We start from the raw sequence: 107,721 nt of genomic DNA on the forward strand, positions 1-107,721 counted from the left end.
TAGGATGGATTTATATGACAGTAAAACAAACTTTAACTTTAAGGTCACCCTTAACCTCACAATAATTTACACTGCCATAAAGATCCACAAACTAATCCCCAAAGTCTCCTTTCAACTAATTTACATGTATCAAAACTCTGCTCAACTCTCTTGAGTTTCAGGGAGTGTACATTCAGCAACAAACACTATATATCCAATAAAGGTCTTCTTAGTTCTAAACTATTTTTATAGTTGACAGATGTACAAACATCATAGTCATGCAGACAAATAGAAAGGACAGTCACCAGGATATAATGTGTTTTTCTGGGGTATCACATAACTGAGATTATGTTGGAAATAAGTCTATTAAATGTAGTGTTCAATGTTGATATGTATACAATCAATTGGGTCTTTGTTAGTGTCCTTTTACCAAGCAAAGCCAACTCACTTAGGGCACACTCACACTGTCCATCCGTACTGTGCCCCGTGCTTTAGGGATTTGTAAAGAAAGCGACGCATCGCGATGACTTCATCAATGCGTGTGACGTGTTACGGCGTGATGACGTATGGACAGGCAAGAAGCATTTGTGCAAGGCCCAGGCAGTGTGAGTGAAAACGGGCTGGCCAGCAGGGGGAGAGGGAGGGGGGGACAAGTAACCTAAAGCCTGGGGCACGGTGCGGAAGGACAGTGTGAGTGCGCCCGTCCAGACTGACTATTTGGGTGAATCCAAATGTCCACACTTCACTGCACTTGCAGGCTCTGGGAAATCTCTGAGTGCTGAGGGATGTCCAACTCCACAATTCTTCCAGTCCACAAGGGACTGTGCCGAAACACAACAGCAATCACCGTGCACAAGTGTAGTTGTTGTTGTACTTAAGGGCCCATCAGCGGCTTTAAAGTCTCTCTACATCACAAATTTGACGTGATGAACACATCACAATATGTATGAGTGAAGTCTACAAAGGCCGAGTCCACAAGTCCGGAGGGTGGACATTTGGATTCAGTCATTCATACCTCATGGCCTTCATAATGTCAGAAAAAATAGCTCTTTTCCACAGCTGTAAATTCCTGTAAGTATTACAAACCGTGTAGTGTTGTGTCATCTGTTTAGCCCTTGAATGCATTAATCTGTTACTTGAACTCGACTTCCTGGTTCATAGTTCATTGTCTCCCCCCAATGCAGCCCTGCAGGTATTAGACTTTTAAAAAAAAACAGCTTTCCAAATGTAAAATTAGGAAGGGAATGCATTTGATAGACCTCAAGGACACGCGATGGGCCTCATGCAAGAACATTTTTGTATTCTTAATTTTCTCTTACTTTTTTTTGTATGATGGGTGTGTATGAGTGTGCCATGTCAGATTCAGCGAATGCTTCAAAAAACTGTGTAAATGACCTGCCTAAATGTGATCAATGTCATCGGTGTGTAAATGAACGTACATTCATGAGAACTGTAAATAAGCGCAATGAACGTCCCAATAATACCATATAAGGCTATGTGTCCTGCCCTATATGTCCAGAAATATTTATTTATGAAAATAAAATAAAAAAACTAACTTTATGAGCTCAAAGACTGAAGTTCCAGAGATCCACAAAGGAAAATCCATACCTTTCAACAGTGTCAGCATTGCAATTAAAAGAGCGTTCTAAGGCTAAAGCTAAGGAATCAAGTGTCATTAATGCTGTCTCCCCGGGGGTTGTAATGGTTTGACAGGAAAATGGCTTCAACAAAACATCTCACTACAGCAAAGAGCTCAACGACTGCAACAGAAGGGGGTCAAGGGGAAGTCAAGAGAGTACATGCCATGAAAGGTGATGTTGCACTATCAGGCATCAAAATGGAGGATGTTCCCCTTGACAGCGATTTGCATAAACCTGCATGTGAAGATACAGCCAATAAGTCTGACAATCAGTAACCTCAAAAGGGTCTTTCCCCGGTTAATGGAAAAATTACGTAGTAATACAACCTCTGCCCTCATACAGCCGGTCAGAATAAGGCATTTTTCCCAGTTCACTTTTGTCAAAATCACAATCGGGTGAAAATGGACGACTTTTGGGCAGAATTATGACAGAAACGGGCCTTCTTGGTAGTTATGTTACTTGCCATGGCACAGTCCTCCCTCGGTTTAAAGGTTATGCTATTGTTTGTTCCTTGTTTTTTTCACATGGTTTTTGGTGCCGTTGTTTCCTTGTTTATTCTTCCCGGGTCAAAAGCCACCACCATGGAGTGGGGAGGGGGAGTTATAAACCCTGACACATGTGCAGACGCGAAACCTGATATTAATCCGGGCAGGCTGTTTACATGCATGAATACTCTGGTAACTGAAGGAGTTATCTAGGTCTGTTAACCGTTGTATGAGAACTCCGATTTTACCCGGGGTATGATGATTGCATGTCTTTGAGAAACCTGAGCATGTCCTTAACCCATATATTATCAGGTTTTTAAACTGCATGTTAACGCACTGAGGAATAGTTTGTTTGTTTACAAGCAAACTCCACTGGGAACGTCTTAAGCATAAAATTTTGTCCAGCAGTATTAAAAAATGGTGAATGTTTTTGGGGACTTCAAAGTTTTGTGCATATAAACGTTCAATATAGTACATCTCAAGGGCTTTACTCTGATATAATACAGTTGGACAACATTTATTTTGGTATTTAAGTCAAATGTATCATCGACTGTATGTGAAAATATAATAAATGCGCTCCCTCAAGAAGTTTATGTTCAGCAAAGCAATGACTAAATGTGTTTCTTTTTTTTAAGTTAAATATATGAATGTTTATATTTCATACCTTGCATCTTGTATCCTGTATCTACCTGAGCCTCACTGAGGGACTGATCCTCAAACACACATCTGCATGTGAGTCAATTGCATGTATTGTGCATGTCAGTGTGCATGTGTGTACGTGTGTGTCTGTATCTGTATACAGTGGGGTATATTCTTACTTAGATCACTCACACACACACAGGTTGTGCAGAACAATGGCTGGCTTTGACAGAGCCAGGCTGACAGGAGGAGATGGGCTGGATCTATTGTCCACTCTGTTTACTCACAGACTCACCTGGCACTGAGCTAATAGCACTGGCTCTATCTGTCAGTGCAGGTGATGGGGGTCTCAGCCCACACACACACACACACACACACACAAATACACACATTTAGGATAAAATAAATAGCACACAAATGCCTTTCTCATCCCACCTTCTGTATGTTTCTGGTCAGTTCATGCAGACAAATATGAAACCGTATCCCGCTCTGTATGTCTCTCTCTATGTGCTGTGTGTGTGTGTGTGTGTGTGTGTGTGTGTGTGTGTGTGTGTGTGTGTGTGTGTGTGTGTGTGTGTCCGGTCACACCTGGGTGTCCTGGGAGGTTCTGGGTAAAGGGGAGGGTTTATGGAGGAGAAAGAGGAGGAGGAGAGGGTTCTTTCAGGTTTTTACCACTGTGCAAACACACACACTACACACAGTTGATGGGTTTTAATGGGATCAGTTGGAAGCCTCAGAGTGACCCTGCCCCAACCCCACCCTTGTTTGATCGACAAGGGTTAGAGAAGAGGGGTATGTGTGTGACTGTGTAAATGAGTCGGGGGTTTTGTGCCATGGAGGACAAAAATCACGATGATTTGGACAAACTTTGGAGTGAAACACATCAGAAAATACCAACATTTCACATATCTACAACATCATGCACACACAAACATTAGTCATAGCAAAAATGTATTATATATAGACCATTTCAGAGTTGCGTGTCCCACTTTATTTCCTGTTGCCGTGTATATGAATGACATCAGATGGGAGAAAATTAACAAGGACCCAGGTTGTTGCCAATATTATTCCATTGAAAAGGTCTCTACTGTAATTCATAAGTAATAGGCATCATTTTTAGATTAAATGCTTTAAACCCAAATAACCAACTTTATTTCCAACTCTCAATCCGTAGTCTGGCACTCAGCACCCAATCTCTGAACCCATCGGCAATAGATCTGACAACGATTTAGAACACATCCACACGATCAAAACTGATCTTTTTTACACCGTCGTTTTAAAAAAAATTTTGTGCACATGGTCTTGGCTCAAGAAATATCTGCGTCCACCAAACCAGTAAAACCAACTCAAAACGCTGTAGTGCACATGCCAGGCCTATATGTGGCGCTGTAACTGCCACAGAAATACACCAACATTGAAGAAGAAGAGATAGAGAACCGCTGTATACAAACACTAGCGACTTTCCCGCTAAAGTGGGCGACTTTCCAAATCATCTTAGCAACCTTTTTTTGTCAAAAGCGACTACAAACAAAACCTAGGGACTTTTTGTGGTGTTTTGGAAACTCTGATGGAAAAGCATGTATCACTCAGCAGTTACTGTCACACTTTTCAGACCTTCTTAGCAACTTTTTTTATAAAAAAGGGAGAAATCTATGGTAGGCCTAATTCATTCCCATGCATGGCGCTAAGAGTACTCAACTCTACGGCCAATGCGGTCCGTCTCTCTCCACAGCAGCACTGCACAGAAACTGTGGTCATTATGAGACGCCGCTGGATTAGAGATCGAAGGCTATAGGGTCGAGAGGTGAAGCAATGACGTCATCGTTGAAAAAAGTATACAGCTTGCGGTTTCAGAAGATACTGTTTTAAGGCTCTGATAATGCCACCGCCGTGTGAAAAGTTGGCCAAAACGATACAAAAGTTGTGTGGTTACAGGAAAACGCGTCTCTGTGTGGATGGGCTCTTAGCCTCTGGGGAAATGACAAGTATTGATAGGGTTCTGGTGTAGCCAGTTTCTGTTTACTCTGTTTTGTCACTGACTGAGTTTACATGGACGTGAATATCCTGTTCATGTAATACATCACCTTTCCTCTTTAAAACACTCAAGAAGTGTTTGGGAACTGAGAACACTAATTGTTGAAGCATTTAGGTGGAATTCTTTAAATGCATTCAACGTTTACGGTCTGATTAGCAACTTGAGCCGCAAGAATAAAGTTGGAGTTGAGAGACGGCGTCTCCATGAACAGATGCCTGCATATGAATGCAGATAAATACATTTTAAAAAGCTAAGAAAAAGCTCAATGGTCATCAGACAATAGCCGATGGATTCCAAGATTGTATTTCAGCCCATGCGTTCTGCCTCTTTTCCTCTCCACATTAACTGTATGAGATCAAGGCATGCTCAAACGTGATTGGTCAATACTACTCTAAATACTACAAATAGACAACTGACCGCTTCCATTACCCAATCTTGTCCCATTGCCTACAGATATCTGTTTATAGAGATTATTCAGCACCAAACCCATTTCACTGTAGCTTTTAGCAAATATTACTCAAACAGGAGTATGCAGTGTTTTTGCATCCTTGGTACTCTAGTAGGTATTTGGATGTGGAATTGAGTCAAACTTCATTGTGTGTGTGTGTGTGATCATTGTAACAAGGAAACATGTCAGCCAGTGTGACTCGTTTATGTGTTTCTTAATAGTTTTTCGACAACAATGGAGGCACAGAGGAATAACATGCTTTACTACATAGACAATACTTGTTGTAAAGATCAATCCATTGTCGGGTCAGTGATAAACACATTTCTGATGCACATTTACAACCCTTAGTTACAGACACAATGTGTGTGGGATGTACTGTGTTTAGGGTTCAGCATTGATTCAACGGCTCAGCTATAAAATGAAATGGTGATATTGAGCTACTATGTAAGATAAGATACACCTTTATTGATCCCCAGCGGGGGAATTCAGAACAACTATAAATTAAGACACAAATCATCGCTGTCTGGAGGAAACATCATATCTCCATATTTTGACATTTTTATTTTTCTCCATAAATCAGTGCTATGGGTCACTCTTTACATCTGTGTGCAGGTTTGATAAGTTTTAACCACGAAAAGTATTAAAAAGAGCTTGTGACTAAATCTTGTAACACCCCTGGATCCTGAAACTTTCAGCAAAACACCACATTCCCGAAAAATGACGGTTTTGGACATACAAGGTACAACCAAATAATAACTGAACTGTGTTAGCTTCGTAAGGGAGGTCATTAGAATATCGTCAAAATGTGCTCACGGATTTCTATGGAATTCGGTACAAAATTTGGCCATAGGTCGAGAAAAAATTGAATGATATGTTTAAATATTTTCTATTATAAAATAATTTTACACACCATTTTACTGCCTGTTGATTTCATGCGATTACGAGTGTACTGTATATACATTTGTCCATGTTCTCCACTTACATGTACCTTAAAAGTCTCAGTAGATCAGAGCAACGGTGCCAAACGCCTTTACAACATATTCAGAGTTTCTCTGGTTCCATTTCAGGTCTCAAGGCCTGAGCAGTCAGGAACAGGGCCGACATCGCCTGATAAGCCTGTTTTTTTTTGTTTTTTGGCTTGGGGCTTGGCTGTCTGCCAGCTGATAACAACATGGGGCATACCTGCTGCATTAATGATTGTTCAGCCCTGCCTCCTGCCCTCGCCCAGGTTCTTTATTTTAGCATAATTCTTTATCGTTTAGGCATTGAGCAGAAACTAAATCTTATCAAGTAAAGGCATGAGATCTATGTATGCCATTAACAACTCCCATTCTAGTTAGTGCAATAAAATATGCTACAGAAAGTAACTCCATTATTGTCCTCCTTTTATTAAATAGTTTAAGACTTCTGCCTACATACATACATAGATACAAAATTCTCTCAATGAAGAGATGTAATGTTCTGAAGATCTAATTTGGAGAGATCTTTGAACATGCAACAGTACCTGGTTGAGTCAAGTGAATCATCGAAAACAGTCGACAGTTGCACTGACAGGCGGTAATGGAGGGAGGGTCTTTATCCACAGTGGCATCTGTTCACAGCGTGCTGCACACCACTGCACACCTAACTACCCACAAGTGCATGTGTAGTTGTGGGCTTTCATGTGACATAATGCATCCTGTGCAAGCCACAGTGGCTAAGTACTGCTTATTGTGTTTCTTGTGGGGGCTAAATGTTTAAAACTTAATTAAATGAATTCAGTACAGTGTGTATCATTTCTATAATGATATTCTCTGGGACTTAGCCATCGTGTACTCCAGCTTTTCATCATATTAGTGTTAGCTTGTAGACCAAAACTGTGTTGTTGAAAACCCATCTGGCTTATGCACTCACTGATAGTAGCAGCCAGTGTAAATATCAGAAGTGGCACAATTTGGAAGTTAATTGAAATGAGCAGCCGTTGATTTCTTAGATTAGTTGTTGGCATGTTGTGTCACCTGTAACTATCTTCAGCTGCATCTGATTTAGAGAATTAAAGGGCTGAAACTATAACTCGAGTAACTTGAGTTACTCAATTACAAAAAATCCATGAGGCAAAATCTCTGCCTCGATGATTAATTTAATTCCTATCTTGTGCATTACACAGCCTGTTTAGCGCAGGGATCATTGTTCCCCACGGGCTGTTTTTACGGGTGCACACCACTACAGCCCGGAAAAGGCAGAGAATAAGTTTACAAAAGTAGCCAACAAGGTCCAATGTGTCCACTGCAAACTAGAACTGTTATACCACAACAGCAGGACATCAATGATTCAGCGTCTGAGCCAAAAGTAGCACGTTATTAACGCCACTTCACCGAGCGCCACAGTTTCGGTTTAACGAGTGCAGTTGCTGTAGTGACTGCAGATGATAAAATCAGGAAGAAGTCCTTGTGAATGATTCTTTTTTGTTTAGTTTTTACATAAAAATGTTAAACATAACGTTACCTACCTAATCAGACTCACACTTATCTCCCTCACGCACGCATGTACACTCAAACACAAACAAACACACACAACCACCTGTTAGGTTACTACACTAAATAGGCCTAACCCAGACATCATATCTTATTTGATAGTAGTGGTAAGTAATGACGCAAAATTATATATATATATATATTTCTTTATTTTTTTGCAAATTGTTTTTTTATCTGATTAATCGATGGAATAATCGGTAAAATACTCGATTACAAAAGTAATTCAATAAAAGCCTACATCCATGGGTAAAAAGAGTAGGCAATGGCGGCTGGGTGAAAAACTGACCACATATGCACTCCATACAACATGACAAGCATAAGTGATGTTTAAATCACTCCACCGCCCTCTAAACAGGGCATGACAAAACTATTTTCTGATCTTGTACAGCGATAATAAAAGTTTGATTTGTTAAAGTTAGGGGACCTTCTGCATCATAATAACGGCTATGGTTAAAAAACTCTTGTGATCATGGTTTAAATCAGGTAAGTGAAGGCAAAGTAAAACAAATGCCAGAGTCAATAAGTCAAGCCTGCTTGGTTCTTTTGGTAATTATTGTAAAGGTATTCAAAGAATATGTATATAATATATATTTATCTGGGATTTAGCCAGTTGACTGTGCAACCAGACCATTCTCCAGCAAGACTAATCTAAGCCTAACCTTCGTAGCTAGCTGCTAACTAAGTGTTGACTTGACTTGTGCAGTATGCCGGTTTTGTTTGGTAACTTTGGTCGTAGAAATGGAGTTCTAGGACTGTGGTCCTGAAATTGCTGGTTCTTCTACTGCAGGAACATAGTATATACATAATTCCTTGTGCTGTCCTTTTACTGAAGATGTAATTTTTCCTCAGAAAAACAGAATGAATATGCAGCACTGCCACAAAAAACTTTAAGGCTATGTCTACATACAGTTTAAATGGCCTACATCTCTACCTTCTAATGAGATATGCTATGATAGCCCACAAATGAATTGAGAAATTTAAAATATTCAGTTAGTGTTGACTTTGTAAAAGCTACTGTGTATAATCAAGATTATCTACAATATGGAAAACAAACATTTGAAGAAGTAGAAGTTGGGGAGTGCTCTCTCTCTCCGTCTCCACATCTCCAACTGGAAGACCATAACCTGAGATTGAATCCCTTATCACCTTACTTTATGCCTCTGCATATCTCTTCTCAGCTCCCATAATACAAAATATTTACAATTTTTATTTACAGAGAGGAGAGAGACATCAACACTCCACTAAATAAGTCAAATCCATCAGTCATGTGCTGCTGTTGTGACAGTGTGGAGAAAGCAATAATTACAACTTTCATTGGGGGTCAGTATCAATAAGCAGGGAATGCAGTAGATAACAGCAAAATGACAGTTTACAAAGATATTACCACTGTATTTCCTCATTCTTGTTTTTGATTCTATCTTTGGGTCCAACTGAGCGTAGAGTCAGCAGTACAGTGCAAGAGTGGCAACTGAAACTGAGTGCTGTGGGTCGGGCAGTGACCTAGGGGTTGTCTGGCCTGGATAAAAGGAAGTCCTGGTTAATGAGTAACAGTGGCAATGTGGCCTGGCGCTACAGGTAGGGTGGGTGGGGGTTGGCCAGGATACAGACTGATAAGAGGGGAAGGTGAGTTTTAGGGGCTGAGGGCAGTGACACACACAGAGAGAGAGAGAGAGAGAGAGAGAGAGAGAGAGAGAGAGAGAGAGAGAGAGAGAGAGAGAGAGAGAGAGAGAGAGAGAGAGAGAGAGAGAGAGAGAGAGAGAGACTGGAGCTTTGTTGTCTTCACTTGAATATGTCACTAATATTGTTTCTTTTTAATAGCTGTGGAAGGAAAGAAACAAGCATTAAACGTAAAAGAAAAAGCAGGAAGCAGAGACTGGAGGACGATGTGTCAGAAGAATTGAACTCACCAATATTCAGTACAAAAGTTTTAGTTGCCTGCTGGATTATAAAAACCGATGTCAGTGCAGTTCGAGCTAAACACACAGTACACATGATACACAGTGTTACACTACCCAGTCACATGCACTTGCTGTAATAATAAATAGGATGCATTACTATAAACCCAACTACTCAACAAAGTTCACGTTACATGTCAATGCTGCTCACAAACTCATAAAATACATTAAGAAACATAAATAATTCATGAAAGAAGACAAATTGAGCAATTTCTTTTTTTTTAAAACCTATCTTGTTGCTGATTCAGTAAGATTAACTGAATGACTAAATGCAGAACCTTTACATGTAATGCGATATACTCCGATTGTAAAAGTAAAAGACTACTTTTGAATAGTATATACCAGTTGATGTAGTAGTGACGTTAGTAATAGTAATAGAAGTAGTTGTAGTATTTCTGTCTGTATCAGAAGTAGGGGTACAATGAGTAAGAGTAGCAGCAGTAGTAGCACTGTAACAGTATTTGTAACCACAGTAAGTACTAACATTAGAGGTAGCAGTAACAGCAGTAGTGCAGCTGTGGTTTATTGATCCCAAAGTGGGAAATTCCTTCCCCTGCTGAAATACCGTAAATGATCCAGCACACAGACCAATCAGAGCTGTAGCTGAAATCCCTGCTGTTACATCCAGGTTCATTGTGGAAATTAGTATTAACCCTCCAAATATTTAAATAAATGCAATCAATAACAAATCTTTTTTTCTCTCATCTTTTTACCAATTATTTGGACTCAAATCAAGTGAGCTGGAATGTGAAGGTCTCTGTGATCCAGGTGCTGTCAGGCAAAGACGTTTCGAGAGAGCACTGATAAGACCCCTGATACTGACCTAAAAGGGGTTGCCATGACAACCAATTTCACCTTTAACCTCAGCACTATACCTTCACTTCCTCATTGTAGACAGGGAGTCTGGGGAGACCGGTGTGAGATTTAAATCAGTAATTAATCGAGCAGTTAAAGAAATCAGTTTACAGATATGATACATCTGGATCTAACACTGTTGCACCCATTACAAACATGTAGCCAAGCAGTGTGCACACTGCCATATTTCAACTGAATGGAATGGTGCACCCATGAAAAAAATAGCATCTTGGGTTTCACGTTCATCTTGCTCTTCTCACTTGCACGTTGTACAGAAAACACAAAATATATTATCATTATTACGCAGATGACTCACAACTGTACATATCCCTTTATCCTGATAGCTAGATCACATTCTTTTCCTAGCTCAGTGTATTGATGATACTGACCTTTGGATGTATTTCAACTTTTTGCAGTTGAACAAAGACAAAACAGAAATAGTCCTCAGAGACAGACAATTGCATGGTGGGTGAGGATGTGTGACTCTCATCTACTTTGACATTTGTATACACACTTGCTTTATTATAATAATGTCATTTTTGTGTAAAGCACATTGTGTTGCATTTTATTACGTGTGAAATGTGCTATAAACATACAGATGACTTGACTTCTTTAACATCCATCGAGGTTGATGCTGTATGAGTCCCTAGATCTGTAAGTATCTCTGGTTTATATGTCTAACTTGAATAGATTTTAACGAGAGAAATTCCTCATTTCAAACGAAACTGCAGGTTGTTATTTGAAACCCTCAGTGACAAAATCTTGTTTGTCCAAACCGCAGAATCTTCGCCGTCTTAAAGAGCTGGGCTCCCACAGTCTGTTTTTCTTGTGTCTTAAGTGGACAAAAGCACACTTTAAACACAACAATGCAGAGGAAATCCTTTGCATTCATGGTCAGGGTGTAAAGTTTAGGGTCGAAAGCTTTAAGGGTTAAACTAATGAGGATATAAAGATATACCTCAGGATGCACCACCTCCCTCTTCTTCTCTCCCCCTCTTCCCACACACAGACCTGGTTCGACCGGACTGGGTAATCAGTTACCTGCTCTCTCTGACCTGTACTGCCCACGTACACACACACAAACTGCCCCCAAAGTCCAATTGAAAACCCAGGCCATGTCCACACTAATGTGGAGGAAAGCTCTGTAGGTCTCAAAGTTATTGCATCCAACATCAGACTGCATAAAAATTTCAAGGCAAAACAAAAACACTTCTGTGTTTTAAATTGTTATTACGAAGGGGCTTCAGGCGTTTTGCTGTTTCTTATTTTCAGACTTACTGTGGAGAACGGAGCCAGCAAGTCAAGACTACAGACATCACAAGATGAGCACTTTCAACTTAATACATATTTTTATGCATGTAAATGTAATTTAAGTATGGACATGACCTCAGACACACACTCTCCCAGCTATACTAAACAGTATAGTATATCATTCCTAGGGTGTTAAATACTTTCACGGCATAATTAAACACTCGGAAAATAGGTTGGGGTGGTGGATGGGTCAAACAAAGAGAATTTTCACCCAGCATCATGTAACTAAAGCACTTATTTTAACCCGACCCATCCAACGCTTACCAAGGGGTTTTGTTGCCTAAACCAAACTACACAGTTTTATTTAAATTCCCCAACGTTAACCATGTGTTCCCCATGTTTAAAACAGTGACGTATGACGAGTTGGACTTTCTAGATTTTTCTCTCCTACAGTGTCAGTCCCCAACAGTTCCACATTATCTGCACCATAACTGCTTTGATTTTTCTGCCGCCTCCACCACCTTCTACCAATGCCTCTATCTGTCTCTACTGCATCCTAACTGCCTTGCTACCTCCTAAAGGCCCGCTCGAGCAGGATGTGCTTTTGACAAGCAGCAGAAAATGTCAAAAGCTCAACAAAGGAAGCGTTTTTAACGACATACCCTCATCATAAGAGTGAAACTGCCCCCCCACAAACTTCTTTGACCCTCTATCAGCCTTCACCTGTGGCTGAACAGCCTGTTCTTTTACTGAATGCCTCTCAGCAGTGTCACCCACATACCTCCCCCACATTCCCCCGCCACTGGTCACCAAGTCCAGCTCAGACCTGGGTGAAGGGTGAACAAAACAAACTGGCTTACTGTCTAAATCAATTTCTTGTCATTTTATTAATTCTATCTATTCTAATTTATCCACTGAAACATTGTGTCGGTGGGGCCAGACACAATGTACATACAAATCAATCAGATCATATACAATAAAACAGGAATACTAGTATAGAAAGCGTAATATTTGCCGACATGCCAACATATGTTCATAGTTTTCACTCAGTTCATAAAACGTTATCACACGTCTGGAGTTGCGCAACTGTGACTCGAAGGAATGTTTTGTTGTGGCACGCTGCACTGGGAGAGCTAGGCGTGGTCCAGGTGGGGAGTGTGTGTTCTTGTACCGTTGTTTGTTTGGAGGACCAATTAGAATGTATAGACCTTGAGTGAAGGCCGAGTGAGCACATTTTTCCTGGTCCTAACTTTTTCTTCTTTAGGGTTTATGGTAATTAGATGTAAGTTAAGGTTTGGGTTAGGCATGTAGCCACAGTATTTGTGAACAGTACGGTTTGAGTTAGGGGTTTGTAAGGCAAAATCTGCCTCTCCACCAATCCTGCTAACGAGACATCAGTTAGTTGGGTGGTGACTGGTTTGTAGCAGCTTGAGCATTCTTTCCACTTCCTTCTCTACATCCTTTAACTGCACAGATCCTGGAAGCTGTGTGTGTGCGTGTGTGTGTGTGTGTGTGTGTGTGTGTGTGTGTGTGTGTGTGTGTGTGTGTGTGTGTGTGTGTGTGTGTGTGTGTGACAGAGAAAGACAGAGAGAGAGACTGAGGCAGAAAGAGGACACGTGATAGAATAACAGATGAATAGTGACTGACTAATGAAGCACACAGTGCTGAGCAGGAAGACGTGAGTCAGTACAGTACATCAGGTACTAACCTGTGGGCGTCACTGTCTTTTAGCTCTGTTACGAAATAAACTGTTGTTTATTCAATAATCCTATGACTGTCCTTAAAGTGGATCTTTGGTCCTTCGCGTTACAGGACAAAAATTCTATTTTAATGAACCAGAAAATGTTCCTTCAAGAGAGGCTACAGCAAAGCTATAAAAAAAAAAAAAGCAGATGCTGCTAAAGGAACGCAGGCAAATTAGATGGGACTGGCTGTTTGTTTCGCTGGCAAGGACGAGAAATCATTTTTGATTAATCAATTATTTGGCCTATAAAATGTCAGAAATTGGTGAAAATGCTCATTGCATTTTTTGATAGTCACTGTGACATCTTCATGTGTCCTGTTTTGTTTGGCCAACACATAAAATCCCAAAGATAATGAATTAACTTTTCGTGAGAAAGAAAAGCAGCAAATCCTCACATGAAGAAGCTTGAACCAGCATATGTTTGGCATTTTTCCTTTAAAAATGACTTAAATGATTGGAATGATTCTCAACATTCAACTAATTGCACAGCTAATGTACAATTACAGTCCAAAAAAAAGTTGTCCTTTGTGCCATTTTTAAGCAGATTTTTAGTATTCAATACTGTGAAATAAGATGAAGAAAGAGCGAATGTACTGCTGAAGAAATGTGGTGTGTCAATGGCCACACATGGTTCCATGGAGGGTTGGTCTTTCTGATATCACAGCTCAAATGTGTTCAAGTCTTGCAGTCTGAATGACACAGCTATAAAACTATTATGCCACAATAGATCACTGACTTGCTTTTAGTGATGTCAGTGTTTTATGGCCCACACAGCCATAAATAGCAGACTCAACCCTTTGAGAGACTCATCGCTGAATTAAAGACAAAAATAAGTGGTTTGTTAATCTTACGCATTTTTGGACAAGTCTTGCATGGACTCATTTGTTTTTATTTTGTTTTATTAATCTGCTCAGTGAAGTGCTCTGGGAGGCTCTGTATCATTGTTTTCTGTTTGTTTTTACATTTAAGTGTCATATAAACAGAAGCCACATTTGGATTGTGACCCAATAAAAACAGATTGATATGACATTTTTGCTTTTAATTCAGTGGCAGGATATGCGGTGGACCAAACTGAATCCCACCCCCCTGTGGTCTCAAGATCACACTTGGAGAATCACATTATCGCACAGCAGTGAAGAGGAGACTTCAAACACAAATGGAGAGATAATTCAAGCACTTCAAGACAGCTATGAAAAAGTTGTTTGAGAATTAGTTACCCAGAATGCAAAGGGGAAAGTCGTTTGAGTAAAAAGGTGTCTTTAAGCAGAACTACACTGAGTAAAAAACAGGAAGTGTTGTACGCAGCGAAAAGCAGAGGCACGGATGAGTTCAGGTAGCTGCTGGGTGACTCACTGGGCTCAGCCCTGACGCAGTATCAGGGACAAAAACACACCCACTCTGGGAAAAATGGACTTCCAAGAGGAAAATAAAACCTTCACAGTAGGTGAATCCACTATCAGCCCGCGATCAGGCGATGCAGTAAGTTGACAATCAAACAAAATAATGTCTTTGCACATGATGTACGTTACAACATGTTTAAACAGTGATGGTGCAAGTTGCAAACTGACTCATTCTGTCATTTACTCATCTTACAAAGTAGCCACTAATCTCGTTTTCATCAGCTTCACTTTTTATACGTCATTAGTCGATGTACAAAAAAACGGACTAAATAGAAAAAGATGAACAAATAAAAAGATAACTGACTGGTTACAAGAATTGAGAAATGTATGTTCTGATTGTAGGTAAATGAAACAAAAGCATCACTAACCAGGAGAGGACAGGAGGGATCTCTACTGCGGAAGTGAAGCACGTCAGCTTTTTATAACCTCGCCATAACTCGGCCTAAGCTGTTGTAAAGAAATAAAACTGTCTAGGATATTCTGGGTTATGGTCTCCATGGTTACATACATGCACAGATACACATGACATGCACCTCAAAGTGGAAATACAGAGACATAAAAGTATGCTTATCAATAGTAATAATATTTTGTAGTGCAAATGTTTTTATTGTTCTAAAATAAAAAATATATGAGAAATTGTGTGTGTGTGTGTGTGTGTGTGTGTGTGTGTGTGTGTGTGTGTGTGTGTGTGTGTGTGTGTATGTGTGTGTGTGTGTGTGTGTGTGTGTGTGTGTCTGTCTCTTCTATTATCTTCTCTTCTGTCTCCGTTATCACTCATAACTGAAGATCTCAGAGACCCTGAAGTTTGTACTTGCACTATGGTGCCCCCTGTTGAGGTATGGTGTCACACCAATGGCTCAAATGTGAATATGTGGATAAAAGAGATCATTGTTGTATGTCCTTTTGTTACACTTAAAACGTTGAACAGATTTAGAACAGTATAGTTTTGGGGGAAAACGTTTGGCCCTGCAGCTGTCCGGCTACCAGTGAATAATATAGTCCAAAAAAAAAAAAAAACTTCTCAAACAGATATTGAATTATGCTTTAATAGACCGTGCATGCTCTACATGCATAGAAATAGGATTTATTGGGTTCTATTTTTCAGCTAAACTACATTGATGCTGAACAAACAGACCGTCAGCACAGCAACATTTAATGTACAGACCGCAGGTAAAAAGACACATATCACCAGTCAAAATGTAGCCTCAGATTCTCCATCATAACAAGATCCAGCACGACAGATGGCCGGACTCATCTAAATAACATGACAAGCACAGCCTCCTCTAATCTACCACTGAGAGGAAAAGGGAGGGAAGTCCTGTTATGCATAAAACTGCCAAAAAGGTCCTAATTGCAACAAGTCAAGTCACAAGACACCTCTATGGAGGTTCTGCACATTCTTTTTGTTCTATGTACATAAGAACATACATACATGTCGTCTTAGTGTGCAAATTCATTGGTCACTTTTCTGCGAGAGAAAGTCTTCATCCAGACATGTTTTATAAGTGTACAAAAATACTATAAATATGCTAAAAAAAATAGATAAAATAATTAAAACTCTGATAAGGCTCTGGAAGCACATCTACTCTTCTTTCTCACTGAGAAATTCTGAGATCTGGGCTCGAGCCTCGCCCACCACCACCATAGTTACGCCAGGTTGACCCAGCCACACTCGCTTCTTCAGCGAATTTCCCCCAAAAAGCAAAGCCTTTTTAAAAACCGCTCCTGCTGCCCGCCCGAAGTTCAGAGGTAGTTACAGAGCAAATTCTGTGCAGGTTCACGGGGACAGCAATCTTTCGTACCAGTCTCACCTTTGCCAAAACCTCTTCCCCTCTGCCCCCTGGCCTCACTGATATAACTGGAGACGGTGTGATACCGTCTGAATCTGGAATTTAGAGATTGTCATCTGTACTCTGCAGTCTCAAGGCAAAAATGCTCAGCCAAGACGTTGACTGCTCGTTTAGCTTATGATATGTCTTGTTGCATAAACAAAACAAGGTTAAACTAAGGCAACTGTGGCTCAGGTGGTAAAGCGGGTTGGCCAATGTTCGATGGCTCGATCACTGCCCTACCACCCACCTTGCCTCGTGGATGTGTATGACTGCTGTATGTTTGAGGTGTTGGTCAGAGGGGCGGTATGTGCTGAATGGCAGCCGCGCTTTTGTCAGTCTACCCCAGAGCAGCTGTGGCTAATATTGTAGTTTACCTCCACCGGTATGACTGCGTGTGAATGATTGGAACCTGGAACCCTTGAAAAGCAAAATCTAATTCAATTTCCCTGTTGCGGGATAAATATAGTAATTCTTCTTCTTCTTCTTCTTCTTCTTCTAAATTTGCTAATATTGTTACGAGTATTTGTGTTTTGATTATCCACATCGGCTGTTTGATAAGCACTGGCAAGTTCCTGCTGCAATATATAATGTGAAAATGTGTACATATAAATGTCTCAGTCTGTTTCCTCAGCTGCTGTGCATTATGGGAAGTTCCATTTACCTCGGATGTCGGAAGTCGGAGCTGGGAATGACGTCACACCAGAGTTATCAGCGTTTCAGTTACAAAGTCAGAAAAAACACCAGCGGAAACTACCAGGCTACGGTTAGCCGTTGTTAGCACGGCCTGCTTTTTAGTTCGCATATACACATGAAAAACGTAAATTACACTATGACAGCATTTCCATATATGTACGTCTAACAATGCTATGTATACGGCTGACTTATTGTGACAATAAATAGTAAAAAGTGTTAATAAAAGGATTATTATAGGAGTTTCTTTACTGTTTACAAAAGGGGCAGCCATCTTTAAATGTCAACTCGGGGGTTGTGTGGATTGTCCGAATTTCTGAGTCGGAAATCTGACCTCAGGGGTTGTTCCAGTTGAAAGTGACGACTGGGCGCTTGGAAATCCCGACTTCCGAAAACAACTGGAACACAGCATTATTCCCACAATGCAGCTAAGAGATGGATAGAAGCAAATCACCTGTAAATGCATCTGGATAAATAAGACTACTGTACATCAAGACTCTGTGGCTAGAGAGGCTTCAGAATATACAATAAAACAGTTTGTTTCATAGGATAAGTTAAAAAGACATTAACTAAACCCAAACCTTGTCAAGTATTGGAGAAAATCATCGTTTTCGTGATGCAGAATGATGGCTCCAAGTGTTAGCAGTAACATCTTAAGAGTGTTCATCTTATGCTGCATTCCTAAGCACTGGGACATGGGACTTATCCTACATGAAGTTTACCAGCTCCAACTTCAAAGCATTGCAGACAATTGAAGTCGAACGTAAACAGAAAACATGGATGACCGCCATCAAATACTTTAATAACATATTGTCCAGCAGTGGATAACCTCGGTTGACACTAGAGCGGTATTCAGCTGAAACATCTTCATTAACTGATCTGGAAAAATATAGCCGTATATGTAAAAGCTCTGCATATGGATATGAAATGGAACTGGGTATAATATTACAAAGAGCCTTCAATTCTGCAGCACGGGACTACTGTGACACAAGAGATTTAGATTTTTATTCCATCAAAAGGAAACATTAATGTGAGTAGAAAAAATATACTGTGATAGTAAATTATAAGAGTCTGCACACTAATGTAGCCTATATAATGTAGCCTATATGATATATATAGGCTAAGAGATTATAAAGACATATTTTCACGCCAGAATATTCTAAACAAGTTGTGTTAAAATTGCAGTATCTAATACAACATGCAGGGAAAAACAAGCCTTTTCATTGAAGTTTTATGTCTCACAAATTGTGTCTCCACGGGCGCCGCCATTGTTTTCGCACTTATCTTGGTGGAGGTTCCACTTCGACCGGCATTTCGGTGCACTTTTCCGAGTTGGAGGCCCAAAAGTTCCGACCTCCCAGGGCACTGGAACGCAGCATTAATCTCTCTTCTTAGCTGTTCTTTTTGGAGGAACTGCAGGTGATTTTCAGCCGGGTAGTGAGGTCAGAGGTCAGGTCAGACCCTGCCCAGCATGACGCCCCTTAAATGTGCCCCTGCTTTGTGTCACTTCAGTGCATAGATATGTGACTTCCGTGGATGGACACCGCCATCTTGTGGATAAAATGGAGAACTGCACTACTGTAGCGTGCCTGTGCTACGTCACGGCGACTGCTCCCTCTGATTGGCTGTCCGGCTGTCGTCGCATGACTCGCGATCCCGTCTGTGTCCAAACGGTACTTTAACGGCGCAGAGATGAGCTTTTTGTTCCTTCTTCGTATATTTAAACAATGAAACAACAACTTAAACGTCGTTGTGTGTAAAGAACAGACGTCGACGCTTTTACATGCGGGATTTTAATCAAACCTGGACTCATGCTAGCAGGTGGGTTGACACTTTTGCGCGGCTGAAAGTGACTTGTTGTTTTTGTCGTTTTGCCCCTTCAGCGACTCTTTGTCTTGTCAACCAAAAACCGGTTACAGTTGGAGATAACAGTTTATTAATGGGGACTGTGGTAGCGACATGACAGGCAGAAGGGGGATTACATAGCGTCCTTAACCTAATGTGTGTTTGAGAACTTTAAAGCTTTGCTAGGCTCCACTAACGTATCCACACTCCCGTGTTTAGCCGTGTGGCCAGCCTTAGCTAACCCTGTTATCTGTAAGTGTGTTTTTCTTCTTGTTCCTTTGGGCAACTCGAGAATAGAGTAATCTTCTGTGACTCAACCTCGCGTCAACAACCGGAGTCTGAACTCCAGTGTTACTTGTTGTTTTCTGTAATGGGATTTGTTCCCTTTGCACAGATAAACAGTCCTTCTTTCTCCTTTCCCACCGGTGGTAGTTCCATGCACTAGGCAGACCCTTAAATATCTGGCACACTCTGCCAAAGACATTTCCAGCTTTTAGACCACTGTATCATCATCATCATCGAGATCATCTGCAAGAAGAGTCTAATGTGGTTCCTTCACGATGTGTCACGAGTGGTATTGGTTACAGCTTCCAGTTCTATTCATTAAATCGATGTTTTTCAAGCCATAAGTCCTCGAAAATACCTTCCTTATCATCACCGGGATGCAAGTGCTAACCCTGTAGTTTCAGTTGTAGATATGAAATATGACAGATTTAAAAATGTCTCTATTCCTTATTCCAGACTCAGTTTCAGTATAACTCCGAACTCTTTTCTTTAGTCACACTGCTCAAATGTTTACTGGTTTGTCTGTGTGTCCATGAGAATAAAATCATTCTTATTTATTCTTTCTTTACCTGTGGGACCTTTAAAAAAAAAAAAAAGCAAACACAAGAGCATCAAACTAAAGCAGCTTTCATATTTTGGTCCAACGCAAGCAAGGAGTTGTTTTGCCTTCTTTGAAATCCCTTTCAAATGTTGTTTTAAAATGTTGGAAGCGTGTTTTTACTCTACGCATGACTAAAGAACTTACCAACTCCTCCCAAACCAGAATGCTTTGATTTATCAGTCCATTATGTTTCTGTACCCGCAGACACAACGAGTCACATGTTTCTGATATTTACTGAGTCACACTGCTACTGTCAGCGTTCAGTCTTCCATACTTCCCCTCATTTAAGCAATCAAGCCTCACGAATCACGAGACCTCAGAATCCCAGTAAGCGTTTTTTGATGTGGGGTGTTTTTGGTGGTTCCCAGCAGCCCCGGTTCGTCAGCAGCAGCAGCAGCAGCAGCAGCAGCAGCAGCAGCAGCAGCAGCAGGAGGTGTGGGTGGGTGTGGGTGTGGGGGGGGGTGTGTGTGTGTGTGTGTGTGTGTGTGTGTGTGTGTGTGTGTGTGTGTGTGTGTGTGTGTGTGTGTGTGTGTGTGTGTGTGTGTGTGTGTGTGTGTGTGTGTGTGTGTGTGTGTGTGTGTGTGTGTGTGTGTGTGTGTGTGTGTGTGTGTGTGTGTGTGTGTGTGTGTGTGTGTGTGTGTGTGTGTTGTGTGTGTGTGGTTGTGTGCTAGAGATGAGCTGTGCAGGTTATTCTCTCTGTGGTGTGGAAAACATCTAGCCCCTTCTCTTTGTCACGTTTCTAAAGGTTAGTTATAGTGTGTGTAGAGGAGCAACACAGCAATTGTTTGGGACTGCTGTGTTGTTTCATAGCTTTGTAGCTACTTTAAGGTCAATGTGCACAAACTCAGTAGATTCCCCCTTTTCCTAAATCATTTAATTGTCAAATTCACTTTATAGGTTTCTTAAAAGCTGGATCCAGTCCCCAACTGTACCCTGGTCATTAAACACCAGTGGTGAGATTTCAGCCTCAGCGTCGACATGCTGAAGAGGAGATGTAACACTGAGTGTTCTGTTCCTCTTGTTTGGTCTCAGAGCTGCGGAGCATCATCAGACCTGAACTGAATCTATCAAATCAGATGTTATTCTGTCTTTGACAATGAAGACGGACATCGCTTACAACCAGGTATGCTGCTTTTTTCAAATCAATGAGTTGATAAATAGAAAATAGATTCTGAATGATTTCCGCGTTTGATTATTTGTTTAAATGATTTGTCAACTAAAAATACCAAAGCTATTTTCTGAGCACCAGGAAATTATATATAACTTACTTTTGACACTTTGAAACTCGAGACTGACATCTTGATTTTGACTTTTTGTGCTCTAAACGTTGAATTAATCTGTAATTTACAAAAAATACAGATTCATTGATGCAGCCCTAATCATTTCTACTGCTTTAAATGTTTACGTTTGCTACAATGTAACATCTCCGCTCTCTTTCTTCACCTGTACGTGTACTGTAGAGAGCAAGCTGTTCTTACTCAGATCAAAACTGTGGAGTTCCCATATTGTTAGTTGTAAGATGACTGCTCGCCCCATGTCAGCTGTGAATCACATCCCTATTTCATATATATTCATTTTATACAAACTCTAATTTTGAAGAAAAGAAAACATTGGCATTACCAGAGTTTAAAGTATTAACAAATTCTAAACGAGTTCACACACTAAACACAGGAGATGGTTTTACTCACCGTAAAACTCAACTGTGGTGGACATCAGACTGTGTAACCCCTATGAGGAGACATGACCCAGTCTTCTTCCGCCTCCGTTAAAGGTTCTGTTCAACCAAATCACCAAAACCCAGTTGAAGATCGAAAGTCTCTCCCTGCTTTATCTGCTTTAATAGCGGTTTATACAGTAGTGTTTTAGGTTTGTGTTACATAACCAACCATAAAGTGATGCTGTCTGCTTGTGTTTAGGTTGAAATTGCAAGCTTGTATATTGCGAATTTTGGGAGGTTTGAGGTTGAAATCCTTAAAATATTGTATGCCCATTGTTTTGTATTCTTCCGATTCCTGAAGCTGATGGGTGTGGAGAGGAGGGGACAAGAAACGAACAGGAGAGCACAGCTGGTACGTTACAGAAACACACACTCAAATTATGAGTACTTAAACACCAAACAACTTCAGCACATTTAGTGGGACTGAATGCGTCTCAATCGTCACATCTCAAATATATGATTTCCCCTTCCAGTATTCCAGATGTCTGATGGCTCTGGCCACTGTGGCCACTGTGCTGCTGGCTGCCATGGCCCTCTATAACCTCCTGACGCCGAGGGTTTTCACCTCCCATCCCACCCCGAGCAGCAGTCTCCGTCTGCCCCTGGGCGAGCCCTGCTCAGACCCCTGCAAGTAGGCAAACACTTGCGCACACACAAACACGTTTATTCAGCTTTCATGTTCTTACCAGCTGTCAATTGAGTTTTTGTTTTTTAAAGCCCTTCCCTCTCTTTCCCTCTGCCAGGATCGTTCTGGTGGAGAGCATCCCTGAAGGGCTGACGTTTAACTCCAGCACCACTAATCCCTCCATCTTCCAGGCCTGGCTCAACCTGATGGGCGAGGCTCGCAGCAGTGTCGACATCGCCTCCTTCTATTGGACGCTCACTAACAAAGACACTGGCACTCATGAGCCGACAGCCAATCAGGTCAGCTGGAGCTGTGGATGACGCACAACAGGCTCCTCATTATAATTGTAACTATTTAAAACTCGTGTTCTTGCGTTCGCAGGGTGAGACCGTTCTGAAGAAATTAGCTGAACTTTCCGGGACATTGTCTGTTCGTATTGCAGTGAACACACCTCAGGGGAGTCAACCGCAAGGCGACCTCCGACTGCTCAACGACTCAGGTGACGGTCTTTTTCTTTGTACCAGTGAGTGTCAGACCGATGAGTCACACTGGGTTGATTTATATTGAGCATGAACCTGCAGTGTTCATTATTTACTAAGGCTGGCCAGTTATTCAATATTCTAGTTTTTGTTTTGTTACATTCATTGGGGCGATTGTCCAGGGCTGACTTTGTGCACAAGCAAAAGATCCCCCCTCCCCACTCGCACATGTTACAATATCACAGGCACACGCCTCAAGCTAGGCATACGCTAAATAACGTTAGCAGTTGCTATCTATCAGTAAGTTAGCCAGCCTACCTCCGTGTAGTGTGTACCCCTTGCTGTTTATTGACACAGGCGCATTCAAAGGAATGTGGTGCACGTGCACAGACGAGCACTCGATTGGAGGCGCTGAAGAGCTCAGTGGTAGTGGGAGAGGGGTGTGAGAGTTGTCAACAATTTAAAATTTGACTGAATCAACTCTATGTGCCAGACTTGCCAAATGCTGATTTAAATGACTACATGATAGATACTGAGTATCAGCCGCCTCAGCATTAAAACAATCATACTAAAACGTATTTGTTTTGGCTCCGTAGTATGTAGCAAAACATTATTCAGGTGGACCTTTGAATGTTCTCATTATTCAGGTGTATTATTTTACTGTTAATTCAACAGTTGTTCACTGCTGTCAGTGTGTCTCCGGTCTCACTACAGCAACCACTAATAAAGACAATCTTATGAGCTTGTGAATACAATTCTTCCAACCATCATACCTTGTGTTACTCAGTCGATAGTGAATATGTGATGAATGTGTTTGTGTGTCTTTCAGGAGCTGATATCAGGACAGTTAACATGAGAAAGCTCACCTCAGGCGTCCTCCACACAAAGTTCTGGGTTGTGGACAAGAAACACATTTACATTGGCAGTGCCAACATGGACTGGAGGTCCCTCACTCAGGTACACACACACTCTCTCACATACGGAAGAATATTTTTTTGAAATGTATTTTACATCTCAAGAATAAAGACGATATTCTCAACGTTTCATCTTTATTCTCAACATTTCATCTTTATTCTCAACATTTCAACTTTATTCTCAACATTTCATCTTTATTCTCAACTGTTTGACTTTATTCTAAACATTTCAACTTTATTCTCAACAGTTTGACTTTATTCTCAAAATAGTATTTCAATTTTATTCTCAACATTTCATTTTAATTCTAAAGATTTCATCTTTATTCTCAACATTTAGACTTTATTCTCAACATTTAGACTTTATTCTCAAAATAGTATTTAGACTTTATTCTCAACATTTAGACTTTATTCTCAAAATAGTATTTCAACTTTATTCTCAACATTTCATCTTAATTCTCGACATTATTCTCGAAATGTAAAATAATTAAAATAAATCTTCCCCCTCGCTTTTTAAATGCCTGGCCCTAATACTCTTCCGTACTCACAGGTCAGAAACACTTTCTTTTTTTTCTCCTACATGTGAGAATTACTTATTTGGTTTACCTGACTATGTGGACAGTATCAGTGTTTCACACAGTATTCATTGGAGGAAATTAGTAAGGAATGAAATTCTGTTTAATATTTTAAACTCAGAATTCATTAATTCTGATAAAGAATCCCTGATAAACTGAAAGAAAAGTTGTTTGGAGCCTGATCCAAGCAGGGTGATATTTCTTTTGTTTTTAAGAGGAAGTCCATGTGTTGGCTCAAACTTTCAGTCACATGCAAAATTGAAAGAATAGTTTAGATTTGCTTTAATACTTTCAAACCACATCTCTATTTTGGCTTTCCTAAACACATAGATAGAATTAATATTGCTGAGTTGAGTTTTCGCTGCCATGAACATCATGTTTTTAGGAGAGTGCACCAGCAGCCAGAAAACTGTTTCTGTGTGTCTACAAACAAAAAAGAGACATTTCTTTATGAAACTTCTATAAATTTCACATTCATTTCCAGTTAAATGAAATGAAAAATAAGTTAGAAAAGTATGGAAGTACTGCCCTGGCAAGTCGATGCATCTACACAGCTTAAGTTTTCATTTGTCACATTTGTTTGAAGCAAAATCCTTTATGGCGCACACAGACGTGCAACTCTGGTGTCTGATAAACTGGCTGCTAAATGTTGATCTGACAGCTTTGACATGTCTGTTAGTGTTGCACTATATGTCTGTGCCTTGTCTTGTATCTTGTTCTGCATCTGTTTTGTGTTTTTTTGTTTGCACCTTATGTTCATTTGTTCATTGATGTGTTTTGCACCAGAACCAGGAAAACCCAATTTTGTTCCTCTATATAAATAGATGACAATAAAGTCTCCCTTATGTCTCTTATGATATAGTAATTGGAGGCATAAAATGACACTAAACATCAAAATCTTCAAGTAAAGTGAAATAATAGAATCAGACAACTCTCTTTCTTCACCTTTATATTATTAGAGTCTGTGATTGAGAGTAAGTGAATGCTCTGCTGTTGGTCTGTAGGTGAAGGAGCTTGGCGCAGTGGTGTACAACTGCAGCTGCTTGGCTGAAGACCTGGGTAAGATCTTTGAAGCCTATTGGTTCCTGGGGGAGAGTCAGTCAATCCCATCACCTTGGCCCACCAGCTTCTCCACCCTGTACAACAAGGACTCGCCCCTCCAGCTGCCACTCAACAACACACCGTCCAACGTCTACCTGTCGGTGAGATACATGCAGGGAGGGAACGATCAGAGAGTTTTGTTTTAATTTCACTGTATTAAAAGGAAGAACCCTTTCTGTTAACCCTCATACACTTACCTACTTAATATAATAGATAGAAACATATCTACACTTAGCAGAATGTTTTGTCTAACCACTCAAGATCTTTTATTTTAACTTTGATGTGTATGAACAAAAGTCTTTTAGAACCAAAGGTTGCTACCAAAGTTACCCCACAGCCCAGTGCTTTCCTTCTACCTTCAGTGCTCCTCCTTGGTTTATCATCCGTTGAGACTTTCAGGTTTTTAAAATGTTGCTAAACTCAACGAATAATTTACAAGATCTCTTGAATCCCTCTCAGAGTTCCCCTCCGTCCTTCTGTGCAGCCGGCAGGACACCAGACCTTCAGTCCATCCTCAGTGTGATGGAGGATGCCGAGAGCTTCGTCTACATCGCTGTCATGAACTACCTGCCCACCATGGAGTTTTCACACCCTAAAAGGTACAGCTGTTGAGAGACTTGTGAATGTATATCCACAGGGAGGATCGTTCAGAACAGTCCAAGTTAAGTTTTATAGTAGTGAAGCTCTTATGTACTGCTGAAGGCAATGTAGGTCATATTTAAAGCTCCGCTGTCGAAGGGACAGATACAGGAAATCTTTTCAGAACAAGGTAATCGGAAGCACTTCATGTTTTTTCTCATAATCTGTCCATTGCACCTTAGATTATTTTATGTTTGCATTTGCACTACAATAAGACCGCTTATTTATACATTTTATCTTTTATATTGTATTTTTATATTACTCTGTTGATGTGTCTTTGTGTAATGCTGCTGTTACACTGCAATTTCCCAGCTTGGGATCAAAAAAGTATTTCTATTCTATTCTATTCTATTCTATTACTATGGATGGTAATTTTTGGTTGGTCAGTCAGTCCACCCTTTTGGGTCCAAATATCTCAACAATTATTGAATGGTTTGCCATTCGATTTGGTGCAGCTATCCACGGTGCCTGATGGATGAATCCTGTTGACTCCGGTGACACCCGGCTTTTCCTCTAGCGCCACCATGAGGTTGACATTTGTGATTAGGAGTACTTTGGTTTATGACCAAATACCTGAAGACTAATAACATATACATCAACCTCATTTGTCATTAGTGTGAACTAGCAAATGTTAGCATGCTTACACACTAAACTAAGATGGTGAGCATGGTTAACATTATATCTGCATAGCATGAGCATGTTAGCATTGTCTCTGTGAGCATGTTAGCATGTTAACAGTGTTTTATTTGCTTTTGTTAACATCCTTTAACCTCTTAACCATTCGACGGCCTGCTCTCACACTGTCTTTCAGAGAATGTAGCTGACTCAATTTAAGAGCCAGAGTTAGACAAGCTAGACAATCTACAGAATCCATTGGTTCTGACCATGTCATGCTTGCTCGTCAGGAAGGGAGCTAAATAATGCACCAAAGTTAGGCAAAATTTTGCATTTCCATTTTCAAAGGGGTCCGTTGACCTCTGACCTCAATATATCTGAATGAAAATGTTTTCTATGGATACACACATGAGTCTTACATTTAGATACAGTACATGCCCACTTTATGGTGATATCATGCAGTGTGGGTTAAAACGATTGTGATCAAATCATCCTTCCGGTCACCAGCTTTTAAATGATGTAGAACACTTATAGTGTATGTAGCATCTACTGTTGACCGTTTATCTCCCATCGAATATCCACTGTCCCTTGCTTAAAGGTTAAACCCAAAGGTAACCTAAAGTACTAGTCTAAAGCCTATTAATGTAGAAAAGCATAATTTCACTGACACTCAGAAGTTTACATTTTGTGTCATGCAGCTTTTATGATTCATGTGTAAATAAGTAAACACTTGTAGAAACGTTTACGCAAAAGTCATCATTGGAAATTATTTCACTACATTATAATGTATTAAATCTGTATTCAACAAGTGAACTTTTCAAAGAGTATATGAAAATATAAACAAACTGAACTGCAGGACAGTTTATTTCTACGGTTATTGTGGTGTCTTGTGCATAAATCCTCTGCATGTGGCGTCCTCTACAGGTACTGGGCAGACATCGACACCCAACTGAGGCGAGTGGCGTACGAGAAGCGGGTCAAAGTGCGTCTACTGATCAGCTGCTGGGCCAGCACCCAACCAGTCATGTTTCCCTTCCTGAAGTCTCTGGCCTCAGTTTATGACCCCAAGAGCAAACTGGACATCCAGGTGGTGAGTAGCTCTTCTCTGTTCCTTTATGAAAAACAATTAGAAATAGGGCTCTTAGTCGACTAATGTCAAACAATAGTCTTAGTCGACTAATGTCAAACAATCGATTAGGGGATTTAATCGACAGATCAGTTTTTCCGCAATAAATAATGCAAAAGCACAACTTTAAATGTTGTGTTTACCAGATATATGTTCATAAACTTCTTAAAAATTAAGTAATTCTCTTGAAAAAAAGCTTTAAAAACAACTAATATACTACAGAAATCTTAGTCGACTAAGAGCTAAAGGACCAATTAGTGGACTAATCAGCTAAGAGGGGGCAGCCCTAATAGAAAATCCACCTGGCTGGGGTCATGTGTCCTCTGCCACTGAGTAAGGATGTTGAACATATTATGATGCATATTCTGTAGTCAAAACAATAACCTGATGCCCTCTTTGTCATCCAGAGGCTGTTTGTGGTGCCTGCCAGCCCGAAGCAGAAGGAGATTCCGTTTGCCAGAGTCAACCACAACAAGTACATGGTGACTGACAAGATTGCCTACATCGGTAAGGCTGCACACACACACACACACACACACACACACACACACACACACGCTGCATTGCTCATTTATTATGAAAAATAATCACATCTGATTGTAAATCAAGAATAAAGTGATAACTGGACTACAATATCATCTGTTCTTCTGCCTTCAGGTACATCTAACTGGTCAGGTGACTACTTTGTGAGCACAGCTGGCTCAGCATTAGTTGTTAACCAGACCACATCACAGTCCTCAGAGCCCACCGTCCAATCACAGCTGACGGCTGTGTTCGAGAGGGACTGGAACTCCGACTACAGCACTCCGCTCACCCAGCACTCAAACCTTAAAGACTTGTGTTAGATTCAACAGCCAATATTACAAATACCACATCAGTGTGGACACTTCTGTTCAGTACATACTGCAGTGCTATAGTTGCACATATATTTTATTATTTAAACTTTCATGCATTTTGCAGTAGCCTGCTGAAAATATTGTTCACACAGTGAGCATGGAAACTCTTAGACCTGAAACAATCAGACAACTTCTCAGCAGAGCAGAGTTTCCTCGTTTGTTGAGGTCCAGAGGAAGATGGTTGACTTCCACTAAACCTGGCTTATAACAGCTTTAGTGCCAGTTAATGTGCCCTCACACCAGCAAACTTCCCAGTACTGCCAGTCAAGGGTTGTTCGAGAACTACTTTGCTTCTTTTTGCTGTTTCTACGTAACCTGGCACAGGATTCAAACTACATGAACGTACTGCAGAATGTTGACAGCATTGACAAATGATCAACAGGGAGCTGTTTCTTTTAACAACCTCCAACAGACTTGATAAGTTGAATTAATTTGTTCATGTGGTTTCGATCATGTAGTGGCAGTAGCAGAAGGGGGCGCTTTCAGCTTTTCAGTCTGAAAGCACCCCAGTCTGTTTTCAGCTAACTTACACAGATCACTTTTATAAAAAAGATCAATTACAATGCATTGACTTTCTACATCAGCCTCAGTGGGAGTTTGGTTTAGGTTGTTTTTTTTTTACCTCAGTTCATCTCAGGGAGAAAAGTTTTGAGTCTTTGCTTAATTGATCATTTTATTTTTGCTGGAATCTAATTCATGTTGAAGCCCGTGTGCCCAGCCTGTAAATAAGATTCAGGCTCTTTAAATTCCACTCAGTCTCCAGATCTGTGTTTTTAAATGAATTCATGAATACTAAAGTCAGCGGTGCTTGCAGTCGATTAAAGTTTGCAGCAGCAGTAAATGAAGATGAACTAATTTCATTTCCACTGTGTGGAGTGATTGAAACTACCAATTAGTGAAGAGGTGGTTGTTATGGCAACTGTCCAAAGAAGCGTGCTTGTGGAAAAAAAGCTGTATTGTGTACATGTCTTTATGAGCTACTTGCTCATGACTTTCAATAAATGAATCAACCTTCTTCCAGTGTCTTTAAAGTTCTTCACGTGCTCTCATGATAGGACTACACATATATCTAATTATGTAATCATTTATTTATATGGGCAGTGCGAATTCTTTATATTACACAACTGATTGATTTGATAGCAAATTTACAACTTGTTAAACGGTGTTTATTTATATAGCACTTTTCAAAGCAAAGTAACAAAGTGCTTCAGGTCGCTGAAACAGGGACACATTCCTCAGTACTTTGCTCAATTGATAAACAGAGTTCTTAACATTCTGATCTTGGAAAACTACATATTTGACGAATGTGTGACAGCGCACTGAAAGGCAACAAACACTTTGACACCGTTACACTGCAACCATCATTGATGTCCTGACAGTAACCGGGGCAGCTGGACTGTCCTCTGGCCGCCTGCTGTGATGTTGTTCGCCACTCCAGTAGACCTGCTGGGCCTTTCTGTCTCCATACATTCATATAATCCTCCATCTGCGCACAGCGGCAGCGCGGAGGAGGAGCGTTACTGAGCCGGGACCGGTCAGCAGGGCGGACATGGCGGCACACAGCCCTGTGTATCACTGAGGCTGTTCGCTGTTATACTGAAGATGATTTTGATAAAAAAGAAAAAAAGTTTAACCAAGCCTGGAATCATGGATGAGAAAGGTTTGTTGCCCTGCCTCCGTGCGCGGAGATGCTGCTGGCGTTTTGGTGCGTAAAGCTGTGACTTTCTGAGGGTGAGGCTGCAAAGTTTCCAGGCAGAGATCCAAACTAGGGCGGTTATTCCAGAGGAATGACGGTGTGAGGAGATGGGACCAAATCAAATATATTCAAATGTTGTTTCTTTTTCTATTAAGATCTGGTTTAAAGCATGTGGCGTCTCCAACTCCCTATCAAGTTGATTTATTGTGGGTTAACCCACCAACGAGTCCTACTGCACCATATAGGGCGCTTAACGCACAGTTGACCTCTAACACATGCAATAGGCTATTATTAGACATACAGCATATGGATCGGAAAGAGTGGGTGTATCTAACGTATGCAAGTGTTGCATAGTTCAAACCAAAGTTTCCCTTCACTTGTAGGTCAGTGTGAAAGACTACAGTCGTGCTGCTGGTCCTGTGAGAAGATCCGTTTGTGCTGTCGACCATCTCTGTCCGCAGATCAGCGCCTCCGCCCTGATTACAGCCCGCTGATGTCCTCCGCGCCCCGCTGCTGTTTAAGGTACATCATGTTCACTCACATGCTGCAACTCTCTGTATACGAATGTGTGACTCCAGCCTCCTCTCTGTGCTCAGTTCATTCACACATTCATACCATGGGATTTCAGATTCACCAACTCTCTGCAGCTCTTATTTACATTACCAACTACCTGCTAACATAAGGAATAATCCATTATTGTGTCAAGTTAAATTACTTCTACCTTTAAACTGATGGTAACAAGTGATTATATGTCATTTATCGAGTTGTGTTTAATGCTTCCCATTGTGCTATACATTGGTTTCTTTGTGCACCTTTGTCTTAATTCATTTAATCAAATAGAAAATCACTCTTTAAAACAATGTTTGCATTTTAAATCAGCTATACAAATATCAGTTACAAGCCCTGCAAAACTTTGATTCTGTTACATTTTTAGTTCCAAATGTCATAAAATACAACCAATGGAAAGAGAAAAACCTTCACCAACCACCACTGTTTACAGTGAAACAGATTGTAATGTAAAATGTTCCTATCTTTATTTTTCAACCTTCTTCTGTCATCTCCAGTTGGAAGTTATTTGGCATGTGTCATGTTGCAGTAGCAGATGTCAAACACTTGTGTGCAGTATTGGTGCAGGTTTAAACCTGCGGTCTCTGGTGCTCTGCTATTCTCTCACTTCACTGTTGCTCAGGAGCTTCAATGATTCAAATGGATTTGAGAGTCCAGATGAATCAGGCTAAAATTTTGAACTTAGTTCAATCAAAAGTTAAAAGAAAAGTAATTGGAAAAGCCTGGGAGATCTCACGTCTCATTACAATGGAATTCAATTTTAATCTCTGTACATGCTCGTGTACTTTACAAAATGATGTGTGTGCTGCCTGTAATTTATTACATTTTTAACTGAATCACATTCCAGACCAGAGTGTTTCAGCAAAATATCGTGTAAAAAAAAAAGTAGTTCAGCTGTGGTCTACTGGATCCGACTGTTTATGGGTGTGTCTGACTAAACTTCCCAGTTTTCAGCATTTTGTCATTTGTGCAATGTCCAAAACTAACTAGAACAGTGGGCTGCCAAGTGCTGTTCCTCACAAATATAGCCAAACCTGGACACACACACACACACACACACACACACACACATACACACACACACACACACGTCCTCTGAGGTATCTCCAACATCCCAGTATGTAAACTATTCAGTGTCATCAGGGGTCGTGGAACGCAGCAGAGCCCAACCCTAGAGGTTATTTCTGTCTCACTGTTAACCATCCAGCCCCCTTTCATCCCACAACTTACAAAGTGTGCGTGTACGTGTGTGTGAGTGGGTTGGGAGTGGCAGGTTGAGACTGACTGAACCTGGCAGCATTTAATAGATCTTGCTCCAAAGAACTGCGTTCTGGTGCACAGGCTGTAGCGTGATTTGGACGAAATGTGCAGGACAAATATTGAAAAGTGTTTCCAGCGATTAAACAGGAAATTTGTTAAATGGGTGTGGCCTGCAACAAAAGATTTTGTTTTGAATTAAGGAGTCCTGGAAAAATAGGAATGTAGCTTCATATGCTTCACAGTTCGGAAGTTGTCAACATGTATTAGCAACAAAAGGAAGTGGTTAAGAAATGGTCACATGGTGGCGCCATCGGATCCACCTTCAAAGGTACTGACTTGTTGTTTGGTCCACTGTGAAACCTTTCACAATTTCTACTTAGTAGGTTTTCAGATACCTTGCTAGCTAACAGTAATGAATAAAATCATACAGTGAATGTAAATTAGATAGAAAGACAATAACACAACATACCAATAAGGAATACTAATAATGCTAATCAGAAGAAATAAAGACGCATTTAACCTACAAAAGTAAAAATTCACATCTGCACTTATCACTGCAGCCTCAAGCTGCACCACCAAGCTGATGCTGTAATTGAAAGAGCCTCTGCTGCCAGGAGACGCCTGCAGTGTGTGCGTGCGTGCGTGTGTGCATTTGTGTGTTGCCCTGAAGACCACCCAGTAAAATTGACTATTTATTATGCAGTGTTTTGACAGTTTATAACTTTTGTTTGTGTTACTCTTCTTGCAGATTTTGCAACGCCACAATGCTGCAGTAAGGACCAAAGTACACAGGAACCGTGTGTGTGTGTGTTTATGTGTGTCTGTCTGTGTGTGTGTGTGTGTGTGTGTCTGTCTGTCTGTCTGTGTGTGTAATGAACCTGTGAAGATATGACGTTGATTTGCAGTGATAAATAAAAGAGAGAAAAACATGATGAAATTGTTTCAAAAACAAAGTAAGTGGAGATGAAATCAGTGAGCAACAAAACAAGAAGCTTATTAAAAATATCACATTCAAATACAAAGCAACCACAAACAATCTGGATGAAGAAAGACAAAAAAGTGTTGGGAAATCAGGCAAGGGGCAAAATAGAAGCGCACAAAATAAAATCTAATTAAAACACAATGAAGCATGAAAATTCACTCAAAAAGCTTCAAATAGTATTTTTTCTGCCTTTGTCTCTAAGATTGTTTCTTTTGTGTTTTCTTCATTCAAAAAATACAATTCAAAACAAATGGCTTTAGATATTTTATTAGAAATTACTACTGACATCCAGTACACATTTGTCACAAATACAGCCAAAATATGAGACCAAATATGGAAAGACATAAGGCGTTAAACTGTAAAGTGAACAAGAGGTGACAGTGATAACGAGAAGGATGTGTGGATGTGTAGCTGTGTGTCAGTGTGTGGAGGAGGTGGAGGAAACATTGCACTTTAATTACCATAGTGTCCTCTCAGTGGACAGATGTGGTGACGAGGGTGCAAACAGTAAATGGTGGAGTCCCGGCCCTTGACGGGGCTGGTTCTGACTGTACCTACCTGATGTCTGCAGGGAAAGGGGCTCCACTACATACTCACAACAGGTTGGATGTGACGTCATGATGGATGGATGAGACAAAACTTTGCTGCAGCTCGAGTTATAGGATTAGAATTTGTAATTATAGTAATAATAACACCATTTGACTTGCCTTGGTTGTGATAAATCTCTTCAGCTGGGGTTTTAATTCATGGCTCATTATAAATGAGGAGTCAATGATACTTTTTAAAGCTTAATAACATAACAGGTGAATTAAAAGTGAGAAAGTCCTTAATGAAGTTTCTCACTTTATAAGTTATCAGGCCAGCAGTAATAAATACTTGTAAATTGTTAATAAAAGTTCTTCCACAATAATAATCCATCAGTTGACAATAATTAAAAAACAGTTTTTAACAAGTCAAAGAAATGTAAACTATAATACTAATGCTACTTCTCCTGGGCCATGTCCAGGTTTGACCCTGAAACCACTCTTACTAACTTGTGGAGAGCCACAGGGATAGTGTGTGTTTTAGTCTTGATATTAACTGAAGGACTCTCCCCTCCTCTCTCCCCCAGGAACGATCTGCATCAGACAAACACTCCAGCCGACAGAGAAGAGGCGCAGCATTACAACTGCATATTAACCTGGATGTTCATGCTGTTTTAAGCTAAATCAGGCACCATCCATTTTATATTGTGGGTTTCTATTATTATTATTTGTCATTGATATGAATAATTTACTCATACCGTATGTTTTTCCAGCATAATAATCCAATGGGGCCAAATACAGAGTCTTTATTGTCTGAATGTATCATTTTGTTTTACTCCTGAGCTGGTCAGGTTCTACAGCAGGACTGAAAACTGATAAAGGAAATAAAACGTTGTGATCAGAGCTCTCGTCCCCGCGTGCTTCTCAATATTATCAACCAATTTAGATCATTATTCATTTATCTTCTTTGTGATCCATTTGATTGGTCATTATTGGCTCTGAAGGGCCGACACCAACCAGGTCTCCAGTGTGACTCATTTCAACTCTTAACTCATACAAGATGCTTTTCTGAAGTATAAAAGAGTAAGGCCAGGACTTGTTTTCCAAGATGGGCTCTCTGAGCACCTCTTCATAAAACCTGCCGCCCCAAATCCCACATGGTGATGCTGGTAATAGCACCTTCTTGCTGAAGTAAAAGAGTCTCAGTGTCCGATTCTGACACACAAGACACGCTTTAGCATCTGTATGACATGCACCGGCCTTTCAACTTGCAACCCCTCAGTGAAATTACATAACACAGTCCTTGTAGGCAGGGTAATATTAATAATAGACAAAATCCACACAGTAAGGAGTTGAGGGTGGAAGGACGGGTTAAAGAAACACCGGACTTTCACAAAGGAGACGGCTGTTTGTGTCCTATGTGAAACCAAAATTCAACATTGATTTATGTTAATATAATGTTATGTACATTAGGTTACATATGTAATGTCCTTAACTAACATCACATAAGTAACCTAACAAACGTACCTTTTTTAAACAAACAATGATCTTTTCCTAAACCCAGTCAAGTAGTTTAGTTGCCTAAAACCTTACCCTACACTTCATGTCGCCAAAAAGGTTCTTACCAAGCGGTCGAATGAGACAAGTTGGGAGTGAGAATGAATTGTCCTATGGGGACCGGGAATGTTTATACAAAATTCCCTGGCAATCCATATATCTGGCCTCCTCCCATTCAGACAGATCTCCAGCTAGTCACACCCATTAATCTTATGTGGGGCAGGTTTAAGATGATGAACGACAAGCGTCACGCTTGAATGTAACACCAAATGTAACTGGCATACAACACAGACTCACGAAACTCAGATCAAAATGTACAACTAGGCCCCGCTGATCATGAATTGAGATTATGTTACTGTAATGCCTATTTCTCACCTCAATTTTTCAGAATCACATTTTAGTGTACTGTTCAGCTGTAATTTGAGAAAGTTTCAAAGTCAAGAAGGACCAAGCATAGCCTCAACTTGAAGGTGTCGCTGAGAGCTACATCATTTCATTGATGATCTGTGAATGGTTGTAGGTCTATCTAATTGTGTCCAGGCATTTTGGTCTGCACCAGTACCATTTGGGAATCTTAAATGACCTCAGTGGTCTGGCATTGCCAGGGTACCAAAATGGAGGATGCACCAACAGGCCAGCATAGGCTTCCCTAGAGCCATGCCACAGCACTAAAGATGTTTCACAATCTCCTTACAAACTACCTAATCTATGAATCAAATGTTAAAAATAATCCAGTCAAGTGCATCAAAACTGTGCTTTAATTCTGAGTAAGTGTTTCTTTCCATCTCTGTATAGTACAGAAGACTGGTGAAAGATACGTAATAGTAAGTACATTTGAATTTTAGACACATATGGAAGGAGGATGCACTTATTCGTGGAAACTCCTCAGGTGTTTTTGCCAATCAAAGTAGCTGTGTACTCAGCGTCGTTGCCCTGGAACCACCGTGAGCTTTGTCCAGTAAACAACAACAACAACAAACACCCTGTGTCAATCATAAATGTCTTCTGGTTTGTTTATCTTCCTGCGCCCCCTTTGGTGGCCTTTGGTTGTGTCTTCTGAGAAAATTACGATTCATTGCTCAAAACAAATTATCCATCTGTCTAAACAGTGGGAGAGTAGAGGAGTGCTGTCGAGTACATTTTTAAGCTTGAAGGTCTGAGCTGTGTGGGCATCGGGAGAAGAAACCCTGCATGATCCTTCTGAGTCACTTTCTGTTAAACTCACAGGATTCTCAGGGCTTTAGCTGTGTGTGTGTGTGTGTGTGTGTGTGTGTGTGTGTGTGTGTGTGTGTGTGTGTGTGTGTGTGTGTGTGTGTGTGTGTGTGTGTGTGTGTGTGTGTGTGTGTGTGTGTGTGTGTGTGTGTGTGTGTGTGTGTGTGTGTGTGTGTGTGTGTGTGTGTGTGTGTGTGTGTGTGTGTGTGTGTGTGTATGTGTGTGTATGTGTGTGTGTGTGTGTGTGTGTGTGTGTGTGTGTGTGTCTGTCTGTCTGTCTGTCTGTTTGTGCGTGTGCACGCTGGCTCGATCCACGATGACTCAGCTCTCAACTACTCTGCACTTTGTAGGGATTAACTGAAGCGTGTGGCAGACAAACACGGTTACTAATGAGTACAGGAACTACATTTACCACCCAGAGACCTGGTGATGCACCACACTTTCTCTCTGTGGAGCAGAACCCAAAACTGTGTTAAATTAGAGGTCAACCGTTACTTTCTTTAAACTGGATATGGTATTGCATCTCTCAGTACACTAACACTCTGGTCCAGTGAAATATCTCAACAATTATTGGCTTGTGATTGGGATGAAATTGGTTTCTGGAATTGAGGCCATCCTCCCAAGGAAAAAAGCCATCAGTCTTTTGATTTGCTTAGATTGAAGTGACAAAGCTCTCCAGCAACTGTAGGAATTATGACTCTTCCATTAGGAGCAAAGTAAGAAATAGTTTGACGGTATTATAGAGCCACAAAGTCTGCAAAGGGAGGAGGCTGTCAGGGTGGATGGTTTATTTTTAAAACAGTGATTTGTAACGGTTTAGAAGACACTGTATGTGTAGTTCTGGAGGGCGTGAACAAGAAATGGATTTAGTCTATTTCTACCTGCTGCAGTAACCAGACTTCCTCATCCACCTGTTCACCTGTTTCCACTTTCCCCCCATCAGCCCTGCAGGGTATAACCAAGCTATTTCCACTCATTCTCTGTCAGAATGTTAATGTTACCTAGTTGCCTCTTTCCTGCAATTTGTTGCTTCTGTAATCTGTTATCTGTTACCTGAAATGTGTAAACTGCCTCTTTTGAACCACTGCCTGATCTTTTGGTCTTCGGATGTCCTGCCTGCCCCTTCGGATTTGTTTTTTTGGGACTGCTTTCAAGGCTTTGACCCTCGCCATAAGATTCCATAAGCCTTTTTAATAATTCATTTAGCCATTAAATCACTGAATGTTTGGGTCCTTCCTTTGTTGCCTGCATTCACTGGACATGACACTCGGGGTGTTTCCGTTCAATTGTCAGGGAAATGTTAGACAAACCTTTGAAATGTCGCAAAGACGCGACCCCAGTTAGGCATGTTCCCATCAACTGGGCATGTAGTATGTCCCTGTTAATAACTGACATTTTTTTATGTGCCAATAAGACAGAACGCATGCAATTGCACAATCACCAGTTCAATTCACTTCTTCCTGTCTGTCACTACTGCTACCACAACGTGGTTAAGGTTGTGCTAAAACGTTTTTTTCATATTTTCTGAAACTGTCACTATGTTCTGACAGCACAATAAGACAGATGATCTGTGGAAAATGTATCTCTACCTCTATTTTCTGTTCCTATCTGCTCCCAAATCCCTGTCAGAATATAGTAACAATATAAGTAAATATGAAAAAAAAAATATGGCGTATTTTTTTACATAAAGTTACTGACTTCAGCTTTAAAAAACATTGATTGTAGGTCAGCTGGACACAAACTTTAGTTTTCTGGCAGAAAAGTTGGATGCACCTTCACACCCATCACCAACTCCACACTGTCTGCCTGCAGCATTTGACATAAAACATGTTCAGTTTAAATGTAATTCCAATGGATACTGGGCTGAACACGAATCACACATCAGTAACTTGATAAATACACATCACCTGCAAAACATACAAACTGATTGGTCGTTGCATGAAATGTAACTGTGCAACACACATTTAATGTAGAAAGGAATCATACAGGGAACAACGACTCCCTGGTTCTTAAGCTCTTGAGCTCATGATGCAGCATCAACATGACATACCCTCTAACAGGATGAGCCAGGCTGTGTGACCGAGCTGCAGCTGGAGAGATGAAGAGGGTTCTGGCTGAGAACTCTTTGTCCTCTGATTAGGAGAGGAAAGGACTGGGAATGAGCAGGAGAGAAGAGCAAGGATGGAGACAGATGTAATGACTTGGCCTAGTGGAGTGTTGGACTAACAGGCTCCAAATATGGGCAGCCATCAGAGACAAACCCATGGCTTCTTGTGTCTCGCAAGGATGACATCATCACCACCAGTCTCACAGGTCAAATGATCACATCTACTGTAGCAAGAGATGGTCTCCCTAGGCACACAAAGGTCCTGTCATTTTTCATTTGTTAACCTTATTCTGCCTCAGTGAGTGGTCTACATGGCACTCTCTGGCACCAAAAGTTCCCCAAGTTTCACCCTTTGATGTCCCTGGACATGTTGAGAAATGTGTGAAAGCTCCTGATGCAAGAAGTTGAAATTACAAACCCAGTAAGCAAAAAGTAGCCTGTTTCCAAGTGTGACCTAAATAAAGATGTGAATTTGCCATGTTTCCTTTTATTTGTTACACTTGTATTAATGTATTACTTTAAATGTTTGTATTTTATCTTTTGAACTTGAAGAGATATCTGTAGCCCCCTTTCACACATGTACTGTGCACCTGATATTATCTAGACATCACCTGGCTGTAGGTGAGAAGCCAAATGTCAGAAGTGTCAAACCGGACATCACAGAGTTTTCCTTGGCATTTCCAGCTCTGTTTTATTTCTGAGTGAGGCCATGTGTGAATACAGCCGCTCGTTCTCAGGTGTATTCACAGAGAGTGAATGGCTGTGTTAATGGATTTTGTCACCTGCGGCCATTGGACCTTTTCATTTAAGCATTATCTGATCCCGGTAGAACTGAGGTTGGCACAGGTTACAATGTTTACAATGTGAGGCTCTTGAATATGTAGTGCATATTATGCAATTTCGGACGCAGCCCAAGACTCCAGACTGCTAAACACACTTCCATTGTTAAATAGGAATTCTACTGAAAATCTGAAAATAAATGATCTGATCATGCCATAAGCAGAGGTTGAGTTGCCCAATCCGAGGTGCGTTGGCTGCGGTTGTGTCTGACTGGTATCCAGTGTCCAGCCCCTCTAAGCCCAGTAACAAGGCCCTGCTGGGCCACAGCTAAAGCCTTCAGCCCCCCAGACAATGGAGCAGGGCTTTACATGGGGCTGGAGCAAACTGCTGACTGTCCACTAGTGCTAATACACCCCTATTCTGTCCTGTCTCGCTGCTGCACGTATGTCTGTCGCTCACTCTATGCTAGTTTGCGGAAGAAAAAAGAAAGTTCAGTGGTCCATATGTTGATATGTACACACATTGATGAGACAGTCCCTCTCTTCTTCTGTCTTTCTCTCTTTCTGATGACCCCCCCCCCCCTTCCTCTCTGTGCTCTCCAGCCTTCTGTGTCCATCCATCCCTCCATCCCTCCCTCTCTCCCGCAATCCTGGGACCCCTCCACCCTCTCTCTCTCTCTCTCTCTCTCTTGCTTTCTTTCTATTTGTGTTCCACACTGACAGTGTAGCTTGGTTTCCCGTGGCCCCTAACAGTCAAACCGATCCCCAGATCGCCTCTGACGCCCACCAGACTCCCCCAGCTCTGCCGCCCAGTTCTCCCAGCCCCACAGCCCGTGAGTGGGCTGCTCCATTGGTGTGTTTCCTCCATCGGCTTCCTGCTGTGGACCATGTGTGAGTGTCTGCGTGGAATATTCAGAGTCACCTGGACACCTTCCTCCAATGCAGGTCAGGATGAATCATGGCATTACTCTACAGAGCAACACAACCTCCAAAAAAGTACCACAACATTTTTGTAAAAAAGCAGTTACACATTTTCAGTTGGTACAAAAATTGGAAGATTATTGTCATATAATAATTAAGTGGATGACAAAAACATCCCCATGTTCTTGTTATTGTCACATAGAATAATTATATACTGTGATGGTTGAGCTTTTGGAGCTACCTTGTGAAGATTAGCGTTAGATTTAGTCTAAACTTTCGGCAGTTTAAATTGTTGCTAATTGATGTGTTACTTCAGAATCCAATAGTAACCCTTTCTGTAAAAAGAAAAACAGTCTGAAATGAGTTGAGAAGCAGATCCAAGGTTGTCAGAATTGACGGCAGATGTCCACACCCATCATCGACCATGATCGCAACACCTTTTCTTTTTCGCTGTTCAGCCTCAAACTATTGCTTTTTATGCGGCTGTTGTTTCTACTCATGGCTCCTTTCTTGTCTTATGCTTGTGGTGATAAAATGCTCTTATGCTACAATTGTGTTGTTGTTGTTGTTTGATGATCCAGGGACTGTAGCTCAATCTGAGGTTCATTTTTCAGGAAGCTACACTTAATGTACCGCAATGAGCAATGTTTTTTTGATTAGTAGGAAGTGGACCAGATGGTCATTTGGTTATTAGTATTGTCCTAGTACATGTTCAGCGGTTAGCAGATACTGTGGCGAATGTTTGGTCACATCTGTAACTCCTTGTGGTGATAAATTATATGACATCATCAGCTAGTAGATAACTGTCTGCTGTTTATCCGAGGTTGTTTGGTGAAAATGGCTGCCTACAGGTTTATAAGGATGGGTTGAATCAATGTGCAGCTGAGAAACCAAAATAATGAACCAAAAAGGCTAAAGCTGCAGATTTTTGTTAATTAGGTAATTTGATTAAATGTTAACGTGCCTATAACATCCCACTCTTTTCTAGTGTTAGACAAGTGAGATGAAGACTCTGAGCAGCACATTCACATAGTTAATGAGCCCACTTTTCTTTGGACAGATATAACTGCTGTTTAATTGGACACTTTCATATGTTCATAATTCACCTCCTCTCAACTAGAAAATGTACTTCCAGAAACCGACCACACTTAATGCTTGAAAGAAGCCAAATCTGCAAGTAGTGCAACATATTGTTGTATGTGTATTGTACAATAAACCACAGGTTTCTGAAAAGGATATATATATATATATATATATATATATATATACTGCAGCGTTTGAAGAAATTAGCTCCTCACATTCATCTCTATTAATAACCCAGAGGTCAGGTCAGCCCACGGAAAGGTCATTCAGTTGCAGGTCAAGGCGAAGCGGGGGTGGAAGTGAGCATTGTTGTGTTACTGAAAACTGCTTCTATTACCGTGTGCGTGTGTGTCGTTGGTTAAATATCTTTGGAAACCCCTCCACCCATTCATTAAACAAGTCTGGATTTGGATTTAGATAGGACATGATTCTTTTGAGTGGCCATAGCACTTTACGCTATTAATATTGTGAATATTATTTAAAATTTTGTTTTTATTGTAATTTTATTGGACAAATATGATAGTTATTTTATGGCCCTAGCTTCTCAAATATGAAGATTTTGCTGTGTCTTGCAGGAGAAACCTTGAAAAATGTGCACAGTTATCTCCATATTTTAACAATCTCTTATACCTCCGTCTCTATGATGGTCAGAACACTAATGACAAACTAGTGCTAATCAAGCATAAATGATAATACATAACATAATTATCCTGCTCATAAAATAGCTGCTTACCACAGACAAAAAGACATATTGTGTACCGACTCTCAGACACTGTAACAAACACGCACACAACCTGCTCCAGTTTCTTGGCCCATTTAAGCGCTGACGAGCGCATAGCTGTGATCTGCTGGGACCTCGTGCCCCATGCCAACCCTCACCCCTCCTCACCAGTAAACACACCCCACCCCTCCCTCAACACTCTACTCCTCCTCAGTCCTCCTTCAGCTCTCCTCTGTTTGTCGCTCCTGAGCATCCTCAGTGCCACCCATCACAAACAGCACTTCATTCGCAGACCGCTGTGTGTCTGCCAAGTTACCGTACGATATGTCACTGCTTCTGTTTCTGTCACTGCTATCTCTGAGGAGAAGGTTGTAACTTGATGATGATACGTTTTGGTTTTCATTTCAAGAGCATCCCCAAAGCAATTTCAGTCAGTTCAGGATAACGACGACCTGGACAAATGAGAACATTCGCAGGCTCATTACAAGAGCATGTTATCCTTCAGTTCGAGTGAAAATATGGAAATCACCAAGAGAAATGAGTTGCCACATCAGTGATTTCCAAACAAATCCATGCTCCTCGCTCTCCTTTCCTCTCTCCATCCCTCTCGTCTGGCCCAGCCCTTGTTTCAGGGTCCCAGGCCTCCCCCATATCTAAATCCTGGCTTTGTGTGGGAGCTGGAGTGCAACAATGACCATGTTAGCTGACACAGTGCTGGCTGCCTGATCTGCGCTGACAGCATCTCCCCTCTATACCACCCCACCTCTGCATGGGTTGCTGGCAAGAGACACATCCATCGCTTAACTGTAGGTCTGTGGGCTGGGTACAGGGCTGGGTAGGGATTTACCAGGTGTGTGTGTGTGTGTGTGTGTGTGTGTGTGTGTGTGTGTGTGTGTGTGTGTGTGTGTGTGTGTGTTGGCGGGGGCGGGGGGGGGGGGGTAACTAAGGGTTATGGGTTGGGTGGCAGGGGCGTTTGTCTGCAGTGGCATGTAGTTTATGAAGCCCTGGGGTCTGGACAGGGGCTAAACGGATTTGCATCTGTGTTAGGGGTTTTCACATATTTTTTGGATGATCAGACTTCTGCTCAGGTTTTAGTTTGGTGGAGCTGTGAGGATGGGAATTACTGTATGTGAGTGCACCAAACTTTATGAATAACAATGACAAAGTTGGAAGTTGTCTGGCTCTAATAAATAAAACAAAATCAAAAGGACACAAGGGGGATCAAGAGGTCAATCAAGGGGTAGAATAAGTGAAAACACTTGTGCAGGTGAACCATGGATGTGCTAAGGATGCAATGTTTGAACATGCATGAACTTGATTGGTTGACTTGAATAGTCAACATTCCTGGTTCATATCCGTGACATCATTTGTCTGAACAACATGTAGAAATGAAATGAGGAGGGAAATTCCACTGTGACCACATCTTTAGGAAAGATTACCCAGTCAGAATTAGTGGAACCTGCATCAGTGTGCAGAGCCTCTAACATTTTTATTGATTACTATTTAATCTACTGACTAAGCGTTTCACTAGACTGTAACTGACTGAGTGACCAGCTGTTGTTACAGCACTTCCTCAGACTTGATATGAGATTAGGTTTTATTGTATCCTTCTGAGTATAAATCATTTTGTTTAGAAGATTGGCAGCTAACACTAAAATTTCCTTTAGAGAATCAAAACATAGGTCCAGGTGAGCAGAGAACAAACACACATCGTCTTACCTCACAAAGCACATCAAAATATGAGTTTAGATGCGGCATATACAAGTTTAACACCTGTGGACCAAGCCCTCATGTTTTCCAGTATACACGCCGCTTAAGTGTCCTTGAGCAACTGAACCAAACCCATTGTAGAGGAAAAGAGAATTTAGTATCATATAAAATGTCCCTGCAAGAGAAACATACTGACTACAGACACAAAGTGACCACAAAGATGTGCGAAATGATTACTAAAGCAGGTAGGACAACCCTCGTGTGGGTGGGGTGGGGGGCTTTTACATGTCTCTGCCCAGGGAGGACTTTGGCTCACTGTCAGGCATATCTGAACCGTCTCCTATTTAACTCAGCTTTGCAGCAGCCAGCTGCGTGGTTTACTATAAATCATCTGTAAGTACACAACATACACAAACGCAGACAGATACACAGTGGCATGCTGAATTGTGGACAGGAATACACAGCACAAACAAACACACACACACACACACACACACACACACACACACACACACACACACACACACTGTTCGTCACACAACAGCTCCCCTGAAAGAAGGAGGCACTTTCTTTAAAATGTGATCTAAGGCCTGCTGCTCTTATTTAGAGATAAAAATAACTTCCCAACATCACTTGTTGGAAAGTTCATCCAGGCATCTAAAGACCGCTGGGATTTTATTAGAGCTTGTCTTCTGGTTTATTTTGGCTTCCAGGTTTGAAGTTAGATCACTCAGCTGGGACACTTAGCTCTAAAGCACTGACATACAACTCACTGGAAAATAAACTCCATGTGTGTAATGTAACACAAAGTGTACCAGCTCGTTTTTAATCCAAAGATCCTTCATCACCATGAAAAGTGTACGTCACAGTTTTGGAGGCTGTCCCACTGGGCAACTTGCATATAAAGTGATCAAAATTTAATGGCAGATCAATCACTGTGGCACTCATACATGCACACTCAGCAGTATACAGTTGGATAGCAGATGAGCAGGAGCATTATCTAAAGTAGAAAGGCTGACCTTTCAGCTTTTATTTAATAGCCTGTAGCTAGTGAAGTGCTGAAGTCTTAAAAATGATATACCACTAACTAAATATTGCTAATGTAGCCGGGTCTATTTGTACAACTCCCATTACTATATCATTTTAAATTCCTCCTGGATACAGGGGAAGCAGTCCCTGTAGTTCTTTTCCTGCAGATCTCTTGGTCTCAGATCATTTAAAATCAACTTGATGTAGAGCTTCTAAAAGTTTGCATTATATTAGTTTTGAGCAAAACTCTAATTTTGTGCCTGAATTGTGAAAACGTGCTGCAGGCATCTGAGAGACCCAGAGAGAAATAGTCAGTACCCTCACTCCTTAGACAGTCTGCTATGTTACAAACTTTATCTTCTTCTCCTCCCTCCTTAATCGTAATCGTGCAGCCCCGCCTCTTGTTGCCCTAATATGGGGGCATCTCTCTGCCCTCCGGCCAATCAGGCAGCTGGATGCGTCCCTCCTAGAGATGCCATGGGCCTGGGCCAGGCCTGAGGTTTCAGTGAGGGGAGCAACAGGCCGGCTGGTGACAAGGGGCAAATGCTTTAGATAGAGAGTGGAGGAAAAGATTAAAAATACCAACAAGAACAACTGAGGGGGAGCAGCCGAGGACAGACAGGAAGTGAATGTTAGAGAGTGGAAGTCATAGGAAGATAAAAAAGAGAGCGAGAAGCTGAGATTGAAGCTTCAGGTGGAGGTCTGTCCCCTTTGCACCACTGGAGGAGGCGCGCTGAGGCTGAAAATTAAGGTAGGCTGGATGGATGTGGTTTAATAAAGTCTGTGCTGATGACACAGTGCAGTCTGCTGATACCCGAGGGCTCTCTGTTGTGGCTCTGTGCAGAGAGGAAAGCAGGTGTTAGAAGTCATGGCTCAAGGGGACTGATAGCTTGCAGAATAAATCTACAGCGGCCTCAGCTTTGTTGCTCTGGGTCTGTACTCTGTGTCGGTATAATTCAGTTTTAAATCAGCCCCAGGACTTGTTTAATTTTCTGAAATATTGCCTCAACGTGCTGCAGCATAGGAGCTGCTGAGAGCATGCGAATCATTTCTGTAGCAGCCTGCAGACTCTACATGGCTGACTTCAACAATAGCGTGCTGTTTAAATGCAAAGACAGTTTTAGTAAGACAGCTGCTGCTTGTGTTTATTCCAACATGCCAGTTGCTCATTACAAACACTTGAGCATTCACTGAGGTGAATGGTAACTATTTGCAGTGTGGCATGTCACTATGACTCCAAGTTTATAAGAGTGTTTTGTAATGTGACCTGGGTCAAATAACACTTGGAAATTATTCATAGCATTTATTTAAACCTTTAGGTGTGTCAAATGGGTAGGTGCCTCCAGTACTGGCAGTACCATAACATTTAGAGAAAAAACACCTAAACTCCATCATAATAATGGTGTCCCAGTCAAAAATAAGTGGCCTCAAGCAGAGCAGAGCTGACAGAGCTGCTGGTGGCTGTATGCGCTCATTTCAAATAGCCCCTGTCTGAATGTTACACACCAACGACAGCTGCAGTGCAATGGTCATAGGATCTGTTTGCCCCCCAACTACAGCTCCACCAGCCTGGTATGTATCTTGGCCCAAAGTGGGCAGAGAGGCTGCTGTATCCAAAACACACCCACTCTGTGATAGAGGACCACCAACACATATGTGTGGAACTGGATTTCACAATGAAAGCACTGGGTAATCATTCATTCTGATTTGATAACAATATCAAACTAATCTGAAAGGCAGATTCTACTTTCCAGCAACTATTCATACAAGCATTTATTCACACTTAGCTTCTTGAATAGTTTAGAAGACAGGTTTGGACTCATTTTTCTGCTGCTGCTGATTTATTGCTTTCAACCAGTTGTTTAGAGTCCAACTGTATCGAAGTGGAAATACCGAGCAAGTGTAACAAACTGTTGTGTTATAACTTATACTTTTCTATCAGATACATTAAACACTTTTTTTAATGCATTATAAAATATAAGCTTCTCAGCCTATATTACTGTGTCTGTTTCTGGACAAAGATGCATAAAGTTATAACTTAAATAAAGAAGTGGAAGAAGTATTCACATTCTTTACATATGTAAAAGTACACACACTGTGAAATTACTCCAATACGAGTAAAAGTCCTGTATCCAAAACATTACTTAAGTCGAAGTATGTAAGTAAGTCAGCTAGATTTACTTAGAGTATAACAAATTTAAGTCAAAGGTTCCCTGTCAGTGTGTTTCTGTTATATCTGATGTTTGTGGATTCATATTGCTGCTGCATTAATGTTGTGTTTTCCTGCTGTAGATGTTTCAGGTTGAGCTCATTTGAACTCCTTTATAAACTGTTGGGTAGTTTCATCTGCATCAATGCATCAGATTCTATCAGATCCTCATATGTTTGTAGTGTTGCTGTCCTGTGAGAACCACGTATCTCATGGTTTCAGAAAAGCTGTCCTGTTTATTGTTGATCCAAGAGGCTTTTTAAAGACTTTATTTAGGAGAATTAAACAATCACTTCATCCTGTAGTGACACATAGTAGTAGCTAGTGCATACCTCAAATTTGTATTTAAGTAAAGTACTTGAGTATATACCTATGCTGAACTACAGAAGCTTGGCTGCAGATGTTAGTATTTTCTGTTTGGAAACCTTTAATTCTTCTTTGTTGTACACTCTCAGCATATGGATGCTTTAATATGTCCGTCCACATGACAGTTAATGTTGTTGGTGTCTCTGCATCATAGTCATGGTATCTGCCAAACCCCTCTTTACTCCAGCTTGTTTAAATGGAGGACAGTAACTGAACTCTCCTCTAATTCTGTTGGTACAGACTGTGACCAGGGGATCACAGGTCTGAGTCTGATGCTACAAATAAAGTGTTACAAGTCAGACTCTTGTGGCATTTTGTTGTTGTGGACACTCTAAGAAATCTCTGTTATTTTGAGGTGACATGTTGCTGGAAGATGTGGACAAAATACAGTACAAAAGCAGCAGGTATACTTTGTGTGTGTATCCATGAGCTGAGAGTAAATGGGGTCAGAAATGAAATGATGGATGATGATAGCAGCTTCCTGGCGACAGACTTTGGGTGGTGGTGGTGGCGGTGGTTGCCGTTGTGGGTGGGGTTACTTTAAGGCCAGGAAGTATAGGGTCAAGAGTTGATTGGGCAGTTCAGGAGGGAGACCTCATGAGGAAACACTGCTTGACGTATGTATGCGGGTCAACTTCCGTCAGTGTAAGCAGACAGCCGAGTGGATTTTTCAGGAAGGAAGACTCATGTAAACAAATGACTTGAGAGCACATGTCAGTTAATATCCAATATACAATTTAAATATATTTATCCAGAAACTGAGAAATACAGTTCATAGATTTTGGCAAATTTTTTATCCTTAAATGACCTCATGGTGTTTGTCAGCATGTGTATCTGTCTAGAAAATCTATGTTTCCTGTTGACATGGAGGCATTTCCTGTCCAGAGCCCCACGCCTGCGGGTGTGTCTTGTTTTGTCCATCTGATGTCTCAAATGGCCAGGAGACACGCTGGGCTCTATCTCACTCATCTTCAAAGGTTTGAACATTATGCTGTTTGGTGGATGCTATCTAAAGTGGCTCACAGCAGCAACACTCTATTTCCTAAAGACTTTTAAAATAATTTTTAAAAGATTTTAAAAATAAAATAAAAATACCTATCTTTGTAATCTGGCTTTATCCCTGGTGTTTATTTTATTCCTACTGGTTTTGGATATTTTGTTATTTTATTGTTTTTAAAATGTGATTTATTTTAGATAGTTTTGATCTCCATAAAGCCAAGTAATACATTATGATAAAACTATCAAATTGCAGTTAGATGCTAATGACTGCAGTTTACAGCCACAACATGGCCTGGATATTTTGTTTGTTGTTTTATTTCAGTGTAGAAAAGTCCACATTAAAGGGGTACTCCACTGATTGAGTACTGCACTACACAAAATTTTTGGAAGCACAAAAGACCGAATGGGCAAAATGAAAGCAGCTGAGGCCAAGATACCCTGACTTTATAAGTCTCAAGTTTGGGTAAAAATCAAAAAACACTTTTGCAATAATTCAACTAATTGCCCATTTTCATTGTCTGCCAAATACACACGGATTTTAGACTTCCCATTTAAATGTCAGGAGATTATATAACCGTTTCACAGGCTGAGTTGCACTTCTCATGACAAGTAAACTGACCTTTACTGTATCTGTGAAGTTAAACCAGTAGAGTGTCTTTCCAGAAACATGCCCTTATTAGTTTGAATTATACACAGACTGACTGTAAACAGTTCAATGTGCAGTTACTAATAAAATGTAATAAAAAAGTGATGACGAGAGAGAAACTTCACCATCATTGTATGTTTTTGGAGGCAGAACTTCTGTGAATGACACCACTACTATCTGAATGGCTAGTTGATCATAGTTTATTGTGGGTAAGTGGAAAATGTGTTTTTTGTAATTTGGTTGAATTGATTCTTTAATTGGGCAGCATGGTGGTGTTGTGGTTGGCATTGTTGCCTCACAGCCCCAGGTCGGGGAATTGCATGTTCTCCCCGTGTCTGCGTGGGTTGGGTAGGTGTGAATGTGAGCGCGGATGTTTGTCTGTCTCCATGTGCCCTGTGATAGACTGGCGTCCTGTCCAGGGTGTACCCTGGCTCACGTCGGAGGTCAGCTGGGATCGGCTCCAGCCCCCTGCGACCCTGTTGGTTTAAGCGGTTGAAGATGATGGATGATGAATGATTCCTTAGCTGTAATCAATTTTTGATACAGAGGTTACCATGGAGACTTTTTTTTTTATCTCACAAGACTGCAAAGTACATGTTATTCATTCTGCTCATTTTCAGTTAGACTCTTTGATGTCCTCATCCTTTCACTTTTCTGTTCTTATTGTCACATTTTGCCTTTATTCTTCTGTGAATTTCGTCTTCTTCCCCTTCATGTCTGCACCTGCACTGTGTCAAGAGCACGGAATAATTCATTCATTCATTTATTTTAAATGACATGTAGCAAAAATAATATAAAAATTATTATATGCATTGAATTTTTGATCAAATGATATTTATCCTTTTATTTATTGTATTTTTAATAAAACAATAATACATTTATTTATTCCTATTTATCTCCCAAACATATGTATTTCTTTACTAGTTTCTTTCTTTCTCGTGTGGTCATGTGTGTTTGCCTATTAACTATCGATGGTTATTTCTAAATTTTTGTTTTTAAAGAGCTGGTGTTATTTGTTTAACTTCTTGCAGTCATTCCGGTGTTGAGAATAGAAGCAGTTTCCCTCCTCTTGTGGTCTTGTGATTGTCCTAAAATTAGATCCAATAGGTTTTGTGTTACACATTCAAGCTGCCTCCAATTGTGAAGAAGTGTTGCGGAATTTCCTCCGTGTTTGGACTCTTATGTAAGTATATAAGGAGAAAAACTATTTTTGTCAATATCTGGCCCCAGCTGATAATATCTCAGTCCACAAATAAATCCCAAACTCACATCCTCAGCTGTCTTGTGTGCTGTATCCCTGCTGCAGATGGATGGTTGTTTTCTTTGAGTGAACACCTGATGCTGCAGTCCTACCATTACTGAGCCAACTATAACATCATTAACTTGTCCATCTCTAATAGGCTTAGAACAGCCTCTGAACAGGATTAGAGCAGTAGGGTCAGTTTAACAAGGCTGCTGCTGAAAGTCAGAGCAGGACACCAAAAACTATTCAGCTCACATCTTATTCCCTCACAGATCTTCCCAAGAAAAGCAACATTTGTTTAGACTGAAGTTGAACGAAGATTATGATTTCCTGACAAGTTACGTCTAGCAGTTGTGCAAATGATGAGGAGGTAGTTTACCGCCGTTATATTGCTATAAAAAACGATGGGTGTGTGTATAAGGAGTGTGACTTTGGAAATATGTCCACATTGGACAAATGTATAGATATTGGAGAAAGAGATTGTTTTAAAATAATTGGCATTGGATAAAATTAAACTTTGTTACTCATCGTAATCAGTGGTTTTGGAGAATTGTCCAATATTGTCATTGTGTGAAGGGATGAACCTCAAAACTGGGGACCTCATTTAATTTTGTGTTTCCTACCGGCAACATTGGTTTATTTAACCATGTAAAAGGATCTTTACTGAACCTAAAAGGTGGATTCTAATCCAATACACTTTTTGTCAAATTAAGCTAAAATCTCTGTTCTGTCTGCATGACAAGAAGAAAGTCCAGTGTTACACAGTGTTACACAGCCCTGGCTCTATAAATGGAAAACAGACCAAGCCCCCACCACAGCGACTGCCTGGTTGATCCAATACGGAAGGGCCAAAAAAAAACAAAAAAAACATTCTAGTCTGTATGTTTAGGTCATATCTCCATGACCCTCACTTTTCCTCGGAGGTATACGTTAGCCAGATGGACTTACCTCCCTCCCCGCAACGTCACATACATGCCCTCTTTTGGTAAGAGGAAATTAGGCGGAGTAAAAGTCTGAGAAGATGGCAATTCCAGTAGGCGAGTCCGATTGGATCAAGTTGGGAGAACGGACCTCGACGGAGACGCTACGTCCATTTTTTATACAGTCTATGGAAACAGACAAAGAGGCTCAGACACACACAACCCTGTTCCGTTGTTGCTCGTGCACAGGACAGGGGAGAGGCCATGGACGTATAAAGAGAAAGGCAGTGAGAGCGAGAGGGACGGTAAATCTGGCACATGCTAACGCTCTTAAGGAGCACTGATGGGAGGAGGGGTTGTTTGGGTGTTGAGTTCAAATATCAACAGTCTTTCTCCTGAACTGAGACTCCATCTTTAACCAAACAGTTTTAACCAGTCCATAACCCTAAAATACATGATGTCTTACCACTTGGGGGCAAAACACAATCAATCAACAACATATCAATGTCATCAATCATACAGTGCCGAAACAACGATATTGTCATTTTACTGCTTTCCTATTAATGAAAAGGTGACTCACTGAAGAAAGATGTCATTGTAAAAGGTTCACAGGTTTGGCCATTGTTGTTTGTTTTGTTCGACGGACTATATGGACCCGGAAATAGTATTTTAGAAGGGTGTTCATCAGCCTAAAAGACAAGATAGCTAGTTAAAGACCAGCAGCTACAAAGCACCATTATTATTTATTTCGAGTCCTGCTTGTGTACACCTTGTGAATATAAGTCCAATTGTCCTTCTCATTTCACTCTGTTTTTGGTCTCCACCACCTCCTGATGGAAAAATCTTAGCTGCTAAAGACTCCATGTTGACCAGCTAACCACTAAATGTGTCTGTGGGCTGTTTGGTGCTGGTCAGTTAGTGTACAGCGGAACCAATGTGAGCTAGCGTGACACAGACTGTCCCTGAGCTCACAAACCTCCTAATTGGAGGATGCTGTGGAACATGTGACTAAAAAAATTACTTCCTGCCTGAAATGTATTTATACGTAATTCTATTATTATCTGGATTGTTCTGTAAAACACTAGGGAACAGTACCAGTATTTATTTCTGTGAGGTGACTGCATCTGCCAGTGGGCGCATTTGAAGGCAGTGGATGTACACGGTGGGTGGGTGGGTCGAGAGATTATGATGTTAGAGCAGATACCTAGCAAGGCATCTAGCTCCAGATGGCTGGAATGGTGTGAGAAATATGTCAGCCATGAAGCTTGGTGTGAATATAGAAATGCACTTAGTTCCCTGTTCCATCCGGCAGGAAATTAAACAAATAAAAGGCCTTACTAATTCATTTGTGACTTGAAGCCTTTTTCACAAGTTCTGTGCTGTGAAGTTGAAAAGGTGCAGTCAGACTGTTTTTTCACCCTATGACCTCACTAACCCTGCTGCTTTATCAAATCTCCTCATGGCAACTTAATCCAGCTCCTGTTAGACAAATTGCAGACTGGCTGACAGCACCAAAAAGCTCTTTAGCTTTCTGGTTTGTTCTCTGATCTTCAAATTCAGAGCCCACCATGAGAGCAGTCAGGCAGCAAGAACACAGGCTGTGAAGCTGCATAGTAGCTGCTGCAAGGGATTATATTAGCAGGGTGCTCTGCATCTTAACCACTACATTATTAGGAAGTCAAACTTTGGTATCAATTGGACAGATGCCTTTTTTATTTCAATTTTATGAATACAATCTCTGGGGAATAATGTGACATTACTCTTTCAAATAAAGTTATATCAACTCACCTGTGAAGGAATTGAAGTGTCCCAGACCTTTAAAGTTTGATAAAACCCTACCAGCAGTTTCATTCCCTCTCCATGTGTCCCATTCAGTATTACATACATTACAAAACAGGAGAGCTGTTGTGACCTGCACATGTGTCCTACTGAGATGGAGAGTAATACAGAATCTGTATTATATATTCTACTGATGATATAGTCATACTACATTCACCTTTAACCAACAGCAACCCTGAACGGGCATGCCAGAAGGTTGCAGGTCCATACTGATTAGGGGAGGTCATCAGGCATGTGGAGACCTGCAGATGTGTGAGTCTGATCTATAATAAGACTGGGCTGTGAGGCATTTAAAATCTTCACCTCCTCCTCCTCCATCCCTCCATTCCTGTTCTCCGTCCAGGGAGTGCCACCTCTTCCACCTGCTGCTGTCTGTCTATGACACAGAATTGCTGTGTAAACCTGCTGCCAGGTGCACAAGTCAAAGTGTCTCTGATAATCATATTTTTACTTATACTGAAATGTTCTGCTTTTCTCAAGAGGACTGACTACAGTTTACAACTCAGAGCTCAGGAAACATTTCATTATTTGTTTCAAGTTTTAACTAAAAACTACACCTTTGATAACTAACAAGATTGCTTTTTGTGAATACAAAATGATTGACTACAATGTCATCCTGTACAGTACTGTCACTGTTGTGTCTGCTTTAGATGAATAAAACGCATAGTGATGACTGCTCATTTCAACACTGCATGTCATGCAATGCCACTGCTGTCACTCAGCACAAAAAAATAAAAGAGAGCTTGGAACTCAGCACGGCACATCTCTGTTTGAAGAGTATAGGACCTCTGCTAATTTACTAGTCAAACAAAATGTATTAGAATATCTAAATAACGTAAGCTTTTGTGATCAAAATAGGTTGAATTATCCACATTTTTCATTATATAGCACATGAACCATTAATTTAATTTGTAGATATCTTATTTTGGGCAAAAGAAAGTGCCAGGAGAGTAAAATCATCTAGTTCTGGATGTGGTCATTGTCTTAAAGTCAACTGTCCATAGTTTCAACATGGGTCCCATTATGTTATGTATTATTGTACTTCATCATCACTGTAGGAGCAGCAGTCGGTGATCCACCAGGAGCTCAGGGATGATTTTGTTCTCTTCACTAGAGAGCCTTTCACTCCATGTGTGAAGGGTCTATCTCTCAAAAAACATGTTCTACTCCATGAATGCTTGTCCCTGCTCCTCTGTGACTGATACACTGACGGCTGGGCAGCAGTGAATGTTTGCTATGTGTTCCTGCGACCTGCTGGATACCAGATACCTCCAACCCACCCAAACAGGCATCCACGCTGACACTCTACACGTCAATACACACATACAAATTCAAACACACAGATGGGCTTTCATCCTTTGCACGCACACACACACACACACACACACACACACAGACATAGCTGAGCAAAGAGGGTTTTTAAAAAAAAAGAGATCACATGAAGGCTGGACTGTAAGGAATGGGATTGCAGGGGGCCGCAATGACAGAAAGCCAAGTAATTCCTAAACTAGCAGAGTTATGCTGGACTGATGGAAAAACATACTGCCACAGACCAAGCTCCTCCCAGGTGCGACTGTTTTCATGGGAGTTAACAGAGTTACTGTGGATATAGTGTAGTTCTCACAGTTGGTCTTATATTCTCACATCATCATACAACACAACTCTGTGCTCACAGGAGTTTTGCCATCTTTATTACACCACAACTATTTAATAATTCTGACGTGACATGACATGACATGTATGTTTGATTGTTTCATTGGCGCTACAAACACTCAGCATCACTGGTACCTGCTGGCATTACTTCTGCTTTAATAGCTCACATCATCTCTCAGTGGTGATTGGTGGGTGGATATCAAATGTGTTTGGAAGCACATCAAAGCGTCAGGAAGCATGCATTCAATCTGGTCGAAGGTCTTACCTTGGTCAAATTCACTGTACTGTTTTTTGGCTACACTAATTACATCCCTGCTAGTCCTAAATCAGTGTCAAAGTATTATTTCAGTGGTATTTGTATAGTTACATTTGTTATTATGATGACAATGTCACTACTGTCGTGGAGCTTTTGTGGAAGTTTGAATAGTACCATTGGTTTTCTAAAAGTGTCTGAGTAGAGCGTTTTGATGGTTTGGGCTCGGGTAGCCAGTGCAGAGGCATGACCAAGACTATGGAAAGAATCTAAAGACCGCCATCGCATGTGCTTCAAATTGACAGCCATGTCACTATAGCAGATGCTTAAACTCCAAATGCTGCCTGAGCCTTTCGGGAACACTTGAGGCTACACCGTCTTAAGAATGCTACTGGAGCTAACTTACTGGTTATATGATACAGTCCTGTTTTGTTGGAATGTCAGTGGTGACTAGTGTCATCCTGCATATAGACTGTAAATTGTTCCTGATTTAATTCAACTTCTTTCCAGACAGAATTACATGAACATGTGTGTCAGGGATTAAGAGGATGCTCATATTTTTTAATGTAGTAGAGTATGTGTGCACACATGCACAGAGGGATGAGGTTGGCATTTCAAACTGACCCCAGAGTAAAATGTCTGAAAGAAATGTAATGAAAGTGTAGTGAAAGGTCAAGAACCTAGTACGTTTTTTGTAGCAAAAGCAGTGGTCACATGCATGGGCATTATTTCCCAAAGTTTGGAGTAGCATCATCAACTATTCCTTTTTTATGCAACACATTCCTGTCTTATTTAAAGCAGTGTGTGGTTATTGGACAGCTGTTAGTTTAATTGCATTGCTGTTTGTGTGTTTTTATCTACGGGACACTCAGTTTAATTAATTCAGCCAGTTCAGGAAATGGATTTCCATTACTATTTGTTATGTTGCAAGTGCATAGTCTCTTAATTGAACGATAAGCTCTGAGTTATTGCAAAAACCGAAATAACTTGAGTTTTTTTTCTCTTTCAGACTCTGACAGAGACCAAGAGGACAGCCATGTTTTCAGCCAGACCAGAGATCCAGCCGTGAGTATACACAGACTCCTTCTACTAAATAAATAAAACAACCAGGCTACCGTTGTTGTTCTTAGTGAGAGCTGTAACACCAAAGTGAGCAGATGGAATAATGACGAGATGATAAACACATGGGTGGATTACAGAATGGGCCGATGGGCTCAGGCGGAGGCAGGGGGCTCTGTGTGGGCCTCTGTGTGAAGTTTCTGTCATTAACTTTGCATTTCTTGTTGCTGTCAAAGGACTTTAACATTCATGTCAAAAACAGAGTCCAAAAAGTCCTAAAAAACAGGGCTTAACATTCACTATTACGGGCCCTTCAACTCTGTGTGGAAAAAGTGCAAAACAACAGCATAAGGGCTCGGTCTAAGGGGCCAGCTGTCTGAATGGGGCCCCTCCATCATTTGACATGGGCTTGCACACCAACCTTTTTATAGGGGCCCACCTCTTGCAAAAAACAAGGGGATGCCCAGTTTACTTTAATGCAGATATAATATTGTTCAGCTGATTATCGTCATTTACAAACTACAACAAAGGACATTGGTATTCCCTATAAGGAGATAGTACATATCTTTATTTCCTTTTTTAAAGCACCATCTGTCCTCCACACAGCACTTCAGCTCTGAATATGCAGACGACACTTTAAGTCATTAAGGCGATTCTTTTACTGGAGTGTGATGACTGAAATGAGTGTCGACAGATGTTACCGTTGATGTGAACAAGAATTGACTTTACGGAGGATGTCACTGTACTCTGTGTACTCTAATCTTACATGCAGTGCATTGTTATACTTTATGAGGAGAGTTATGCAGTGGTTTTGATTCTTTTGATTCTTAACCTCGTAGTGTTCTCGGGCTGCTGAATAAATGTGTGTGTGTGTGTGTGTGTGTGCATGTGTGTGTGTGTGTGTGTGTGTGTGTGTGTGTGTGTGTGTGTGTGTGTGTGTGTGTGTGTGTGTGTGTGTGTGTCTGTGTGTGTGTGTGTGTCTCTGTGTGTGTGTGTGTGTGTGTCTGTGTGTGTGTGTGTGTGTGTGTGTGTGTGTGTGTGTGTGTGTGTGTGTGTGTGTGTGTGTGTGTGTGTGTGTGTGTGTGTGATATGACCGTCATATGTGAGAAAGGATTAAAAAGAAAAAGAGATACTTTATTGACAAAAAAGAATGGCTTTTTGAAAAACATCAAATTAATTATTATTGCAATAGTTCTAGCTCACAATCTGCTCTGGAAATCTGTCATTGTTAAGTGTCAGAGGTCACAACGGCCTGAAAACAGGTGAAGTGCTAAAACAGGATGTTGTTACAAGATTAACCATGCAAGAGTTTATACAGCAGGTAGAGGAAGGAGATATGGGAGGCAGGGACATGACATGTTTCCTCTAGAAAGGAGGTAAGAGGGTCACCAAAAGTCACCTCAGTTTGATTCAGTCCAGCAAAAATAATCCAGTGCAGAAACTCTATTGCAGTCTGGGGGAATAAAATGTACACATTACAAATGAAAACATGCAATAATAATGATAGTAAAGGCTTAAGTAACTTAAAAAGTTTAAATAAATTCAGTCATAGAGGAAAAACAAGACGATCAATCATCTGCAGATGACAATGGGTTAATTAACTTCCTCAGAGATAAAAAGCCATGTTGTCATTTTCACTGCTCTCAAGTTAAGTGGTTAGTAGTTATTTGGTAGTCACAAGGCACGGTCAGTCTACAGAGTAGAGTACAATAAACCCACTGCATGTATTTCTTTTTTAAGCTGCCTGAGCGGCTCAAACCTGGGAGCCTGAAGCTTCTCAGTACATCCAGTCTTCTTCAGTTGTGTAGCTTCGCTGGAGCCGAGAATGTCAGCGGTTGTTGAAATAAATTTGAATCTTGGTCCCCATGTGCTTTACATTTTCCCACCAGTTTCCCAAACGCTGCAGTGCAAAGCTGCTATGGAGGCACAGATAATCTTGTCAGTTGAGTTAAAGGGTAAAAGCACACTGGAAACTGCTGCTGCTGCATGGATTTTTCAAAGTGACTTAACATTATTTTCTACTGTATGGGCAGGTAAAAGACAAGAGGCGGTCGCCCCCCTCTAACAGATCCCCCTCCGCCCAACAACGCAACCCTCACCACAGCGGCTCCACAGACGAACAGGAGAGCCCTGAGAGAGTGGTGAGACATACACACACACACACACACACACACAAACCTGACTAAAAAACACTACTAGGATGAACAAAAAGTGACACACACCAACCCAGCAGCAAGTAAAAATAAATAACGGCATTGTTCATATCTGCAAACCACAGATACTCTATTGAGTCTCTAAGCAACAAAACTACTTGGTTAGGTTTAGGAATGGTCATGATTTAAAATAAGTATGTTTGTTATCTAAAGTTTCACTTTCACATGGGACGGGACACAAACTGCGGTCTGCGGGGTGAAAGCCTGCTGTGTTTGACCTATAGACTGTACTGTATATAAAGATGGACGACGTCTCCACTGCCTCCCACTGTACAAAAGTCAAGCTAGATAGTCCAAGATATCTTGGATGTGGGCACTGCCATGTTGTAATTTTGCAAGTGGGTCTGGACAGTAGTCATCAGGAGGTATTGAAGCCCCGCCCATACAACCACCCAACCAATCGCAAGTCTATCACAGCCACTGTCAATCATGCCGTTTAACCCCATTTTTATAGCATCAAATTACTGATTAAAAGCAAACTTCTCAAAATCAGTGTGACAAAAACTACCTAAAAATGTTTTGCAGTCTGTATGACACGCATCAGACTAACACCAAGTACTCTGCAAGTCAGGTGATGTGGTATAACAAGCCCCACACCCTGATTAGGGAGGAGATCAGGGTGGATGGTTAGGTCAAACACACACTAAACTTTCATGTCAAAGCGAACAAAGTGGTGTTGTTTTCTAAACCTAATAGTTTTGTTGCCTATAGGTTAATAAGTTTTGTTTGAATTCACAATGTTAACCACAGGATTCAAACAGCCTCTGTAGAGCATCAAAAATTGTTGGTGATGAGAACAAGTTGCAGAGGTTCAGAAACGTTGAGAGTCAACATATAAAACAATAAAATGAATTTAGATTTGGAAAGGGGTAGGCAGTATTTTGACTGACCTTGTGATCCCAACAGCAACCAGGCTGTTACAAACTGGATAACAATAGTCCAGGCCCGATCCTGCTGAGGTCATTGTCCAGCAAATAAACAACCTTTCATTTCTCCCTGCTCAGCACAGATGCCAGTCATGGCCTTTTCACACCGTAGCAGGTGACCTTCAGCTGCTGGATGCAAAGTCGACAACAAAAAACATCTGAATGTGGCAGATCTAAAACCAGCTGCAGGTGTCTGTGTAAACACTCTGACCCACATTCATGGACTGAAAAGTAGCACGTTAGCACTTTGAGAGTTTTTGGTTTCAGACAGAAATGTCATTGTAGCTAACAGACACGTTGAAACTACAGACGCTGAAGATTGAAGAGGAAAGGCCTCAGTAAAACAGCTGTAACAACAATACATAAACATACATATTTATACACATACTGTATACATTGTTTACATAATATACCATGACCACCATAGTGTGATACTGTTGATTTTAAGAGTCCCCTGTTTGTATGAATTTTTCGTGCTATATTTTTACTACAATATTAAATCTAATTAATTGAAAGTAAATTGTTTTACAACGTATTTGAATATTTTTTCAGACTTTCCAATGTAACACCATGCTGTACTGTTTATTTACTTTTGAATTTAATTATTAAAAAACAAGATTTTTTAAGAGCAAAATGCAGCTCAAAGTGCATTACAAAATAAAAATAAAAGAGCAGATAATGTAAACAAAAATTAAAATAGGTGTTTATATGTCACTGAGATTTTATATCCATGATTTTATCACCACGATTTTATCACTATGATAGAGTCACATGCTGCTTTCACGTGCTTTGGAAAAGATGGTCCTTTCCCCTTGTGTGTTCAAGTGCGTTTGTTGTCGTAGTTAAATGAAACATGGCGGATCCACAAATCCTGATCTATTACTTAGGGAAAACCATTTTAGACTGCCTACTTCATCAGCTACAGCAAGAAGAGGATTTATAAAAAAACACAATAATATACTGTATTTTTTATAGATCATGAATAGAAGATTTTTTAAAGGACAAAAGAGAAAGCTAATATTTCTGTTTTGGCTACATAAGCTTGGTCTACCCTTATCTGAAGCACATAATCTTCCCTACCAGCTCAAAAACAGTGTTGTTGTGATAAAGTAGACTCTTGCGTTGCGCTCCGCCATGTTGAAAAGGGCAAAGGTTATTTCATCTCAGCAACTCATGTATCAAAATATTCTATGAGTTTCCCAGTGGAAATGACCACATGAGGGGGTATTCATGTTCAATTTTTACGTCGGATTTTGGTATTTACCAATTTTCCACAGGACGTGAAGGCTCCAACAATTGTGCAAGATACAGTCACAAAACTTTACAGGTGTATCGATGAGAACAAAATGAAGGAATAATTCAATGATGGGTGTGGTCTGAGCATAGGTGCCAGAAGTAGGAGTGTAGGAATTGTACTCTTCTAAGATTAACCAGTAATGTACATATAATACAATAAAGAAATCAGAGTGGAATTAACAACAGATTAATACAAAAGTAAAAGCATTCAGTTGATTGATTGAGTGTTGTTTTAGCGTCATGATATCAACTTACATTGCAGACAATCTCACTCTGCGTTGTCTGTGTTGCCTGCAGGTGCAGAAAGAGAAGCTCCATGCAGAGCTGAAGCAGGTGTTGAGTCAGAAGAGAAGTCACCTGAGAGAGTCGACCTGTCAACTGGCCCAACCAGAGATGGATTCAGAGCTCACAGACGAACAGAGAGTAAGCAGCCGTCCCATGAACACTGTTAATGTAAAGGCCGAAATAGAGATTGATCAGTGACTCGAGATCATAGTTTACCCTCCGTTTTAATTACCATCACTAGTGTTAAAGGAGATGGAAAACAATGCACACAAAGTCACTCAACTGGTTCATAACGCTCAATTTCTACTTTATGAGTAAAGTTCTTTCCTTTGGTCAGTCACTGGAAAAGTAAGTATAGTGAGAATATTGACCTTTCCTCTATGACAGCTTAAAAATGGATTCAGAAGTAAAGTGGCAATTAGTGACAATTAACTGTATGCCTACAGTAACTTATGCACTTACTCAAGCAAGTGCAACGAGAGCCAAAAGTCTGAAGTTGAAGCCCTTATGCATTTAAAACATGTTTTATCTACCCAGCAAAGAAAAACGTGAAATACAAGACAGGAGAACATTCAGTTTATGTGATGAACACCATTAAAGCTGCATAAAGCAGATTTGTATATTGTTAGCCCCAAATGGTGTTGGCAATTTATATTTTGTGGACCGGCATCCACAGTTGTATTTTCTCCCATCATATAAATGAATCACCTATAATTCAGACAAATAAACTCAGTGTTCCCGTTGATTTGGCTCAGGCACCAAGCTGTCATACCAGTTCTTGGTTTATAAAACAAAAAGAAACATTTAATCATATACATAATACATTTCATTTAAACTATCCTGTTCAGCTGATAACATGTCTCTTTGCAACAACATGTGGAAATCAGGGGGTTTCATCTTCAGGTACGAATCTAAAGTATGACTGCAGTCTCACATTAATCTAACCTCACATTAATAATGAGGGACCAAAACTCAATTGAGATAAGATGTTTATCTTGGGTCTAATTTTGTTAAAAGCCAAGATATTAAAAGTTGTGTCTGTGCATGTGTTAGTGTGTGGAGGAAGCCTCTCAGTCCGTGGAAATCATGGTGGAGACGGGGGCGGAGGCTGGAGCCAGCGGCTACAGTGTGACTGGTGGAGGACAGCAAGGGATCTTTGTTAAAGACGTCCTCAGAGATTCACCAGCTGCTAAACATCTCAGTCTGCAGGAAGGTAACTGCATTCACAAGTGATTGATTTAGGAATTACAGACAGTAGCATCAAAGCAGACATGGTGACGTGATACCCACACCAGAAAACTATATTGTAAAGGGATACTTTAGTAAAGTGCCCCTCCAATCAAAAATGTGTTTTCTTCTGCTTCTGTCCGCAAAAATGTCTGACATTGACTATAGTGACTTGTATCGGAGCAAATTTTATTACTAAATAGGTGCATTCACATTCCTTACCTGAGGGAGATGTGTATGCCTGAGCTCTGAGATTCATACGTATCCTGTGCAGCTTTAGTTGGAACGTTTCTAATCCATAAACCAATCCCTGTCTGATATGTTAAACACTATTTGACAGGGGACAAACTTCAACACAACACCACCAAAGAAACTAGAAACCTCCAGCTCAGAGCTGACTGTCAGTACAAAGAGAAAACACACTGCCAGCATTGCGGTCAGCCACTGACAGTTCATGACAGATCAGGATCTCCAGGGCAGAAAACTGTAATTTAAACAACCTTGAAGTATTTTTTCGTTTTGTTCAACCAATAATGATGTTACTGTTATTTGCAATAATCACACAATAAGGTCTTGTATTAAAAATACCTGTCTGTTAGCAACCAATGTGCTGTTGCAGTTCCTCACTGTGACAACAGGGGGCAGTATTTGAATAAATGTATTTAGTTACTTTCCACCACTGGTATTTATTGTTATAATACATGGCTGTCTAGTTGTTAGCTCTATTCACCACTAGATGCAAGACACTACTGCAAAATTCTAGAAAAGGAAAGGATATTTAAATTTTTGACCCCAACCTCAAGTTTTATAAATAACTTTGACAGGTTTTAACACTGCATTTATTCACAATGTTCTCTGTGTGAAGGTGATCAGCTGCTAAGTGCCAAGGTCTACTTTGACAACGTAAAGTATGAAGACGCTCTGAAGATACTTCAGTGTGCGGAGCCATACAAGGTCAGCTTCCTGCTGAAGAGGACCATCCCTGGAGCAGAGATTTGTGTGCGGCCTCGAGTTCCCAGTGTAGAGGTCAAAGGTCCAAAAGCCAAGATGGCCAAAATGGTAATCAATTCTATTCCATTTTTATATTTGGCATGTAGTCTTTTAACTAAATTGTCATTTTAAATGTACTATTTTCAGGTTGTTAGAATCAGACCTTGTTAAATAACTCATTCACAAGATCAAATACTTTTATGGGCTTGTGTTGCAACTTTCAAATTAAATTACCTTCTATTGCATATAAATCATATTAATATTTAGTCCAGTCTTTCAGAGCCTCAAATTACATTTAAAATGTATTTGTAGTTGCTATACACTTTCAGTTGTTAAATATATCCACCTACATAAAGCCAGTATCACAAGAGGTGGTATCATACTAAATTTGTAAGCCTTCATCTGACCCTCTTGTCATTCTTGTGTGTTTCAGAGTGTGAAGGGCAGCAAGCCGTTCAAGGCGAAGAAGAAGAGAGGTGGTCGTTTTGGTCTGAAGAGGCTGAAGGAAAAGCGTAGGGAGGAGCTGGTGATAGAGGGAACACCACCCAGGCTGGAGATGAGTGACGTTGATGTGGAGTTTTCTCTCCCTAAATTCAAACAGAGGAGGAGCGAGAAGGTCAAAGCAGAAGGAGCGGGAGGAGCAGCAGCCATGGGGAAGACAAAAAGAAGGATCAGGTTGGCCTTGTTTGTGTCCTGTCTGTGTTTGCTTTCATTCTGACTGAACAACATGTGAGAGGGTTTTTTGAGAAGCATAAAAATGGCAAAGATTAGTAAAATACAAAAACATAAAATGATTGTCTGAAAACGGATATTTTTTTCAAAAGTATTCTTTAGAAAGGCATTTTGGAGTATTTGCTGTATCTTTTTCGGCTGCATTAGAATTTGAAAAAAATTCTGCCCCTTCTTTTGGCTCTTCCAGGTTTCCCCACATGAAAACAAAGGATTACACTGGAGAAGTCACAGGAGGAAAAGTGGAAACAGGACGGCTTGAGGGGCAGGTGAATATCTCTCCACCTGACATACCTGGAGCTAAAGTGAAAGCCAAGGGAAAAGGACACAAGTTTGGAATCACCTTTCCTAAGACCAAACACGCAAAGGCAGGCTCAGCGTTGGAAACTGGATCTGTGGAGCTGAAGCCTCCAGGTGTAAACATCCAGCCACCATCAGTGGAGATCAGTTTGTCTGGTGATAAAAATATAGACATGAAGAAGGGAGGGGTTCAGCTTAATGCACCTGATGTGGAGTTTGCACTCCCTTTAAGAAAAGCTGAAGAATCTTTGCCCGCTGTGAAGGGAAAGGCACAAATCAAAGCTCCTAAAATCAACATCAAAGAAGAAGTTGATACAGAGGCAACTGTGGAAAAAGTTGATGTAGACATAGGTAAAGGAGATGCAAAGATAAGAATGCCAAAGTTAAGACTGCCCAAAGTTAGACTCTCACGTCATTCGGATGAGATAGATGGTGACATCAAGATGAAAGCCAAAGGGATGAAAGTGCCTCACACTGACATAATACCTCCAAAAGTAGAAATCAAAGGAGGTGGTGAGATTAATATCCCAGAGACAAATATCACCAAACCAAAGATGGAAGGTGATTTCTCAGGAAAAGCTGCATGCATTCAAAAGCCTTCTGTTGATATTTCTTTCCCGAAGGTGAGGGGAAAATATGACATGGATGTGTCACCACCAGAGTGCAAAGGAGCTGGCAAGACAGCAATCAAAATGTCTGCAACTGACATCACTGTGCCTGACGTTGAAATGGAAATGGAAATGGACACAAGACGCAGAATTCCTGATGAGGTGGAGGGCACTTTTAAAGGGCCCAAAATCTCCATGCCAAAGGTTGATATGTCATTGCCAAAGATGGGATCATCTAGTGCGGATTTTGGAGGTCCAGTAGGTGGAGGGAAATTCAGTCTACCTTCTGTTGACATCTCTCTCCCAAAGGTGAAAACAGAGGGTGGAGATGTGGATATGGACTGCTATGTTGGTGGAGATGGGAAGTTCAAAATGCCAGAGTTTGACATATCTCTCCCAAAAATTCAGTCACCAGAAGGAGAAGTCAATGTAAAGGGAGAAGGCTTCAAGTTACCCAAAGTAGACCTGACATTTCCCAAAGGCAAAGCAGGAATGTCTGATATTGAAGCAGGTGGAAAAATCCAGTTACCATTGTTTGACATCTCCCTCCCTAAAGTGAAGGCAGGTGAGGTGGAAGTTGACATCGAAGGACTTGAAGTGAAATATGATATACCCCCACTTGATATTTCTCAGCCCAAAGGCAAAATGGATAGAGACATTGAAGTAGAAGGGCATGCTGGGAAGAGAGGGACATTCAAAATGCCTACATTTGATGTTTCTCTACCAAAAGTGAAACAACCAGAGGGTCATATGGATATAGAGACAACCAAGCTTGAGGGTGGAGGTAAGATCCAGATGCCAGGGAAGTTTAAAATGCCCTCAGTCGATGTCACACTCCCTAACTTGGGAACAACTGGGGCTGACGTTGACTTACATAGAACTGAGATTAAAGAAGGGAAAATTGAGATGCCATCAGTAGACTTTGCTCTACCAAAGGGTAAATCCAAGGGTGAGGTTGACATTGACAAAATGAACATGCCAGACACTGATCTATCAATCCCCAAAGAAAAGGCTGACCTCAGTGTTGAGGGTCCTGAGGTAAAAGGAGCCAAATTCAAAATGCCAAAATTTGACGTTTCACTTCCAAAGATAAACCTGCCAGAGGGCAATGTCAAACTGGAAGGACCAGAGATAAAAGGAAAAATGGAAAGGCAGACTGTTGATATTTCACTTCCAAGGGGAAAAATAGCAGGAGATGTTGACATCGAAGGAGGTAAAGATGACAAGTTTCACATGCCTTCAATCAATATCACTCTACCTAAAATCAAAGCAAAAGGAGTTAATGTTGATAGTCAACGACCTGAAGTCAAAGGTGAAATGTCACTCCCTAAAATCAAGTCTCCAGATGTAGATATCAGTCTTGAGGGCCCTGATATTAAAGGAAGAAAGTTTAACTTGCCAGCTGTTGACATTTCACTCCCCAAAGGAAAAGTTGAGGGTGACCTTGATGTCGAGGTTCCTGAGGTCATGGGGAGTAAATTTAAAATGCCAGAATTTGATGTTTCTTTACCAAAAATGAGTCTCCCAGAGGGTGATTTCAAAATAAAAGGCTCTGACAAAAAGGGAGGAAAAATCAACACGCCAGACATTGACCTGTCACTCCCCAAAGGAAAGGCTGATGCTGACCTTAATATTGAGGGTCCTAAAGTAAAAGGAGGCAAATTCAAAATGCCTGATTTTGACGTTTCATTTCCAAAAATGAACCTGCCGGAGGGTAATGTGGAAATGCCAACAATTGATATTTCACTCCCAAAAGGAAAGGTAGAGGGAAATGCTGACATTGAGGGACATGTGAGGAAAGGAGGCAAGTTTCAAATGCCCTCAGCTGATATCTCTCTTCCTAAAATAGGAGTAAAAGGAGTTGATGTTGATATTGAACAACTTGAACTTAAAGGTGACATTTCACTTCCCAAAGGACACGTTGAGGGTGAACTTTATGTTGAGGGTCCTGGTGTGAAGGGGGGTACATTTAAAATGCCAAAATGTGATGTCTCATTGCCAAAAGTGAACCTCCCAGAGGGCAATGTCAAACTAAAAGGCCCGGAGATCAAAGGACGGAAGATTGAAATGCCAGACATTGATATTTCACTTCCCAAAGGAAAAGCAGGAGACATTGAAGGACATGCTCGCAAAGGAGGCAAGTTTCATATGCCCTCTGTTGACATCTCTCTACCTAAAAGGAAATCTAAGGGACCAGAAATAAATATTGAAGGCCCTGAAGTTAAAGGTGGAACACCAAACATGCCATCACTTGATGTTTCTCTGCCCAAAATAAAATCTCCTAATGTAGATGTCAGTCTTGAGGGTTCTGATGTTAAAGGAGGAAAGATCAACATCCCAACTGTTGACATTTCACTTCCCAAAGGAAAAGTTGAGGTCGACATAAATGCTGAAGGCCCTGAGGTGAAAGGAGGGAAGTTCAAAATGCCAAAATTTGATGTTTCTCTACCAAAAGTGGTGCTCCCAAAGGTTGATGCCAATGTGGAGGGACCAGATATTCAAGGGCAAATTGAAATGCAGTCTGTTAATATTTCACTTCCTAAAGGGAAAGCAGACATTGATATTGACATTGATGGGCACGGTGGGAAAGGAGGCAAGTTTCAGATGCCCCCACTTGATATATCTCTACCTAATATCAAAGCAAAAGGAGTTGATGTTGATTTTAAAGGGCCTGAAGTCAGAGATGACATGTCACTCCCTAAATCTCCAGAGGTTGACATCAGCTTTGGGGGCCCTGATGTTAAAGGAGGAAAGTTGAACTTGCCAACTGTTGCTATTTCACTCCCTAAAGGAAAAGTTGAGGATGACCTTGATGTTGATAGTAAATTTAAAATGCCAAAGTATGATGTTTCTTTCCCCAAAGTGAGTCTCCCAGAGGGTGATATCAAAATAAAAGGCCCGGACATTGAGAGAGGGAAGATTGGAATAGCAGATATTTCACTACCCAAAGGAAAAGCAAAAGGAGAAATTGACATTGAAGGACATGCTGGTAAAGGAGGCAAGTTCCTTATGCCCTCTGTTGATATATCTCTTCCTAAAATAAAAGCAAAGGAAGTTGATGTCAATATTGAAGTACCTGAACTTAAGGGAGGAAAAATCAACATGCCAGACATTGACCTATCGTTCCCCAAAGGAAAGGCTGACCTCAGTCTTGAAGGTCCTGAGATAAAAGGAGGTAAATTCGAAATGCCCAAATTTGATGTTTCACTACCAAAGCTGGACTTGCCAGAGGGTGATGTCAAAGTGGAAGGACCAGAGATGAAGGTAGAAGACATTACAACGCCAGCTATTGACATTTCTGTTCCGCAGGGAAAAGTAGATGGAGGTATCAATATTGAAGGTCCATCTGGAAAAGGAAAGATTGAAGTGCCAAAGGTTGACCTAACTGGTAAAAAAGGTGGTGGGCTTCACATGCCAACTCTTGACATAAATCTCCCTAAATTTGACCTTGACCTCAGTCTCCCCTCTGCCTCAAAAAGCCTCAAAGTGGACACCAGTGATCCTGAAACATCAGGAGATTTGAAGATTTCTGGTTTCAAAGGAGATATTAATCCAGCCAAATTGAAAGTTGAGGGTGTGACCATCGAGACAGGTGGTGTAGAAGGTCCAGGTGCATCCCTCAAACTTCCCATTGTCAAACTACCGACAGTTGACATCTCAGCTCCAAAGGTGGATCTAGACTTTGGTCTCACAAAACATAAAGGTGATGATGTAGAAGTGGAGCTTCTTAAAGGAGAGGGAGACAGGCCTTCTTCAGGGGGCAGCCTTGATAGACGTGATGTTACCCTCAAATTTCCCAGTTTCTCACTTCCTAGGTTTGGTGGAAAGACCAAGAGTGGGAATTTGATGATATCTGGTCCCAAGGGGGATGTTTCCCACATCCCACCGCATGTGGAAGGAGAGATTAGGGCACCATCAATAGAGTTTGATGGGGATGGAAAAGTCAAGATGAAAAAAAATAGAATCAAAATGCCCTCATTTGGTATATCCAAAAAGCATGCAGATGTATCTGTGTCTTGTCCTGATGTGGATGGTAAAGTGAAAAAGAAAAAAATAACATCACCAAAAGGTAAACTCTCAGAGGCAGAGGTTGATGCTAAATTGAAGGCAGATGTGGAAGGGAAAGGTGGCTTCCATGCACCTGACGTCACTATAAAACTACCAAAGTTCTCAATGCCAGGATTTGGCTCTAGAGAAAATGATATAGGTAAGTCAAGTGGTTACCTTGAGTCTAAGGCCAAGGTCAAGATGCCGTCTGTTGAACTGTCACTACCAGCAGCCAAAACACCAGAGACTGAGGTTCTTCTCCCCAAAGCAGTGGTTGATGTCTCAGAGGCAGATATCAGAGATTATGAAGGAAAACTAAGAATTCCCAAAATGCCAACGATTGATGTTTCCATTCCCAAAGTGGACCTAGATGTGTCCCTGCCAAAAGTAAAGCGTGATGCTAATGTTGATGGACAAGGAGGAAAGTTCAAGATGCCAGATATCAAAATGCCTGATATTGATTTGTCCCTCCCTAAAGGAAAAACAGGTGACCTGGGAATTGAGGCAGAGGGAGGGAAATTCAAAAAACCTCATATGAAATTGCCAGACATTGACATATCTTTGCCCAAAGGAAAGATTGAAGGTCCAGATGTTGAAATTGAGGTAGGTACAGGAGGAAAATTCAAAACGCCTCACATGAAAATGCCAGATGTTGACATCTCTCTACCAAAAGGAAACATTGAAGGTCCAGATGTTGAAATGGAGGGAGGTACAGGAGGAAAATTCAAAATGCCTCACATGAAAATGCCCAATATCGACATCTCTCTGCCCAAAGGAAAGATCGAAGGTCCAAATGTTGAAATGGAGGGAGGTACCGGAGGAAAATTCAAAATGCCTCACATGAAAATGCCCAACATTGACATCTCTCTGCCCAAAGGAAAAATTGAAGCTCCAGATGTTGAAATGGAGGGAGGTAAAGGTGGAAAATTCAAAATGCCTCAAATGAAAATGCCCAACATCGACGTCTCTCTGCCCAAAGGAAAGATTGAAGGTCCAGATGTTGAAATAGAGGGAGGTACAGGTGGTAAATTCAAGATGCCTCACATGAAAATGCCAGATGTTGACATCTCTCTACCCAAAGGAAAGATTGAAGGTTCAGAGATGGAGCTCAAAGGAGAAGGTGGAAAATTCAAGATGCCCCATCTGAGCATGCCGTCCATTGATATTTCACTGCCAAAAGGAAACATTGAAGGTCCAGATGTTGAAATGGAGGGAGGTACAGGAGGAAAATTCAAACTGCCTCACATGAAAATGCCAGATGTTGACATCTTTCTACCCAAAGGAAAGATTGAAGGTCCAGATGTTGAAATTGAAGGAGGTACCGGAGGAAAATTCAAAATGCCTCACATGAAAATGCCCTACATTGACATCTCTCTGTCCAAAGGAAAGATTGAAGGTCCAGATGTTGAAATGGAGGGAGGTACAGGTGGAAAATTCAAAATGCCTCCCATGAAAATGCCCAACATCGACATCTCTCTGCCAAAAGGAAAGATCGAAGGTCCAGATGTTGACATCTCTCTACCCAAAGGAAAGATTGAAGGTCCAGAGATGGAGCTCAAAGGAGAAGGTGGAAAATTCAAGATGCCCCATCTGAGCATGCCGTCTATTGATATTTCACTGCCAAAAGGAAAGATTGAAGGTCCAGATGTTGAAATGGAGGGCGGTACAGGAGGAAAATTCAAGATGCCTCGCATGAAAATGCCTGATGTTGACATCTCTCTACCCAAAGGAAAGATTGAAGGTCAAGATGTTGAAATGGAGGGAGGTACAGGTGGAAAATTCAAGATGCCTCACATGAAAATGCCAGATGTTGACATCTCTCTACCCAGAGGAAAGATTGAAGGTCCAGAGATGGAGCTCAAAGGAGAAGGTGGAAAATTCAAGATGCCCCATCTGAGCATGCCGTCTATTGATATTTCACTGCCCAAAGGAAACATTGAAGGTCCAGATGTTGAAATGGAGGGAGGTACAGGAGGAAAATTCAAAATGCCTCACATGAAAAAGCCAAACATCGACATCTCTCTGCCCAAAGGAAAGATCGAAGGTCCAAATGTTGAAATGGGGGGAGGTACAGGTGGAAAATTCAAGATGCCTCACATGAAAATGCCAGATGTTGACATTTCTATACCCAAAGGAAAGATTGAAGGTCCAGATGTTGAAATGGAGGGAGGTACAGGAGGAAAATTCAAAATGCCTCACATGAAAATGCCCAACATCGACATCTCTCTGCCCAAAGGAAAGATCGAAGGTCCAAATGTTGAAATGGGGGGAGGTACAGGTGGAAAATTCAAGATGCCTCACATGAAAATGCCAGATGTCGACATCTCTCTGCCCAAAGGAAAGATCGAAGGTCCAGATGTTGACATCTCTCTGCCCAAAGGAAAGATTGAAGGTCCAGAGATGGAGCTCAAAGGAGAAGGTGGAAAATTCAAGATGCCCCATCTGAGCATGCCATCTATTGATATTTCACTGCCAAAAGGAAACATTGAAGGTCCAGATGTTGAAATGGGAGGAGGTTCAGGAGGAAAATTCAAACTGCCTCACATGAAAATGCCCAACATTGACATCTCCTTACCCAAAGGAAAGATTGAAGGTCCAGATGTTGAAATGGAGGGAGGTACAGGTGGAAAATTCAAGATGCCTCACATGAAAATGCCCAACATTGACATCTCTCTGCCCAAAGGAAAGATTGAAGGTCCAGATGTTGAAATGGAGGGAGGTACAGGAGGAAAATTCAAGATGCCTCACATGAAAATGCCAGATGTTGACATCTCTCTTCCCAAAGGACAGATTGAAGCTCCAGAGATGGAGCTCAAAGGAGAAGGTGGAAGATTCAAGATGCCCAATCTGAGCATGCCGTCTATTGATATTTCACTGCCAAAAGGAAAGATTGAGGGTCCAGATGTTGAAATGGAGGGAGGTACCGGAGGAAAATTCAAAATGCCTCACATGAAAATGCCCAACATTGACATCTCTCTGCCCAAAGGAAAGATTGAAGGTCCAGATGTTGAAATGGAGGGAGGTACAGGTGGAAAATTCAAAATGCCTCAAATGAAAATGCCAGATGTTGACATCTCTCTACCCAAAGGAAAAATTGAAGGTCCAGATGTTGAAATGGAGGGAGGTACCGGAGGAAAATTCAAAATGCCTCACATGAAAATGCCCAACGTTGACATTTCTCTACCCAAAGGAAAGATTGAAGGTCCAGACGTTGAAATGGAGGGAGGTACAGGAGGAAAATTCAAAATGCCTCACATGAAAATGCCAGATGTTGACATCTCTCTACCCAAAGGAAAACTTGAAGGTCCAGAGATGGAGCTCAAAGGAAAAGGTGGGAAATTCAAGATGCCACATCTCAGCATGCCGTCTGTTGATATTTCACTGCCAAAAGGAAAGATTGAGGGTCCAGACGTTGAAATGGGGGGAGGAACAGGAGGAAAATTCAAAATGCCTCACATGAAAATGCCCAACATCGACATCTCTCTGCCCAAAGGAAAGATCGAGGGTCCAGATGTTGAAATGGAGGGAGGTACAGGAGGAAATTTCAAAATGCCTCACATGAAAATGCCCAACATTGACATTTCTCTGCCCAAAGGAAAGATTGAAGGTCCATCTGTTGAAATGGAGGGAGGTACAGGTGGAAAATTCAAAATGCCTCAAATGAAAATGCCAGATGTTGACATCTCTCTACCCAAAGGACAGATTGAAGCTCCAGAGATGGAGCTCAAAGGAGAAGGTGGAAAATTCAAGATGCCCAATCTGAGCATGCCGTCTATTGATATTTCAATACCCAAAGGAAAGATTGAAGGTCCAGATGTTGAAATGGAGGGAGGTACAAGTGGAAAATTCAAAATGCCTCAAATGAAAATGCCAGATGTTGACTTCTCTCTACCCAAAGGAAAAATTGAAGGTCCAGATGTTGAAATGGAGGGAGGTACAGGAGGAAAATTCAAAATGCCTCACATGAAAATGCCCAACATCGACATCTCTCTACCCAAAGGAAAGATCGAAGGTCCAGATGTTGAAATGGAAGGAGGTACAGGTGGAAAATTCAAGATGCCTCACATGAAAATGCCCAACATCAACATCTCTCTGCCCAAAGGAAAGATCGAAGGTCCAGATGTTGAAATGGAGGGAGGTACAGGAGGAAAATTCAAAATGCCTCACATGAAAATGCCAGATGTTGACATCTCTCTTCCCAAAGGAAAGATTGAGGGTCCAGATGTTGAAATGGAGGGAGGTACCGGAGGAAAATTCAAAATGCCTCACATGAAAATGCCCAACATTGACATCTCCCTGCCCAAAGGAAAGATTGAATTTCCAGATGTTGAAATGGAGGGAGGTACAGGTGGAAAATTCAAAATGCCTCAAATGAAAATGCCAGATGTTGACTTCTCTCTACCCAAAGGAAAAATTGAAGGTCCAGATGTTGAAATGGAGGGAGGTACCGGAGGAAAATTCAAAATGCCTCACATGAAAATGCACAACATTGACATTTCTCTACCCAAAGGAAAGATTGAAGGTCCAGGCGTTGAAATGGAGGGAGGTACAGGAGGAAAATTCAAAATGCCTCACGTGAAAATGCCAGATGTTGACATCTCTCTACCCAAAGGAAAACTTGAGGGTCCAGAGATGGAGCTCAAAGAAAAAGGTGGGAAATTCAAGATGCCACATCTTAGCATGCCGTCTGTTGATATTTCACTGCCAAAAGGAAAGCTTGAGGGTCCAGACGTTGAAATGGGGGGAGGTACAGGAGGAAAATTCAAAATGCCTCACATGCAAATGCCCAACATTGACATTTCTCTGCCCAAAGGAAAGATTGAAGGTCCAGATGTTGACTTCTCTCTGCCCAAAGGAAAGATCGAAGGTCCAAATGTTGAAATGGAGGGAGGTACAGGTGGAAAATTCAAGATGCCTCACATGAAAATGCCAGATGTTGACATCTCTCTACCCAAAGGAAAAATTGAAGCTCCAGATGTTGAAATGGAGGGAGGTACTGGAGGAAAATTCAAAATGCCTCACATGAAAATGCCCAACATCGACATCTCTCTGCCCAAAGGAAAGATTGAAGGTCCAAATGTTGAAATGGAGGGAGGTACAGGTGGAAAATTCAAGATGCCTCACATGAAAATGCCCAACATCGACATCTCTCTGCCCAAAGGAAAGATCGAAGGTCCAGATGTTGACATCTCTCTGCCCAAAGGAAAGATTGAAGCTCCAGAGATGGAGCTCAAAGGAGAAGGTGGAAAAATCAAGATGCCCAATCTGAGCATGCCGTCTATTGATATTTCACTGCCAAAAGGAAAGATTGAGGGTCCAGATGTTGAAATGGAGGGAGGTACAGGTGGAAAATTCAAAATGCCTCAAATGAAAATGCCCAACATCGACATCTCTCTGCCCAAAGGAAAGATCGAAGGTCCAAATGTTGAAATGGAGGGAGGTACAGGTGGAAAATTCAAGATGCCTCACATGAAAATGCCAGATGTTGACATCTCTCTACCCAAAGGAAAAATTGAAGCTCCAGATGTTGAAATGGAGGGAGGTTCTGGAGGAAAATTCAAAATGCCTCAAATGAAAATGCCCAACATTGACATCTCTCTGCCCAAAGGAAAGATTGAAGGTCCAGATGTTGAAATGGAGGGAGGTACAGGTGGAAAATTCAAAATGCCTCAAATGAAAATGCCCAACATCGACATCTCTCTGCCCAAAGGAAAGATCGAAGGTCCAAATGTTGAAATGGAGGGAGGTACACGTGGAAAATTCAAGATGCCTCACATGAAAATGCCAGATGTTGACATCTCTTTACCCAAAGGAAAAATTGAAGCTCCAGATGTTGAAATGGAGGGAGGTACCGGAGGAAAATTCAAAATGCCTCACATGAAAATGCCCAACATCGACATCTCTCTGCCCAAAGGAAAGATCGAAGGTCCAGATGTTGAAATGGAGGGAGGTACAGGTGGAAAATTCAAAATGCCTCACATGAAAATGCCCAACATCGACATCTCTCTGCCCAAAGGAAAGATCGAAGGTCCAAATGTTGAAATGGAGGGAGGTACAGGTGGAAAATTCAAGATGCCTCACATGAAAATGCCAGATGTTGACATCTCTCTACCCAAAGGAAAAATTGAAGCTCCAGATGTTGAAATGGAGGGAGGTACCGGAGGAAAATTCAAAATGCCTCACATGAAAATGCCCAACATCGACATCTCTCTGCCCAAAGGAAAGATCGAAGGTCCAGATGTTGAAATGGAGGGAGGTACAGGTGGAAAATTCAAAATGCCTCAAATTAAAATGCCTAACATCGACATCTCTCTGCCCAAAGGAAAGATCGAAGGTCCAGAGATTGAGCTCAAAGGAGAAGGTGGAAAATTCAAGATGCCCAATCTGAGCATGCCGTCTATTGATATTTCACTGCCAAAAGGAAAGATTGAGGGTCCAGATGTTGAAATTGAGGGAGGTACCGGAGGAAAATTCAAAATGCCTCACATGAAAATGCCCAACATTGACATCTCTCTGCCCAAAGGAAAGATTGAAGGTCCAGATGTTGAAATGGAGGGAGGTACAGGTGGAAAATTCAAAATGCCTCAAATGAAAATGCCAGATGTTGACTTCTCTCTACCCAAAGGAAAAATTGAAGGTCCAGATGTTGAAATGGAGGGAGGTACAGGTGGAAAATTCAAAATGCCTCAAATGAAAATGCCAGATGTTGACTTCTCTCTACCCAAAGGAAAAATTGAAGGTCCAGATGTTGAAATGGAGGGAGGTACCGGAGGAAAATTCAAAATGCCTCACATGAAAATGCCCAACATTGACATCTCTCTACCCAAAGGAAAGATTGAAGGTCCAGACGTTGAAATGGAGGGAGGTACAGGAGGAAAATTCAAAATGCCTCACGTGAAAATGCCAGATGTTGACATCTCTCTACCCAAAGGAAAACTTGAAGGTCCAGAGATGGAGCTCAAAGGAGAAGGTGGGAAATTCAAGATGCCACATCTCAGCACACCGTCTTTTGATATTTCACTGCCAAAAGGAAAGATTGAGGGTCCAGACGTTGAAATGGGGGGAGGTACAGGAGGAAAATTCAAAATGCCTCACATGAAAATGCCCAACATCAACATCTCTGTGCCCAAAGGAAAGATCGAGGGACCAGATGTTGAAATCGAGGGAGGTACAGGAGGAAAATTCAAATTGCCTCACATGAAAAAGCCAGATGTTGACATCTCTCTACCCAAAGGAAGGATTGAAGGACCAGACATTGAAATGGGGGGAGTTACAGGAGGAAATTTCAAAATGCCTCACATGAAAATGCCCAACATCGACATCTCTCTGCCCAAAGGAAAGATCGAAGGTCCAGATGTTGAAATGGAGGGAGGTACAGGAGGAAAATTCAAAATGCCTCACATGAAAATACCAGATGTTGACATATCTCTCCCCAAAGGAAAGATTGAAGGTCCAGATGTTGAAATGGAGGGAGGTACAGGTGGAAAATTCAAAATGCCTCACATGAAAATGCCCAACATCGACATCTCTTTGCCCAAAGGAAAGATTGAGGGCCCAGAGATGGAGCTCAAAGGAGAAGGTGGAAAATTCAAGATGCCACATCTCAGCATGCCGTCTGGAGATATTTCACTGCCCAAAGGAACGTTTGAAGGTCCAGATGTTGAAATGGAGGGGAGTACTGAGGGGAAATTCAAAATGCCACACTGGAAAATGCCAGATTTTGATATCTACTTGTCAAAAGGCAAATCTGCTAAAATTGAAGAAGCTGAGTTTGAGATTGAGGGAGGCAAATCTAAAATGCCACACATTTCAATGCCCTCAGTAGACATTTCACTGCCAAAAGGAAAGATTGAAGGTCACAAAGCTGAAATTAAGGGTGAGGGAGGAAAGTTCAAGATGCCAAAAGTTGACCTATCTCTTTCTAAAGGAAAACCTTCAATTGAAAGTCCAGAAATTAAGGGAGATGGGGGGCAGTTCAAGATTCCTAATTTGGGCATATCTGTCCCTGAAGGAAAAGCAAATACTGACATACCAGACGAGAAGGTAGAAACAGAGGGAGAAACCATCCTGTTGCCACATATCAAGATGCCAAAAATTGATATTTCACTTCCTAAAGGCAAAAGTAAAGATATTGAAGCTCCTCCTATAGAGATGGAAGTCACAGGAGGAAAGTTCAAAGGTCCACATATTAAACTTCCAAAGGGGGGTATATCAGTGCAGAAGAATGAATCAGCTGAAGCAAAGATCAACTTACCAACCACTGAGGAAGGAGGGAAAATTAAATTGCCACAAGTCACATCATCAGATCTGGACATTGATATGACACTTAGTAAACCTAAACAAGACACAGAGGCTCATGGGGAAGCTGATTTGTATGTTGAGGGAGAGCACAAAGGTATAAAACTCAAGATGCCAACAATAGATATCAAAGGTCCAAAAGGAGAGCTTGAGTTTGATATAGGACTTCATAGAGGAGAGGGCAAGAAGGAGAGGAAAAAAGTTGAACTACCTGACTTGGATCTCAATACAACGGGAACCAGCAGCAAAGTAAAGGGGCCTAAAGTCAAAGGAACAAAATTCAAGATTGGAATGCCAAAAAGGAAAACTGGCAGAGATGTCACAGCAGAAGCGCAAATATGCAAAAACTGTGGCGAAGAGGAGTTAAGTGGTCAAGTCAAACACAGGTGCAAGGGTAAAGAAAGATTTGAGCGTGAAGTTGAAACTCATAACGGACATAAAGAGAACAAAGATCATATTAACATCCAAGTGCCAGAGGTTACATTACAAACTAAACAAGGGTCAGACTTGGGACAAGGGGGAGGTGGTGTCTTCTCGCCATCCAGAGCAGAAATCAAAGTCCCAAGGATTCCAGACATTGAGTTTGATATTGGTACATCACAGGATGAAGATGAGGACAAAACAGAAAAAGAAAAGAAAATCAAAATCCCTAAGTTTGGTGTCCCATTACCCTCCATCTCCTCTACGGAAAGAAGAATGAACATTTATGGGCCAGAAATTCAGTATGAGGGCCCTAAAATGCCCAAAGTAAAGAAAGCTGTTTTTGTCTTGGTAAAACCTCCACAAACAGATGAGCCCACTGTATGCACAGGCCTCTTAGAAGAGGACACAATATCTGAGGCAGCAAAAGAGGAGGACAAAGTGAAGATGCCCAAAATCAAAATGAAGCCAAACTTTGGGAAATCAAAAGCTAAATCATTTTCTCCTGGCAAATCGGAGTCGTTTGATGTCAGTTTAAAGGGTGAAGGTTCAAGTTCAAGTGTCAATGGTGAAAACGAGGCAAGCTCCAAGGACGATAAAGGGACATTAAGTAGCAAAATCAAACTTCCAAAAGTGAAGTTAACTTCTCCATATAGCAAGATGGCTGCAGATGTAGAGGCCTCCGAAATGAGTGTGAATTGGGGAAAGGATTCATTACCACGAGAAGTGGAGGGAGACACTAAAGGGCTTAAAGTAAAATCGGGCAAGATGGCCTTCGCTGGTTTTATTGAGGAGCTTTCGCAGGATGAGCTCTCGAAAGATGTGGTGTCATCTCATGCCAGAACAGATATGCTGGACAGGGACAGCTCAGAGTCCCCTGCTAGTTTTACCATGGAGCTCAGCTCAGCAAAGGTCCAGACTTGGAGCAAGGTCGAGAGCCAAAGCAGGGAGTCTGAAGAAAGAGAGTCGTCCTCCTGGTTCAAGGTCCCAAAATTCACCCTGAAGCCACACTCAACAGGTAAGGATAACGGAAACTTCAGAGATGAAAAGATATTTGAATAATTAGACATGGACTCTTACAAAAGGTTGATGGTATCACCATGAACAATTTTTAGTCAAACATGTTTTATCATGTTCAAACATGTTTTATCATGTTCAAACATGTTTTATCATGTTCAAACATGTTTTTTCATGTTCAAACATGTTTTATCTTGTTCAAACATGTTTTATCATCTTCAAACATGTTTTATCATGTTCTCGTTAAAGTGGAGAATCGACCTGATTCCTTATTAATGAAGAATATTCTGAAAAATTAAATTGAACCGCGTACAGGCTTGAAAGTGTATTTTTTATTTATTTAAACACTTAAAACTAGTCTTATGCAACCGGAAAGCAGGTGTTTAAGAACTAAAAAGTTATTACATATTATTTGCTGCAGTAAAATCATTTTTTTTATTTGTTTTTCGCAAGATCCCCGAATTTTAAAGTTGTACTCCGTAAGATTTCCATCTTTTTAATTGCCTTTTAAGTTAATATCTATCAAAAGTGAGTTAAAATAATGGTGATTGATCATATAACCCACTAATGAAAGCACTTGTTGCCTTTTTGCTGAGTATTCCAATATCCATGTCTGTGGCGACATTCCAGGGCTAGATGTAAATAGGCCGTGTGTTAGTGACGCTGCTGACAGCGGTTGGGCTGTCGGCCCAGATCGTCACCAACAGTTATGCTGCGTTCACTTGTAATCGAAAATTCCAACTTCTGAGTCAGGCTTGTAGTAAGGGAAGAAGTATAATAGGAACATACTGTATGTGTATGTGGATTTAAGAGGGAAACACATTGGGAAAGGACTGGAAGTAGAGAGGTGAATGTGTTTCAATAAAGTTTACAAAAGAGCAAAAAAATTAAATTGTCAACACATAGTGACCGTGAACGTGACAAGATGGAGGCTCTTTAAGAAAAGGCTAGTCTGCAGTTACATCCTACCGCCACAGATGCTGCTAGAGACAACGTATCTCAATTCTTATGGAGTACAACTTTAAAAGAGACAGCAAATAATTCCACAAATCTTCCAGAATGAATAATAATGTTCATATTGTGCATACGCTTTGTGTATGTGTTATATACTTGATACCTGCATTCTATTGTTTTTTAATGTATTAATATAGAAGTTATTGCAATAGACACTTCATTATACATAATGTATTCTTGCTATTGCCTGCAATATCTTTAGTAAGTGTTTATTCAAAAAAATATTAATTTATCATCTTCTGTTTTGTCTCTGTCTTGCTACATAAGACTAAGTTTCTTTTCCTCTTGAGTTCCTCGTCCATCCTCCTCTCCTTGCTACCTTTCCTCTACTTGCTTCTGCTTGTTTCCTCTCCTCCTCCCACAGGCTTCCTCCAGATAACCCCAGAGGGTTCTCCTCAGGCCCAGCGGAAGGGGGAGGTGGGAGGTGAGGCAAACGTTTCGGGGTCTTTCTGCCTTCATTCCTCAGGGCTCGATTTCACTACCCAGGAAATGTCGAAAGAGCACCAAGTCTCCTCCACTGAGGAGGGAACTGTAACCATGGTGACCAAGACAACCAGAATCACGCGGCACATGGTTACCACTGAATCGCGAACCGGTGAATCTTCGGAAACCACGACTACAACTCACCAGGTGTCGGACTTCAACTAACAGGATGCTGTAGTAATATTAAATGTCTGTTGTTTTTTTCTTGAGGTTGCAGTGTTCTTGTATACTAAGCCTGCAACGTGGCAAACCTCGACTAAGTAGAGTCCTTATTTTATATTTTAATATGTGAGGTATGAATGTGCTGCAAAAAAATGACATTTCATCAATCAGCATCATCGTCATTATTAAAGCAAGAGTAATATATGCTTCTTTTTTTCATTTTAAATGTGACTATTTTTTGTTACTGTTCTTTGAGTTTTATCAGATTTTGTTTGGTTTTAAGTTTTCACTCTGAATGTAAACATGTCACATTGCTTTATTATTTATTATTGTTTGTGTATTCCAGATGTGCTGAAAGGAGTCATCAACTCACACCAGCATCATGAATTCGACCATGATTAGTTCAAAATAATTCATTTTGAAACACTACAGTACAGTCCAAGGGCATATTCATGTAAATAACTTTTTTTGAAGCAGTATCCCTTCAATCCGAAAAAGAATTATTTTCAGGAATAGAAAGTCTATTTTTTTTGACCTGATAATCTATTTTGTTTGTCTTGAAAGAAAAGTGTGAGCTTTTTGAGATTATAAACTATTCTCATTTTCTGCCATAGTAATATATTTGAAGCATTTAGTTGGTGATGTTACCCAGAGATAGTCACAGTGAGTGAGCAGGACGCTCTGGACTCTTTTTCTGCTGTGAGGGTCAAATCTGTGACCTTCTAGTTACAGGTTGCTCTCGAACATTTATTGTAGGACACCCTGCTGCTAATCTATTTTATATTCATGTTTTTACTGTACACTGCCAGAAAAAGACACCGATGTATATTTTGTGGTTGAGGCTTTGGCTTCGAGATACACCTCTTAACTAATGCTGATTTTTTTTAAACTCAGCTGTGAACTGTATTGAGTCTCAAAACATCAACAGCAGGCTGGGAGAAAAATTGGGTATTTAGGGGTGCTGTTGGGCGCTTTACCAAAATCAGTGAAAGGAGTTTTAGAGGTAAAACTGTAAATCTTTTCTCGACACTTAAAAAATAGCCCTAAGGCGAGCCTTAATGTTGTATAGATGCCATCACATTAAAAAAAAAGTCCTTAAAAGACGGAGGAGATGGGATCAAGAACAAGAAGACCAAGGCACGTTTTCCTTTTGATTAAAATGTCTTTAATAATCTGACATTATTCTGTTTATTACATAAATAGATATACAGTATGTGATATATTTATACATATATATATATATATATATATATATATATATATATATAATATAAGATATTACAGACTAATGTATGATTTTAAAATGTCAGATTAATAAAATAATTTGCATTAAGTGCCTTTACCCCTTATTTATCAAAAAGTGTGTCCTCCATTTAAAGTATAAATTGCTTTAAAATGGAGGGGGAAGCCTTGTGCTGTGCCTACATTAGATATTTATTTTTCTTTCTCTACACTGAGACATGTAAGTTTCATTTCCAAATGCACCCACCAAAAAAACTGCTTCCGTAATGTTTCTGGCATTAAGTTTATGAAACTTTTGAAAGCTACTGATTGTATAAACCACTCAGCCATCTACCTACAAAAACAATTTCGCTGGATACAAGAATCTAAGTTTTCAAAATAATAAACTACTTTTCAAGTGGATGTAAAGCATTTAAGAAATGGACACTTTTTACTTATCTTGGTTGGTATTAAATGAAATTCTGTAATAAAATGCATGCAGAAATCCTGACAAATCCACTCCCACACTTTTTCATTAACAGCTTTTAATAGATTTTTTTCAAGTGAGAAATAGATAATAGATTTTTTGGGACAAGAGTATTGACATGTCAAGGTAACACACACTGAGTAGCATCTATGTGTATTTAGATTTTTCCCTTTCTGGTTTAATCAAGTCTTCAAATTTCATTTAGACTATAAGGGTTTCGGTGCCAAGTGTTTTTGGCAAAGCAGTATTGGAGAGAATGTTGGTTAAGATGTAACATCAATAAAATGATATTCACAAAATCATTTAAATGATAGTTTCCTGATGTCTTGACCTTCACAGAGCTGAATTCTTAGTTGGTTGTACAATGGACTTATTGGTGTTTTATGAGGTTTTTAGTATACGTCATATTAAAATCTGTCAACCTGAACGATCATTCATCCAAACATTCAATTCAGTTTTATTTATAGTGTCAAATCATAGCAACGGTTATCTCAGGACACGTTCTATATTGAGTAGGTCTAGACCACACTGTGATTTATTTGTGATTTTCAGAGACTCAACAATTCCCCCATGGGAAAACTGCAAGGCGCAAAACAGCAACTTGACTTATACTCTGCAGGGTCATGGGGATGTGGAGGCTATAGCAAGTCATGGGCAAGAGGTGAAATAGGCCTACACCCACTGACACATTCAAATTCCTTTGGTAGAAAACATGCAGTGGTATAATCTTTATCTAATTTTGCCCATATTATTTTATTATTTTGGCAAGAAATAGCACCAAGATTAATTATCTGGTTGGAAGGAAATATCAGTTTTCAAATTTACAGCAGGAAAAAAATAAGAACTTTGACTTTACCGGTATAAAATGGAACTTAGAATTTTTGATTTTGTCATAAGATTTTACTTGTATGTCATAATTTTGACTTATTAAAGCTATTCTTACTTTTCTGGCACGTAGCATTACAGCATTTCAAACTAATTTCAACATGAACAACTCCGCCTCCCTCCAAAGTCCCACCCTGCCCTTGTCCCTGGCTGATCTCTGACCCTCCCTCCTCCCCCGACGTGTGCGATAAAAAATTGAGCAGCGCAAGTGAAACGGCTGTTTACGCTACCGGTGAGGCAGAAAGCTCAGCAAATCATTTTATTAGGAGTGAATAAAATGATTGGTCAGACTTTTATCTGAAACATATGAGAATTGAATATTGATGAGTTTCAACACCTGGTGGATTTCTTTTACATTTCAGTGTGCCATACACTTTTTAGGAGCATTTTAAGATTACAAAAGTGTAAAAAGGCCAGAAAGGTTAGAATTGCTTTAACTCAAACTTTGAGTTAATAAGTCAAAATTTCAACTTTTAACTAGCTCACCATAATTATGACTTACTATCTTATAATTGTTGACTCAAGCCCCTTTCACACATGCACTGCAGACCTGAAATTATCCAGACATTAACCAGCGGGGCTGTGTGAACGCAAATATCCTATTCAGTCAGACCAGACTTTAAACAGAGTTTACCCTGCCAGTTCACGAGGACAAAGACCAGTAAATACAGCAACTTAGTCTCTGGTGTATCTACAGAGTCGAATAGGGCGTCTTCATGAGGTTTACTATATATAAAGACAAATGGTGAAGATGTGAAAAACAGCGACAAAAATGTCTAACTGGAGAGACGAGGATATTCAGAAACTTCTGTCAGTAAGGACCGACACCAAAATCATCAGACAAATTCAAAGAACGTCGAGAGACTCAGTTGTTTGTGACCAAATTAAAAACCAGCTCTGTCGGCGTGCTGTAACCACATCGTGCCCTCCCGGCTGCATGCTCTAGCCAGGCGCCAAACTTTTATTCCATCAACTGATTAAACATCAGTGGGCACATAGAGCCACACAGTGAAATTGAGCTAAATTACACCACACACACACACACACATTTTCTGGACACACACACACACACACACACACACACACGACTGCTTTTTGTAATTAAGTGATTATCTTGAAATGTCAACCGGCTTAATTAGTTAGACTACATAGCTCTACAAAGCTCCTTTGATGACAACAATGTCAAAATCCTGGAAAAAGAGGACAGATGGTTTGAAAGAGGAGTAAAGGAAGCCATCTATACAAAAGTAGAGAAACCATCGCTAAACAGGGGAGGAGGTCTGAGACACCACTTATCTCCAATTTACAATGCTGCCCTTTCATCCCTTCAGGAGATTCAACAATCTAACCTCAAAGAACAACTGTTCACAAATGGCCTCCTGTGACCCCAACGACTGTCGTTCAGACTCAATAGAGCACTAACAAAGTCGAAACCTACTTCCCAACAACGACTGTCACTCTAACGACAGTCGTTGGCACTTGGAGCACAAAGGGTGTCAGTGACATCATCGGCCTTGTGAGAGGTTAAATACCTGGATCTCCACACCAGTTATTTAGACCAGTCCCAGCCTGGTCAGTTGCGTACATGAACTGATGAAGCCTCTTGGATGAGAGGTGAAACTTCTTCCTAGACAAATAACCAAGTCCAGTTGCTTTTGACTGAAATTGCTTTGAAGATAACGATAACCTGGACAAATGAGAACATTCACAGGCCTAGTTAGACTACAGCTTAAATACACTGTTGCTATATGTTAGCTTGAAACACTGGCTGATGTCAAACTACTAGCTAATGCAATTCCTGCAAAAACAAGTCTCTCCCCATTTAAACGTGTTTCCTCATCGGATCAGGGTCATGTAAGTGTAATTGCTTAACACATGTCACTTGGTGGCAATAAAAAGAAATATGGCGCATTTTAAAATTTGTGATGTTGGTGCCCCCTAGTGGTGGTTTCAAGAAAGACAGCAATGCACGTCCCTAAGAGTTCAGTGCCTTTTAAACATGTGACTGAAATAAAACGTGAAAACAGCAGACAGGCTGCAGGAGCACATGCATAGAGTGCACGAGGACTGATCACTCCCACCTGTAATTGCACATCACATAAAAAATGGGCTACTGCAGGACCACTGTCATTATGCCACGGTCCATTAACCCAGAATGAGGAGGACAAAAAAACAAAAAAGGGAACTTATTATTCTCACCTTTTAGGAGAGAAAGGGGAGAGAGGTTTTCTGCTGCAGATTAGAGACACAAAAGAAAACGGATGTGTCTTCTTCAAAACATTCCCGGAGAGGAGCAGGAGGGAGTTTGGAGGAGAAAGTGATAGCACACCGGTGCATGACGTCTTCCCATTGTGTGTACGTTTGTGTGTATGTGTGTGTGTGTTCTCAAGCTACTTATCTACTGCTGTGATGATGCTGTGCGACGTAGGCTACACGGGTGAGTGTATGTGAGGGGAGATTCGTGCTGTATGAGGAACAAACAATGCCACAGGGAGCAGGGACACAAGAGACTGCAGACAAGACACATTCTCTCTAACAGGAAATACTGTGGTTAAGGAGAGGGGTGGCGCCTGGGTAAAGGATGCAGGAGGCAGGTGATGGTGCCGCCAGTTCATAAACAACCGAGTCTCTTGCAGTTCCTTGAGTTTGTCTGATTATTTCAGCTTTGGCCCTTGCTGACAGAAGTTCTCCAATCTCATTGTCTCTCCAGATTGAGATTTGCGTTGATCACTGCTTGTAAATCACCTCAATCATCTTCTTCGCCCTCAGAGGAAAAATCCTCAACACGCCCACTTGCTCACTGTAAAGACTCTGCTCAATAAGGGGCTCTATTCATACATGGCTCACTCGAGATAACGCAGACTTTGTAGCAGGAAGCTGGGACAACATTTATGTTCTCAGTGCACCTCCAGGTAATGTCTACATCATTTCACGTTTGCGGTGCAGTGCATTTCACTAGTCGCACTTAAAACTCAGAGTCTGTCCAAATACGCAGCAGGATCATTTCAGGGCGCACTCACACTGTCCGTCCGTACAGTGCCCCGTGCTTTAGGGTACTTGTCACCCCCTCCCTCTCCCCCTGCGGCCCAGGCCCGTTTGTACTCACACTGCCTTGGCCTCGGCGAATGCTTCCTGCTGCCTATACGTCATCACGCCGTAACACGTCACACGCATTGATTGACGTCATCTCGATGCGTCGCTTTGTTTACAAATCTTTCCATAGACCTCAGAGTTTTTGTGCATCTTGTCGACTGTTTTTGAATCTTTTCATCGACCAAATCTGCAGTAAACACTCCACCTCCGCATCACACCAACATGAACCTTTCGCCGCCATTGTTTTAAATGGCCGCGCATGGTCCGTCCTTCTTTTTTCTATGTCCCAACAGGCGCATATAAAATGACGTCAGAACAACCGTAGGCCTCGTGCTAGTGCTCTTACACGTGTGCACGCTCGTGCTCTTACATGTGCAAGCGTGCCGCTCCTAGACGCGGTACGGTTGCACTCACACTGGTCAAACGAACTAGACTTTAGCCGTGAAACGTGCTTGGCCACGGTACAGATGGACAGTGTGAGTGTGTCCTCAGTGTCTCATCATCGCATATCTTTTAAAGTGTAATTCCGGCTGTTTGCATCCCATGGTCTTTTTCAGCATTAATACACATCAAATAAGCCATTGAGGTTTTTTTTACTTCTAGCTCGGGCGGAGCACTAAACCATCCAAAACCAAAGGTGCTGGAGTTCAGTTCAATACTTTCCTCCTTGAAATGAACTCCAGTGAATTCGGTAATCCACTTGTAAGGGCTGCCTCTCAATATGGACATAGCCAGCTGCTAAGGCTGGTAGCATTGTAAAATAGTCATTTTTAATAAACTCGCTCACTGCGTTGCTGCTTTGTTTTATGTGTAGGATCTGTTCTATCATACTAATGCAGAGGTTTGGTGTTATTTTTGAGCAGTATTAGTGGTTAAAAAAAGACGTTTTGGATGGTTAAGTGCTCCGCCCTGAGCTACTCAGCGTTAGCCGGGTCTGGCTGCTAGCGACTCTCTGGAATTTCTCTTCTTTTTATTTGACGTATATTCATGTCGAAAAAGGCCATGGGATGCAAAGAGTCACATTGGTTAGTTTCCGCTGAAAATTACCTCGTAATATTTAAAATATCCTTCTGGGTGCTTGTTTGTCTGCTGCATTATTAAGAAGAGGAGACACTACATGATTTTGTTTGGAAAAAATTTAATAATATAAAGTAACACCAACTTAGACTAATATAACTGACAATATTAAGTTAAGGCGAAATTTAAAATTTCCATCTTGATGAGAAATATTTTAGTTTTAATCCATTTTTCATTGACTCAAGTTGTTTTCCAATCCACATAGAAATTACACTTGTCCTTGCTCCTTTCGTGTGACAACAAGAAAAGCACAACACCAATTTAGAAATATAAACTAAATACCTCTTTGACTTCGAGGGCTCAGCCAGGGGCTTTTCCAGGCTAGATTTTATGTTAGAAAGGGTTCAACTGTGTTAACCCACCTACCTTCACAACCCAGGTCAGAGGTGGGTCAAACCAGGGTTGATTTCAATGTGAATTGTGCACAACCGGGGTGGGACAAGTTGTGTCATTGGTTGCAAATGGAGACACACAGGAAGCTGTGGCCCATCCATCTACGTAAACCAAATGTGTTATTTAACTACATGGATATGTGGATAGACTTCGAGGTGTGGGAGCTCCTGGCCTCTGTGATGAGGAAGTAATTAAACAGCGGATGACGACTAATGAGGGACAACGTAATGGGCTGCAGTGTAGACTAGTGTAGAACTGTCATGACCAGGGATCATCATGTTGGCAGCCTTGGTATGAATATACAAAAGGAGGTTTGAACAAGGGTCAGAAAACCTTAGTCTGACCCTGGTCCCTGGTGTAAAACAGGTATAACTGACAATACAGTATATTTTTAATTTTAGTAGACCGTAGCCTAAATTAAGGAAAGACATTTTGATCTCTGTTTTACGGAAGCCCTAAATGGTCGTACATTACATACATTTTATTTCCTGTGCTTCCTGTGATTATGAGATAATACACATGTTTTCTTGTGATAAAAAGATAATTTTGAGCCATTTTCTTGTGATAATGAGATAATTAATTTGAGATCTGGAGAAAACAAAACGGTAGCCCATTAAATCATAGCATAAAGCGCATTCAGTGTAGCGATGTCAGAGGAGCAGGAGAATATCAATCAACATAGCCAGGGGCCAGTGGCCAATAAGCTCAAGTGAACCGGCCGGCAGACTGCCCTGCACAGCCGTGTGATGTTCATGACTGGCCCATTGAGTTAAAACCCTTCAGAATCAAGCACATTCCTGTGAAAATCTCAGAAGTCTCTAAAAACCATAGATGTAGAGAGTCCAACCACTATATCTAACACTTGTTGTGTCTCTACATCTCACTCATGGTTGCTACAGTGTCACACTCACTCTCATTATTCCAGCCTACTGATTTTTGTTTAGCTTCCTATCTTGATCTAATTATTTTTATTCAGACGTTACATAACTTTCATGACCACAAATGTAAAATAGCCAACGATTGAATTAGTTTTTTTGTTTATAGATGAATGTATAATGGTCGGAGCAAAGCCTCATGGGAAATGGGAACTGCGTATTGCTCCAAAGATCGCTCCGCGTTTATCCAATGAACGAATTGGGATGAATGAGCGGCTGTCAGACAGAGAGAAAGAGGGCAAGGTTGGAGTAGTGGATTTTCTTACAGTGGAAAAGGAATCGGCTTTGCTCAGTTCCACCTGATGGAGGGCAAGAAGAGAAAGGAGAAAGGAGGGGCTGAAAAGGCCAGAATGAAGAAGAAGCAGATGCTTGAGGAGAGTGCATCAAAATGGTCAAAAATCACGGATTTATTCCAAAACAACTGCAGGCATCAACTAGTGATGCAAGTGAGTTGTCAGCTGAGTTCTTCATAGTTCCTCCTCAGTGGGGCGGTGTCGTCATATCACCGTCTGCACCGCAAGTTTTACACACACACACACACACACACACACACACACACACACACACACACACACACACACACACACACACACACACACACACACACACACCTGTCCTGGTGGAGGGGATGGGTTGGGCCTGTTGTGGGCCGGTGCAGTCAGAATTGTCCAGGTGGATTTTTGTGTCCCATTCTGCCCCTGAACATAGCATATCTCTTCAGTCCAGGCCTGACACTTTAGGGCTTCCGTACTCTTTAGATTTGGAAACAGAGTTGTTGATTAACAGGTTTAAGAAAAGTGTTTTTTTTGTTGCGTGACGGACTGTGGCATCAACAACCCCGCATACACTTCCGCTCCGCTCACCTCCTCCTGCCTCTGTGTGGCACGAATCACCTCCCCTACAAGTGAGTGGGCTGCAAGTCAAATTAGCTCTCCGTCATCCTGCTCACTGAGCGCACCGGAGGCTACTGCGGTAAGATGCGGCGACGCACGATGCCGAGTCGCGGTGGATGAGATGATGCGCAATGGCCGAACGAGTGGGGAGCGACTGAGATAAGATTCACGGCGGTGTTGGTCGGCATTCATTGAGACGATGGGGCAGGCGTGAATGCGTGTTTGACTGCATTGTACTGCTGTAGCGCCAGTGATGCAGGCCGACTGGAGGGATGTGGTGGCGCTGATCCCACTGAAGGATGCTCCTGCCCGAGTGGCGTTGAATAGACTCCGTCTGTAAACAACGAGGAAGCAGAGGGACATTAAGTAAAGGACACTTCATTAAAAGCCTGGAGCGGAAACACTGAGGCATCGAATGAGGTGAGAAACAATGAAAGCTTTCCCCTCGCATCTCTTTCAGGACAGAGAAGCTGGGGATAGTGGTTTTCCAGGTACAGTGGTTTATCTTCATCATAGTGGTACACTAAGCCTGCTCATATGAGGAGGCTAAGTGTGATATTCGTGGCATAAACCCCTTTCTGCCTCTTGTGTGGCAGTTTACTGAGTCCCTTTGGAGATACCGTTTCAACTATGTTGGCATGAGCAAAGGATTTAAGGGTTTGTGGCCACCTGTGTTTCATTTTTAGTGCATTTGATGATTCCGTATGCCTGATGCAACAATTAATCTAATTGGCACCATAATGGACATGGTGTGAATGAACACACACACACACACACACACACACACACACACACACACATGCTTATATACCTGTTTATAGAATAGGGCTTGATTGAGTAGGAGTAGTTTGAAAAGAAGCCGCTTGGATTCAAATGTTTGACCTTTTACAGACTCACCCCCGTGGACATGATGGCTGTAATCCAGTCATCTAAACCAAAGTGAAACCAAATCCCTTCTCAGTGTGCAATTCATCAAGTGTGAGAAATTCAACACTACTCTATTGTTTTCATTTATATTTTAATCACATCTGCCTAGAATCTGCTCTCATTGTTTTCTTATTAATCAGACAAGGAAAATAAAGAATTTAATTGCATCTCCTCCTGGAATGGGACTAACTATGTTAACCATATCAAACAATTAACCGATCAGTCTACGGCTTTTTTCTGAGCACATGTAACATTTTTTTTTATTTTCCTTGTTTTGTCCCTTTTCCCTGCAGGTTGTTTTTATGACAGCTGAGTCAGTCCTCAGTGACGAGAGAGCGGCCGACAGGGAGGGAGGTGAAGCTCTGAAGACGGCGTCACTGAGCATCAGTTTGGAAGAAAACAAACTTCTCATTATCCTCTCTATCAGCGGTGCTGACGGCTGACCTGGGCGTTTCTTTTCTTGGACTCTTTTTTTCTGAGACACTCAGAGTTAAAGATAAAGGAAAACAGATGCTCACCTCCAACTTGCTGCCGAAAAAACACAACTCATTCTGTTTTTCGTCTTTTGTCCATGAACTCTGACGACGTCAGTATGAACTGTTAAAGATTAGCAAGAGTCAGCTCTTTCTTGCAGTGTCAAGTAAATATTTTCTCCCTTGTCAGAATGAATCAGTAAGAAAGAGAAAGAGTATTTCAGCTACTTCAGTAATGCTTAATGTGTTTTTTTCCACACTGTGATATTTTTACCTTTGAGCTGTCACGCTCTGAATCAAGAATAGACTCTTGATAGCGCCAGCGTTCCCTCTCACAAATGAGATTTCAACTTGACCTGACAGGCTGCATTATAATAAAGCATATGTGAGGACCCACCAATAAATCATAAATGAGGCCGACAACAAGCACCATGCTCCAGCAGAATAACAACAACAACTACCCCTGCCTGAACGTGTCAGGCTCCACCAGGGAGATGCTCCAGAAGTGCTCCAAAGCCTCTCTGCCCTTCCCCAGTCGGCTGGAGCTGGGCCTGGGAGATCTGCCGCTGATCCGGGGCCTCCGAGCATGGGCCCTGTGCTCCAAGAACCGTCGGAAAGCTGCTGGCATGCTTGGGGGAGGACAAGCCCCGACAGCTCCTCCGGCAGGCCGTGGGAGTTCGACTTCCTGCCCCAGGCCTGCCGATGTGTATCTTAGTGGGGAGTGGGGTCGCATGGGGTACGGTCTTCCCTTGGGGCTGGATGCCAGGCAGGCTGGGATAGGAGCGTTGGTAACAGTTGCCACTCTGAAGACCTCAGAGGGCAGCGGGAAGACACAGACTCAATGCCTCTTCCTCCGGACTGAGAAGGGGAGTTGTTTGTACTCCACAGCTAAGCCCAGCTCTGGTGTGACGAGTGTAGCCTCCAGCGTGGTTGGGGGATGGCTGAGAGGGAAGACAGGAGGAGGAGGAGGCAGAGACATCACAACCGGGAGGAGGGACAATGGGCCAACTCCGCCGGTACATACTGGAGTAAACCGGGTTAGGGTCCGATCCGGCCGGAGATGGAGGAAGTCCAGTAATGCAGCAGCCCGGGAGAAAACAGGCGTGAGCAGAGAGAGGCAGCAGAGTAGCAGGGAGGATCCTGCTGGAGAAATCACTCTGGAAGAAAGGCAGGAAGAGCGAGACAAAGGCAGCTTGGCCAGTAAACAGTTTCTCAGCCCGCAGCAGGACAGCAGGAGAGTCAGACAGGAGAATGAGGGAGCATGCAGAAGTCATAGATGCTGCCACAATGCCTCTCCCAAAACCTGTTCTGAGTGTGGCAGGAGAGCACAGGGGAGGGAATGCCAGGATGGACAAGAAAGAGGTGAAAGTCCAAGAAGAGGCGCCCCAAACAGGCTGAACAGTGAGGTGAAAGGAATGAGGAAGGAGAGGCAAAGGAATGAGGAGGAGGAGGAGGAGGAAGAGAAGGGAGGCCTCTGCAGGTTAGTGTCATCTAACTCTGTGTTAGCTGTACCGAACCCTAGCCTAGAATCAAACCACGTTCACCCAGAATCCCACCTCGGCTGTGATGTCGAAGAGATTAGAGAAGCCGACGGCAACGAGGAGCTGAAGACACAAGCCTCTCACGACGAGGACTACTGTTCAGAGAGAGAGGAGGATACAAACTCTGAGGTGATGAAAATACATACTGGAAACAATGATTACATTCATGGCCACTCTAGACAGGTCACCAATGACTTTCCGTCAAGACATAACGGATATTTTGATGACAGAACACCGAGTGAAGACCCCTGTGAAGAAATTGCAGCTAATGTGAATGGATTTTCTGATCCTGTGGAGGCAGATGGAGATTCAGAACAAAAGTTGGAGGAGGAAGGGAGCATCAATCAGACTCCTGCAGAATCCTCTGTTGTATCCGACTGCTATGAGGTCGTCTCTGTCTCCACCCTCCCTGCCACCATCAGCACTGCAGTCTCCCCTGAGCCCTGTGCCCCTGTAGAGGGCAGCACCTGCAACGCTGACCATGACTCTTGTGGTGTTCAAAGAGAGCAAGAGAACAACAGCGAAGACCACCTGGAGGGGTATCAACAAGAGGTAGCACACTCAGGGGTCATGGGTAAAGAAGAAGTGGATGAAAGCAGATTTGAGCAACGAGAACATATCTGTGCGTCTGACGAGAACAACACTGTCAACAAGAACGGAAACCCTGAGTTTTTGCTTCAAAATGTGGAAAACGACAGCGAGCTGACAGAGAGGAAAGCCTCAGCTTCCCCTCTGAGACAGCAAGGTCCTTCCATCTTCGAGGCAGACAGGAGGATCGTAACAGAAAACGTTTGCAACTGCAGTTCAACTGAGTTTAATGGAGCAGAGCGGAGAGATGAGCTGGTGTGGGAAAATAGAGAAAAGGAGTCAGAGAAAGAGAATTTAGGAGAGAGAGTAACTCCTGAGGAAGGGGGTGAAGCTGGGGAGATTTGGAGGAGGGAGTGCACCTGCAACCAGCTGGACGACGGCGAGGGCAAAGGTGATGACTACAAAGAACGACACACTGAGGGTGACATAAATGACAGTACCGTACAGGAGGATACTGATAAAGAAGTAACAAGGGACAACTGGAGGTTGGAGGAGTCTGCACACGGACGCAAAGGACGGAAGAAAGAGAGTGGAGACACCTGTGGGCAAACATGCATCACCCATGCTGAAGAAAATGAAGGGAGCAGCACTAATGTCACTAATGTTGCCTGTGCTGATCCCTCCACCTCTCTCGCACTCTCCCTGGCTAATCCTGCCCCCTCTCTGCCCCCCCTGGGATCCATGGCAACTGGACTGCCCTGTCTGGAGGTGGAGAAGGAGGAGGAGGAGGAGGAAAGGGTCGGAGTGCCGGCAGGAGACGGAAAAAGAGGCCAGGAAGAGAAGAGGAGGCTCGGGAGACAACAGGAAGAGCAGAGCGAGGAGGAAAGGGGCTCCACCGTGGCCACTGAGGAGGGGAGGAAAGAGGAGGAGGAGGAGGAAGATGAGTTTGGAGTATTCATGCAGGCGGAGGGAGAGCCGGCCTGGAGCGTGGGATACACCATGTCTGCCTCAGTGCCTTGTGGGAGCAGAGAAAGTGTTGGTGAGTCTCTTGGTTGTTATTTTGTTGCTTTTTCTCTTTCTGTATCTTCTGGCTGGCCTTCCCCTCCCTCTCTTTCTTTCTTTCTTTCTTTCTTTCTTTCTATCTTAGTATTTCTCTCGCCCCTTCGTTTGTTTGCCGTTTTGTTTGACATGGACATGGTAAAGACGATCTTTTGGTTAAAGACAACATAGCTGGCATTAAAAGGTTGCAGAGGTAGAGCTGACTAGTCTTTTAAAGATGTCAGTTATGTACAGATTTAGAGGCATTAAGCACTTTCACACTCGCTCAGAGTATTAGTCCATTTTTAACCTTTTGTACAGTTTCAGGAATGCACACACACACACACACACATACACACTGTTTTAATGGACCATAACAAATCACGTTCATTCTGTCAGTTAATTATCCTGAAAACCACGCTGGGTGCTAATTCATACTGTAACAACAGGAAAAAAAACTTCCAAACAGCCACAGTGTCATTACGAGGTAATCAAGTGGATACTTTTTTAATCAGTCTGCGCTTTAACTGCTTTATAGGCCATTATGATGTAACACTGACACACAGAACTGGAGACTTGGAGGAGCTATTTTGGACGCTTCTGGTTCTGGAGGTTATTTTTTAGCATTGAAGTCAATGGGGAAATGAATGGGACTTTTCATTATTATATCTCACAGTTGGAGTCAATTGATAATACAAAAGATGATGGTGATGCATTCGATTTTTGGTTTGTTAATAAAAAGCTGAAATATCAAAACTTGAGAAAGACGTTAATGACGACTCCCAAGATGCATTTCACCTACCTTAAAATACTGTTAGCTAATGTTGTTGAATGCTAATGTATTAGGGTGTTGAGAGATCTGAAACACATTCTGTAGTTTACTTGAGCTACAATGATTGGTCAAATAGTCGATCGACAACTGTTTTGATAATTACCGTAATTGATCTTTAAAGTAATTTTTTCCATTCAAAGTGCAGTTTTCAGCCTCTCAAATATGAAGATTTCCTTCTTTTCTCTATTTTTTTCATATCAAACTAAATATCTGTGGGACCGACAAAACAAGACGTTTAAAAAGTCTCCTTGGACTTTGAGAAACTGGGATAGACATTTTTTACTGTTTTCTGAGATTTTATAGACCTAGCGACTGATCGATTAATTGAAAAAATAATTGGCAGATTAATCACTAATCATTAGTTGCAGCCCTACAGTTTACATACATTCACAGTTTGGATTAATTCAGCGAGTATTGTGCCATGTTTTGGTCACAAACTCAAAGAGAAAGTGCTCTGATTCGCATCTCACACACACATTCAGCACTACCCAGGTCGCGGGGGGGCTGGAGCCGATCCCAGCTGACATTGGGCGTGAGGCGGGGTACACCCTGGACAGGACGCCAGTCTATCACAGGGCACATAGAGAAGAAACAGACAACCATCACACCTACGGGCGATTTAGAGTCATCAATGAACCTAGCACATTCATGTCTTTGGACTGTGGGAGGAAGCCGGAGAACACCCACGCAAACACAGGGAGAACATGCAAACTCCACACAGCCGGGATTCGAACCAGAAACTCTCTTGCTGTGAGGCGACAGTGCTATTTTAGACACATTCATCGGCAAACAAAACGTGATTCCACAGAGACAAAGTTGAGATGAATAAAACTGATTAAATAAACCCATATGATCATTAAATTAACCAGGAGAGCCAAGTGTTGTGTGAATTAACACTGAGGATATCCTGAAATAGAAAATACAGAATGAGGTAAACACGGTGCCTGATTGGTGGGGAAAATGAATCTATGTATCCCAAGTGGTCAGGAAAATGTAGAAAAAAAAGTATGTACAAGTTGTGTTGTGAAAGGAGCTCAAACTCATAAATGCACTGGCATGGTCCTTTTAAATAAAAGTACTAAATCATTGATGTACTAAGAAATGATGTCAGACTCATCCAAAGCTCTCTGAGCAAGAATGTCAACTGAATGAGAATAATAATCTGACATATGTATCGGCTCTTATAGTCAACATGCTCGAGACGCAGACACACATGCAGCCGGGTGTGTGGCATCTTTGTGCCTCTTGTTTTTCTGTGTTAATCAGTCCCTATGTTCCCTCATTATGCTCCCGTTAGCTAATCACCTAAGCCCAGTTTCCACTGTGAGGCTAAACGAGGCTAAGCCGGGGTTTACTCATTTTTTATTTCCTCTGAGTTTATCCCCCTGAAAAAATGTGTGTGATTATTTATAAAATATTACTGAAGAGTTAGACGTTGCTGTCTACATCTAGAGAAAGACCTTTGCGTGAATTGTCATGGGTGAAAGAAGCATTCTAAAGAGTCACTTTACCCGAATGAAAAAAAAGAATGTGTGTTGCACCTTTAGTGGCCGCTCAGATCTTTATAGTTTGATTTGCTCAGGAGATATTCCCACCCCATTACAATATTGTTATTGATATTGTGATATGTGGATTATCCAGTTTTTATTGGGACTATTTCTTTGGTTGAAAATGTCCCCTGTATCGAGGTGGTTATTTTTTCTTTAGCAGACGCCATCCAGCCTATACAGTATTTTCAAATGCATCAAGGCAGCCACTCCTTCAACAATATGAATGATATGAATATCAGTTGTCAGACTTTTGAAACATCCTTACGTCGCTGTAAAAAACAAGTCTGCATTAAAGTTTAAGGTAACAGTATTGTGGCATGGCACGAAGTTTACTTGCTAAATTCAGACTTGTTTTTACAGTTATTGATTATATATTTAAGCAAGGTTGCAAAAAGGTCTGCTGAATGATTTTCATACCATACAAAGATGAAGAGAAGCCAATAGCTGCCACACACCTACATTAGGTGGTACACAAAACACAAGCGTGAAGTTTGCAAAATGTTATGATGTGGAACCTGCCTGAAACATGTTAAAACTACAGGTATGGTCCATAAGTAAGGTCCTGAGAGGGTTAGTGACTGTGGAACTAGAATATAAATTAACATGTAAGAAACAAAATGAGTTGAATGAGTAATACTTGGGGAGTTGTTTCCTGGCCTGATAAGCATTACATGGCCCTGCAGTGGAAATGAGACTCGAGTCTGTCCTGACCTGAATTCCTAACCAATCTCTTGTTCTCGCTTCATAGTATTAATCATTCAGAGTTGGGCTAAGGGAGGGAGGAGGCAGCAAACTGGCCCTGGGACTCCTGGCTCCTGTTAGCCTGAGGTTATTGGGCAACGGGTTAGGAAGAAAGTCACACTAAGACGACTAAAGTGTCTAATTGATGCACCATGCAACGTCTAAACTATGTAAGGTGTGAAGGCCCTTGCAGGGAGATTTCTGATACAGCACACAACGTTTCAGCAACAGCAAGCGACCACAGCAACAACAATTGGCCCTCTGCAGGAAGTGATGTATGAACAAATTTCTTGTTCAAAGTTTTGTTGGTATCCACATTTTGTTCTTATTTTCTTAGTACCCTTTGGTTCCTGGGATTCACCAATGTTTTCTTATAATTGTCCTCATGTATATATTACTATATAGATCATTATTATTTACAGTATTATTCATATATTTTCACTTTTGGTAAGAGAACATCCACTAATTGATTGTCCAACAATAAGAAACTAAGTTTAAAATGTGAGGGGGAAAAAAAACATTTAGATATAATTATATGTTATAGGTGCATCTTGAGTTGACTCTTAACAGAAAACTAAGTGAAACATAAGTTAATGTTTCTGCATCAGGCCCAGTGAGACACAAATACTCACTCACTTGTTTCCTTGCAACAAAGTGAATACAGTCAAATCTAATGCAACTCGTCTTACACTGCTGCTGAAAAAGAAAGCCCAGGTTTGAGGGATGCCACGATCCCACGTTTTCCCTTCTGATACTAAATCTCAGGGTTTTGAGGTGTAAAACCACATCAGACTGAAACTCTGCAGCACTTCTGAAGTATTGGTGGAGATGTTCGTAATACAATGTTTTACTTGGGCTTGTTCAAATTGTAATGATATTCTTCTAGAGGTTTATCAAGGTGTGTTTTTTCAGCTTTATGACTAAACAACAAGTAACTAGGGTGTTACTGGTATATTAGTAGAAGTATGAGTGGCAGATATCCCAAAATCTCTGCGATTTAAAGTAACTTACCCTTTATGTGTTAATCCTAATAATTATTCTTTGATGGCATTGGCACTGTTATGATAATAAATAGGGTTATACAGAATGTCATCTGTTTACATTCAAAGCTTCTATTAATGTTTTCAAATGAAGCTTTGGATGTGTGTTGTTATATTTTATCATCCTAAAAAAACAAAACTTCTCCAACAAAATCCTCAATTTGAATAAAGTGATTCATCAGAGTAAATGAGTTAGTCATTTTAACTAAATCAACTTTCTTTAATGAATAGACCTCATCAGTTCCGTCAACATAAATTCATGTAGGCAGCAAGCTAATCCAATAAAGGAATAAATTAATGATGACATGATAATCAAGCCCTGACTGCAGGCTCAAGGCTCTAACATTATGCTACGACAGAAACAGCGCTCTTGAGTTATTGGAGTAGCCAGCGCTGGAATCTAATTCTACAAATACCAATTATATTAGTGTAGCCTGATCTTTATATCTGCAGCTTTGCAGAAATATTTGCAAAACAGCAGTATTTCAATGTTCATTTAGAATTCAAATGGAGCTTTAAACTGTTTGGTACTGTCCTAATAGTAAATGCCAGTTGTTGCTCTTTTTTTTCTCACTATTACACAACTTACCCTTTTAATGTCATAGGTCTTGTTGGTCGTCCATCCAGGTAATCTGAATGAGGGAAAAGCCGACAGCAAACACATCTACAACAGGGACTGCAGACTTATTAACCATGTGTTTGTGTCTGAAAACAGCACTTGGAAACCACGCCATCACCGCAGAGTCCACCCAATGGACACCAGGCTGGACGGACAGCTCGTTCCACCAATCAGACGACACCTGGACAGCCTTTCCTCAGGATTCATCAGATGAAGATCGAGACGTTGCGGGCCAGTGGTGGCCGACCAGCGCCGTGAAGGAGAGAAAAGACGGCCTCTCGGCCAATCAGAATCTGGTATAGCTTAACCTCTTTAAGATGGCTGCCATGAAACCCTTTTTAACCTTTCTGTTTGCATCCAGTCCTCTGAGAACTCACGAACCGTCCTTGTAACCAGGCTGCTATTGGAAATGACTGGCTGTGTATGCCATGTGGATCATATGGTAGGAAGAAACTCTGTGGAAAGCTGTGTGCATAGATTAATAGACACTCCACCAATTCAGCATTGTGTTGGAAATAATAAAAAAAAATAATAATTCAACACCTCTAGATTTTTAGCATTTTCAGACTTGCAGCGTCGTCCTCAGCCCCCCTGATTCTCACTCAAGTGACAGTGAAATTGATTACTTGAGTCAATTTGTCATATTTCACGCAGCTCCCTCTACGCATTTGCAAATGAGTCTGGTGGTGCCAGGCTACAGTTGAACCATCCAAAACCTGTAAACACACTTTGATTTGTAAAACTTGCCAATTTTTTATAAACCATGCAACTGTGCATATACACGCACATCTCTCCTTTCCAATCACGTATTTCTGTGTGTGGTTTATTTAGTAAGACTATGTGTTTTTGTTAATCAAGTCTTAAAATTGGATCAACTTTAGCTCCATCTACTTATACTGTACAGTATACCAGCTATTCATTTCCTACAATTTCAAAATGACTTGCTCTCAAAACAGCCGTGTGAGATTTCTGCCTTCAACCAAAGACAGATCTGATGGAATATTCAGTAGCTGCCATTGTTAACGTAATAAACATACTAGTTAGTTGTTCTGGCTGAATTACGTATTGCTCTCTTGACTCGGGATTACCCTCCGTGACCGTTGAGATGAAAATGAAGGCCAAGTTCAAAGATGGTTGTGGTCCGAGCAAGGGTGTGAAAGGGTAGGGAAGGTGCCATTGTCCCCCTCTTTACGCTTCTGGCCTGATTTGGAGTTATGGATGTTGTGATCGCATTGCAAGATGGTCTCTAGTTGTTCTTTATTATTAAAAAGTCATATCTAAACCCAACCTTTACTGTCAATGTTTTAGATAGATCTAATATTTGCTCAGACTGTAGTGAAGTTGTGGCCAAAACTCGCCACCAGCATCACCAATACCTCTGTTTTAAGTAACTTTTCTGTTTGAATCATATCACTTGCCCAATCTGGGCCATTCTTTGGTTCTAACGTCTTTTTTTTTTGTATCAAATTGCTCACGAGTTTGGCCGTTAGCTGGCCCTGTGTTCATAAAAAGCCTCCCCCCTCAGTCTCAGTTTGACACTGGACTGTATTTTCCTAAGTTTGAGTCAGACCAAATGGTCTGCAATTATTGATACTGAGAGTCAGAGATAAAATCGAAAAAGTGCCAGTAATAACTGCAGATCCCCAGGACAGCTAATGTTGCAGCAGACTGCTCCTAGTCTAGACAAGGTGAAAAGTGTTCCAAAGTAAATTAGTGCTTTGAGATAACTTTAATAAATCAATTGCTTCTCACACACCGCAGTAGTGCAATTCCACTGTTTTTAATATGGCTTTGTCCACACAAAAATATAACCCACAAACAACAACTGTTTAGGCATCCCCTAAGAGCTTTTTTGAATTTAAGTTACTGAAGTGGCTTTAAAATCTCTGTGCCACTGAAAGACACGACACAGTCCTCTCCTCGCTTAACTTCCAGCTAAGAGCTAAATGTGTTAATACTGGCTGGCTGCTGGAGCCCTGATGCTCCCAAAGTAAATCAATAACAATGATAAAAACACAGTAGATGGAATGTTTTTCCTCTTTATAAATCCAGGCCACATTTATCAGGGGATTTGTTCCATAAAGGACAGCTATACTGCATGTTACCCTAGATGCCTTTAATCTTGAGACATACTGTCCCTTTTTTTTCAGTTTCTGCATCGTTACTATGGAAACACAGCTCATCCTGACATAGCCCCAGGGGTAGGGGGACTAAGTTTTTAGACTTAAATTAGTCTCCTTTTTATTAAACTCACATTAGACCTGTCAAAGCTCTCTGTGCTTTTTTCTTAAAAAATTTAAAAAAGAAGCCGGCACTGCAGGAAGAGCCTCCCAGTGGACATTAAATGCAGTAAAAAGATGCAGATGAAAAAGAAGCTCTGCCCAAAGCTGCAGTGGAGAAGAGTGTTGGGAGAAAACTGCTTTCAAACGAGTTGTTTCATATGCTTATAGTGCCATGAAGAGGCCTTTTATAAAAATCAGGTTTGAACTGAAGAGGGCTGCAAAGCTCTCTGATGTTGTATAACTGATGAGGTCTTTTTGTCTCTCCCTTAGGCGGCTGTCTTTGCTGAAGCCTTCCCCTCGCTGCCTGGTTCGTCCTCGAGTGACTCCTGTGACCTTAATACTGTTCCCACACTGACCCAAGTCCTCAGGGGCAGAGCCAGCCAGGACCAGGGGTAGGTAAACCGTCTGTCTCTTAACATAACTGTCTCTCAACTGATCTGCTGCAGCGTTCACTGGCTGTGTTGATGCATTCCTCCCATTTTTAATAGAATATATCAGATCCCACAGAAGAATTATTCTTTCCTGTCAGAAGCTCATATTTACCCCAAATATGACACAGCACTAGTACAGCAAGCTGAGCAGTTTAACACTGACCGGGGTTGATCTGCCGGCCCAGATCGTCACTAATAGTTATGCTGTGTTCAATTGTAATTGGAAATCAGTCAGGCTTTTATTAAGGTTAGTGTAATAGAAGTGTAATAGGAACATGTGTTTGTATGGATTCAATAGGGTTACATATAGGGGACGGACCAGAAGTAGAGAGGTGAATGTGTTTCAATAAAGTTTACAAAAGAGCAAAAATAAATAGTCAACACACGTGACAAGATGGAGGCTCTGAAACAACAGGCTCGCCTGCAATTACATCTTACCGCCAAAGAGGCCGCTAGAAACAAGATATCTCAAATCTTATGGAGTACAACTTTAAAACCAGAGCAGATCTCAGTTTGATCTCTAATAAAACTGTCATTGAATTTAACCTGAACTGGTATAGAGGCCAAAGCAGCAGTGCTACTATTAGTACTCTTGGTTTTTACCACCTTCCAGAATGCTGCTGGGTCAGGATGGGTGTCTGTGATCAATTTTAAGTAAAAGCCAGATTTTTTCTTTCTCACTGAGGATGTGCATATAAAGTATCTCTTATTGTTCTGAGGGCAGCCCAGAGTGTCTGGCAAGAAGCAGACTGTTGGAGGGGATGAAAGGAGCCAGTTGAGGTGGTTTGGATATCTAGTAAGGATGCCCCCTGGGCGCCTCCCTAGGGAGGCAACACCTCCCTAGGGAGGCACGTCCAGCTGGGAGGAGGCCTCGGGGAAGACCCAGGACCAGGTGGAGAGATTATATCTCCACACTGGCCTTGGAACGCCCCGAGAGCCCCAGTTAAAGCTGGTTAATGTGGCCCAGGAAAGGGAAGTTTGGGGTACTCTGCTAAAGCTGCTGCCCCCGCGACCCGACCCCGGATAAGAGGCTGAAGATGAGATGTATAAAAGTGTACAGAGGACAATGGAGATTTTATTATTAGCTTGTTAGTTAATTAATTAAGGTGCTTGCGAAGAATAAGGAACAATGAGATACAAGGATAGAAAAAAATGAGTTTTAAGAAGTGATTTGAAAGAGGACATATTGACACTTGTTCATTCAAGTGGTATTATTTAGTAACATCAGTTTCACAAACAACATAATTAATAAGCAGTTGACATACAGTATTTACACCATCAAGTTACACTTAGATTCTCCAAGAAAATCCCTAATATGATGTACTGCGGGTGGTTATCTGATTCTCAAGTTTATCAAGTATTTCAAGAAAGTCACTCTGAGAAAAACAATATCCATTGAATCATTGCTTTCTCTGTGTTGTTCGTGTTTGACCCTGCAGGCTGTTGGACAATTTCCATGACTTGAACAAAATGATTTGCCAGAGATATAAGAGAGCGAATGGCGTGTCCCGTGACCTGCTGCTGAAGACTTTACACTTGGAGCAGCCACACACTGTGAGTAAAGACTGGTGTCATTCACACTGACAAACACAGGATTGGAAGTGCTGCATTCTTTAAAACAGTGATTCCCATCGACTTTTGCAATGTTTAGTTTTACTTAAAGATATTTATTACTGCAATTTATTCATTACTTTTAGCTAGCTGCTCAACCTTCTGTGCTTGTTGCTATCTGGTTTTGACGCATCTTCAACATTGTTCAAGGGTTACAGCTGACATTTTTTATAATCAAAATCTTTATTTTTTTTAAAATTAGTTGCACTGCTCCGCTAACTTCCTGAGTACCCCCTGACAACAGTAGAAGTACCCCTTGGTTCATTGCTTTAGAAAACAAAGTATCAATCACTTGATTCACATCATGCTGAGGTTACAAACTTTACAAATTTAGTGTTACAATAAATTACCTATCTCAATTTCTCACACGCACATGCTTTCTACACATACTTTCATGCAGAGGAAATAGCACAGATCACTTAGAGTTCCATTTCCATTTGTTAAGCTTCAAGGTTGTTCTATTGAATTAGTCCGTGCAGCCCTTACAGCATGTAAAATGACCTGATAGTGCTGTTTGACTGATGAAACTGCAGCTCCATTCAAATGAAGTGACCGCTGTTATATGCAAAACACCCCTCACACTTCACAGTAACTGATAAAGGGACAGACCAGGCAGGCTGTTCTCACAGTTGAACCAAACCATGTGAGAAAACTACAGAGCACCTGATGTGTGATTTGCTGCCCAAGAATCTGAGAAGGAAATACCACACTTTGTAAAAGGTTCTTTTTCTTTCTTTTATTTATTCAGCATCAGAAACTAAACTTAGCTGTTAGTTACTGATATGGTTCGTATTTGGAAACTACTGAATTGGATTTTGTTTACTTTATAATAATGTGTAACAGAATATTGTACAAATGGATTACAATAGAGACCATCAGGGCTTGACAATATTCATGGAAATGGTTTCATTTTGGGAAATTAAAGCAGGGTCAATTAATTTTCATGTAATTGTGATTTACTGGTGATAAAAACATCCATGTTGCATTCAAGTACTTTTATTAATCCCTCATTAGGGAAATTCATTTTTATACCTCCACACCGCCCACGGCTGTGGCTAAATGAATTGTGCCTTCGGGTTGTCTGTCCATCGGTCCGTCCAAATTGAGTTTAATTTAATTGAAATTGAATAGGGGCCATCCCCAGTTGGAGCAACTCCTCAGTCACTCCAGTCATCAGATCTGCCATAAAGAATTCTCCATACCCCAACAGACAATGCATCCCAGTTCCTGTCCCGACTTGTCCAGTGATCCTGCAGAGTACCAGGACTTCCAAGAGGTATTCAGTAAGGCTAAGGCGACATCGTTACCTCCTCATCGCCCATATGACTGCTCCATTGACCTGATGCCTGGCACTTCACCTCCTAGGGGCGTTTGTACTCCCTGTCTGGTCCTGAACGGAAGGCCAGAAGCTTCACCCATGTGCCTTTTTCTCCTTCCGAGAGTAATTATGACATTGGTAACCGTGAGCTCCTTGCCGTCAAACTAGCCCCAGAGGAATGGCACCACTGGATGGATGGAACCAAGCAGCCCTTCCTGGTATGGATGGACCACAAGAACCTGGAGTACATCCGAACCGCAAAGAGACTCAACTCTCGGCAGGTGCAGTGGGCCCTCTTCTTCATGCGGTTCAATTTCACCCTCTCCTATAGACCAGCAACATCAAACATGATGCCCTGTCACGTCAGTTCCAGAGGGAGGATGATAACGCCAGGGCGTTAGACACCATCCTCCCATCACCGTGTATTGTGGCATCCCTTACGTGGGAGATTGAGTAGAGGGTGAGAGCCGCAACAGAGGGACAGCCTGGTCCTAGTGACTGTCCATCAAGTTACTTGTAAGTGCCTGCAGCCCTGAGGTCGGATGTACTCCAATGGGCCCCTGCTTCAAGGTTGTCCTGCCATCCTGGGATCCAGAGAACCGGGATGTTCTTCTGCGACATTTCTGGAAGCCTACATTACAGGAGGACACCCGGGAGTACTTCAATGCCTGCCGGACCTGCAACCAGAACAAATCCTCGCGCCAAGCCCCATCTGGCCTCCTGCAGCCTCTCCCAGTGCCACGTCGCCCTTGGTCCCACATCTCAGTGGACTTTGTTACAGCCTGCCACCATCAGATTGTAAAACAGCTATTCTTACAATATACTATGTTGAATATCAGTTTAAATCATAGATCATAAATGCTGGCTGCCTTCACTGCCGGAGCTGGTGTGTTTTCCACTATACTGACACAGGAGTGCCACTACTTGACTTGTGGAGCCGGTGTAATCTCCGCTAGAGACATTGAGGGCCGTGTCAGTCTCCACCCTCCAAAAAATTCCGTTCCCGTTACAAAATTTATATAGCAGCGTGTTCTGTTAGCCTAGCTCCCGGGTTGGAGCTATTGTGGCTAATCCAGTATACGTAAGCCAGAAAGACGTATCTCCCTCCCCCCCAACGTCACATCAATGCCCTTTTTTGGTTAAGGAATTGAGGAGGAGTCAAAGTCCAACAAGATGGCGGCTCCCAAAGGCGAGTACGATTGGATCAAATTGAGAGAACGGATCCCGATGGAGAAGCTACGTCCATTTTTTATACAGTCTATGGTCACATCCCGCTTAGATTTATATCCAATCAGCAACCAGGAGAAAAAAGTACCTGCTCTTCAGCAGGGCCACAAAAGTCCAGTCAAACAGCCTTTAGGGGTGGCTCACATTCAAATTAGGGGCGTTTCAGCGAGGCAGACACCTTATACCGGTTATTCGACTACAATTGAAACGTTCCTACTGTGAAGAGGCTTCTATCTTCTTGCTACCATGTCAGCACTGATATGTAGAAAAAAAACAGCAAATCCTCACATGTAACCATATTATTATTTTGCTTGATGAAGGATTTAAGATAACTAATGCATTGCCCGTAGAAGGAAAGTATTCCTATGGAAAAGAGGTAGCCCAATGAACCTATACATGCCCAAATGTAGCCTGTCTTTCAGAGTGGGACACACAAAGAGGTGTACATAGGAAGTCTCACATAGTCACTCACAGACATGGACATACATTAAGACACACAAACAAAGTTAATCTAGGAAAGACAAACACACATTGACCAAACATGGTCAGACATATAGACACAGAAATAATTAGTACATGCAGTACATAAAGATATAGACCTGAATTCTGTTGTGCATCAGGGACATTTAGGTTTGTTGTAAAGGTGTAGATGGATACAGAACTATTGTGCTTTCATGTAGTTAGGCTCTTAGCAAGGACACTGTAGGGCATAGGTGTCAAAGTCAAGGCCCGTGGGCCAGATCCGGCCCCCGAATGAATGATCTTGGCCCCCGGGATGATATTTGTCCTGCTGGTGTTTCTCACGCACCAAAACTACATTACCCACAATGCACGGTAGCCTGTGAACTCACTGCAGCGCCGCAAGTGGGTTCATTATTCATCAGCATTCAGGGCAGATGTCAACTTTCAGCCCCTAATTATTAAATAAATCAAGGTACACTGTGTTAGGTCTTGGTTCAATAGGTAATATGCAATCATTTTAATATGTTTTGATAAACATTGAAACAGTCCGGCCCTCGGCTTATAGCAAATTTGTTTTTTTCGCCCTCTGATGCATCTGACTTTGACATCCCTGCTGTAGGGAGTTGAACCCCATTCACCGCCAGAATACACAAAACGCCCCAAATTTAATATGGTTCAATATGTAACCATTTTGAGTCGACCAACAATTCAATTAATCAGCTCATCACTTCAGCACTTTTTTATTTTAGCAGGTGTTCAGTAGTCTTATAATGTCCTATCTTTGCAGGAAAGCAGACCTGCTCACTGGACAGCCAATCGCCGTCTCTCCCCTGGCCTCCCCTCGGCCAATCAGCACACTCAGAACGCTGCAACCAAGCGACGGCTGTCGTATGACTACAACAGAAACATCATGGAGTAACTGCGGGTTCAGCTCTGGTTGGACTGTGATTCATTAACGTTTTCCTGAAGAACTGCAGGTTTTCGCCCCGGCAAGGCAGAGCGCACCAGGTTTCTCAAGACTCTGGACTGATGACATATGTACTATCTGCTCGTCAAATACTCACTGACCTTTTGACTCTTTGCACACTCCCTGCTTATTTAAGCCCGAGCCGTAGAAGAGAACACGCAACGTGGATGAGACTGGAACGTGTTTCAGAAATTGTCTCCTTGTTGATGTATACATGATGGAGTTTTTCCATTCCACATGTGCCACCATGTTCACCACCACCACTGTCCCTTATTTTACTTTTCCACCCTGATAACAACAGGTTGTTGAAGATTGTTTGGTGTGTTGACCTGTTGTCACAAAGTATTCGTCACCATGTTGGAGGAAGAGTCAAGAAAGCTATTATGTTATCACGTTAAACCTTGAATTTTCCTACCTGTTCTTTTGTTATCTGAGATAAACATTTGAATAGAAATATTCCTCTGTCAGAATTGCCATTTTTGGCAGAAATTGTCTCATTGTTTGAATGAAAGCTCACTTGGTTAAGCCGAACAAAAACATTCGACTTCAATGGAATGAATTATTGAAAACAAATATCACATACTTTCTTGCATTCATGATTTTGGAAGGTCAGCATGCTTTGGTAACTAGCTGATCTTCACTGATGTAGACAAACACTTCTTCCACACACTTTTACTCCTTATCTTTTGCAAAAGATTAGGTAGTTATCTCGGTGGCTCCACCAAAGAGTTGTCTCACTCAACCAATGGGATTTTCTTTTTCTAGAGTAGCTCTGCCAGGAAGGCTGCAGAGCTGATGTTGTGATTATGTGCAAATGAAGAGCAATCATTCAAATTATCAGACTGTTCAAGGTGACAGTTGCCAACGTTACTGATGGTGGAATTTGTACACTGAAATAATAGTTGTTAAGCACTGAACT

The 107,721-nt window shown here is 41.4% G+C and overlaps 2 protein-coding genes across 2 annotated transcripts; both read left to right on the plus strand.

The window, feature by feature from the left end:
- The first annotated feature begins 19,150 nt into the window (after window positions 1–19,150).
- Window positions 19,151–29,887, plus strand: pld3 (phospholipase D family member 3). The gene is made up of 12 exons (XM_083913712.1): window positions 19,151–19,287; window positions 21,230–21,320; window positions 22,216–22,266; window positions 22,388–22,545; window positions 22,658–22,838; window positions 22,921–23,038; window positions 23,848–23,975; window positions 25,509–25,706; window positions 26,065–26,204; window positions 27,784–27,949; window positions 28,393–28,492; window positions 28,643–29,887. Exons 2-12 carry the CDS (start codon window positions 21,294–21,296, stop codon window positions 28,828–28,830), a joined length of 1,455 nt encoding a protein of 484 aa, XP_083769838.1. The 5' UTR covers window positions 19,151–19,287; window positions 21,230–21,293; the 3' UTR covers window positions 28,831–29,887.
- Window positions 29,888–45,549: 15,662 nt separating this feature from the next.
- On the plus strand, window positions 45,550–82,234 carry prx (periaxin). Its single transcript, XM_083913779.1, has 9 exons — window positions 45,550–45,780; window positions 56,167–56,222; window positions 58,250–58,357; window positions 60,949–61,074; window positions 61,990–62,149; window positions 63,029–63,222; window positions 63,587–63,828; window positions 64,073–78,573; window positions 79,951–82,234. The coding sequence occupies exons 4-9, from the start codon at window positions 61,045–61,047 to the stop codon at window positions 80,232–80,234; spliced, it is 15,411 nt and encodes a 5,136-aa protein (XP_083769905.1). The 5' UTR covers window positions 45,550–45,780; window positions 56,167–56,222; window positions 58,250–58,357; window positions 60,949–61,044; the 3' UTR covers window positions 80,235–82,234.
- Window positions 82,235–107,721: the final 25,487 nt, after the last annotated feature.

Source organism: Echiichthys vipera (genome assembly GCF_963691815.1).
Source record: "Echiichthys vipera genome assembly, chromosome: 5".
Classification (NCBI taxonomy): domain Eukaryota; kingdom Metazoa; phylum Chordata; class Actinopteri; order Perciformes; family Trachinidae; genus Echiichthys; species Echiichthys vipera.

What these genes read in the sequence shown, in the direction of transcription:
- pld3 (XM_083913712.1), top strand. Translation starts at nt 21,294, where the DNA reads ATGAAGACGGACATCGCTTACAACCAG. An exon ending in CCGACTGCTCAACGACTCAG is followed by an intron (nt 23,039 to 23,847) that starts GTGACGGTCTTT and finishes TGTGTCTTTCAG; the next exon opens with GAGCTGATATCAGGACAGTT. An exon ending in ACTGGAGGTCCCTCACTCAG is followed by an intron (nt 23,976 to 25,508) that starts GTACACACACAC and finishes GTTGGTCTGTAG; the next exon opens with GTGAAGGAGCTTGGCGCAGT.
- prx (XM_083913779.1), top strand. Translation starts at nt 61,045, where the DNA reads ATGGATTCAGAGCTCACAGACGAACAGAGA. An exon ending in ACATCTCAGTCTGCAGGAAG is followed by an intron (nt 62,150 to 63,028) that starts GTAACTGCATTC and finishes CTCTGTGTGAAG; the next exon opens with GTGATCAGCTGCTAAGTGCC. An exon ending in AAGACAAAAAGAAGGATCAG is followed by an intron (nt 63,829 to 64,072) that starts GTTGGCCTTGTT and finishes TGGCTCTTCCAG; the next exon opens with GTTTCCCCACATGAAAACAA.